We start from the raw sequence: 126,405 nt of genomic DNA, 5'->3' as shown, positions 1-126,405 counted from the left end.
AGCAAGTCTGGCTGAAGGCAACAGGAATATCTCCACCTGCTTCTGCCATCAGTACTGATGCATAGGCTTAAATATTTTGGTTGTGCTTGGGGCTTGACCAGAGGGATTCACTGAGGGGTGCACACTCAGAGCAGGTGAAAATTGCCCCCAGGTTGGGGCTGCACATGGACACTAGGCTGGCTGATGGCCAGCACCAAGCTAGACCACCCCACCCCACTCCAGTGGAGGGCAGCTGGGAGGATGCTGGTGCTGCAGCTGATGAGGAACCAAACCCCCTGGATGAGCCCTAAAAATCAACACCCCTCAGGGTCACAGGTGTGGACAAAAGCAGCAGGATAAATTTCTCTTAAATACATCTTGCTCTCCCAGCAATTTCCCCATGACCACATAAATGTAATTTGCTTACCTGATTTAGCATCATACTCTGAATTAATCTCAGCATCAGGGATAAAAAGTGCTCTGAGTAACCAGGTCACTTATTTTTGCCAGTGAAATCTAATGTGCTGCAGCACTTGTGCTTCTCCCTGACCTGTGCCTGTGGCTTCTGTGCTCAGTCTGGTGCATTTTACAGAACATTTGGTAATATACTGTCCCTGAGGTCATGTCAAGTTCTGAATACAGCGTCTGAATTGTGGATTCTTTCCAGAAAATATAACCCAAATGGTGATTGCCTCCTGCTATTAAATGGGAAAGATTTGCCATGGAAACTACGTCTTGCCTGAGTGCTTCTTACTGATTTCATGGTAAAAAAAGGTTTGAGGCAGAGATCAAGAGCTGGGTGAAGCACAAAGCTGGGATTTCCTCATCTTTCCTTGAACCCAGGGGATGCTCTGCACAGAGCTTGGCAAGGGAAAGCTGTATGAAGGTACACAGGCACGATTTGAAGTAGATGGAAAAGCTCGTGGTAGCCCTCAGCACCCAAAGTTCGTGTAAAGCCATGGGCACAGCCCCAGCCCATCTTACAGCAGTGTCCTGGAAGGCCAAAGGGCTGGCTTAGGCAGCAGGAACACAGCTATGTCCCCCAGACTTGCTGTGTCCAGGATAATTGTGGCTTGGGTCAGCTGTACTTGACATTGCCCAAATACACAGTGTGTGTGTGTCCCGCGTCTCCTGCAGAGTCATGTCTGAACTGAGAACATATAAACAAATGCTGGAATATGAGCCAGTAAAGAAAGTAATGGAAAACTGGCAATTCAATGACTTACCTTTACAGAATTACCCTGAGAACTGGCAAACTCCATCTTAATTTCAAGTTTGTGCAACATGACAACAGAGTGCAAGGGGAGCCCGCACAAAACTGGCTCCCAACACAGACCTTACTGGGACATGGTCTGGAGTGGGGCATCCTGTGATAATTTCAAAAACCATGGAACTGGGTTCAAATGATCCATGAAACTATTTTGAGTTCATTTATCTTACATAAAAATGCATTTGTGTTGCCTGCATGTGCACACATCGTGCAGCAACCTGAAGGTCAGGCATTGCCAGAAGTCACAGAGAAGCCACAGGTTGTGACCTTCGGCTATTTGACTTGAACTACGATGGACAGAATTAAAATCAGCCCTCCTCAATTGTGTTGGGGGAAACTTACAAAGAAAATTTAGCATTTATCTGAAGAACTTTTAAGACCACACTGGAGGTCACAGAGAAAAACAAGAAGCAGAATTGATTTTGCACTCGACAAGTCTAAAATACTGAAATTAGAAAGTGCCAGCAGATGGTGGTGCTGCCTTTGCTAAGGATCTGCTGGGGCACAGGATTTCTCCCTGGCTCACCTGCACACTCATCAAGCCTGATATACGGTCAAAAATAATGTAAAATGCTCAGAGCTTTCAGATCAGAGCACTTCTGGTTCAAATGGACAACTCTTTTTTTCACATGCATCTATTGGAGGACCATGAGCAATGTTAGGGAGAAAGCTCACAGAAGAGGTGTCTGGCAGGATTTGCTGCAGGAGACAGGATGGAGATGGGGCTCATCACCTCCTTCCTGCATCCATTGCCTTTGTGTCAGCTTGGCCTTCTCCTGTCCCACCTAGAAGCAAAGCTTGTTCACGCATAGCACAGGCTGGTACAGAAACCTTTTATGGGGTTTGAGAATCACGGAATTCTTTAGAATCACAGAATCATTTAGTTTGGAAAAGTATCTCAGATCATCAAGTCCAACTGCTGGCACAGCACTGCCAAGCCCACCAATAAACTACGTCCCCAAGTGCCACATTCACACATCTTTTAAATACCTCCAGGGCTGATGACTACACCACTGCCCTGGGCAGTCTGTGCCAGGGCTTGGCCACTCTTACCATGAAAAAATTGTTCCTATTATCTAATCTAAACCTTCCCTGGTGTAACTTGGGACCATTTCCTCTTCTCCAATCCCTTGTTACCTGGGCCAATCTCCACCTGGCTAGACTCTCTTTTCAGGGAGTTGCAGAGTGAAAGGGGTCGTCCCCTGAGGCTCCTTTCCCTCCGACTGAGCCCTGCCAACTCCCTCAGCTTCTTATCATCAGACTTGTGCTCCAGACCCTTCTCAAACAACATTGCTTTTCCCTGGACACACTCCATGCTACACTGGTCTCTGCATTGAGGGATAACCCTGTTCCTGGGGTGCTCCAGTAGTACCAGCCCAGCACAAGGACTGCAGATCCGGTGATAGGACTGTGCAAGATCATGACAATGGCAAAGTGCAGTTTTACCCCAGGACATCTGCTTGAGCTGTGACACAGGCACTGGCCGTGGGGACAGAGCCAGATCCAGCCACAGCACAACTGGGAGCAGAACTGGATACATCCCTGATTTGCCTACCCTCTCCTGAGGGTCTCCAGCAGGGATATCAAAGTCTGACAGATACATTTGACCCATTGTCCCCTTCCTTGGGAGGAAATAAATACTTTTAGATGTGAAGTCCACCAAGCTCCTGCTGTCCCAGCATCCTGCCAGTGGCACAAAGCAGGATTGGGAGCCATGCCTGTCCTACTTGCTGAGCTGAGCTTTGCATGTAATGGTCTGCCTGCATCAGGCCATTGCCTCAACCTCTTGACTCATCTTTTCCAAGCTGGGGCATGATGCCAAGGATAACAGGTTGAGTGCAGGAGATGACACCTGACACTTCTCATTCAGGTGGGACTCCCAGTCACTCCAGACTTTGGCAACAGGGAAAGCCACCGGGCTGGAGTGGAGCACAGCCAAGGCTGGCTCAGCAGGTTTGGTGCCACCAACTCGGGTGGCCCCATGGGGCAATTCCTCCAGGAGTGCCATGCCCGGCAGCTCCCCTGGCACCGGCGGGTCTGAGCAGGTTTGGCTCATCCAGCACACAAAGGTGTTCTGGCTCATGGCTGCAACTGGAGGGAACAGCCAGGATTTGGGACACACAGCCTTTTTTCACATGAAAACCCAGACAGCCAGGACATCAGTGGACATGGGCTCACATAGCACACCCATGCCAGCCCACCACATCACCCACCCTGGTCCTCTTTCCTCTGGGATAACACACGTATCTGAAATTCATTTTCTTAAGCCACAGATGTTGCTAATCCAGCTCTGTGGAAGGGTTTGAAGGCTATGAAGTTTGCAAGTTACTATGATGGGGTTTTTCCCCCTCAAATATCTTGGGTGAACAAAAAGCTATGCCCTGACATTGCTCCTATCTCCCATGGCCACCCCATTCCCACCCCAGGGACTGTCCTGTGTCAGACACACTGGTGTGGCCCAGGAAACCTGCAATCTGCCATTTACCAGAATTTCAGATCATCATCAGGTTGTGGGGTTTGGCCAGCTTGTTCACATCCATTTATGGATGAACCCACATCAGCCCTATGCTAGGGATTTATGATAGGAAGAGCAGCTGAAGCCATTCCTGTTTTCCTTGGGTCTTTTCACCACAGCTCAGGGCTGCTTTCCCGTGGCATCACCAGCTTCACCATCTCCTTGGGCTCCCCACCTGCTGAAATCTGACCAACACTGGGGCATAAATACACTCCTTGATGGGAAACAGCAGCAATGGGATATAAATAGCAGAAAGCTGCAGTGCCTGCCAGTCCCAGTGCTGAGTGGGATTGCACCATAGGGAATCCCCAAGAAGCCCAGGGATGTGTTAGAGGCCCCATCTGTGCTGGCTCAGTGCCAGCTTACTGGTTATTCTGGAAAAAACTTGACCAAAGGGGAAAGCATATGGGTCAGAGCACGATGCAAATGCTCTCACTGCTACAGACAGCGGGGTCTGGGGGTATTGGGTGCTGCAAGGATCACCCATGCAAAGAGCATTGGAAAAAGAAGAAAACATGGATGGGAAAGTGTATGGGAAAGGCAACACTGAGCAGAAATAGGCCAGGAGGGGTTTGGGCTACTGCCAAGAAAACATCTCTGCTGTGTCTAGATAGTCTTGCTAGAGGTACACTGGCCAGCCCAGCCAGCACTGTCCCCCGGAGAAAGGGAGGTGATCCAATCCCATGATGCAAAACTGGCCGCTGCCTCAGTGCAGGATCCCTGAAAAGCCCAGGTGGGCTTTCGGAAAAGTTCCCACCAAGGTGGGAATAGTGCGGAGAAACGAATGGGGCTGTTAACTGGGAGGTGTTTCAGAGACCACAGCTGGGTGACAACATGGATGCTGCAAGCCTGGAGGGTAGAAAAAACCCTGACTGCCTAAAACTCAGCAGGGGGAAACACCCCCAACAACCCAAAACTCAGCATGCAGGGAAGGGATGAAGTGGGGTTATAAGCCAACCCCACAAACGCCCACAAACACACCTGAAAAAGAACAGCCTTCATAAAGCCTTTTCTTCAACATCTGTCTCAATCCCCAATTATCCCATTATTTTCCCTTAGGAAATAAACCATTCCTCTGCCATGTACACTCACTGAAATCGTTTTTTCTTTATTGCATATTGCCATCTTAGAAAATGTACAGTCTCAATACATTAAACAGCATTTCCCACTAGCTAAGACTACTAACATCCTTGCACCTAACAGACTACCTTGGTCACTACAAAGCTAATAAGGTCCAAGACATATACTTTAGTTTACAAATTATTATGGATTTTTTTTGTTGTTTTTGGCATTATTAAAAAAAAATCATCTTTAAAATACACACCCAAGAGAAAAGAGTGGCTACTTACACCAGCACCGATCTAAAAGTAGTTTTCAACAATGGCACATGGAATTACCTGCACACAGCCTTTGTATTTATTTATAGAGATATAATATTTTTTACTTTTTTCCTTTATTTTTTTTTTTGAAAGAAAACAAAGAAATGGCAAAGTCAGCCTGATAACCAGGCTGTTGTAAAACAATTGAAAAAAGAAACCCAACAGGTTTGGAAGGGCAAGAGGAAATCTGTCAGGAAAGGTCCTGATGTGGCACTGGGGTTGTGGAAGCAGGAGCTGAGGTGGGTGCTCGCACCCAGGGACCCCAGGAGGGGATCACCCTTTCCAACTCCCACTGCCTTTCGAATTAAACACGTGTGACCAACCATTCCTTAAACCATCAGAGGCCAGACTGTTTTTTTAACCTTTTTTTTTCTTCCTTCTTATTTTTATATATTTTCAATTCCCCCCATAGTCCGTTCCCTCAATTTTATCAGCCCCATTTTATTCAGCCATAAATAAAAAATATAAATAGAGGCACTTTAGTTAAGGAATAGTATTATCATTACCTTTTGTCTTTATTTCCCCCTCCTTCTTAAAGCAAAGTGCTTAACTCCACCTTTGAACACAATCTGCAGGTTTTGCAGCTGCTTGGATACGAGGTGCTGGACTTTATTTTTGCGCTTACCTGCTTTATTTATTACTGCTTTAAATGCTACTCAGAAAGTCTTTTTTTTCTTTTTTTTTCTTTCTTTTTTTAATCTACAGTGCGTTAAAAGTTGCAATGAAGAAAAGAACAAAATGGTAAAACCACAGCTCTTGACAACTCTGCTTCGAGAGAGATTTCACAGCTTTCACTCAGCACGCAGACCCCACGGCCTTCAGGTGCTTAGAACCATATTTTTTATACAAATTAGTTTAAACAGCACTTTTGCTATACAGTACATATAGTTCACTGACATCCCATACCCCACCAGTAATACCGATTATCTGACAAAAAAAAAGAACAACCAACCTTATTTCAAATAGTGTTAATATCTAGTGCAACAGGGACAAACTCATCTCTCCACAGGAAAAAGAACAAACAAACAAAAAAAAAAATCACAAAAGTATTGGTGGTATAAAAAGGTTTTGTTTTGCTTTCTTAAAAAACATACCACAAATAAATAGAAGTAAAAAGTAACAGTCCTCTATATACTCAGCATAATTTAAGAATAGAAATGTTAATATGTTAATGGTGGTTACTTTTTATTCTCCAATTCTTAATTTTCTAAGCCTTTAAATTATTACTCCCTGAGAGCTCTGAATTATTTTTATTATTGTTTTTTTTGTCTTTTTTTTGGACTGACAATTGACAGGTAGTTTTGCTTACAAATTTGCAATGACAATGAACAGCAAACCAGTCGAAAAAGGACCTGGCTAAGAGACGAGTGTTTCTTGGCATCGCTGCTTCTGTGTGTTTGAGAAAGAAAAAGAAAAGAAGGTGGGTGAAAGCTGGCAGGTTTTACCCCAACCCCTTTATATTTCAGACCTTCAGTCCTGACCCACCTTGATAGAGGATACGTTTGTCCCATTGAACAAAAAGCAAGAATAAAAATTACAATGCAAAGGTTTATGCTCTTTGTCTCCTCCGAGAACTGACCTTTCCCACTGTCTTGGGCCAGAAAATGTTGCAACAATATAAATACATCTGTGTGGCGTTACAGCGAAAAGCACTTTGGGATAAAGTTTGTCCTTTAGCAAGGTGGTGGTAAGAGGAAAAAGAGCATTCCCGAAGGATGACGGGAAGAGCATCACTGGGAACGCCTGCGGCGCTGAGCTCGGGAGCCAGTGCCAACACGTGGATCTGCGAGTTCTTCGGAATAATCACAACAATGAGGAAAAAAACCAAGCAAACAATGGATTAAAGTTCAGTCAACTTTGCTCTTTTTTTTCTTTTCTTCTTTAAACCGCTCGGCTTGTGTGCAAGGCGGCCCCTGCAAATGGCCTGGGGTGGTCCGAGCAGGAGAGTAGCAGGAAGCGGCTCCTGTTGGCTTTGGGGGCCATGGGGACTGCCGGCGGCTCTGGGTTGGGTCCTCTCTTGCTCCGCGGATGCGGCATTGTGCTTGTGCATGGGGAGAACTACTTTTTGGAGTGGGGAAGAGGCGGTGCTGGACTTCACCAATGTGAGCTGCCCACCTACCTCCACCCGCACCCCCCCACCCGACTATATACACAGTATATACAACACACACTCGCCCACGGGAAGAAAGAGCGTGCCACTGTTTCGCTTTGTATCGCAAGGCAGTGTAATGGAAATAAAAAAAAAACCTTAGCCACTTCAGAAAGACTAACCCGCGGGGTTTTTTTGTTTGTTTGTTTTGTTGAGTTTTTTGCTGCTGTTTTGTTTTTTCAGAAGTTGAGCTTGGTGACGGGCCTCTCCCGGCCGCTGTCAGCCAGCTGGTTGGTGATGCGCTTGCGGTTGCGCTTCAGTTTGGTGAGGTCCTTGTCGAAGACTTCGCCCGAGCGCAGGGCCGACACAAGGTCGTCGAACTCGCCGCTCTCCTCCCCGGTCTCCTTCGCTTTCCTTGCCTTGCGCTCCCGCTCCCTCTGCTCCTTCAGCTACAGGACACGGAGAGGCAGGGAAAGAAGACATCTTACTCTCTCATGCAGGTGATTATGGGGTGCCCAACACACGCATGGTGATCCCCAAACTCACAGAACAAGAGCGGTTTCCCAACCCGGTGCTTAGCACTCAAGAGCTGGTCAGAGTTATTGATACACTCCTTGAAGTGTTCAAGGCCACACTGGGTAGGGCTTGGAGCAATCTGGTCTAATGGAAGGTGTCCCTGCTCATGGCACAGGGGTTGGAATTAGAACTAGGTCCCTTCCAACCCAAACCCTTCTGTGATTCTGAGATTCTATGACACAACCCATGGGCTGAGGGTCACAGCCCCATGGGTGCTTATTACGGGTCCCAGGAGCCCTCAGTCAGCAGCAGCTCTGCTGCACATTTCAGCTCTAAGACCTAATCAACACAGTTGGTCATTAGTTAATTAAGCAATCAACAGTGAGAATTCAGTGGGTCTAAGAGCACAGAAGCTCCTTGCCCAGTCTTCAGTGCTGCCCCTGCCATGGCCAGCATGGGGACAGCATGACATGGTTGCCATCCCCAGGTGCCCCAAGGATGCTGCCAGACTTAGTGGTGTCCACTCACCTGCGCCTCCATGCGTGCCCGGCGCTCTTCCTCCTCCTTCTTCCTCCTCATGTTCTCATTCTCCTGCTTGGCCTCGGTCACGGCTTGAAGGAACTGGTCAAAGATGCCAAAGAATTCATCAGGCTGAATTTTGTCCGTATCTTCTCCAAAGTGCTTCACAGCCTTGGAAAACTGGAAGAGAGAAGACAGGGTGCACTCGTTTTAGATATACCTACTGATGAAACTGATGTACTGATGAAACCTCCATGGGAAACCTTTGACCTGATGGAGCAGAGGGAAACACTTCCAGCAGCCATGGTGGAGAACAGGGCTTTGCTTCATCAAGCCTTGACTTAAACATGAAATTAATCATCTGACATTTTACCTGCTGCCCTGAGAGAGCTAAGCTGGATCACTCTCAAGCCCCCTCTCCCCATCATGCCTCTGGCTCTGCTGAGCCTTCCCTGCCCCAACTCCACTTTATTAACTAAGCAGCAGTAAAAACAAGGAAGCAAAATATTGTAGGACCAAAGACATAAAACTAATAGTAAACACGGCAGGGGAAGGGAAATTTGCACTTTTAAGTTTTTCTTTGAAGTATTTTTGGGGTATTATTTATCACTGCCACATGCTCTGCTATTGAAACCAAATGTGTTGGTGAAACTTCTAAAAGAGATTTCTGCCCAGGCTCAGGCACAGCCCTGGGCAGGGAAAAAGGGAGTTTTCCGGCCTTTTGTGTTTGCACACCATTAATGTAGGGGAGTCGAATGAGGCATTAGCAAAGGTCAGGACAGGACATCCATGATCTGCTGATGCGTCCCAGTCCCCAAGCAGCCTGTGACTTGTCCTTGGGACTGACACTCTTTATTCTCACTTCCAGTTTGAAGGAGACTCTTTGTGCACAGAAAGTTTGTTCAAATTGTGATGGCACATTCAGGAGATAAGCAAGCTTTAAAGAAAAGAAAAACTAAATCAAAGCATAAACAGATTTATTAGTTGCTTTGAATTTGCAGGGTGGACCAAGAGGAAGACTTTTAAAGTCTGCCTGTATGATTGAGTTTTATTTGCAGGGGTGCCCCAGGCTCTTAAAAAAACATTTAGGGCATTTTTATTTCTTTGTTTACTAAAGAGACTTAACACTTCAAGATGCAGGGAGGAATCTGAGAGGTGACACTATATAAGTCAATATAATTGAGGTTATTCTTGTTGATTTAAATCAAGATATTAAATTCTCTGCCATGTTACAAGAGATTCTGGTGGGGGTGGAAAGGCTGAAAATGTTTATCCTCCTGGGGTATAAAGCTTACAAAACAGGGAAGTTTGTTTTCCTAAGAGAAAACAGTAACACAATTTGAATCTGGACATGTGCTTAAAAAGCAAAGAGCTAGTGCTCTCTGCACAGCCCAGCCCATCCAATACCATGGGAAGAGCTGCAAATTGCTTTAGAGTGCACTTCCATGGACACTGGGGACCATGACCAGAGCTCCTCCTCCAGACCCAGCCAAGTGACCAAAGATGACATAGTTTGCAAAGCATTCGTCACCATCTCCACAGTCCTAACTCACTAAAGGGAGGATCTGCCAGGTTACCTTCAAGTCCCAAAGGGTGGGTGGGTTAGTGAAGGCCCCAGAAAGGCAATGGTCCATCATAACGCCCAAGCATGGGTGGATGGTCAGAAGGACAGTGCCAATTAGACACTGGTACAGCCAGGGAGAAGGCGGTGACACACAGTAACTTCTGTCTTTGGAATGTAGCTGATGCACTGGGCACAGATGAAACCTCTAAAATGGCCTGTGCTGGACTATCTCCCTGTCACTTCCATCAAGATGAAGGCCAGGCCAGGGAGGAGATACTGGAGGACTTGGAGCAAATGGGAACAAGCTGTGTGTGTCCCTTTACTGAAAGAGGGGAAGTGAAAAGTGCTTGGGAATCACAGATGCCATCTCGTGGCCACCCCTTTGCCATAAGTTAAACCAGGCTGGTGGGGAGAAAACCAAGATGTGGCAGGAGGTCACTGCATGTGACTGCAGCCTCTCTAACCAGGTCTGAGTTTGGCCTAAATTATGTCACTGAGCTCCTCACTCTTCTCTGGAGAGAAGAGGTGGGCAGGTTCCAGATCAGTTACCCCTGTAGAAGTGGAGTCTCTCAGGCAGCTTGGGTTGTCTCCAATATCACACTCTGGGAGACCTCACGTCCAGCTGAAGACATGGTTGCATTTTAACTCCTCTTCCATCAACTCCAGATGGAACAGCCTGCTTTCTTGCCACCTTCAGCCTTCACTGGCCAAGATGCCCCAGCAGCCACACTCCTAACTCTAAAGCCCCCAAAACCGGGATATTCCCATTTTGACAGAGAAAGCAAAACAAGCCCTTTAGGTTTGAATGAAAGTTCTTCACCAAAAGTCAGACGCTCATAAATGACCTATTATCTCCTCCACTGATGGACACAAATCTCCCATGCCTAACCCTTGCCTTGCACTTCCAAAAGGTAGACAGGTATCTTATGGCTTTATATACATCCTGCATCCTAGGAGCCATCTGCTATAGCCTGACCTGGGATTCCCTGCCATGATGGGTTGTGAAGCAGGAAAAAGGCCCTGCCCTGGAGTCAGAGTGTTCACCCACTCACTCCAAACACAACATGAAGAGCAGCCCCACAGCTTTCTCATCTGAGAGTCTGAGCAGGACACTCACATGACCTATGGGGGAGGTATTGGAGATATTCACACACACGTGCTCTGGGAAGGCTGAAACACTACCAAGATCTCAAGGACATTGTTGGCCTTACCAGCTCTTTTGCTTCCATCAGAAGATCTTCGACATCAGAGAAGCTGAAGCTGGCTAATGTGATGAACTGGCTGACGACAGACACAAACTTGTCACCCGTTTGCTGAACCTGAGACTTCTGGAAGTCCAACTCCTTTTGGGGGAAAAAAGGATGTAAATCTGGTCAGGCCCTGGCTGATGAGGGACATGAATAGCATCAGTCTGTGGCAGTGGGCAGTATGCCTGCATCAGTGCCCGAGTACTGCCTGCACCACCATTATTGCTCCCCCGTGCCACACATGATACCCTGCATTAACCTTCTTTACAGTGCCTGCAGTAAGCTTTTAAGCCAAATCCTGCAGGAAAACTTGTGGGAAGCAGGATAATTTAGCGAGACGGCGAGTCCTTTGGGATACCTCCACCATTTCATCACCATTCCAGCTGGGCTGCAGAAGTGCTCCCCAGCCCTTTGTGGTTTTACAGCCAAGAGGAGACCCCTCTGCACATCACAGGTCCTCCATGGGCATCATCACTAGGCTTACTCACCCTCCCTTGATGTATTCAAGATATAAACCATGCACGTGCCTAAACACACATGGTAACTCCAGTGCCAAAACAGCCCTGAGAGGACAGGAGCACGTGCAGGGCAGGAAGGAAAGGCGAACACATCTCCAGGATGTGAGATAAAAGCAGCTTTGCTGGGAGCTCCCTTGCCTGCCTCCCCAAGGAGGGATGCTGTGCTGCTTGGAGCCAGGCTGGACTATATTTTATTTAAGTAATACTTACAGTCTCCACCGCTCTCAGGCCACTCCTCAGAGTGTTTATTTCTTTCTCCAGCTCAGTCATGCTGTTGGAAATAGCAAGATGTTAATTTTCAGCCTTCCCCAGAAAATTTTACAGCTCTCTGACCAACTTGACCAGGTTTTCCCACTGAAAAGACCCCAACACTGCACACATTGCCTCCTTTTTGCAGATCAGCATGTCTCAAGCAGCAAGTCAGGCTGACAGCCTCTAAGCTGGGACTATCTCAAAGTAGCTGCAGTTGCTGTTTCTAAAGCAAAGCACTTTTTTGTATTTTTAATCAAGGGGACTGTGCAGGTTTTGCAAGCTCAGCAGCCTCCAGCCCTCTCCAAGCAAAAGGACAGCTCAGGAGAGGGCTTTGCTGGGCACAGATTTCTCTCCAGTGCCAGCAATATTTGGGCTCACTGTCCCAGTGCACAGAGGACAGTTTTTCAGGATACCACAGTTGGGTGAACACCAGGCAAAGCATCCTTCCTAGCAGCGAGGCTTGCATAAAGGGAGACAGCCCAAATATAGAGAAATAAAAATAAATCATCACGTCTGGCGCTGACTTTGTTTACACAAGGCTCAAGCCCCTGATGAGCTTCGAATTCAAGTGCTTACGGGTTTCTACCACTACATCTGAGGGAAAGCTTTCTCACAAAGACTCGATGACCACAAGCTTGATGCCTTTCCAGGGGTGTCTGTGCGAGGGCTGGGGTCCCTGGAAATGCTGATGCTGGGTCATGGGGCAAGCATTCCTGGCAGGTTTAGTCTGGGAAAATGCAGTTTTGGGAGCCCTGTGCTCCAGCAGTTCATTACTAGCGGTGCGGATTGACAGAGGCGGCAATTTTTCCTCCACAGCTGCAGGGCTGGAGGGAATTCAGGGTTTTCCAGAACTTTTTGGTTTCACTCTAGATTGGAGCAAACCCAAATGTTACATATGGTGTCCAGTTTAGAGCAAAATGATAAAAGTTTAGGGGGGTAAAAAAACCCTCTCTGAAGACATTTTCTTTCCCATCCGTGTGTCTGTACAACAGCTGCAGATACACAAGCATGAGAACGCTGGAGTCTCCATGGGTGAGGAGCAATGTCCTGCTCAGCCATGTTCTTAGATGATGCCACCACACACTCACAGAATATCCTGAGTTGGAAGGGACTCACAAAGATCATTGACTCCAATTCCTGACCCTGCACAGAACAACCCCAAGAATCCCACCATGTGCCTGAGAGCATTGTCCATATGCTCCTGAAGCTCTGACAGGGTTGGTGTGGTGACCACTTTTCTGGAGAGCCTGTTCCAGTGCTTGTGCACCTTCTGGGTGAAGAACACTTCCTCACATGCCAAGATTTGTCCTGTCACTGTGTTTAATCTCAATGGCTGATGATTATTTTACATTTTAAACATGAGGATGCTTATTTTGTACATTACCCATCTTCCTTGGGAACCCACCATCACTACAAGAGATCTTTGAAACCAGAAATACGCTCTAGAAATACACTGTAAACATTATGTATATTTCATAGAATTACAGAATGTTTTGGGTTGGAAGGGACCTCAAAGCCCATCCAGTTCCAAACCCCTGCCAAGGGCAGAGACACCTTTCACTAGACCAGGTTGCTCCGAGCCCCATTCAACCTGGCCTGGAACACTTCCTGGGATGGGGCATCCATGGCTTCTTAGGGTAACCTGTTCTAACTGCATCCTCTCTAAAAAGGTGCAGTTTCAGGCTCTTTTCATGTCCATGGCTAACAAAAACACACGCTGGCTGCAGAAACGTCTGATCTATGCTGCTCACGTCCCTGGAGCAGCAAAGCCCATAAGCTCCTGCTGAACTTTAAAACCGAAACAGAGCCTCATTGATTTCAGAGGTACTTCAGCACATACTTGAGGGCTTTGCAGGGCAACAGCAGATTCCTCCTGCACTTAAAGGTTCAGCATGTGTTTAAGGGTTTTGCTGAACGGGGGCAGCCTGCTCCCAACAGGTCACCAGACAGGGTTTAAAATGTGATTGCACACACCAGAAGCTCCATGTTGGTGGTAAAATGAGGAGCAGGCAGGACCTGGAGGCAGGAGAACCCCTTGCAGGGCTGCCTGGTCCTGCCAGTGCTGCAGGCAGAGCCTCCCTGCCACATGAAGATAAACAGCTGCCCTTTATCTGCAGCCACACTGCAACCGCTTCCTCCCAGATTACTTAACGTACCATTAGAAATTAATTAAATGCTTCTGCGGTGAGATAACAACAGGAAACGGCTGCTCCAAGCAGCTCTCCTCCCTCAAGCTCAGAGGTTTAGAGCCTTTGCTGTGAGGTTTGTGATTTAAAGACACCAGGTGATGTTTGCTTCTGTGTCCTGGGCTGCTCCTGCCAGCATGGCCAGGGCAGGCAGGGGGTACAGCCCAGCAGCCGGATCTGGCCAGGAGCATGAGCTGGGGTGGGATGACATGGAATGGCAGGCTGAAATGAGAGAAGAGGTGCTCCCAGAGCTCCTAAGTGCCAACTTAATTCCTGCTTACTTGACTTTGGCTGCCTGTGGGATGTCTCGCAGCTCCTCATGCAGGCCGAGGACTTTCGGATATTTCTTTTCAACAACAGTGATGAGATAGTGCAGAAGGGTGATGTTCCTAGGAGAAAGAAGCAGTGAGGTTAGCGTGGTGGCATTTTGGGGAGCTCACAGTTCAGTCAAAATCCCTGGTTAAATCCCAACCTCGGTAACTAATTATTTGAGCATTTCCGCAAGGATGCTCACTGTCTGTCTGGGCACATGGGATGGATTTGTCCTATGCACACACACAGTGTGGTCTCTGCACACACGCAGGCTGGTCCCTGCAAGCAAAGGATACTCCACAGGAGAAACCCAGGGCAGGTGACCTCAGCATCACTGCTCCTGTTCTCCACTGTCTTTAGTGATGGATGAGACCAGACAGTTTTGAGACCTGACCTAGCTCCACTCTTGCATGGAGCTTGGAAGGAGACAGTAAACCAGGCAAAGGCTGCAGCAGCTTGTGGGGGTGGCAGAAGCAGCTACCATGGAGAGAAGCCTCTGAGAAAACTTTCTCTGGCTCCTGGCTTCTCAATGGGGTTTAAAAAGCATTTGGAAGATGATCTTTCTAATCAGCCTTGGCTGAAGTTTTAGCCAGCCCAGGAAGGAAAGTCCTCATCAATCCCTGTGCTGATCTGCAGTTCAGTTTCCCTCAAAAGCTGTCGTGCTTAAAAAGATGGACACACATCACTGGATGTGTCAAACTGGGCAACAGGAGGAGGGGACTGCTCCCACCTACCCACTTCCTAGAAGTAATGCTTATGGCCCCTCCATTCCCTCAACATCCCTGGGGCCCACAGATGCTACCATGGCTAAGGCTGCTCACTTGTCAATGCTGGATTTGGTGTCTGCGATCTTGTTGAGGCTGGAGATCTTGAAGCCGAAGGCGTTGCCCCTCTGGCCCTTGTTCATGTAGTTCCCAAAGGCCAGGACCACCTCCAGCAGCTGCTGGAGGCTGCTGCTCTGCAGCACTGCCTTGGAGCCAGCACGGATGGCTGAAAGCAGAGAGGGGTGGGACATTACCTTCTGCCACAACAGCACAATGCTTTTCCTGCAGCAACCTCTTCAGTACCCACAAAGAGAGACCACAAATTCCCTCCCTTCCCCGATGTCACTGCAACCTCCATGCAGACCAGGCACAAAGGGATGCTTTTCCTGCAAGTGCTCCCAGTGCTGGCACAGAGTCCCTTAGCAGGCCTGGTCACTTGCCTTCCACCTTGGGTTTGACTTCTGCAACTCTCTCTGCAAACTTCTTCTTGAAGTAGAGGGACTGCAGCCTTTGCTGATAATGGTTTATCCTGGAAAGAAAAAGGAGGTGCAGGTTGAGCTTTCCTTGCTCCAGGCAGAGCTCTGCTGCTCTGCTGCTCACAGATGTGCTTACAAAGCACACTTGAGCCACAGTGATTAAAAAATAATGACCCCTTTTCTCCCTGAAACTGTGCTGGGATGGGAAAAAATGACAATGAAGCTACAGATGTCCTGGGGTCGACCCAGGTGGGTTCTTAAGCACAAGCCTATCCTTAACTCAGCAGGTTCGACAAGTGGATTTTTACACCTTATTGGCATGAACAAATAGTTCTTTTACAACCACTCCTTAGGAAAGGTGCTGCTGAGGTCTGTGCTCCCCACGGCTTTGTGATGAGCTGCAGCTGGACAGAGGCTCACCAATGACCAGCACTAAGAAAACTGGACCTTTAGATCCTCAAAACAATGGCCTGTGCTGGAAAGCCCCTTTCCTGGGCAAGTCAAGGATGACTCTGCTCATGTCAAGTGTGTTTAGGCTAAACAAGATCTCACTTGTACACACATGGCAGTCTGATTTGAGTCATTTGGACCAGGGACCCATGGGAGACATGCTCACACAAAGGCCAAGGGCTACACTGTCATTGCACTAATCAGAGGTGACAAAGACATCACACTCAGTTACAGACCACAAGGCAAATTAAAAAGCTGTGCTGAAAATCAAGGAAAATATTTGCATCAGCACATTGTGCCTTCCAAAGGATGAAGGAATGGGAGCAACACTTGGTTGAGAGACTGTGAAGAAAGGTGACCTGCGACAGGAAAGCTAATTCTGAGCATCATCCAGCCCCGAGGGCTGAGGTCTGAACTTCACAGCTCCATCCTGCCTGCCTTTGACACTCAACAACTACATGGTGCATCGCCCCGGTGTTCATCGGCGCGTTTCTCAGGGAGGGTGGGAGCATTTCTATTTTTGATCTCCCAGTGCGATCTCAAATTGTAAAACTCACTGACCTTGCCAACAAGTGACTTGCTTGAAGTTCAGCTAAGAAATTCAAAGGGCTTAATGCTCACTTTGATTTAAATAAGGAGCTTCAAGATTTTAAACCAGCACCTCTAGAGGATGTGCATGCAATAGATAAGGTTATTCATCCCTGAAGACTTCTAAGTCTTAAATGATTGCTACCAGGAGCAGAAGAAATGACATTTCTTTTCCATCTCATATATTCTCAGGAACCCCAGGGATGAGTCAATCCTGAGGTGAGGAGTGGGACTCATCTACACAGTAGGGCAAAATGTACATACATCAGGCTTGAGAATTCATTAGGATATGACTGTGTGAAGGGGAAAAGGACCATCACGTTACCATTCAAACAGTACTTCTCACCCAGGCCATGATGCAGATCATAGAATCATTGAATGGTTTGGGTTGGAAGGGATAAATACTCATCTAATTCCAACCCCTCTGCCCTGTAAGAACACCTTCCACTAAACCAGGTGGAAGAGAATCACAGAATCATCGAGGTTGGAAGAGACCTTCAGGATGATTTAGTGCAACCATCAACCCAGCACCATCACAGTCACCCTTACATCATTTTCCCCAAATGAGAGGGGAAATGTGTCAGGACATAACCTGGGAGGGAAACACCTCACTCAGGAGGCTCCCTGAAACAGCTACCTCCCAGTCAGCCCATGCAGCCACTGGCCAAAACATGTGTCCCCTGAGCCACCAACCTGCTCATTTCAAAGAGGAACCGGTCAGCCTTGGCCATGCGGTCCAGCTCGTGCTTATGCTCTTCCAGCAGGTCAATGTCACCCTTTTCAGGAACAAACTTCAGGAGCTAAACAAGAGAAAGCACAGCGGTGGACATGAGGTCCATGCACGATTTTTCAGGAGCCAAATGGTGATTTACTTCCTTGAATCTAACGCCTTCACAGCATGTACAGACAGTGACCTCAAGGCAGCTGTGAAATCACATTATCACTGTCCCTGTGACCTTCCTCCCTTTACTCCATCACATTAGTGTCTCTTGCCTCTGCTCTGCCATCACTCTTGTTTTCCAGCAGATGCACTTTGTCTGCTCCAAGTTGGTTTTGACACCAGCTCTGCCAGAAAAGATGTCAGTCAGGGACATCCATTTGCTTCAACTCAACTTATTTGCAGGTGGAAATTTTGTGCAATGAATCCTCCCATGTGTCTGCTCAAAGTGCAATTACCAGCTCAGCTTTAAGGACAGGTGAATAATATGCCTCCAAAGGGATTCAGAGTGGTTGAAAAATGGTAAATTCCCCCTTTGAGAATTGCACAAACACTGAACAAGATTTCAAAAACAGACCTTCACGGAGCACAAACGTCAAGCTGCAGCCACAAAACATGCAACTGGTGCAGCCTAGAGGTCCCCAGGGCAGACCTGGGTACAGGTATAGCACATGGAGGCCATGCTTCTCCCAGCACTGATGCAGCCACTGAGCTGCTTTCCTGCTGCCCTGACTCACCTAGGTGGTTTTTCAACATGTGGCTGGTAAATAATATGGGGCTCGACACACTCAAAGCCATGCTTTGGTCTGGAGTGCCTTGCACAGCATCATCTCAGCATGAGGTGACCACAAAGGAGCACAAGACACGTTGCCCACCTGTTCCAGCATGTCTTTCGGGAGATCCTCCTGCTCATCCATCGTCAAAATTGCTCGTTTGATCTCCTCATTCGAGAGTTTCAGCCTGGAAGGTGGAGGGGTAGGACAATTATTCCCAGCCCAGCAATCTGGGAAGGTTTGGGAGTGTTTCCTTACACACTCGTGCACCATGAACAGCTTAATTCCCAGCCAGCAGCCGCATCACAAATAACTCTACATAGCATATTATAAACAAGGATGTGTGATAAATGTGGTGGGACTGTGCTCTGCCAAGCACACACAGCACAGCACAGAGCAGCCCTGGCCCTGCTGCAAATGAGGGGCCAAACCCCATCAGCCAATTCCCTCTCCCCACGCTGCGGCTGCCATTTCTTACTTCCTTATTTTATAGTATTTTGTGTAAGTATTCTAAGTAGTACCTTGTACACATAGTGAAAATATCCATCTTTCATATGTAACTCTTGCCTGTAGCAGTGCTGCTCCTGCAGTGTCAGCGCCCCTAAAGGACACGTGGTTAGTGGGGTCACAGTCCCACTGGCAGCACAGCACAGCCTGCAGATCTTGAACCCATTGCTCTTGAACCCATTGCCACAATCCCTAAGAAAAACCTGGCCAATTTCCAGTGCTGTCCTTGGATTTAAGCATTGCCTCTACCACTTTCCCACCACCTTTGGTTGGAGTCATCCTCTAGGAAACAAATGAGAAAGAAATCCAAAATTTGAAGCTTATCATCCCAGGAAACCCCTCAGTTTGGGTTTTTTTGGAGGGGTGTGGATTCAGTGTGCTTCCAAGTGCAAGGAGCTGGAAACCAGCCTCCCCTGCACCTTTTTCTTCCTCTACTTCACACAACAGGAATTGAACATGTAGCCTCAAATCGGAGATTTCTAAAACCACAGACCACTGCATCACAGCGAGCCCCACCAGGCTGGGCTTCTCTGGTAGTTTACCTGGCAGCAGCCTGCACTGAGCTGAGGTAACAGAGATTGAAAGACACCCTCAGCTTCTCCTGGGCTACAGAGCCATTAATTACAGTTTAATTTGTCTGCAGCACTCCCTGCAACCGCTCCCTGCGAGGACTTTGATTGCAAAACCACACATACTCTTCTTCTTTGCATTGTGGTTGATAAAATAATTTAAATTCAAAGGAGGGAAAGCCCAGAAACTCCTGCAACTCCATTTGCCAGCATCTTCTCCCTCACCGAGCTTGCTGTGATGGTTAAAGCTATTGCAATATTGGTTTTAAAAGAAATTAACCTGCTTCCACAAAAGGAAAAGTCAGAGTTAAAAAGACCTCTCCATGGGCTTTAGGGAAATCCATCAGCCCAGTCTTGGTGAACTGTGCTGCCAAGGGATGCTGAAACACTGGATGTGGCTCAAAGGAATGAGCTGAAACCAGAAATGCACCCTATGGTGGGATGTGAGACCTTGGAAGTCAACCTGATCAGCAAATCAAAAAGATCAGGAGCTGACTTGATCACTCTCAGCAATTAAACAAGGAGGGTGTTTTTCATCCCACTGTCTCTTCAGAGAGCATACTGAGACTGTGGAGCTGGCTTTTGGAAGCTGAAGCTAAAGCAGGAAGGGTGCTGGTCTCCAAACCAGGATAGCAAAGGCTTGGTTTAGCTTGAAATATTTTGCTCAAGACTAGAAGTGACAGATTAGTTTTATTGAGGCAGGTGGATCTTACAGACCTGGTAAATAAATACTCATCCCTTATAAGCCCATGATTCTCATCCTGTAATCAGTCCTCTTTCACCTCCTGCTCAAATGAGCACCCTAGAGATGGTTTGTTAATTAAGGGGAGAGTTAAAATCTTCCCAAGCCAGGGGAGGAAGCTCAAAGATTGTGCTGAGCAGCAATCAGGACAATTGTTGTCATACAAGGAGCAAACCCAGGATTCGTGGAAAATGTCTCCTCTGCTTGCAGGGATGAGCAGCCAGATCCTGGTTTCACCCAGCCTGTCCCATATGAGGGCAGTGGCTGGCATGGGACACGACCCAAGACAAAGCTGTAAGAGGACTTCTTTTACACCCAAGAAGCAACAGAAATGCACAAACCACCATCAGTATCTACTCCAGTGAAAAACAGACACTGTCTAAGTCTGGACATTTAGAGGGATCCCTGGGAGGCAAAAATGCTCCTGGTAGAAGAGGGTGGGCAGGCAGCTGCCTCTGACCCATAGTTAACACCTAGAGCACACACTTTTACCGTGACTGTCTCCAGGAGGGTGGTGAAATTGTGGGTGACTTTTTTAAGCCCAGCTCATTGAAAGCAAGGCCAACAATAAAATACATTAAAAAAAAAGAGGTCAAACCCAAACTTTTCTCAGGAATCATCACAACCCAGTGCCAAGAACAAGAGCCTGCCCCAGCATCGGCAGAAGCAGGCGCGGGGCGCCAGAAGAAAACAGCTTCTCAGACAATATGATGGGAAAGGGGCCAGTGAAAGCTAGAAGCTTATCTATAACCACAATAATTATCATTGTTGGCAGCAGCTGTCGAACGCGAGCCGTCTGAGAGGAACGGGGTCACAGGACTTGCTGTCACAGGGATTTAGAGCCAGCAGCCCGGCAATGCGAAGTGACAGCTCGCCAGCCCGACGGGAGCGGGGCTATTTTGCGTGGCTTTTGTCAAATCCCGCAGAGGACGTAATAAGTGTGAAGGGGAAAAACGAATTCCGCCGGGAAAGGGACGCGCCCTCCTGAAAAGCCACATTCATTTGAGGAAAATGCTTCACATCGCCTCGCAGGGAGAGAGGAATCAAACGAGCCATTCACCGCCAGCACAGGCGGAACGATGGAGCAAGGGGTGTATTTGCATCTGGCACAACACAGGGCTAAAAATACACACCCATACACAGGGAGCAAAAGCAAGGACGTGGTGGGTTCACAGAGGAAGACACGATAAGGCACTGACATCGGCAAAGCATTCTCCAAAAAACAAGAAAAAAGCAAGTGTTAAAAATATTCTTGTGCTGCATTACAAGCCGGAGGAAAATCCAGTGATCTCACTGCACAGTAATTTCTCCCAAAGCAAGGGGAACAGGCAAAAAAATAAATCTACAGAGAGAGATAAAGTATCTCACTGGCCATAATCTTTCCACACTGTGAGCCAGACAATGCCTGGTGAGCTCACAAATGTCTGGGCTAAATCAGGGGCCAAGCTTGCAGGTCCTTTCACATGTGAAATTCTGCTCAGCCCCATGGTGGCTGCATGAGTGAGGAGGGAGAGCAGCAACCCAGTGGCCAGACCAGTCTCTTTGGAACACTGGGACCAGGGACCCACTGGTCTGCCCAGATTTGGGATGGACAGAGATGTAAGGATTTGCCCAAGGATACAAGGAATCTGATGGAGGGGCTAAACCTGGTACAGTAGAAGGATACTTGGTCTTTATCCCTATGTCAACCTTCCTTTTAGCCACTTAGCATCACGAGTAAATCACACTGAAGGATTTTTGGGAGAGAAGCTCAATTATGGTCCTGGGAACACCGTGGGAAGAACCCCAAAGCACTTCCAAAGCACTGTCTGGTAAAACTCACTGCAACCTCAGAGCCACCTGTCCTTGCAGGGCCCTCATGCTGTGGGACAAGCCTGGGAAAAGCTGTGTTAGAGGCCTGGGGACCACCCTGCAGAGCAAGTCTGATCCTGCTTCTGCCCTAGGAAACGACCCACAGGGGAGGGCAGGCAGGCAGCAGCCTCTGCCATGCCCTTTTTGTGGGATTAATTACTGGCGATTCGTTTCCAGCCATTGCTTTCTTGGAAGAGAAAGGTTTGCTGGTGAGATGAAATTGAGACCTTTACTCAGTGGGATGTGCAAGATGCCCTTTGAAGTTAAGTGCTTGGGTCTTTCCCCTTCCCACTGAAGGAGCTATTTGTGTGCTTAACTTTCAATTACACACTGAAACCTCTGGCTGAATCACACCTAAACCCACTGTGACTACGTTCAGCCTGTGTATGCCCGGAGCACCCCAGCCAGTGCCTCGAGTCCCATCGTTTTACTTGCTAATAGCTGGCTGCCACAGACATACTCATTTGCCTGCTGTTTTAAACTCTGCTTTCATCGTCATCCTTTTTATTTGGACTGCTAGGAAGCACAAAAATCCCCAGAAGCAGCCCGGAGCAGAGCCAGCCATAAACACGGCAATTTTATCCCCAAATGCTGCGGCACATGGCTCACTGCACGCATCACTCCCGCTGCCCACAGGGCTGCCAACCACCTCTGGGAGAGCTGGAAGAAGCACCAGGGACTGTGAGTTATCCACCCAGAGGTTTGGTTTTTTTCTTCTTTTTTGCAGATGTCAGCCTCTCTGTGCTTTCTAGGGAAGGAAACCAGCTGGGCTGCCCAGACAAGGCACCATCTCCACCAACCCATGGTCTGAGAGAACACAGAATTTGGGTGCTGTGGCTGAAAACACAACCTGCCAATGACACTGCTCCATCCTGGCCAGAACTGGGTAGTAGAAAAGCTTTTGTACTTCCAGGCAGCACTGTGAATATATCTGAATGAAGCTAAGTTTTTCTGCCATTGGGATATTTTCCTGGTAAGTCAGAAGCAAGTGGCATTTTCTGCTGCTATTTGGGTGGGTTTTTTAAAGTAGCTGCAGTGATGGTTCATCCTTTCAGACCACTGCAGCCTGGCTTCCCTTTTCTCACGAGTCAGTCTTATTGGTGTAGTTTATCTTGCCAGAAAAAGGTCGCTTTTATCCTCTTGGCAGCAATCTGGGAATTGGATGAAATTGCTGGTAGCAGTGCTGAGCCTGCCTGGCAAGGAGTATGTGAGATGCTGTCATCCCAGTGGGGCAGGGCAGATATAAGAGCTGAACATCCCCTTCCCAAAATCCAGATGTGGCACAGGACATTGTCTGGGCAGCACAGTGGCTAGCTGAATTACTGCTGCTCCCTGCACCCTGCTGATACCCAGTGCCTTCCCCACACCAATAGAGACCCTCTTCAACCACCAGCAAAGAGCAAGCAAAACCCAGGCTGAGACAAGAGGTGAAATCAACTCTCTTCCACTCCCTATGATGGCTCATGGGGTACCCCAGCCCCTCTGGGGCTTTCCAGGGACAACCAATTGCCATGTACCCTGCTAATGGCATTGTCCCTTACATGTCACCGCACCACAATGTAAGGCAATAGCTGGGTTCAGGTGTCACTGGCTCTCCTCCTGTCCTTAACCCCCCTCCAGGTATAAGGGGCACCCCCTCAACCCAGGGTAGGGTATCTATCATCTCCCCACTCCCTGGCAGCCAAGGAGGCATTAACCATACCTGGAGAGGAGGATGTTGCAATTCTGAGCTCTCCGGCCGTCTATGACTGAAAGCTCCTTGACTTTATGCCGGGAACTCAAAGTGTCATCGATAGCATCTTCCTTCTACAAAAAAAAAAAAAAAAGAGAGAAAAAACAAAAAGCCTGGAGAAGAGCCACGGAGCAGTAACGACATTTAGTACTCTCAGCACATAGCAGTGTGATACACAATGGGCCTCCATTAATCAGGAGTGTCACCATGGGTTGTGGGTAAGACCCATTGCCTGTAAGTGAAACACAGTAAGCCATCTCATAAACCAGAGCTGGCTTTGAAGCCACTGGTTAGAAATGTAAATATTTTCTCAGACAGGGAAGATTTAAAAATCTGCAAACACACAGGCACTGCTGAATAAATAAAGCTGGGCTTTCTTAGCATACATACTTGTGATACTTCATTAAACCCTCGCATGAAATATTTCATTATGGGCTGCTGCACACACTCAGAATCACTCTTATTCCTCACCCCTGCTCCAAACATCTGTAATCACCCTTCATGCATCAGTCCTCCTGAGCCAGCTAACCAATACAGGCTACCAGACTTGCAAAAGCAATCTGCTGCTTTTGCAGTGAAATCCTCCCAAAATAAGGGATTTGGAAGCTGGACTCAGCGTGGCATAAGCACCTACATCTCCTAAGCAGCTTAAGTACATTACCTTCAAATGAATAACAGTATTGTGGTTGTGGGCAAATGGGCACATCTACACAACAGCAGTTTTGCAGTGTTGCCCAAGGGGTTCATGTTGCCCCAGGTTTTAATTTACCATATTGCATATTTTAGTAAGGTTAATCAATTAAAAACTGGCTATTCAATCCTTCTGGAAGGAACACAACCTGAGCTGGAAGGTCCGGTGCGTTACAGATCCACACTAAACATCCATGAGTGTAGGAGACCTGGCACATGGCCACTGCATGGGTTCAGAGTGGGCACAGAAATTCCCACTTTTTTATTCTTTTTCTTGTTTGAATGAAAAATAACCCACACCTATAAGAAGCAGGAAGTTGCGGGGACAGGCAGCAGAGGCAGGTGATAGTAGGTGAGCCCCAAGTCATCTAGCACCAGCTGACCCTCTCCTGTGCCTTGCCTGCCCAGACCACAACCAAGCAGAGAGCTTCAACCCATGAGTTTACTAATTTCCCTCTTTCAAAAAGCAAAAATGCTTACGGGTAGGAGCTTCTCTGTGTTCACCTGCATCTAAAAATTCAACCCCTGGAATCAGACATTGGCTTTGACCTCAGGTCAGGCAGCAGGGAGAGTGGCTTCTGACTTAGCAGCCTTCCCAGCATCAACTTTCAAGCTGCTCCTCCTGCTGATCTTTGTACCTCTCCAATTCCCCGTTTACCACACATTAACCCCCTGCAGAAACACCACATGCCCTGGTGTCCCCAGCCCCGCTCTCGCCCTGCCCTCACCACTCACACGCAATGGGATCCTGCAGGTGCTCTCTTACCTGTCTGGAGTTACCATTCACAAAGAAGTCCTACAGCCATAGCAGAAGCATGGAAAAAGGCAGTAAAAACACATGCAGTTCAGTGATCTCGGTGAAACCAAAAGGAATTCAAGCACAGAGAAGTGCAGCATGCAACATGGGGACGCTGGCAGCACAGGGAGACACTTGAGGGTGCCAGTGCCAAAACAGGGAGGATGCAGGTGAAAATGTGGATTAGAGGATGTGCAGAAGGGGACTGCTGATGGGAGAGGTGGCTCCATGAATGGCTCAGGCCAAGGTGCTGGTGTGCACAGAGGTGAGGAGGGGACATGGCTTGAAGTGGGAGGATGCTGGCCAAGCCCTGCCACTGGCCCAAAGGCACAGCACTGCTCAGCTCACTGTGCAGGAGAGGAAAATTGCTAGTTCTTGCACATGTGAGGGACTAAAATGTCAATGCGACTGCCAGGGAAAACAGGGCTTTCAAGTGGAAATAACGAGAGGCTCATTTCACAGCAAATCTGGCCACAGCAAAACTTTACTATCTGTCATGGCAACATGTTTTGCTTTGACTTCTCCTCCAACAGAGACACTCCTGCTTCTCCAGCCTGGCCAATGCCACTCTGATGCCCTACTGGCACCGGGTTGCTCCAAAGAGCTTGTTGTCCTGCTGGGCTCCCCCCACCAGACTGGAATCGTGTGCAGTAAAGCTGGCACCACACATGTGTGCGTGCACACACACACAGACACACACACAGACACACACGGAGGTTTTCCCTCCTCATTCCCTCAGCTGAGCTGTGCCTATTATGAGCCTTGTGGCTAAAAGCCTCTACTTCCCAGCAGTCTCCTTTGTGGGACAGGCACAAAGCAGAGCCACAAGCTGCAAAGGCTATCTTCTTCTTCATTTAACTGGTCACTAATTAGCAAGTCTTCCTACCATTTTAATGCTCAGACTTGCTTCAGGCTCCTGGAAAGAAGAAGGACATGGTGGCTCTCCTGTCTCCTGATCCAGGAGGGCTCCTCATGTATTAAGGTATAGGAAATGCTCATTACAAACCCCTCTGTCTCAAACCAGCCTCATCCCTTCCCCCTTCCCTCTCAGGAACCATGATCCAGCCTCTACTGCAGGGCAGTGTAAGAAGGAGCAGCTTTAAATCTGTTGTGACCATCCTCACAAATGTTTCTCAGCCCTGCTGTCCCTGGCCCCTGCACAGGTCACTCTCCCTTGCACAGCAGAGCTGGAGGCTTTCCTTCCTTCATCCTTTTTTGGGAGACGAATTCTTTCCCAGCTCACTGCTAAGCCCCTGGTTCAACAACACGTATTTTTTCCACTTGGCCTTGACTCTTTCACATCACTCACCGCTGCAGGACTTGCCAGAACTGCCCTGGCTGTGTCACTGCTACTTATCAGCATCACTCCCGGCCTCTACCCCCTTGCAAGGCTCTCAAGACATCTCTGACAGAGGCACAAATCCCTGTGTAGCACATGTAAGCCCTAATGGCCCTGGACTTGCTTTTCTCCATCTACAACATATGTACATCCTTACACAGCTCCCTCCAGTCCTCATGCCACAGCCTAAAACTCACAGCTCCTGTTGGTTTTTCTGCTACATCTGAAAAGACTAGGAAATGCTGGTATTATACACAGCTACAGGGCTGAGCCCTTCTCTGGGGACAGGGACATCTATAGAGCCTTGGCAGGAAGGATGGGGCGGACATGGGCTCTCCTGACAGTTTCACCCAGCATGAGGCAGAGATGCTCCCAGGCTGAGCCCAGGAAGTCCAGAGGGTTCCTGTCCTCCCCACATGGAAAGGGCCTTTCCTGAAAGCTGCAGAACTCACTTTATAGCCTGCATTTACATCCCAGCCTGTGATGTGGGAAAAGCACTTAAAGAGATGCTTAAAATTAAGCACATCATTAAGTCTCAGGTCTGTGCAGTACTTAGGGATTCTCAGGCACTATGGCAATAAAATCAGTCAAATTCCAGCAACAGCTGTCCTATAAAAGCCACCTGGGGGTGGTCAGAGAGCTCTCTGCACCATGCACACCTCTGCACTTGTCTCAGGACAAGTGAGAGGCATGATCACTGAGCATGTGCCTCAAAACAGGGAATGCAGGCAGGAGAAATCCTTGCTCCTCCACTGCTTGTTCAGGACAGAAACCAACTTCTGCTAGAGCTTGATAACTCTGTGACTTATTAAACAATTAGTTCATTGACCCTCAGGGACAGCCTGTCACTCCCTGAAGTCCCCCACCATGTACAAAGTGTCTGTGGTTTGCATGTGTCATAGAATCACAGAATGATTTGGGCTGAAGGAACCTTAAAGACCATCTAGTTCCAACCCCCCTGCCATGGGCAGGGAATGTTCCACTAGACCAGGTTGCTCAGAACCCCACCCAACCTAGGGTGGAACACTTCCCTTTATCTCATGGAGCACATCTAACCCTGCATGCTGGTGCATGCACTGCAGCCACCTGCAGAGCTGTGCTGCCAGCAATGCTGAGGCACGCAGCCACCCTGCCCACCCTGAAAATACCAGTGGGAGCACTCTGGGGACTTGCAGTTAAGCAACCATGTCCTTTAGGTCCAGGGAGATGTGTCCCATGGCTCCACTCACACAAAACAGTGCTACCACAAAGCCTGGGTGAGCCACAAGGAACTTGTGCATCACATTCCCAAGGGTGGCTCCAGCCTCAGTAGCATCTCACAGGTGGGACTTCACCTTGTCTTTCCCGTATGTCTTCCAGATGCTCTTGCAGCATCTTCTGCCAGTCCCAACTCAGACTCTGTCTCCTACGTTCAGCTCCCATCCCATGTCACAGCTCTCCTTGCAGCATCTCTCTGCTCCTGCTGCTCCCAAATCAAACCAGCTACTTCGCCCATCAGGACTTCAGCCAAGCCAAATTATTTTTAAATTCCTGCCTGGCAATAATCCACATCACACCAGGTGACTCAAGGACTCGGGCAGGCAAGCTGGAGGGCAAACCGTCCCGCTGACACACAGGTTTCTATTCTTGCTCCTCTTCCATTTCTTGTCCTCAGACGTGCCCTCCAGTCAGCATGAGTCAAACTCCAAAAATGCTGGGGGAACAACAGTGCTGTGGTCACCTACTACCAAAACACTGGGGCAGCACGTACTTCTGGTGGGTTACTCTTGATATTTGCCCTGCTCTAATCTGCCCTGATCTTTCCCTAAATTAGCCTATGGAAGAGATTAAACTCTCACATTGCCTAATGAGCTTATGGGTCAGGCCCACTCCTTCCCAGCACTGTCCTTCTGTCTGAGACTGGCATGAATGAGACAAGCTGTTCTGTCCTCCCAGTAATACAGCCAGGTGTTCAGCAGGTGAACATCCTTTTTCAGCCTCTCTCCTTGTTCTTTCTCCTGCCTTCTTGAAAAACTCGTTGCTTATGCCCATTTTCACCCTGCCTGAGGTAAAATAAGCATCTAATTTTCTTTGTGTACTTTGATGCCTTCCAAACTGGGACTATATTGCTTGACCAGGAGATTAAAAAGCAGAGACTCTTGCCTAAAATGACATTATTTTGGTTTGGGATTTTTGTTCAAAGCTCACATTTTGCTCTTGGCTCACTACAAAAATAAAAGAAGAGATCCACCCATGGTACATGTGGGCAAAACTTAGTCCTTCTTGGCCAGAGAGGGATAGAAATTTTCCACCCAATACAGAGACATGGAGCAATTGCTGTTAAGAGCAATCCAAAAATATTACCCAACTGTGGCCACATCTGGGGCCTATTTTCATACATTCTCTGTCTCCTTTTTGTGTGTTTTTCTGGTGATCCATCTTCATGACACACATGGTCAGGTGTGTGGGCACGGAGCTGTTAAAAGACACCTCACCACAAAGGCTCTGGCATGTGATGAGAGGATAAAGTAGATCAAGTCGATCTTGCAAACACAGCACTGGTATGAAATAATGATGGGAGATGTGTTTTTAGACATGAAACCACATGATCCTGTAATGGTGGTACCTCACCCAGGTCCCCATGTGTGCCCACTCCAGGCCAAACATTACCTGCTGTCTTTGGTAGGCAGAGAATGTCCTTTCCAGGTCTTCAAGGTCCAGGATTTTGAATACTTTTGTGTCATCTATGTTGGTCCACACGGTGCCTGCCAGCTTGTTCTGCAAGACAGTGGGAGCACTGCAGGCTGAGGGTCCCCTGCCCACCTGGCCTTAGATCACCAGGTGGCCATCCAGCACCTCCAGTTTCACTGCCGGAATTATTGCCCAGCTTACCTCTGGCAGCTTGGACCAGTTGAAGGACTTGAGGGCGTTTGTAGGCTGAGGGATGCTCTTCTTCTTGAAGGCCACACCTGGAGGTGCTCCAAGGGAAGGCATCCCACCCAGGGGTGGGGGGCCAGGGGGAGGCGGAGGACCACCTGGAGGGGGTGGTGGAGGAGGTGGTGGTGGACATCCCACTGGGAGTGGTGGTGGTGGTGGAGGGGGAAGAAGAGATCCAGGAGTTGGAGAAGGTGAAGGGCCACCAGGAGCTCCTGGTGGCATGGGAGGTCCTCCAGGGCTGGCAGCACAGATCGCCCTCTATGAGAGAAAGAGGAGGGGGAACGAGTCATATGGGGCTGGCGGATACCACCTAAGAAACATGCTGATATTTAATAGCTTTGGCTAAAATTTAACCAACAGAGGAAGCCATCAAAGGCTTCAGCACTCCTGACTGAGGTTTAGTGCATCTGGAGAGACAAAATCACCGCATCACCAAGGAAAGACATCTTAGTGGCTCTCCCAGCAAGCATCTTTCTAAGTCCCCCCGTGCAGTTAGCCTCCTGAAATCAACCCATAGTGTTTGCAGGGAATTTGGGACTGAGTCCAAAACAGGGAGTAGGTTTGAGTTCTCACCCTGCTCATCTCGTGGAGCTGTGCCGTGAGATCTGCCACTTGCTGCTTGACCTGCTTGTGCTCACTGGATTCCTTCTCCAGCTTCTCCTTCATCTTGTTCAGCGTCTGCATCATCTCTTCCTTCTCCTGGGCCTTGGCATCACATTCCCGCTCCTTCTTCTCCAGCTTCTGCTGAAGCTCAGTGTGCTCTGAAACAGCCCCATGAGACCACTTTAGGGTGAGAAACACTCCTTTTGTCAATAGAAGCCCATAGGGGACTAAACTCCACACTGCCCTGAAGAGAAGCTACACGGTTGAGAAAAGGGAGACTGTGCTGTGCCTTAATATCCCATTTAGGGCCTCTCCATGAAAAAATTCTTATTTGCTTTGCCCATTTCCCTTCTCATCCCCATGGTGTGGCATTTTCTCAGCCCCTCAACAAAGTCTGCAGACATGTATAAATAGATATATAAATGCATGTATATGTTAACTGTTTAACTAAGGTTTAAGCTGGCATCATATATCTCTCCATCACTCACCTTTCCGCATTTTTTCTGCTTGCTCTTTCCACTGTTTCACTTCGTTTTCATTGACTAACCTGAAAGGAAAACAGATGTAGTAGCACATGCGACAATCCTACTGCAGCAAACAAATGACCATCACCACCAAGAAACACGACTGACCAAGTGGGATTTAATGCTCCCAAAATGGTACGTCTAACCTCTGATCTGCCTCCCCCCCAGCAGGGTTTTGCAGTCTGGGATTCAAAATTTAGCAGTGAATATGTAAAAACTCCTAAATCTCAAGTATTGCTTGCAAGTGCTACCTAATGAAATGGATATGCTTCATTCACTAAGGTGGGGTTGTAGTGAAGTCAATTGGGAAGTCACCAGCTCCACAGATGCTGTCTTGTGACAGGCAGTGATGAATAAGGAACAGCGACACTTGAGCACTTACATTCGGACAACATTTTTAATGTTGAAGTTTTCCAGGGGAGTGGCGTCAGGGTCCTGCCCTTTGTCACTCTGGATGACGATCTGCTGCACGATCCTGTCGAGCAGCAGCCAGTACTGGACAGTGTTGCCGCTTCTTTTATCTGCAGGGGAAGATGGGAAGAGACTGAGGTGAGCAGCAGGGAGGCCATGGCACCCCTGGGTAGGACGTGTGGGCTTGCCAGGTGGGTTCCTTTGCCTCTCCCAGCACTCACAAGGCATCTGGAGACAGTGGTGCAGGATGGACATAAAGTGCGGGTACGCCTCGCTGTGCGTCAGCCTCTTCCTCGTCAGCTCGAACATCTGAGTCGCACTTTTGGTGTCAATGTGGACCTGTGGACATGAGGAAAGTGAGGTCAGGCCACTGGACCAATAATGGCATCACCTGTTTCCCAAGACTCAGCTCCAAACCCTACAAGCCATCCTCACCCCACACTCAATGAACAGACCAAGGGCCCCTGCCCTGCGAGGGGCAAATAGTGCTGGTCAGCAGCCAGAGGAGAAGAGGGATGAAGAAGGCTTTAGGACAGAGGTTGCAACACAGCAGGGCAACACGAAAGATTTCCAGCTTCCAGATTTTATCCAGAAGACCACACTTTCTCCCAGGGCCCAGGGGTGTTTTTAAAAGGAACTGTAACATTGACCTCTGCTGTTTTCATTAGTACTATTCATACTCACTCACCAGCTCAAATCTTTTGGCAAACTCCAGTTCGTCTTCATTTCTAAGCATTTCAAAAAAATCTAAGTGCCTGAGGAAAGAAAATGGAAAGAAAAAAACCACTGTTAAAAGCAGATACAAGTGTGACAATAAATTTCAGGCAGCCGGTCTGTCAGTGGCCCACAGACAAGTGGGGATTGAACCATCCACTGGCTCTTCAGTCTCGAGTTCCAAGTCACCACAGATTGTCCAAGAAGCCTTTTGGGATGAGGAGGAGAAGGGCTGGCAGCATCCTTTGGATTCCTGATAGCACATCCTTCCCAGCTCAACCCTATGTTAGAGTATAACAAAACCACACTGGGGTTTTCCCTTCCTTCTTGGGTTCTGTAAGAGTGGTGAGTCTAGAGACACGTGCTGTCCCCAAAGACAAAGTTCAGAAACCAAAAGCAAGGGCACAAGGCAAAAATCATGAGTGGGCTGGGGGTCACTACTCACCGGTCAAGGGTTGAGTTTTCATGTTGTCTTAGTTTATCAATGACTGGCTGGATCCCAAGCATGAGGAATTCGTATCTTAGATGGAGTCTGAAATCCAGGCTTTCCTGCAAGGGACAGTTGTCATGTCAACACAGCAAGGAGCACATCCTCAGAAAGCTTACTGAAATAAGCATCCCAAACCCCTCCCTCTTCAAGAGCCCCAGTGCTCACCACGCCTGCTCCCTGACTCAGGACTGCGTTGATGAAGGACATGATGGCTGTCTTGAGGCTCACTTCATCTCGATACCGCCCCGTGCTCTTGTCCAAGTCATTGATCAGCGTCTGCCAAACACACAGTATCAATTAAATGCCCTGTGACAGCCCCAGCACTGCACAAACAGCCCAGGGACACATGCAGGAACAACTTCTTATAATGCTCCTACAGTCACTGTACCTGGTGATGGACTATCAGCTGCACTCCACCCCAGCACCCATTTGGGCTAACATCAGCCCATCCAGACGTGCTGCAGCCTTGCAGAGCTGTAATCCCAGTGACCCCGCACAAGCAAGCTTTTTTTTTTTGGTGGGGGGGATGTTTCCTTAAATAACTGGTTCCTCCCTCTTTTCCCAGCTGCAGTTCTCATCAGACACAGTTCCGTGGTAATTCCCAGATTTTTTGAAGTTGCAAACATCCATGACAAAACATTTGCAACAAGTATTTAGCTATCCAGGAGAAGGAAGGAACAAGAATGCCGAGTTTCAGGAGCTTTGGAGGGGTAAGTCGAGACCCACCTACCTGAAAACGAGTCCGTTCACTGGCGTATTTCTGGTAGTGCAGCATTGCCTCCAGTACCTTCTTGTGGCCCCCGGGAACCAGGCACACAGCGCCCATGATTTCCAGCACTGCCACCTTTGTCTTAATATTCTCCGTGCTCAGACTCTGAGCGATTACGTTAATACTCTCCAAATGGGCCAGGACGTGAGCCCGGCCCAGGGAGTTGTTCATTAGTGCTTTTATACATCCAATGAGCGAGGTATGTATTCGAGACTCTGCTGTCTCATAGTCCATGCTTTTGAGAAAGTTCAGAATACATGACAAGCCATCCAGGTCGATGAAACGGGTTACAAACCTGTCAAAAAGAGGAGTTTTAATGTTATAACAGAATGGTAAAGGACCATTTTACCCTCAAACAGGGCTAACTTGTCTGTTGATGTAAACCCAGAACCTTCTTATATACTTTTTCTTGGATAACAGAAAGCCTGAAGAACATCTGTGGCCCAGACACAGGGATGGGGTTGCAAAAATCAATTTAATTGGTGTTCAGTTGTGTAGGCAACCAAGTCGTGAACAGTGAGAATATCTGGTAGAGGACCAGCTAAGCCAGCCATCAGCACAAGTCCCAGGGTGCAGGTTGGGAGTTTGCAGCTACATTGCTGCAAAATCTTACTGGTTTCCAACTTGTGTCTTAAATCTCATTCACTCAGGACCAGTTTTGCACAGGACTGGAAAAAGCTCCCAACCCCTGAAGTCTCCTCCTCATGAGCTGCAGCCTTTCTGCCTTCCATAACAACATCATCATCCATATCCCTTTACTCTCTTAGGCACATTTCACCAATTTTAAGAGATTTGTGATTTTTATGATGACTTAAAACACCCATGAATAGAAAACAGACAGCAAAATGTATGGAAGTGCCCCAGGCGGTTGCACTAGAGCAGACACAACACTTCATGCTGCTCAGGCATTTTAGGACCTCCCTGCCCAGTGCCATCCAGGCTGGGTGTCCTCTGGTTTGGCAAAAGACATGGGCTTGGAAAGCAAATGAGCCAAGAACAGACCAGTACTGGGATGATTTTAATTCGAAACAAGCCATGCTGATGCGCAGCAACAAAAGGGGTAATTGTAGGCTTGGGAAAAACTGATTTCTCTGCTTCAAAGCCTGCTCTTCTTCTAGCCAAAGTCAATAGGAAAGTTGATGTTCACTTCCCTGAGTGAAAAAGCAGGTCCAACAAGTAAGATTTCCTATAGAGCTTGCTGCATCCCTTAAAAAAACTCAAACCCCACTTTTAAGGACTTGAAAAGTTTCATGCCTGGGTACCAGCCCTGCTCACTGCAGGGCTGGCACCCATGAGGTCCAGGTGTCACAGAAATCAGGTGCTCACCCTCAACCCTGGGAATTTCTTACCAAGAACCATCACCAGAACCATCGAAAGAGAAATGGAAGATGGGAATCTATTTGCAAGCAGTAGAAAATGTGTTTCTTTCGTAATCAGAGCAGGTCAGGCATTTCCTAATGAAACACATTCCCACCAGAATGTGTCAACCTGAGGCATCTTAAAGATTTTGCAGATATGCAAGTAGACTCCAGAGAAAACAAAATTAGGAAAAACTACAGACATTCAGAAAGAGTCCCACCCTTCCTTTATCCTCTCCATCAAAATACTGGAGCAACATTTTTATTTTTGCATTTCACAGAAGCCTGAAGACTGATGCAATTTTTTTTCCTTTAAAAAGTACAAGAGAAACTGAAGTTGAAACAAAAGGCCTGGCTGACCAACAGAAATTGCAGCATTTTTTGTTGTTTTTTGTGTTTTTTAAATTCAACCTGGAAGGAATTTTTACATTCTCTTATAGTAAGAAAAAAGGAAAATTTGGGGAGGGCGAAAAAAAAATGGGAGGAGTTGCCTGATTTGTCTGAACAGACAAGAAGGTGCTGGTAGCTCTTGGTCACAAAAAGGACCAAGAAAAAGAAACAAAATGACAAGAGGTAAATCAAAAAGAGCAATTAGAGCCTCGACTCCCTCATCCTATGCAGCTCCCATTTATATTTCTATTTAAACCCCTTCTCTGACAGAGAACTCAAACCCAAAGCCACAACTGTAGTGATAAAGCCAGGAAAGGGAAGGGAATTGCCTCATTGGTTTTGTCCGCAGTGCAGTCTTCAGACTTTCGATTGTTTTATTTCTCTCCTCCTCATCTTCTTTTTCCAAGGCGATCAGTGATTTTCTCTGTGGAAGGAGGAACACAGATATTAGAGGTGGAGTCTCCCTTCAAAACACATTCCCAGGGAGTGGCAGAGCCCAATTCCCACCATGCCAAGTCCTGGGGATGGAGCTGGGATCCTAAACCAACTCTGGAAATCTAAAAGTCCAGATTCTAAAGGCAACCACAGGACTTGGGAAAAGAAGTAGTGAGGAAAACCCCTGTGCTGTGCAAGGAGACAGCTTGGACCAGGGACAGCAGGATGAAGACACTGTCGGCAAGTGCCCACACAACTCCTGCTCTGCTCTGCACTGGTGTGGTCTCACCTCAAGTCCTGGGAGCAGCTTTGGGCCCCACAATGTAAGAGAGACATTAAGCTATCAGAAAGTGTCCAAAGGAGACCATGAGAATCTGAAGCAATAGCTGAGGGCACTTGGTCTGTTCAGCCTGGAGGAGACTGAGAGGAGACTTATCACAGTTACAACTTTCCTTGGGAAGGGAAGCAGAGGCAAGTACAGATCTCACAACTCTAATGACCAGTGACAGGACTTGAGGAAATGGCAAGAAGCTGAGTCAGGGAAGGTTTAGATTGGCTATCAGGAAAAAGTTTTTCACTCAGAGGGTGGCTGAGCACTGGAACAGGCTCCCCAGGGAAGTGGTCACAGCACCAAGCATGTCTGAGATCAAGGAGTGTTTGGACAATGCTCACAGGCACATGGTGGGATTCTTGGGATATCCTGTCAAGACAGAGCCAGGAGGCGATAGAATGTTGAATCCACACTTGGGGTCAGCCAGGTGGGTCCTGCCAACCCTGTCACTCCCAAGTCTCCCAGTGAAACCCACCAGTCTGCATCTGGGTTGGGGACAGTGGTTGTATGCATGGGATTTTGCTCTCCAAATCATGCTGGAGGCCAGGATTTTGTCTCCTGCACCTGGCTAGAATGGCTGTTTGCAGCCCTGGGCACACATGGGTATGGCTCACTCAAATTTATGCAACCAAGGCCACAGCTAAAGCAACACCCTGGGTGCTTCCTGCGCCACCCGACAGAGCTGGGCCCTCAGAGGTGTCAGGGTGAGCCCTGCCAGCACCAGCTGAGGCTAATCCAAAGCAGAGGGAAAGGGTCCTAGCAGATATAAGGAGATGTGCTGACCTCTGCATTTAACCCAGCTCCTCTTCAGCAGCACATCAGGGAGATCAAAGCCACCCTACAGGCATCTGGCAGGCTTTGATCACAAGCTCAGCTCAGGCCCAGGGCTTTGACTGGCTGGCAGCCCATGGCCAGCACTGCATGTTCCTGCCTTCCCGGAGGGGAGCAGCACATTCCCTCCCAGCTCACAGCTCCCTGATCACCCCTCTGCCCAATCCCTGGAAGTGTTCAAGGCCAGCCTGGGCAGGGCTTGGAGCAACCTGCTCCAGTGGAAGGTGCCCCTACCTGTGGCAGGGGCCTTAGAACCAGATGGTGTCCTAAGTCCCTTCCAACCCAAACCACTCTTGATTCTGTGGTTATATGAAATGCCCTGTGTGCTATAGGAGTCTCTCCATTTTGCAGCTGTACCTGTTGATCTAACAGATCACATGATAGTGCCTCAATAAACACTCATCACCCTCTCAGGCACAGCACTGACAGTTACCCCTGTGCTGCTGCCCCATATGGGGTTCACAAGCATCAGAGCATTGGGGAAATACTTACTGCAGCCATTGAATTCAGCTGATCGATATAGAACTCTGGCCAGCTGGTGGCTCCTTTATTTTCTTCCTGGTCCTGGTGGGGGATAAGAAAGTGAAACAAACCCATAAGATTAGAAATAGTATTTAATGTCCCTGGCCCTTCATGAGCAGCCACCTCTAAAGCGCCCTTCAGCTCTTGCATTACTTTATAGCAATATGTGTGACTTTCTAACATTCTGAGCTCACCCCTGACAGCTCCAGCTATGGGAACATTATCTGATTTATTGAACTAGCAAACTTTATACATGATTACACCATCTGCCTGTGACCAAACATTGCTCCAATGATTCTGCATCAGTCTTGTAATTATCAGCTTCAGAGAGATGACACTGAAATTTTACATCCAAATTTCTTGTTTCAACTCCACAGTGCCCCTGAAGCTTTGGCTGTACAGCCTTGATGAATATGCTCTGGGGTAAAAAAAGATCTTTTACAAACAATGAAGAGTGTTTAAATGCAACATGAACTAGGCTCCACTCCTGGAGCAGGATCAAGGCTTATCAACACCCTAAGAGAGACTCCAGGCACAACAGATAATTCCTCTGTGGGCTTCTTAAGTCACTAGGAGGGAACACATACCTGGGAATGTCTCCTGTTAAAGGATGTCACCCCTAGGCCCATGATCTATTACACAGAATGATGCAGAGCCTCATTTGATCATCCTGGTCTGTGATGCCCTGCATCTGTCATGACTCATGAGGGGTTTTCAGGTTCTCCCTTGTTCCTGTAGGACATCACTGAAGGATCTCTGAGCCCATCTCAGGGAACTGATGCTGTGTGTCCCCAGGGATTGCATAAAGTAGGCAGAATTTGAAGGAATACTTCAAAATCAACCCTTTTCCCCACCTTCTTTTCCTAAAAATGTGTATCGAAAGAAGAAGAGGGTTTCACAAGAGAAACGTCACACAGGTCTAGGCTGAAGTCAACAAATACTGCACGAATCCCAGATATTTCCCACTGGTAACCCTCTTCAATTCAGAGTCTGACTCTTTCCTAACTTTAAGAGATGTTTGCACTGCTTATCCTACACCACCATCACCTACGATGCTGGACGACCTTCTCCTCTGCCCCCACGTCTGTGCACGCAGACAGCTACTGATCCCCTGGCTGATTTCAGCGAGCTTCAGGAGCACAGTCCCAAATATTTACTGCAGCTCAAGAGGTGTATGTCGAAAATGTTTGTGCATACAAACTTCCCAAGCTGCAGCTTGCCAAGATGAGGACACATGGAGGCAAGGATAGGTAATTTGGATGAGATTTGACTCACCCCCCCTGGGGCAGCACAGCCTGACCCTTGGCTTTTGCTGTGCCTGGCTCCAGGATAGGGACGGAAGGAGCTTGAGAGCAACAAGGGGCCTGGAAACCTCTGCCCTTTGCTTTCATCCTTCTCCTGACCCCACAGTCCCTCAGAGGTGCCAAGCAGCTGGGGTGAGGCTCAGGCCACCTGTCTGCTCCGTGTCGATCCTGTCTGACATGGGCAGCTGGGTCTTTCCAGCTCTTCAGCTGAGCCCTGTGCACACCTCTCTGAGCTGTCTCATGCTCTGCCATGGGAAGGCTCTGCACAAAGCTTGTGGGCATTTTGGTTTTCCCTGCTTTTCTGACCCGCTTTAGAGACTGGCATGCATATGGTATTCCAGTGAACAGCAGAGCTGGGGCACCCACACATGCCTTGAACATGGTCCTGGAGGTGTCAGTGGAGGTCCTCCCAATCACTCCAGGATACCATCAGCATCTAAGGAGCATCTTTGTGCCACAAGTGGTCACAACAAAGGTACCAAATGGGAAGGGTGGGAAGGTCCCCACCACAGCACAGCACTGCACCAAGAGGTGTCCAGGTGCACCCAGCCAGGAGATTTGGGCAGGGAGCAAGATCCCTGCTGAGCAATGGGGAGGGAAGGCAAGTCATCCCGTATCCCAGGACCTTCCAACATGCTGTGAACACCTGCAAGGCAGGCAGGGATCTGGACCTGCTGCTCGTTTAGGGTTGAAAAGAAGCGGTGGAGCAAATAAAGGTCTCCGGGGGGCAGAGGGGGAGGCTGAACAACAAAATTGGCTAAACTGCTCATTTATAATTAACGTGCTGCATTATAAATATTTCCCTTTGCTCGGCTCCCTCGGGCTCTTGCATTTCCTCCCTGAAACCCCCAATTTAGAAAGTGCTCTCAATTAAGTGCAGCAGAACCTCATTAATTCCGATGAGCAGCTGGGCAGGCTCGTCGGAAAACAGCTTCCCAGCAAAGGGGGACTGAACAATAAAGCAGGCAAAGATCAGGGCATGGGCTTCCCTCCCCTCGGCTCGCTGCAGGATGTTGCTCAGTGGTAATTACTGGGGCTAATGGTCTACAGCACACTGATAAGTGTCCTTTAGTGTATTCCTGGTGGTAAAGAAATCTCCTGACAAAGCGACAGCCTGGAGGGAGGTGAGTCACAAGGCTCTGCTCAGCCCAGGAGGAGGGAGGAACTTCTCCAGGCATCAGGGTTTGAAAGGATGAGTTTGTAAGACGGTTTCGCAGTACCCAGGGTGGGTTTTGGGGATGTGAGTTTTGCAGCCTGCTTTTGGTGAAGGATGCCCAGACATAGAGCTGAGCACCTCCAATGTCAGGATGCTCCATCACATCCTGCCCAGCTGACACTAAGGAAATGAACATCTCCCAATTCCTTACTCGCTGGGCTGTGTTTAGGTCTTTGCTGTGGTTGCTCTCAAGCAGCACAGACATGAGGGCTGACCCAAGACCCTCTGGCAGCCCACTGTGAGCTGCTTTTTTAGAGGCAGGCTGATGGCTGTAACTGGACAGTGCAGGGACAGGTATCCCTTTTCTTCAGTAACATTTACATGAACATCCCTCGCTGTCTACTGGGAAGCAGCCCTGATGTGCCACCACACACGTGCTCTGCTGCAAAAAATTAGGAAATGCCAAAGTTGTGCAGCCAAGAACAAACCTTGCCCTGTTCCTTGCTTTGTTCCCACCTGCTTACCCCCTACCTACTTCTTTCCAGGGACCTGGCAAAAATACAGATCCCATCAACTGCAATCCTGGTGTCACCATGCCCTCTCCCCATCTCTTGTTGTCCCTTTCTATGTGTGTGGGGCTGAGGGATGCTGTCACTTGACTGTTTTGTTCCATGGTGGCAGAGAGGCAGGGGGCCGTTGTGATGTGAACCCAATAAACAAACAAGCTCCATCCCCTCTGTCAGGGCCGGGTGCCAGGCAGAAAGCAGTGGCCAGTCAAGATGCCTCATTAGCAGGAGCTTTTCCAAGCAAAGGTCACAGATCTGCCAGATCCATACACCCCTTTGCTCTTCCTGGGGAGATTTTACGCTCCCTAGCCCTGTCATGTCTTGGTTACAAGTCTGACACTTCCACAACCTCTGTGCCTTCCCCTCAGAGTGCCAGCAGCTTCCACAGCCAGACTGTGCTTCACCTCCCAATGACCAGCCATGGGACTGAGGAGGTGGTGGCTCAGCCAGTGGTGGCTCAAAGGAATTTTCAGGCTGGTCACAGGCCTGTTTGGGCACAGTTATTGACATCTGGAAGGTGCATCTTCATGAGGTCTTGGTGCTCTGACCTGCAGGAATGCAGCTGATGAGAGCAATGCAACCTTCTGCTTGTAGTATGTGCCCATGCTGCTGGGAAGAAAGACACTTGTGATGCTCCTCAGGGCTTTGTCACACTTGTTTTGCTTCCAAACCAAGCTTCTGGTGACATCTTTTAGGTGCCTAGTCTGCAGGTGATGTCTCCATCTGATCCATAAGCCCTTCCCACACTCAGAGCCTATGGTAGTGCTGATGGATCTGGAGTTGCTTTGGGATAACAGCCTTAGACAGTGGTAGGCTGAGTACCCCACCCACCTGATGTCCAACACACCAAGTTAGACCCCAGAAAGTGAAACCAGTCAGAAGGAAAGGGCTGGCTCACAGCAGTCAGCTCCAAGCAAACCCTGGACAGCCCTTCACTGACTTTTCTCCCAGGTGGCTTTTCTGTCAGGTACCAAGTGATAGGACAAGAGAAAATGGCCTCCAGTTGTACCAGAAGAGGCTTAGATTGGATATTATGCAAATTTTCTTCACTGAAAATGTGGTCAGGCTGTTCAGGGAAGTGGTAGAATCACCATCCCTGAAGGGTTTAAAAAGCATGTGGATGTGGCACCTATGGCCAAGGTTTAGTGGTGGACCTGGCAGTGCTGGGTTAATGGTTGAACTTGATGATCTTAAGTCTTTCCAACCTTAATGAGATTATGATTCTAAGACATTGAGGGTTCACCTCCCTCTTGGCATCACCTGCAAGGCTGGTCTGCCCCAGGAGAATGTCACTCCAGGAAAGTCACAGCAATGGGTTAAAAAACCCCTCCTCTGTTAGTACCTGCTGTGAACACAGAAACAACCCCCTTCATTTTCACACATTGTCCTGACATAATTTTTATTTTGCATATTCCCCATCCCTCCTTCTGCTCCATAAGGGCAGAGCAAGGGAAAGCTGGCAGCAGGTGGAAACCCATCACATTTTGGCAATCCCTCTCTCTCTGTCTGCTGCAAAAGATCCACTTGGATTCTGTTTGCAAGGTCAAAAAAGAAGCAGACAGTGGCATGGATGGGTTTTAAAGCCAATGGGTCTGCAGCATGCATGAGACATTTAAATCCAGCCCAGCTCCACCAACACAGCCAAGCCTTTGTCAGGCATGTGCTGGTGGAGGTTTGGGCCCACAACATCCCTTTGGGGGTCCCTCATCCCTCCAGCTGCTCAGCTCACCCACCTAAATGATTTCAACTAAAGCTGCTTCCCTGTGGAGCCATGCTGCAAACAGCTGGAATTTCATCACTCTCCCCAAGTGGGGATCTCAGGGTCTGAACCAGCCCAGCCCACTCCACTTTTCCATATGCTAACATTTTCTATACCCTCTCCTCTACAAATACACACATGCCCTCATACACTTTTCTCAGGGTTTAGAAATTATGCTCCCCATAAGCAAATACAGCATGACCAGATGCCTTTTGTAGTCAGCTGGTTCATTGTTTGAAAAGCTTTGCTTTAAAATCCAAAAAGATTGCTAACAGATGCATTTTTTGGCTGGAGAGGGAGAAAAACCTCGTTTAAACAAAAGTGTGTTGTGATTGGAACTAAAAAGGGAATTACCTTGAAAGATAAAAACTATAAACATTTCCTAGTGAATACCCCCAGCCATGCAAACAGCCAGTTTCTCTAGGTCAGCCCCAGAAAGTGACACCAGAGATGGTATTTCAACCTGCTGCTGCAATAACAGCAGGTATATCTGGATGCTCAGAGGCCATGAAATCCTTCTCATCCATCCCAGGTGACCCAGGAGCAAGGCAAAATGCCAAGCTATTTTATCCTACTCCCCCTGCATGCCATCTTAGCTTTTGCTCCTAGTTCTGCTACTGCAGCAAGAATACATAGAATTTATCTTTTTTAAATGATGGAAATAGAAACACAAGCCCCATGAATAAGATGCAGGGCTGAGCAGGACAAGTGGAAGAGAGAGCTGGAAAGAGAAACTCTCTGGAGGGAGTGGGTGGAAGGCACAGTTGGAGGGGAGAGAGACTGTCTGGCTGGAAAATAGAGGATTATTGGAGAGCTATCATTCATTTCCCTATTTATCACATTTTCCCCCATCCTCCCCTGCAAAAGCACCACTGCTGCCTTTTCCTAATGCAAAAGGATCCTGTTTTATGCCTGACGACTGAGGAAATTTTAGAAGCAAGTTCTGCTTGCAGGGGACAGCTTAACATGTCTGAGAGCTACACACCCAGCGTTAGTGATGCCAATGGGTTTTCAACACAAGCTTAAAGAGCACAGCATCACCTGGCATCCCTGTGGGTCATTTTTCCCCTATGGTGGCTTTAGAGATGCTCAGCTGGATCCAAAGGGAGAGGGGCAGAGCCAGACACTGTATTCACATGAGCTGGTTTTCACTACCGATACCTCCACCTGGTTATTTATGCTGAGCTTCTGCCTGAACACCCTGTATCCACCCATATTTCCAGGCTCATAAAAACCATCCATGAAGCTGCTTTAACAGCTTGACATGACGTACATGGGCTGGCAGGAGCCAAATCTCCTGCAGTTAAGAGATCCTGCAGACTAAGCACAAAGGGTTAATCATTAACTCCCTTTGGAGGGTGGCCTCTGGAAAAAAGGCCATCCTGAGTAACCTCCTTTCACTGAGGCAAAACCACAGCCAAAGAAACAGTAAATTTGGAAACCTCCTGCTTCCTCCCTGCACTTCCGAGCAATATCCTCTCCTGGAGAGTGGGGCCAGCAGGGAGCAAAGTATTTTGGGATGAGGTATGAAACGAGTCATCATCCAGAAATACCACTTCTAAAAGCAGATTTCATCCCACTGTTAATGCATCTCCGCCTTTGCATTTCCCTGCTGTATTCCAGCCATAGAGGGGGCTGATGACATCAAAGAAGGTCTCTCCAATAATCTTTAAATCTGTCTCCTGACCCCGAGCCCTGCACAGCTGCTGGATTTAGTGGACCTCAGTTCCTGCTTGGGTTGTCATTGACAGACTCACTGGCCCTCATCACAAGTTGCTTTTCATCTCTAAGCCCCCTCAAGCATCACAGGGTGATGCTTGAGGGGGCTTGGCACCATGAGGAGTTCATCTAGTGCAACCCCCTGCTCTGAGCAGGCTCAGGGCTGGGATCAGACCCAGTGTCTCCATGGATGGAGAGAGGACAAAGACCCCACCCTGCCAAGCCAGTACTGTGGGCTGGGTTGAAAACAGCTGCTAGCAGGGCAGAGAAACCAGGAAACTGCAGGCCAGGGGGAAATATTCCAGGGAAAAAAATATGCCTGGGGAATAGCTGGTTTTCCCTTATTTCCTCTCAACAGGCACTGCCAAGGCCAGGTGCTGTCAGGTCCCTCTCCAGGACAACCCAGCAGAACAAAGTATTTCATTTTTGGTCACCTTTTATGAAATATTGCCCATCCTGGGAATATATAAAGCATGCAACATCTGGGATGCACTCTGGAGAGCTGAGTGTGGTGGATGACACTGATAGCAAAGCTGAAACATCAGCCAAAACTGGCAGCAGAGGAAAGAGCAAAAACTGCTCAGATGACAATTTTGGAGCGTTGGTAAGTCAGGCAACTGCCTGTGATTGATGCCCACCTTTGCCAGCTCACCATGTTGACCCACCTGCTGGGACCCACCACATGAAACTGGGTGTTACCAACATCTCAAGCAACAGGTCGGCCAAATGGTTTGGGAGCACCCTGGACATCCTGAATCACCACCACTCAGACTGCAGCCAAGCCAGGGATACAGGACCACTGTTCTGTCCCCAGGTCCACTGCTCTGGCCAAAATGCAGACACTGCTCTCTGCTAGAGAAGTCCAGCCTCTCTCCTTCATGCCAGGCTACCACGTAGGTGATTTGTCCTCATAAAAACACAGGAACATGAGTAAGGTTTACCACAACAACATGCCAAGATAGCCACTGGTGTTTCTGCTGCTCACCAGTTCTCATTACACAGGGGCAGGACAGCCTAGAGCCCACCATGCACACAGATAAATTCTTCAGCCCATGTAATTCCTGGTTTCCTCCACTGCTGGAGCCTTCATTGATATGGTCTTGCTTATTTAAAAGGAGAAAAGAATTTGTCTCCACAGCACATCTCCATCAGAGGAAGCAGTGGCACGTATGTTCCAAAGCTCATGGAGACAGCATCACAAGTAGAGAAAGAGTGGCTGAGACCAGCCAGAGGCGTAAGGATCAGAGCAAAACTGGAGCCAGAGTTCAGCCTGAGATGGGTGCCCGCTCTGAGGACCTCTGAGGATGCCACAGGGCACTTGCATGGCTCCTTCCTTCACACCATCCCATCAGCAGGGAGTTTCACAGCTCAGTTTTTAAAAAAACATGAGTGCGAGGAGGTTCTGAAACAGGAAAGAGTCACCATCAGCTCCATCTAAACCCTTCCATGGAAGATTAGATAGAAGGTAATCCCCACTCACAATAATAATTACAGGGCTTTGCTTGATTTAAGTCTCTGTTGTCTCCCATTATCCAGACACAGTGGAGCACAGCTCCGCTTATCCGCCAGACAGTGACGAGCGAGCATCCCCTGCCCATTTTCCTGTTGATCCAGACCAGTGCCTGTAATTTGTTAACATCCCTTCTCCCCTCCGATTTAAATCTCGGACATGGCAGGCCTCTGTCTAACAATAATACAGGGATTTCAGGGGTATTTATGAGAGGCTTAAAACTTAATCCTACATGAGCAAGGTAAGCCTGCTCTTGGCCTAAAACATGGCTGGAAAATCTGGTGCCATTGCTACAGCCGGAGAAAACAGACATTAATGCCAGACAGTGAGTGCCCTTCGAGTGAGCTGGCACTGCTCAGCCACCTCCTGCAGCCAGGTGAGGGGCACAGCAGCAAATCTGGGAATGGAATCACAGAATACTAGAATGGTTTGGTTGGAAGGGACCTTAGATATCAGTTGGTTCCAACCCCCCTGCCATGGGCAGAGACAGCTTTCACTAGATCAGGTTGTTTCAAGCCCCATCCAATCTGACCTGAACACTCCCAGGTAGGGAGCAGCCACAGGTTCTCTGGGCAACCTGTGCCAGTGCCTCACCACCCTCACAGTCAAGAATGTCTTCCTTTTATCTACTCTAAATAAATGTTCAGCTTAAAATGATTACCCATTGTCCTGTCCTACTGCCCTACTATAAAGTCAGTCCTCATCTTTTTTATAATCTCCCTTTAGGCACTGGAAGGAGCTCTAAGGTCTCCCCAGAGCCTTCTCTTCTCCACACTGAACAACCCCAACTCTCTCACCCTGTCCTCATAAGGAAGGTGCTCTAGCCCTTGGATTGTCTTCGTGGCCTCCTCTGGACCTGCTCCAACTGTTCCACACTTACAACTGGGGCACACAGATCCATGACACATCAACCCCTATCCATCCCAGTTACACCAGGCACTCTGCATTACCCCAGGGGTGACACAGCTGCACCCTAAAAGAAATCCTTGTGCCACCAGACCAAATCTTTCAAAGGCTGTGCTGCACAGCTTCCCCAGCAGCATTTTCCACGTGTGCTGGAAAGAGCCAGTGAGAGGACAAAAATGACACGCAAACCTGTTTCATGGCAGCAAACAGGAAGCCTGGGGAGGTCTTTGAGGAGGCTGTAATCAGGCCCCCAGACATCAACAGAGAAGAGCAGGGCCATGACAGATGGTGAGTGGAGCAGCCTCTTGCCCTGCAATGCCAACCCGAGTGTCCATGAAGTTCCACATGGCCCTGCTTGTGCTGGCAGGGATCAGAATGAGGAGGGAGACACCTCTGTGGAGTGTGGTGGCACCTGCTCCAGCCTGAATAGGGCTGGGCAGGAAGCGCTCTGCATTCTGGAGACCAAAGACTTTACTTTCCCAGAGTTACCCTGGGGAACCAACACAGTTCTGTGACATCCAAATACCACTTGGCATCCCAAGAGAGCTGTGTCCTTCTCCACATCTCCTCCCCACCCTGCATGAGAGGGAAGAGGCTTAGCACCAAACAAGTCTCTTACTTTTTTCTTGCTGCAGTAGATCTGCCACTTCTTCTCTGCTGGCAGCGCAAACATCGCCTCTCTGTGCTTGTCTGTGAGGTCCAGCTCATCCTGAAAAAGAAAAAAAACCACAAAACATGTAACATGAGCACACAAAGGAGTCACAGCACAGATACAAACCCCCAGATAAGCAATGTAAACCAGTGTGGGTCCACACCACGGTGCAGCAGTGATCCCACAGCATCGCGCTGTGACTCTTGGTTTGTCAGGGCAATGATGCCAATTCTCATCCTCAACTGTTGCTGACCTTCCCCTGACTATGGGCTACTGGGAGGATGGGGCTGCAAACTTCCATGCCTTCTTCCTCCCAGGAATCACCGTAACTGCTTTTAAAGGCTACAAATGTTTTGGAAAGGGCATCCACAAAGCATCACAGCTGCCCACAAGGCCGTTTTACACAGAGGACTGAGACTCCAGGTGACTGACCCCATCTAAGACACTTAGAGCAAAGAAAAATTCAAACAAGACCTTTCTATTTTACCCTCACTGCTTCACTGAGCACCTCACCCTGAGTGGTCCAGTCCATTTCCATCGCTGACACACTCATATCATCAAAAACTGCAGGTGTTTTGCCTTTTGCTTTGTTTTCCTATAACTAAAAATAGAAAGCTCTTTTCCTAATACCTACAGTTCATAAAGGGGTACATTCTCTCCATCAAAACTGGATCACGTACTGCCTGGCAGAGATAAAGCTGTTTACTGACTGAAGCCATTATTGGTTTATCTGATGTTGTTTTAAAGGGCACATCCATTTTCAGCTGGGAGGCTTGGTTAGCAGCGTGCCCTCCGCCGGGATGCCCGAGTATTATCAAAGCCTCATTGCTTCCTGGTGCTAGATGTAGGTCAAAGCTTTTATCAGGGAACTAAATAAAACATTCAGGCAGGGCTGAGAGGCTTGTTGCTAAAGCCAACATTGATCTTTAAACCATGGATGTCTCTTAAAATCACCACTATTGATGACAAACCTCATGCTGGAGGGGTTTTGGGGCAGCAGTGAGATGCTGGAGATGCTGCAGAAGGGCAGAGGAGAGCCCTGCCATGGCCTCCAGCCAAGTCATCCCACACACACAGTGGACTCAAGTAAGAGGATTCCCATTAAAAATTACACTCTTAATTCCAGCAACTAAAAAGAACCACATGGAGACCTTTAAAGCGTCCCTGACTGAACAATAACACTTATCAACTAAAGCTGGTAGCTCCTGTACTCCCATCAAAGCGCCATTTGGGAAGGCTGAGCAGGACACCTCTGGGGAAAGATGGGGCCCTGAATCAGCAAGCCCACAGGCCATCAAGAAATTCAGCTGATCTAATCCAAGCTCATATTGCACACAGTAGCCAGGGAAGGGAACCTTCAGCTACCTTGTAATCCAAACCCAGAGGCAGCATAACACACGGTGAGAGAGGGCTGCAACATCTCAGGAAGGCTTATATATCCTCTGCAGGTATTGATTTCATTTCTTGATGAAATCACTCCTCAAAAGAAAAGGTGTTGTGGAGCTTTTTCCATCGTGCATTCATGGAGAAGCTCTGCCTCTTCCTTAACTTTTTTCCCCCCATATTGACTGACTCTTCAAAACCACTGTGCTGCACAGAGCTGATGGAAGCAGACTTGAAAGTCACCCTTCTAACAGAAATAAACATGCTGCTACAATAGAGACTGGGAAAAAGGCAAGGACTGGGAAAACCTGTGCCCAGTATGAGATACACCTCATCCTCCTAGACAAAGGAGGTGAACCTGGGTTGGGGACTCCTCCAGTGAGTGCCACTTTCAACCCTCATGTTGTTACACAGAGATTTGTATCAAACAACCAACCTTCGCCCCAGGCTCGGGCAAGTCTCAGCCTTCAATGCCTCAAAATCAAAACTGCATCTGATATCCTACACTGCTGTCTCCTCAGGCTACAAGCTGGTCAGCCATCCAAACTCTGCTTCATCCTCAGTTCACAGAAATCACAGAATGGTTTGGGTTGGAAGAGACCTTAGAGATCATCCTGTTCCAACATCCCCCACCGTGGGCAGGGATACCACCTGCTAGACCACGTTGCTCAGAGTCCCACACAACCTGGCTCTTTTCTACATGTTTAAAGGTGGCCAACAGGCTGACACTTACACAAGGACCCAGCCAAAATTCAACTCACTGGAAAAGTAAATCTGGGAGTGTGGGAGAGGACAAGGGTCTCCTGATGAATAGTCATGTCTGTGGTGAAGGTTTGAGTGAGTGCAGGAAAGTGCTTCCATTTTGACCCCACTCTCTGGCCACCTTAATCCGTCATGAAAGCACAATCACACACACCTGTACATGGGTCCTTAGGAAAATGTCAAAACTTTCAAAATACACATACTCTTAAAACACAACTTGAGCAAATGCAAAGATTTATTAACCAAGGGAAAAAACAATCCAAATTGAGCTGAAGCCTAAGCGGGAGCAAGAAGGGACAAAGCAGAAGAACATATTAGGTATGGGTACATGACAACGTGCAAACACAATCCAAAAAAGGTGCAGAAACACTTCTGAGTCTCACGCAGTACATTTCATTGTGCTCCAGCTCTAACATGTTCAGTCATCGCAGCCCTGCATCACTCAACAACACCTACCTAATGATATCTTGCAGGATGCTTGGGAGAGGTGTTTAAATAAATACTACATGGCACACAGTGAATATGAAAATCCTCATAACCAAAGTGACTAATGACTGTTATTCTGAGCCCTAACACTGACTCAGCCATCAAGAGTCAGGTTGTTGCTGGTTTTATGTGCATGGGGATTCCTGCAGCCACCTCCAGCCCTTTGCTTATGCTCACTGATGTGTATCTCAGTGCTCCTTGGCCTCAAGCAGGCTGCTCAGAAACTGCCTTTCAAACTCCAAAATACCAAGAGAGGACAGGAACATCAGCTGTCTTCTGGGGGCTCACAGCTCACCGTCCAAGTGCAGCTCCAATGAAGCCTTTAACAATTGCACAGTGGAGCTGTAGCATGACACAAGCTATGCAGAACCTAAAACCCATATGTGCCTTCAATTAATACTCACAAGCTCGATAATTAGGTGATTCTAAATGGCAATTCATTTTATGGGCCATTTGCAATCCATGCACTCCCTCTACAGCATGAAACATTGGCAGCTGTTGAAGAGTGAGACTATAACCAGTGGGTTGGTGTCCATGACCCTCACAGCCCTCACTTCAGCCTCACCTTTACAGCTCTGCCCCTTCCACCTGGCTGCCTCCCATGTCAGGATCTGCCAACTTCACTATTTTAAGTATTTTTTTGGAATCCAGTCAAAGGCAAATAAGAGCCTCATTTTGCTACCAAAAGGAAGTCTCTGCCCAGAGTGTTTTTACTGGAAAGAAATACACTACTGTTAAATATTCATCCCATACAGTTAAACTATTCACCTTTACATCAGGAAACATGTTTCCACATTAAATCTTCATTTGAGTAAGTTTTTTAAAAAATCTAATAGGGAAGCTTTGAGTCTCTGCATGTATTTGCTGTTTCTAGAAGGTACAACAGTTCCATGCAGTTTGTTTTGCTGACAGCTTTCTATTCCAGCCAGGAAAACCTCCCCCTCTTTCTGAGCACAGCCTCAACTAAACTTAAGGTGATCCCACACCGTTCTCCTAAAGCTACCTTAGAAACGTGTGGCTTAGCTCAGCATGCTGTGAGCACAATTCCATGGGCCAAACAAGTTCTCATCACCTGGTCTAGGCCTTTCTCCTGGAGGACACACAGTGGCACTCAGAGGAGGATATGCCAATGGTCTGTACCTCCATGAGCTGGCAACTGGGGGCTTAGGGTCATCGGAGTCCTCTGGTCTGAGTGCCTGATCAAGCAAGGCCAACAGAGCCATTGCCCAGGACCACGAGACACCACCACCCCTCTGGTTTGCTGCCACCATAGTCACCCACCACCTCCTGGTAACGTGAGATCAAGCCAAAAAGTGAAGCACTGCCACTGGAAGAAATGTTTGACCCTTCCAGTAGAAAGAGCATCAAGTCCAGCCCCAGACTCACAGCACAGTCCTCAGTGCACACTCCTGTCCCTGCCAGTTCATTCATGGCATGGTGGATGTTTTAATCAACATCTCCCATGGGCCGACTTTAATCAAGGCAACAACAGGAAGCCAGCAGGATGCTGCAGATCTCTTCACTTCAGAAACAACCTCCAGGAGGGGCTCTTGGAGCTGAGTGAGCCCAAGTGCTGCCCACTCATGTCCACAACACCCCAGAGTGACTATCAAGGGTTGTTTTTCCCCTACATCCCACAGGTCCTTTGGGCCACCAAACATTCTGCAAGAAGCAGCTGGGGAGCAGAGATTAAATATGGGACAACTTCCTAGACAGGGGTCTGCAACCCCAAAATATCTTTAGAGGTTGTAGGAAAAAAGATGAAAAACTTTTAAATCTAATGAACCTTTATGGCTGATAAATTCTGTAACCAAAGTACATAGAGGAGAGGGAGGGTCATCCATTGCCGTAATTGAAATAATGATTAATTAAAATTTGCTGGCTTGTTCTGGGTTTATAAATACATATATATACATATATGCATATAGAATAATAGAATCATAGAAAAGCTTGTGTTGAAAGGTACCTTAAAGATCAGTTAGTTTCAAGCCACCCACTACACCAGGTTGCTCCAAGCTCCATCCAACCTGGCTTTGAACACTCCTTGGAATGGGGCATCCACAACTTCTCTCTCTCTCTGGGTTTACATACACATACTGTGTACATATATATACACACATGTACAGAAAGACATCACTGGGTCAGTAAATAACCAACATAATAAAGAGCAAGTGAATTTACTCCTGATAGATAGATGCACTAAGTTTAGAAACTTCTGAAAAAGAAGGATCTCCTGCATCATCAATTAATGCCTGAGAGATCCAAGATTGTTCTACAAAGAGAAAAATGGAAAGAAAAAGAAAAACAAGTGAGAACTTTTTGGCAACATTTGGCATTAACTGGTCCAGCATGGGAATTAAAAAGTCAATAAATAATGGCCTGTTGAAGCCTGCACTGGCTTCCTTTCTCAGGGGTCATATCACTTTTTCACTCTCTTCCAGGCATTCTTCTCCAAGTTCATCAATTTGATTTATCCCAGGACACTGTGGTGTCAAGGGAAATGGCCATCAGCATTTCCCCCCCATTCCACATCTAATCTTTATCTCCTGTGGGACAGCACTGCCCGCACGGTCGGTGGAGCAACTGCCTTCCTGCCCCTGCCAGCCCTGCAACTGGCACAAAGCAAACCTCAGAACCCACATTACTTAGCTCGTTATTTTATTTTTAAGCTGTTCTCTTGAAAAAGTAAGACATACTAATCAGTGGCTGTCACAGTGCGTACAAGCATCCGCCTTCACACGCATCCTGTGCCACAGGAGGAGCTCCTCTGGCTGCAGCTTTATTTAGGCAATTAGAATCCTCAGTGTATGCAGATTTATCTCAGTTTTTTAAAAAAAACTTTTATTTTTAGTATTAGTAATAAAAACGCCTCTTCCCTAGCACTAGAACTTAGAAACAACCCCTCAGACAAACGAACCCCTGCTAATATTATCACTGTGTATTTTTAATTTACCCACGAGAACCTGCAGCTGCAATTACAGAACATGAACAAAAATCAACTATTCATATTTCTTAATGAATAAGCATAACAGATAGAAGATTATTATTCATTTTGCCTTTACCATGTAATGAATTTCCTGAATAAAGGAAATTGCTTACAGCAAGGGAATGAGCAGCAGCACAAGGAATAAATAACACAGAAGCACTTGAAAGTGCTTATGCCTAGTCAACCTCTTTCCACATTCAATTTTTAGTCCCAGATTGGAGAAAACCCTAATCCACCCTGCTCAGTTATTGACCTAAAAGCACTGGACAGACATAAATAAAAAATGTATTCCTTTCTTCTTCTGCAGAAAGATTATGGCCATCAATAGCTGATTTAACTCTTCAGTAAACTCCAACTGCAGCTGGTTCACACTTCCATCAGTTCAAACATCTGAGGCAGACAGCATGTAATGTTTTAATATTATTTAATTCAATTATTTTAATAGGCTAGAGGTTTTAAAGGTGTTTATATTTTAATATTTTAAGAGAAGTTCCTACTTAGGTTTCTCATTCTTTTTTGATGTGATATATATCTATAACCTCATATATACTCTTTTTTTTTCGCTTTATTTATTGAGCTTGGCCTCCTCTGACCTTTCCACTGACCTCATCTGGTAAACCTTTCTCTCATTTTAATTAACCCAGGGTACTTTTCCAGCCTGAGTTATTGATCTATGTAGTTTTACCCCACAGAGAACTCTCAGATCTAGAAGCCCTGCAGGTGCATCACCAGTGCACTTTTTCCACACGATTGTACATAAATCCTGAAAACAACAAAAAAAAAAAGATGTGTATCAGCCCATTATGCACTACTGTGATACCTAAAGTGTATTAAATCAAATCAACCAGAGGTGGGGATGATTGTCCTTTGGTGGATGCACTTGTTACTGTAATAAAGCACGGAGCTGGCAAATAAACCAGATTTCAGATGCAAATTTCTCACCTACTTACAGAACCAAGGCAGCAGCTCCCTTTTCAGTCAGATTTAGATCCTGTCTCTGCTGCAGGCATTCCTGATAGCTACTGAAACTGGCAGTCAAGCCAGCAGATCAAGTGTGGCTTCGGATGTCCCCTGACTGGCAGGGATGCTCATGTAGGAAAGTTGTGCATGGTTGGTTTGGGGCTACACTGTGCTAAGGTTTCCCCAGATAATGTCCTGTAAAGGGCTTCAAAAAGGAGTTGGATGGGCATTAAGAGGCTGCAAAGCCCCAAGCCAACTTGAACCTGAAAGTTTCCCATGATGTACCACTCTGTGCATAGGACCCAAAGGATGCAGCCATGGGGAGCAGAAACCAGCTACAACCTGATGCTGATGAGCAATGGAAGATGGAAATGGACTCCTTGCATACATATGGCCTAGGTGGGACAAGTGGTCCTTATTTCCCCACAGCCCTGGCTTTAGTCTCACCTGGCATCCTAAAGCCATTTTAAAGAATTTGCTCAGGTGCAAAGCAGAGTCATCATGCAAAGAGCTGATTTTTGACCAAGGATGGATGAGACTTGGAGCAACCTGGTCTAGCAGAAGGTGTCCCTGTCCATGGCATGGGGGGGTGGAATGACATGATCTTTAACGTACCTTCCAACTCAAACAATTTTGTGATTTCTATAATTTCAAGGTCTGACATCCAGCAGGATGCCTAGCACAAAGCAGGCATCAGATTGGCTTGTAGATGTTTGGTGTTGTTGGGGAAGGGAAGCTGATCCCTGTAAATACGAGTATGGACATCAACACTGGAGTTGATGGGAATTAGGATCACTGTGGGCTCAGGCAGGATCCTGCCTCCAGGGCTACGGAAGACCTCAGCTGCCAAAAGCTGACCTTGGTGATCTTCCCACGCTGAGGAACATCCAGACTCTGCCAGCACCATATATTACAGCAGTAGGAACAGATTCCATTTGTATCTACAAAGGGATACAAGGCAGGCACAGACTATTCACAGCAGGAACACTTCCAGCTAAGGTTGGTGATAAAGCACAACTCATGTGCTGCTCAATCCTGCTCGCAACTCCAGCAACACCACCAACCATTGAGCAGTCAGGAAGAAGAATGGTGCTGGAGAAAATTCCCCATCCAAAGAGGCTGGGACCCTCCATGGTGACCTGTGCCAGAAGAACTTGGAGTGAGTGCAAGCCAAAAACCTAAAATGCCCCAATTAAGGTCACCCATGCGATACAGAACAAGCTGCCCAGGCATCTCCCAGGGATGTGGCCTCCTCTTTTACGAAGTGCAAAGTGGAAAGCATTTAGCAGGTAGACCATATAATTTTTCCACTTCAGTTGTACTTCTCCTGGAAACAAAAGTGTTCCTTATGTGCTCTCTGCCTTCAGCTGGGGTTCACATTGTGCTATAACATGGTTCCTTTGTGAAGTTATGAGTTGGGAACAACATGGGTTTTGGGCAAACCCCCACATTAGTTTGTAGCTGTAACAGATACTGCAATTACAGGAATGTTTCAGCCGAAATACAGAGTTCCTTGGTGGATTGCTTCACTCGGGTTCGGGGAACGTGTGTAGGCAGAAAACCCTTATTTTCTCACTGAGTAGGTGTGTGACTTCTCTATCAGATGCCTACCTATCAAAACATACGTTTAAGAGATTATCGTTGAGGGTGTTAACACCATGAGGTGATGAAAACAAGTGCCGCAAGCAGCAGGCTGGGACGGGAGCATGGCAGGTCCAGGCTGTTCACATCTAAAGAGCAGAACCTGGGTAGGCCAGTAAAGTGTCTGTATGGCATATGGTCCCTGCAGAGTGAATTTAAAAGCAGGCATTACCCAATCATTTGGTTTTCCTCCTTAAAAGTGATTCACAAGGCAAGGGAGCTTGGTCCTGGGAGACAGCAGTGGGATGGGGTCAAGAGCCCCATACTGAGTGTCTGGCTCTGGACAGACTCTGCAGAAAGGGGTGGTTTCCCCAGGACTCAATGGCTACTGCAATTGTAATTTTTCCTGGGTACCAAGCACACTGTTTTCTTTGCAGATATAGGAGAAATGGCTTTGGTCACCATTAAACAATTCTCAAAATCCCAAAGTCCTTAATGCTGCAAGGACCAGGCAGCAAAACACAACAGCTGACCTGCAAGCATGAAATGCAAAGCTTGGCTTTGCAGCTGATTCCTCAGCTGCTACTTAAAAGCCGTTTTGTTTTGCAAGGCCCAAAAGCTCATACTTTCTCCTTACTGGATTAGAAACCGGGGAAAAAGCACATTACTGAAGTTCCTAAGTACAACTGGATATCTGTAGCAACGAGTTCCCAACCTGGTGCTGCTACTGACATGTAACAACACTCACACTGACTGCACCACCACTTTCTCCTCACATTGGGGCTGTTCCCTGTTCCCTGTTTAAGCAGCATATAAAATGGCAATCATCCTGGCACGCCAAGAGGAAGGGATGGCATGGCTCTGTGGGACAGTTATTTGTGTAGCATTCTACCCAAGCACTGCACATGGTGAGCCACAGACCCATTGCCCACCACGAAGCATTTCAAAGGCAACAGAATTTTGTCCCTGACAGGGGATGCTATTTCATAACTATCTCCCTACTGATAGCATCCAGAGAGCAGCGAGGATGAAATCCATTAGTTGCCCCAAGTACAGCAAAAACAAATGCTGTGATAAATCTTATAAGCTGCCAGAGACCTTTTTATTGTTCCTCAGGCTCCCAAGTTTCCACTACTTCATAAAGCAGCAGGGAGGGGTAAAGCAGCTTTCCATACTGCAGGAGGGGAAGGCATGAAGCCCAGCAATTTGGAGACCGCGTGTGAGTATCTCCCCTCCAGCAGATACCAGAAAACATCAGTGAGCAAGGGTCTGCTCCCATCCTGAGCCTCGGGGGCCAAGGACACTGCACAGCCCCTTAGCTCCTGGACTCACCTCCCCAGGTCTCTGAAAACTTGTCAGCTGCTGGAGTCTGGGTGGAGGGACACAGGGAAGGTTACCTGCTACTGCTTTCACAGGCTAAAAATGGGCTGCTGCACATCATGGGTGGGAAGCAGGGCTAGGTGAAGGTTGCTCTAATTTCTTCCATATCACTAAGTCTGAGGTGAAAAGTCTGAGATGCCCCATCGGGAGCAGTAAATAGAATTTCCTCAAAGCCTGGAGAGGACAAGCCACAAGGACCGTCTGGGGCAGCATCTCCTCTGAGCCCATCCCTCTGCCAGCAGTGATTCAGGCTGGGAGCAAGGTGTGGGACCAGGGAGAGGCAGACCCTTGTGCTCCAGGGGCACACCAGACTCAGCAGTTCCTCCAAGCATCCAAGCTACCTGAGGAGTCATCAGAGCATCAGTCTCATACTGCTGGGATGGAGATGCCACTGTGACACACCCCACCGTGAAGAGAGTCAGTGAGGGGTCCTCAGTCATGCTGGGGCTCCTGTACCCTCTCCAAACCAAGCCATCCCACCCCCCTGCCTGGTGCAAGTCCCATGGGGTCAATGCACACCACCACACACAGAGCGTTTCATTACAAACCTCGGAGTGACAAGGAGTGTTAAGCAGATATAAAGGACATCAGTCATTTACCCATCTGGTGGAAAGTCTAGTTGGTGTTGGAAAATAGGGAGGGATTGTTACAGCAAGATCTACCATATGGCTCCATTATGCGGAGCTTTGCAAGTGCTTTCTCTGAGCGTGCAAGCAAGATTTCAGCCTTTGAAGAAATGCTGTATTGTTAGCCTGGATACGCAGGAGCCTCTTGAAAGAAGCTGTGGCAGATGGCACAGCTTTGTTTCCTTGGTTCGCAGGCAGTTCGTGCAACCCCAGATTTCCTCATCACCAGGGCTGAGCAGCCCCATGGCACAGCGACCCTCCTGGTGTGCCCTACAGGAGGACTGATGGCTCCTGAAACTCCTCAAATCCAATGGCTGCTGACTGGCAGGTGTAACATCTCCGCACAAGGAAGCAAACACCACCAACCTGAGCTGGCAGGACACACCGGTGTCAAAGCAAGAAAAGCTGCACAAAATCATAAAGCCTTGCCCCAGCCAAAGGAGTTGCAAATCAGAAATCTTGCTGAAATATCCTGCTTTTGTTTGTGCCAGCACCTGCTCCTCCTTGGGTGGCTGAGCCTGGCCGAAGCCCCGGCAGGACAGCGGACAAAGGAAAGCCTTTCAGACGGGGTCGGTGTCTGCTTGAGCGACATCCCAACAATACTCCAACAAAACCCATTCAGCCCAGGCAGGGGAGAAAGGGAGGGAAAGGAAAAAGGGTCCTCTGGGAGGAAGCGGTGATCAGTCACTGACCACAGCAACAACATCTGCATCTGACCCAGGCCAGGGAAAAGCCCCAGACTGCTGCATACGTATGGCTGGGACAGAGAGCATCAATCCTGCAGCCTGGGATGAAGACCAGGCACTTCTTACAGGTTAATTGCTACATATTGCCCAGGCAAAAAAAAGAAAAAACTAAAACCAACTAACAAACAAACAAAACAAACTAAAAAACCCAGAAAGACAAACGAAAAAAACTCCCATTTCCCTCTTGTTCCTCCTGAAAAACACTTTCACAGCCACAGAACAACCCCTCAACTTAACTATTCTATTTATCTATTCTAATTAAAATCCTAAGTGTCCATCTAACATAAAGCAGGTCGAAAAACAGACACCAGGAGAGCCGCCTGAGCCTTTAGCTGACCTTGGAGTCACAGCTGCTCCATGTCTCTCTGCAGCTCAGGCCCTCATCCCCTGCCGCTGGCACAGGACAGTCACCGATTTCTCACACTACAGATGTTTTCTGCCTCAGATGAACAGGCACACTTAAAAACACACGAAGCCTAGAGAATATTTTACAGTATGGTTCAAAAAAGAAAGCAATTTTTCCCTTTGAGTAAGCAGCAGGCTGGAATTTGAAGAACAAGGATCCCACTTCTGTTGTTGGTGTCTGTGGGAGCATTGTCCATCCAGGTGATCAAACCCTCTGCTGCCATGTCCCCAGTGACACCCTGCATCTCAGGCCTGATATTCTCCATTCCTGCCACTCCAAGTCCCTAAAGGGAACAAATGGGGCAGAAATGTCACTATTAAGCTTCAAGAGAAGAGTTGGCCAAGCACCAACTCCAGCTGGCAAAGCCTCAGAATCCCCTCCAACCGCTTTGACTTCCCTCAACCCAATTGACTGAGACAACCAAGGACTTTGGAGGGAGCCTTAGTCCCACAGAGCAGGCACAAGCCATCCCACCCCGGATGGCCAAGCATGGCAGGCCGAGTGGCACGGGGTTCCCGCAGGCATAAAGATCAGCCCAGCACCTCTGAGTGCTTTCTCTGTCTCTCATCCAAATGTTACACAGTGGGTTTATACAGGAACAGTGGGATGTCTTCCAAACCATTTAACTAATGCTGAAATTTAATACCAGACACCAACAGGTTACTGAGAGCAAGAAGGAGCTGTTGTAAGGAAGGGGAATTTGTAACTTCACTCCCCTAAATGGGAATCTGCCCTCTTGTGACCATGGGGCAGAGCTTGGGTTCACCCTCCCTCACACCTGGTGCTGGCTTGGGTCAAAATCTGCCTGATGGGTTTTTTGGGGAGACAGGGGCTTGCAGCTGTTTGCAGGGGAGCACAGTGGGGACTCGCTGTCCCCCTCCCCATATGACTTCAGTCCCCAGGGAGCCAGCGTGGCTCCTGCTGCCAGCATGTCCTGGAGAACCAGGTGCCTCCAAATCTTTTTCTCACCCTTGGCTGGGGGGAAAAAGTAAAAATCCAGGCAGTACAGAGCAAGGGCTGGAGAGCAGAAGGGCCACACCAGTGCATGCCCCAGGGTGGACTGGTTCCTGCTGGGACTGCAGGACTTCTGCCTCACTCCACTCACACTGATTTCTGTGCAACACTGCCACCACACAAAGCATCTGGATGAATTTAGGGGAGATGCTTTGACAATCCTGTGCTGAGATGAAGTGCCACAGGCTTGGTGGAGCTCCAGCACATGAGCCTCCACAGATGCCTGCTTCAGCGTGGCTGGTGACACCAAGCCACAGCCCAACAAGCTTTTGGCTGGGGCATGGGAAGACTGATCCATGGCAAAGAATTTCCCCAGGAAAACCTGATTTGGCCAAGTTACCAGTGGAGAATAACATGGGACAGAGGCAGTCACTCAACTTGAACAAACCCAACCTGACCAGTGGCAGTTTGCAGGGCAGCTTCAAGAAGAATCCTCCTTCATCCCCATCATGCTGTGTTGGTGTTCTGGTCCGCCAGGCATCTCATCCTGCCCATGGAGAACGATGCCTGGGCAAAACCAGCTTTTATAATACAACCTGGAGCTGTCCTCATGGCTCACTAGAACCATGCTGCCTGGCATCTGATGGGATGTGCTACACCATCAGGTGTGACCAACCAGCATCATGACTCCCAGGTCTCTCTGTGCATCCCACCACTGTAAGAAAACCCCATTTCACTACTGAATCAACTCAAAGTAGAGTATCATCCAGCATGTCACACTAAAATGTTTTAACTTAGAGGAACTTAAAGGTATTTTGGCTGCCAATTTTTTTCTTAATCCATGTTTTTCCAAGTTTTTGAACTGCAGCATAAAGAAATGATATCTTGACTCTCCACATCTCAATTTAGCCTACACCTGAAGATTTCTGTGAAGCTGAGTGCCCAGCAAGTAAAGCCACTTTGCACCTATAGGGGACAATCTGCTTTACCAGCTTGGACTCCCCTCATTAGAGCCCAAAGCCCTGCTCTAAGAAATTAAGGCTTTCTAATGAGAAACCACCTCAAACAGGCAGGACTTCAAGGAGGAGCAGAGCTCAAGGTTCAGCAAAAAACTGCTTGCAGCAGCATCCCCTGACACTCCCTTCATGCCAAAGTTTGCCTGAGAACTCCAAACCAAGGCTGGGGCACTGCAAAGATGGGAGTCCGGGGGAAAGAGGGAGAAAAACTAAATCTAGAAGTAAAAAGTATCCTACTTACCACCAGCTCGGTGAACATGGCATCCAGCTCCTCCACTGGTGGCATGGGCAGCGAGGGCTCCATGGTCTGCAGGGCGAAGTTGCTGTCATTGCGCAGCCGGTACGTGATCTCAGGGTGGTCGCTGCTGCGGAAGCAGCAGAAGATGAAGGAGATCCCCCGACTGCTCCTCTTCCTCGGAGCCATGGCCAAAATCCTCTGCGTCCCTCCCTCCTGGGCACTAGATCCTGCAGGGAAGAGAAGAGAGGAGGCTCAAGCAGCCGCCCCGGAGTGCTGCGCTCCTGTCCCGCGGAGGGGAGGAGGAATCGAGCCACCCACGCGCTCCGCACGGAGGGGAAGAGCGGAGACAGTTTCGTGCCAAATATTTCTGCTCAGATTTGACGTTTACAGTCCTGGCAACCTTGACGACCATGCGAATTAAAAAGATGCATTTGCTTCGCCTTGTGCCAGAGCTGGCAGCAGCAGGAGGGTCACGCTACCATCCCCGTGGGATTAGGAGTCCTGGACTTAAAACTGCTGCTCCCACTCCCAGCAGATCTGCACCAACCTTCCATGCCATAACAGCCAGGCCAGTTCCTGCCTCATATGCCCACCTCATACCCTCTCATTCCAGCAGGATGGCAAATTTAGGAGGCTGCTGCCAGGAACAGCTGGATGTATTTGGGGCCACCAGCTTCCTGCCACAGGTGACTGGGTCCTTGGAGACCTCATGTAGCTCAGGATGCCTTGAGCCACAGACAGCAGCAGAGCTGAGAAAATATCCTGCATGCAACCCTCAGCTCTTAAACGTGTCCCTAAACCAGCAACCACCGGTAAAGCGGCTCTTCTTCATGGAAAGTTTTACTTGGCTTTAATTAGATAAGCCCTACTTGAAATTCTAGTAAATATTTACAAGACGCAACTTCAGCTGATAAAAATCACACAGTGCCAGTAGCTCAGATTTTCCTATGCAGTGCTGACGTTGGGCATCGCTCGCGCCAGTGGACACTTGAGTTTTGCTGATTTCTGAAACCCAGGTCGGGAGCAAAGCTCAGGGCAGGAGTCACATGTCTTGACTGACTGATAACAGCAAGGACCAGGCAAATATTGCCCCAAAACTGGGACTCTCAAGTCAACAACACAAAAGGAGGGCCACCTACAAGGAATGAGGATGGTGGAGAAACACTCTAATATGACAAATCAACCAGCAAAGTAGGGAATTTTTGAAAAGCCTAAACATTTGTCTTACAAAGTTACACACCCACATATTATCTCTGCAAAACAAGACGCTGAGATGTTAAGAGACAGGACAAACAGCCAAGGTTAATGCAGAAGGTTGAAATATGGATGACTCAGGTTTATAAATACAGAAATGAAGAGACTGGGGGAAAAAAGGTCAGCATTTGGAGAGGAGTGTCTGATCTCCCTTGAGCTAACCATTCCCTCCAGCTGTGGATTTATACACCCAAATAAACAGCTGCTGTGCCCTGTGAAGAGCCAGGGCTGGGGGTAGACCTGAGGGCAGACCCTGCACCACCACAGCATGGCAAACACTGCCCTCTCAAAATAGGGACCTTGCAGAAAATTCAGGCTCTACCCACAGTACTTTAACAGAGGATCCAACCCTTGAAATCATCTCAATCGTACATTTTTAGCACATGGTGTAATCATCTGCTGAGCCACGAACGATGGGAAACAGCTACTGGGCCTTCATGCAGGATAATCCCAGGCTGTGCAACTGCTCTGTGCCCAGTCCAGAGGGTCCCCCTTCCTGAAGGGCCCCAAATCTCATTTCACATTTTTGCATCTTGGATGTAGAAATACACAGCCTGGAGGAATTTCAGCTGCCATGAAAGCTCTCTCATCACGGCTCCCCGGCAGGCAGCACCGCAGCAAATCCATTAGCAGCCTGCTGGCATCCCTTCAGTGTCAGGAAGGTTTGGGGACCTGCTGGGGAGTTTCTTTCCTAAAGAAGAGAAATGAATAACCAAAGGCACACACATCTCTTTCCCTCCAATGTGGAGGAAGACATTGCAGGTTTGGGTTTTAAAGAGCCACAAGGGGCAGGGCACAAAGGGAGATGCTGGTGGCTGCACAGCATTTTGTGCCTGGCACAGGAGCTCTGTACCAACCCACGTGTCCTCAGCTGTGCAAAGTTCAGTTACTTGGTGATTCCAAGTCCATGGGTACAGCCACACTATTCCCAAAGCAGGGCCTGCTCCTCCTCCTGCAGCTGGTCTGGAGCAGAGACCTATTTCTCCTTTTTCACGGGGCATTTTCCATCCCCTTTTCAATACCACGTCAACCTTGTCCTTGAAACCTGCTGTTTGATACAGGCTCTGATTTGGGATTACAAAAACATATGGAAAGCTTTTATCAGAACAACACCTGCTCTTCAGAGATACGCACTCCTGACAATGTTCTATGAGGAGTTTGAACGACAGACCAAAAGACAAGGTTTTATTTCAGGTTTTAAAGCAGACAGTCATATAGCAACCAAGACAAGGTATTTTTGAGCTGCTTCCAGCTCTGGAGCTATTGAGGTTCCTCATTTTCATCTATAAACAATTTAAAAAACCAAACCACCCAATAATGTAGACTGAGTGGGCTGTAGGTTATTAGCAACCAAGGCTAAAAAAAGGTTAGAGAGAGAATGTTAGCTACCAGGCAAATAGCATTAAACCTTCAGAAGGCTGATGAATATTCATTGACATGATGGATCAAAATCAAAACACAGCTCCCTGGCAGGTCGTTGGGAGCTGCAGACAGCACAGATTGCATCGTCAGAACAAAGTCCAGCTACAGAGCTTTCTCCCTCTTTGCAAATCCTACAGAAATTGGTTATTCAAGGAGAAAAAACAGCAGCCTCTGGCAATCTGGAGGCCTGTGTTAAGGAGAACAGAAGGGACAAGTTCTACACAGCATCATATGTTAAGTGTCCTGCCCCCACCTCCTGCTTGTACCTTTGACCGCTAATTAGATCAATAAATTTAAGTCAGATTGTGATCTAATGGTGCCTTCTGGCCTCTTCTATTGAACGGGCCAGAATAAATTAAGTTTAATTGCCCCTGTATGTACAGACCCAGGGAAGATAGGATGGAAAGGGTCATCGAGGGAACTTGTAGCCAAGTCCCAAATCCCAAGGCAGGACTGTTAGGGCTGAATCATTCCCAAACAACTTCACTTTCACTGAACCAAGGGTGGAAACGTGTGTGTAATGGGCTCAGCCTGGAAAGCCAGGGAGAAGAGGATGAGGAGGAGCTTAGCCCATGTGTGTGACCAGGACAGACTGAGGTCCCCATGCAAGACAGGTCACAGGCTCACTGATGCACAGAGATACAAGTTTTGTTTTCCCTAGCCCTAAAAAAAAAATAAAGCATCAAGCCTACATTGCCCTGAGCAGTGTTTAAATGAAATCAGTCATTAGGAGAAAATTGGACCCCAGTGTCGCTTCCGCCTTTGCTTTAAGGGAAGAAGAGCAGCAATTACCACTTGCATATTCAACAGCCACCTCAGCAAGCTAAATTAAACTGTGTGGAGCAATGTGTTGCCAAAGCCTGTCTGTGACCGATGCCCCAACAAGCTGGTTTGAAGCCAGCACTGGTATTGCAGCATTGCGGTCTGCAGCCTAAAAATACCCAACAAGGGTACAAACACATGCAAAGGAGCGTGTGCGCTCCCCTTCACACCCGCCTCCTCTAAACCCACCCAAGAGCCAGGAGCTAAATCCTCAAACAGGAATATTAGCATGTTGTTTTGCTGGCTGCCCTCCCATCCCCTCCCAAAATGAGGATGCAAGCTCCTGAGTGAACTCTCTCTCTCAACAGGGAGCTTTATTCCAGTGCACTGCACAAGGAGGGAGTGTTCTTGTGCAAGTATAATAGCACTCACTGACAGTCTCTGCACAACCCTGGACTGATTTTGGCATTTTAGGCCATCCCAAGCTTTGCCTCCCACCACTCCACAGAGGTTTGGCACAGCCTGGGATGCTCCTGACTGATGGAAATATTCCAACTCTCTTCCATCCTTGCAAAGTGATCTCCTTGCTAGTGATGGTTGGGAGGCAATTTGCCTCAGCAAGCACTTTTGGAAGACACTCACCCCAAGTGCTAGAGCCAGGTGTCCTGGACCCCTTTTTACAGCATGCAGAAGGCAGAAACTTGGCATTCCACGCTTTGCACCCTGTACTTGTCACATCCCACCGCTGAGCAATGCTGCATCCTCCCACAGTGGTTGCCCCCACGAATATAAACACCCAGCACAGGGCATAGTCCTGGGTACACATCAAACCCACAAACTAAGTTTTTGAAAAAAACAATTCTAGATTATTTCCCTCCCACTGTAAGTCACGTCCAGACCTCCACAGTAGTAACAACTGGATGATCCCACAGCATTTTTCAGGTCAGCTGTGCATTTGTGGCATCCCCTGAGAAGTATCAAAGCTTTTCCCAGGCACATTCTGATTTTTCACCTTACAGATACAACACAGCCAGCATCCTCCCTGGCTCTGCTCAGTAACCTGACTTCTTCTTGAATTTGGTCCTGTGACTGTGAGCCCTCCAAAGTGTGTCAATGGTGCTCTGCCCAACTGATGAGGTGGCAGCATTTGGGCTCTCAAGAATAAGACGTGCTGCTCTGTTTCACATTTGCACTAAAGCTGGCACAAAGAAACACTTTTTAGTGGGGGGGGTGTCTAAGTATTACTCAGTTTTAAAAATAAAAGTTTGACATTGAACCCTTCCATGGATGAAATGGTCAGAAACAGGATTGCCTTCCCCTAAGCAGAAGCCACCTTCCCTCCAGAAGCAGAAGTTCAAAGAACCTGAGCCTATCACCAGCACCTCCAGCACAGACCCCGTGCTGAGCATGATGCTGCACCCCAACGCAGCTGTTCCTGTTTAAAGTAACCAGGCTAAATTTTTGGCCACAAATTCCCATGTTGATTTCCAAAACTCCTTTTCTCCAGTGTAAAGCTGTTTTCAGGCACAGGCTGTACAGGAGGGGAGTGCTTGTATTTGGTGGAAATCTTTGCATATCAACAGGAGGGGGCAAAAATCTCAAAACACTTGGCTAAAAGGCTTTAAACTCTTTGATGGTTGCCTTTTCTCCATCCATCTGGCCTCAAAACAGCAGCTACAAAAGGGGATGGGGACCCTTCCCATGATGCAGCTGCCAGGAGGATCCTGAGTCATCATGACTACATCACAAAAGCCATAATTCTCAGCGTAAGCAAATCTTGAAGACTTGGGTTTCACGGATTTATAAATACATCCACCAAATCCCGAATTACCTCAGGTCCTCCTTCCTCTTCCCCAAAAGCCTGTTATACTCTGTGAACCCAACAAAGAGTGGTTTGCATCTCCAAACTTTGCTTAGGCTACATGATACCCCAAAAAATGCCCCTGATGGTGACTGGAGCTGGCTGTAGTCACAGCTTCTCGGCGTGCTCCCAGAAAGCCCCATCTATCAGCATCACCAAAAACCCAATGCTTGCCTAAAACCTGTCACCTCCTCTTTCCATTCTTTCCCTTTATCATGGCATTTGTCACATCCTGAAGCAGACATCTGTGCCTGCTGTCTCACAAGAAAAAATTTTGCTATGCTCAAGGGCAGGTGAGCTTTGGGGGCTTGATGGTGACATCCGGGGTGCAGGAACAAAATTCAGACCAGCTTATTCATAGAGTCAGTAAACATTTATACATTCACCAGTGAGGGGAAAAAATAGTTTCACAAATTTGTAACGTGCCAGAAAAGCCCTCCTTTTTCCACTTAAAACTCACACCTACCAAAAGCAGCAAAAGTGTTGGTAGAGACTTTTTGGTGTGTCTGCATGGGGCTCCCACCTGGAGGTGTTGATGCTATTCAGGGAAAAGCACAACAACCTCCACTGTGCTGTGAGAGTGTCACAGCCCGGCTTGCCAGTCGCCTCTCCAGCACACGAGTGAGGTCCCCGCCAAGGGAAGCACACACACTGTTGACTCTGTAATCCAGTTTTCAGGGGAAGAGTGTGGCGCACAGCAGGGTGAGGCAGGATCTGTCTTAACCCTCTCCAACTGAAATCAATCCTCAGAGCAGCACCACTTGCTTTGGCAAGCCAGCAAAAATCTGGAGCAGGGGGATGGTTGATGGTGTGTTGCAGAATCACGTCTGTCCCAAGGCATGGAGATAAGCTTGGACGCAAGGAGAAGATGCTGAGGGCTTGCAGGATCCACCCTCCCACGTCAGGAGCTGGCCCAGGGATACCCACACAGCCCATTACACCCCATGGTGCACAGCTCAGTGCACACATCGAGGGAGGATGCTGCTGGAGAAAAACTTTGTTCAGCTTCTGAGGATTAAAAAACAAACCTTGCTGGAAGTTTCCCAGTCAGACAGACTGTGAGTGACGCAGTAACACCAAAGGTAGTCACAAGTTCTCCACTAAAAGGGTAAATTTGATTGGAGAAGAACTGAGTGCCAGCACCAGATCCTCCAAACCAATACAGATTGTTTCTCACAGGAGCTCCAGCAGATCAGCTCAGGCAAATGCCATTTATTTCAGGAACAAGGACAACAAGCATGGAACCACAGACAAGACCCAGTTTGAGAACCTATATAAAAAAATATATTTCTTAATACTCACTAGGGTGCTGAATGACCCAATTCTTCAGACACACACATGTCTGTTTTTCCAGCAGCCAGGAGGATTTGTGGTATGCTTTTTTCAGAAGCAAACCAAAAAAGCTGGGTGGGTTGGCAGTGGGAGGAAGAGTTTTCAAGTCACGTATTGCTCCCTTACACGTACTGAATGATTTGCATCCTGTAACCCAGGCACAACATTGCTGAAGTCCAAGAGACTTCTCAGGAAGGCGGGGGGCTCTCCAGGAAGGATGCTAGGGCAGCCCCTGCCCTCCCTGTGCCCCAGCCCAGCTTCAAAAGGCAGCAGAGAAAAACAGCAGAAAGGAAAGGCGGTGGGAGGGGCCTTTGCTCCCAGTGCTTCCCTCACCCCCTCTTGTTTTGGGGCGGCAGCTGTCAGTGCTGCATTGTGGAGGGGCTCAAAGGGGCAGAGAAGGCCTTTTCAGAGCTGAGGTTACACGAGGGGATGGATTAGCACCGACCCGGGGCTCTCCTGAAAGCCTGACGCCTTTCAGAGAAGAGCCTCACAACACTTCTGCTTTGCCATTTGAGCCTGTTCTCTCAGGGATCCTTTGAGGGTGTCAGGGCTGACTGATGCCAAGCCTTGTCAAGGCAGCCCTCAAGGACAGCACCCATCAAGAGGGAAGGATGCAAGACCCCCTTGGCAGCTCAGGGGGCTCCTGCAGCCCTGCTGAGCACTCAGGGATGAGCATCCTCTTCCATCCTGGCTCCTATAACCCGGCACAAGCATGAACACCATCCAGTCCAAATCAGTTTCCATCACTGGTTTTGGCCCCAACTGAGGGAAAAGGCTCATGCAAAGCACAACACACCTCCAGAGGATGATAATACCAGCTGTGAAGCCCAGCCCAGATATCACGAGCTCTGACTACTCCTTTTGACAATGCAAATGTTGTTAACACAAACTCACCAGCGTGGCAAGGGAGGAGAGAGGAGTTTTATTTCCCACTGGAGGAGTATATTTGTTTGCCAATTAGCCTTTTCCTGGAGAACAATAGTTCAATCAACCTTCCTTTATTTTAATTCCTCCTTTTATTCATTCCCCCAGCCTCGAGCCCTGCTCCTCCAATGAATATTTGGGCTGTGACTGATTTATCGTATGCAAAGCCTCACTGCTGAGTTTTCCATTTCAGAGCTCCCCATTTCAGCAGTAATTCCCAGGGTGAGATGGGGATATAACACGGAGGGGGGAAGGCAAGCAGGATTTTCCTCACTTAAAGCCTCTTAATTTGGCTTCACAAACTGGAGTTTCCAAGTTGCTCAGCAGCAAACACTTCCAGTCCAACAGCACAGCAACATCTGCCATGGGGCCAACCATCACAACAAGGCTACCACGAGCTACTGGCTGAGTCCTGAAGGGCTCATTTTGGGTTGTGTTTGGAGATCTTTAGCATTATCAATGCTTAGGGTGAGGCCAGTGGAACCCCAGGTGTTCATGTATTTTGTGGTGAGTACCAAGCTGGTTTCTTTCTCTTTGAAAATGGAAACTGGGTGGAGACTTGTGTAAATAGAAGTCCTATCCAGCAGGGACCCTGATGGGTAAATATCATTAAACTTCAAGATATTGTTGAACTTGTGGTCCAGAAGGTGCCCAAAGCAAACAAAACACACTTGTCAGATCTCTCAGACTGCCTACTCATCTGCAATGCTGATTTCCTTTTAAAGGTTTTAAATTCTGATGTTAATCCAGAGTGATTTTTCCCCCTGAAGTACAAACCTGGGGTTGAGAATTCCTTGATAAATATGTCTAATGGCAGAAAAGGCCCACTGGCTGCTTTCCTTTCAGTATGACATTGATACCTTCCTGTGCTTCAGCAGATGAACACCAAAAACCAATGTATGTGAGCACACATCAAGCACACCACCACCCCAAAAGCTCCAACACGACGCTCCCACCCAGCCTGGGAAAAACCAGCAACTTCTAGCACATTTCACTGAAGGACTGTTTGTATTTAAACATAATAAAGTAAAACTGGCATGCACAGCAAGTCAGATTAATTGGAAGGCTTGACTGTATTGTTTTTATGTGGATACAACACAATGGAGTTTATGGCACAAGCCCTGCTCTGACCAGGACAGAGCTGCACCACCCTGTGCCACAGGGCAGCAGGACTCCAGTTTCCAGGACAGCTGCTCAAATCCATCACCTTCAGTTCAGAGTACCTGTCTTAATAGAGGCTCATGATTTTAACTGCCTAATTATCCAGCCTCCCACAGAAGGCAGGGAACAAGGAAGGACTCACACCTAAGTCATCCAACACATTGCTGTCAGGGATGGACCAAAGGAAGGTCCCTCTTCTCCAGCTGGAGCATTCAGAGGAGAATGTCAGTCCAGTGGAGATCCCAAGGGGATGCATTTAAAAATCAATAGAGGCTATTTTAATGTTTAATCCGGGAAAATATCAGCATCAGCAGCATCAATACAAACCAAATTTAAACACACTGAGTACACGCACAGGATTGTTACTTTTTCCTTTGTGCATTGATTTAACCAAATCTGGTTTTCCCCAGAGAGTTTGAACTCCAAACAGGGCATCCAAAACATCCCTAGTCCTCCAGGCATCTTGCCTGCCTCCATCTCCATATACTGTTTAAAAAATGAGCCTCTCCACCTCACTGGAGCAAATGTTTCAGTGAGGAAACCCCTTGAAGGGGCAATATCACCACATAGTGGCCACCTCCCTGGCAGGGCTATATACAGAGTGGATTTCTTATCTTTGCAGGTTTTCACACGGCACCCATTTTGCGATATAAGTTTCCCATCCCTGCAGATATTTACACAATTATCTCCCTTTTCATTAAAAAAAGCCTTGGAATTGCGAATAACTGCTTTGAAAAAATTACCCAAGGGGATCCTGAAAGGCTCAGACACCCTGAGAGAAGATAACTGTGTTTGATTTTTAAAAAATTAATCTCATCTGCAGCAGGAGGGCAGACTGGGTGTTTACATATCTGGGACTAACCACACTTCACATGCACCCACAAGCACAGATGCACTTTCCCAGAGGCCACCACAGGCATGACCTGGGCTCAGAGAGCCACAATGTCACCCCCTCCTGCTGGGGTGCACACCATGCCTTCAAACCCACCAGCATCTTCTGTGCACCCACTGCTCTCAGCAGAGGTGCTCCATGGCTCAACACCATCCCTTTTCTCTCTTTCCAGAGCCTTCAAACCACTTCTGGCCCTTTCCAAGCTACATTGGTTTTGGCTGCAGTACAGGTAATTTTCACTGTATCTGGAATGGGGCTGCATTCTTAATTTGTGCTGGAAACTTGTTAATTCAGAGATGTTTTAGTTCTTGCTGAGCAGCACTTGCTCTATCAAGGCCTTTTCTGCTCCTCACCCCACCAAGGAAGGTGGGGATGCACATGGAGCTGGGAGGGGACACAGCGGGGACACCTGACCCCACCCGACCAAAGGGATATTCCAGACCATCTGGTGTCATTCTCAGCAGATAAAGCTGGGGGGCATGTTTGGGGAGATGGCATTTGTCTTCCCAATTCCTCACTACACATGATGAAGTCCTGCTTTCCTGCGGGTGCCTGAACACCTGCTTGCCCATGGCAAGTGGTTGATGAATTCCTTGTTTTGCTTTGCTTGTGCATGCAGTTTTTGCTTTCATCGTTAAAGTGGCTTTATCTCAAGTTTTCACACTTTAACTCTTCTGATTCTCACCAGATTCTCCACAAGCCACCAGGGGAGAGTGAGCAAGAGCCTGTGTGGGGCTGAGCTGCCAGCTGATCTAAAATCACAACACAAGCTCGTAACTCTTTGCAACTGGCCTCTTGCTTGGGGTTGGAGGTCACCACTCTAGCCAGCAAAGTACTTCTCCCCATCGACACCAGTCCAGTTTACTCACAATACAAAGAGATGGAGAACTTCACCTCTTTCAGTTTGCTAAGTTTTGGGGGTGGATGTGTCTTGCAGAGCTCTTCGCATCTCTCACCTGGGCAAGACTTCAGGTACCGCTGGCGATGAGCACCTTGTGACATTCCTACAAAGATCACTCCCTTTCCTGGCTTCAGGTGATGTATTCGACTGACAAAGCTCCACCAGCTCTCCAGTAAGAAAGTGCATTGTATTAGTGTCATAAAATATTATTTTAGTCCATGTCTGGCCTTGCCGCCTGCAAAGTTATAGAAAAACCATGAAAGTAAAGAGAGTACTTTTAATTTAGATGATCAATAGAGCATAGAAGGGTGAGAAAGTAGCTATAACATGCTGAGAAACCAGGCAGATTATTGTACAAAGTAACTGTATAACACTAGATGTTCTCTATTATCAAGGCTGTGTTCCTCACTGACTTGGCTGCACTCGTCAGGATAGATACAAATACCCTGGACACACAATGGTGAAGGTCATGCAGGAGGGTGAGGAAGCTAATGATGGAAGGAAGATAATGTGGGCAGGGGTGGCACAACCACTACCCAACAGGAAAGCACGCACAGACTGTTGCCACTTATGTGATGAACAGGCGGTGTTTGGCTGCCTCTCAGGCATCACCTTATACTGCGTCCTGGCCCTACATAGTATAATGGATAGCTGATAAATAGGGACACTCAGGGGGAGCTGAGCAACACTCATCCTTCCACTGAGACCATGTTGGCTCCGTGGGGATGCCTGCTAAGCATGGATGCCGTCCAGCTTCTGCCCACCCTGGTAGCCCTGGCCTGTCTGCTTGAGTGAGCATCAGTGACAGGAAGCAACTGCTGCAGCATCAACTATTTTGTATCCTTTTATTAAGTTTTAAGTATTTTACCTTTTTATTCTCTTTTGTGTTAGGTGTTTCATCCTTTTATTCTTTTTTGCTAGCTGGTATTGCAATAAATGCTGTTTGTAGTATTTTATGACGGTGATTATCTTTATTCTGGACATGTATCCAAATTAACTGATACATGCAGGCCCAACACCCAGAAAAAAACCCCTATTCTTTTAGCAGCTTTGAAGCTGAAACATCTCTATCAGCAAAGGTGGCGACTGAGTTGGCTGAGAGAGGCCACTTGGGGCTGTAGCTTTCCATTCACCAGATTGTCAGATCTTACAGCCCTGACAACATCACTGATAATGAAGTGGGGCCCAGCAGGTATAGCAAAGCTTGAAACCCAGTGCCATGACCCTATTGCTCAATTCATGCTTCCCCATGCCCATGCTAAGAAGGGACACAAGCAAAGGCTTCAAGTGGGGCGAGCCATGGTCACTGGGCTCCCAAAGTAAATAAAGCAGAGCCCTGACAGCAAAAAGCCAAAGCCAAGCTGGCTCAGGGACCACAATGACACCAGAGCAGCTCTGCTGAGACACCCAAAGGTACATAGCTCAACATTTTGTCACAAGCCAGAGGTCGCCTCAGGAATGGGCTGGGTAAGGCTGTTTTCTGTTTAGCTCTTGGCACAAGCACATCCACTTCATACACTCCCTGCAATGATACAAGAACATCCAGAACCTTCAGAATTCAGAACCTCCATCTCAAACCCCTCCCTACAACAGAGAGCCTGCAGGTTTGTTGCCTAGCCCACCGCTCTGAACATTAAAAAACATTTTCCCTTGTGTCTAACCTCCAAATCCCATTGCCCCAGACTGCAATTTGTGTGCCCTAAACACATGGTAATGAAATAACTGAAAACAAAACTGACCCCGAGATCATCCACAGTCTTGTGACTGTCCACAAGGCAGGAAATTAAATGGCTTTTGGATAACAAGTATTTGCAGCATTTTCCAGCATAAGACCTTGTCACATTGCAGTGAAAGCTTGAAGAAGCTGCAAATTGGATTTAGGTACCTGAAAAGTCCAGATTCACTCCACCATTGCCAGAGTTGTCACAGGAAGAGAAAACACCCTGAAATAATTGCCTCTTGAGGCAAAAACTTTCAAAACACCATTAATGCAGATTTTTAGAGCTGGCAAGAGCTACCTATTCTCATTGACTGCAACATGAGCCATGAGAGCAGGCGGAGAGGAGAAAAAGCATCTTCCAGGCAGTCACAGGCATTTTTTTCCCAGCTGAGTGCATAGTGAGGAAAGCAACCCATGCATCAACAGGAGCACTTGACGCATGCCAGCGCTTTCTAAATTCACTTTCAGTAGATTTACCAACACGTCCTATGGAAAAGGAATGTGTGCTATGCAAATCCAGCCTCAGACTGCTCCCTGCCTAATCTAGCTTTAGATTCAAATGCTTATTACCATGGCGTCTAATCAGGTCATGTGTAATAGACAGGTTTAGTTTGGGCTTCCAGTACTTCAGCTGTGTTCTTACTAAGGCACCAAAAAAAAAAAAAGAAACAAAGAGGGGAATAACTCCAACACTGCAAAGGATTTGAGTTCTGGTGGAAACCAGGCATGGAAAGAAGTATTTTACACCTACCAGTAAAAGCCAGGCTGATATGCCAACATTTGGCAGCTCCCCAAGCACATACTGAATGTCAAGTCCTGTTTGCACCCCATCCTATCCCTGCAGGGAACTTGGCAGGTGGTCTTTCAGTGTCTCTCCCCTCTCCCCAAGACATAAGGTACGCTGCTGATCTCACACCCAGGTAGGGCCCATCTACCAGCAGCACCAAGCCCAGCTGGTCACACCATAACCTCCAGATTATCTTATGGATGCTTCGAGCAGCCATGTCAGGACTTCCAGAGCCTGGGTAACATGTGCCAACCAGAAGCTGTTGCTGGTTTGGGGAGGAAAGGAGTCCCTTACTGCATCAGGGTCTGCAGCAGGACACAGGGACCATGGGAATGTCATTCCCAGAGGCCACCACCTCCTTGTTTGCTGGCACCAGCCACACAGCAGGTTTCATGACATAGCCAAGGTAATCTCTGTTCTAACCTGCACCAGGCAAGATGATTCATTTCACTTCTGAATTTGTCAAGTACAGTTGGTCTGTCCAAGCCATACGTCACCCCTGGTACCTCCAACGTATGACCCAGATGCCAGACTCTTATCTCCACCATGCAGGTACAGGTCAGCCACTGTGCACCAGAAATAACCTTGGGGCTGGGACCCACCATTTAGACTTAACAGGTTCTCCCCTCCCTCTGCTGCTCATCTGCCACACTGTGCTTCCCTGCAATGGAGGACAGGCAGGTTTCCAACAGCATTATCCAGCTCCCACCCTCTGGATGCTGAGGGAGTCCCAGAAGCTTGGTCTCCCCTGCCTCCACAATGCCAAATGACACACAGACTGGCAACCAACTCCAGCAAAGGGTCAAGATGTACAAATGTTGCCACCAGCCTCTGAAGACACTACAAGACTGCGCTGACTCTGCTACACTACAGAAACTCCTCTTGCTGGGTAAAAAGCAGTAGGAATACCAAGAGGAAAAAAAAGATTTCCCTCTGTGAATCTAAGCAACATAAGCCACTTTCATATTAAAGCTGCAGGATGAACTGGCTTTTATTAGACAACAGGGAATTCACATAGGTGAACGTTCCCCCAGCAACACCTATGTGTCTGTTCAGAGACCCACAGCCTGGGCTCTCTGGTGTCTCATAACATGGTAAATCCAACTAAAGCACCCTTTATGGTTTGGATGTTCATAACATTTATGTGTATTCCCTGGTCCCTAGTATGGACTGAGGTTTCATTGCATCCTATAATAAAAAACCTCCACAACACCCTTCTAACTTGGTGACTGTTTTGACAAAACTTGAAGCAGCTCCAGATATCTGAAATGAAAACCAACCTGAAAAAAAGGACAAAACCAGCCAATGGACCTGATGAATTGTCAGTAGGAGAGGAGGAGGAGCAGACAGACAGACCAACTTTAAAGATTCCTGTCATTAGGAAACTAAACTCAAATCATGGTTTGACTTTCAATTATGGATGTTATTACTGAGGTTGATATTCTGCCACAGACGTGTTCTTTGCTTCATCATTTACTGAATGAATATTCAAATGCTTTGAAAGGAGAGGGGGGAAAAATCCCAAGCAAACCAGAGGTAGCAGTGTTCTCATAAACCCGTTCAAAGTCCAAGCCAGATTTACCAGTGACTCTATCAGTGCCCAGCTGTGTAGGCAGCTGGCTGGGCTCTCCCTCCATCACCTTCCCAGCTCACAGCTGCACCTGGACCTGATCTGGCAGACTTTCTTCCTCACTCCTGTAGCCAAAGAGACAGCAGGGATGGTTAAATTAGGTGTAAGGATCCCTGTTCCCATGCAGCCCAGCCTGTGGCACAGAAGGAAGAAACTCTGCCAGACTTCCTGTCTGAGGACATGGATGGAGATGCTTACGGAGGAGTCCCTCCCAGCACTGAAGGAGCCATACAAACAGTATTTACCAGGTTACCCAGCAAAGTCATACTCACTTGTGAGCCAAAAGCTAAAACTCACATTCCTGTATTTACAGCCACTACCACTTCTACAACAGTCTCCAGGACCAGGTCGTTCCCAGTGATGACTGTGACGAGGTCCCAGGGGAAGAGGTCCTTCATCCTACCATAGCACAGGGACTCATGGACAGCTCATGCACATGTACTTCCAAGTGAAAAAGATATTTCAGAGCCTCAGAAGCAGCATCTCTGGAGCTGTGAATAGCACACAGGCAATGAGCATGGTTTGCTTATGATAAGCCAGGATGACAAGTCACTGGAAATGTAAAAATAATTTAATGAATAAGTATTTTTAGATTTGTAACTCCACAGCAGCTTTATTTATAGGAATGCCAATCACTTTTACACAGATATAAAATTGGCTGGCAGAATGCCTTAAACTAAATCCAGAAACCCATCTGTAACAAATCTAAGCCGTGATATCTCCACATACACTTGGCCAAACAATAACGCTAATGCCAGTCATCATCACTTTAAACGTACAGATGGGCTGGGGGGGGGTGTTGCCAAGCCTTCCACATGGCCAAAGATGGATGAATTCCACTATTGCCTACTATGAAATGGTTGGGAAAACGACCAGATGAAGGAAAACCAGTCACCATCTGGGCTGTGTGGATTCTAATACCAACGTAATACTGGCTGGAGAGCAAGCACCCACCAGGCTGGCTACAGGTGAACTTCTTTCAAAACCTTTCATCACTGAAATAAGGAGCTACAAGCAAGGAGAAAACCCCATGGAGCTCTGCAGCACCTTTAAAAGTTGGAGAGATTACACTAGGGCTCTTGCATAGCTTTTTTATACATTGCTCAAGACACAAAGCTGGGATGGAGGCAGAAGTTAATTCATAGTCATCACTTGGCACTCGATCTCAAAGCACATGAGGATTTCTAGTGATCCTTGCCCAGGATCTCACAACTTTATCCAAACCTGCAGATGTCAAGGGGAAAGGTTGCTATGGATTTCCACAGGGCTGGCGACCACCTGGAAAACGAAAAAGTCACAACCTATTCACATGAAACAAGGAAAAAAACTGCTCTTTGTACTATTGAGGCTTCTGGGGTCTGGCTGTATCAGAAATGGGGCAAAACAGGGATGACTCCACATCAAATACAGACAAAACTGCATCGTATCCATGAAATCTGCAGCATTTTGGCAAATGCCAAGATGGAAAAGCTTATTCTGAAATATTGCTTTGAATGGCTCTGGGAACAAACGCAGCATTAATTTTCAACACTTATTCTACAAATTATCTGAATAAACTGAGAGAGGCTCACACACACATACTGACAGCATTATTTGGTAGATGTTTGCCTCTGCTCCTGAGATAATTTATGACAAAACAACTCCCAGCACAGATGATCACCTTCCAGGCCAATGCATGGATTCAACTGACCCTGTTGACAAAGTAACCTCTCCAGATCCCTTCCAGCACAATTTTAGTACTATTTTACACCACAAACTATTTTCACAATGGCATTTGCTCTGATTTATCCTCAGAAATAAGTATGTCTAAAAGAATAATTGATGGAAAGATAAAACAGAAACCTAACAGCAGCTTTCTCACTCAAGGACAAAGCAAAGGAAAACAACCAAGCTCAGAGCTATGACATCCTCGATCCAAATGTTTTCCAAAACATTTCCAAATGTTTCCCAAAGCCTCCAGATAAAGCTTTCATAACTAGGCTGCAACCCCACCAAAGCCTCAGACATTGAGTATAGCACCATGGTGCACTGCAGTGCCCACCAAGGAGATGGTTAGTGATGACTTTGCCAATGACACACCTGCCAAAACACAACCAAGACCCTTGTGCTGAAAACACAGTATTTCCAAGAAAAACTGCCTCTGCTTTCTCAATGGGGCATCTTCTACAGCTCAACAGCTGCGTGGGCTTTCAGGAAGAGTCAGTCCCTCTGTACTTGTCACTGTGAAGCCACACCTTGACTACAGTGTCCAGTTCTTGGCCTCTCACAATAAGAAAGACATCGAAGTTCTGGAGTGTGTCCAGAGAAGCGCAGTGGAGCAGGGGAAGGGTCTAGAGACCATGTCCTACAACGACTGGCTCAGGGAGTTTGGGGGGCTCAGCCTGGAGAAGAGTAGGCTACCTGACAGGAGGTTGTAGCCAGGTGGGAGTCAAGCTCTTCTCCCAGGTAACAAGTGACAGAACAAGAGCAATTGGCCTCAAGCTACACCAAGGAAGGTTCAGGTTGGACACCAGGAAGAATTTTCTTCAGTGGAAAGGTTGTCAAGCATTGGAATGGATTGCCCAGGGAAGTTGTGGGGTCACCATCCCTGGAAGCGTTCAAGAAATGATTAGACATGGCACTCATGGCTATGGTTTAGCTGACAAGGAGGTGACTGATCAAAGGTTGGGGACTCGATGATCTTGGAGGTATTTTCCAACCTTCATGATTCTATGAATACATGTAGCCAGATGCCCTCACCTTCATGGCAAGCTTTTGAGTTTATTCCAAGCACCTAAGGAATTTCCTCCTTTGCTTCTAATACTTTGGAATTATGAAAAATAATAAAATTAATAATAAAATAATACAAGAATTTTTGAGAAATTTTAAACCCACATAATTATCAAAAGGTAAAGAGAGAAAACCATACATTTTCTACACTTCAGCAAAAAATGCTGAAGTTCTGTCCAGACACCAACAAATGTGGATATTTATGGTTATCACACAGCCAAAACTGAGACAGTTGTGGGAGATGCTGGTCTGAGTCAACCACAACCACAGCAGCCAAAGGATAAGCAGTGAGGTACCAGCAGTGCCCAACTGCAAGAACTGATTTGGGGACTGGGTGGATGGCACACAGCAGGTCTCCATCCTCGGCCTCCTCACCCCACTGCTGGCACAAATTCCATCCACGCAAACAGCCTCATCAGAAACAGCAGTGTCTGCAGGGCAAAGTCTCTGAGTCCTTCAAAGCCCAAAGCTGATCTCCACCTCTTTCAACATGCTTCTGGACACAATCAAAGCCCAGAGCAGGCTCCTTTCCAAAGAAGCCCTCCTATCAGCTGTACATGGGCTTTGGATTAGACCTTTTGTAGAATAGAAAAAAAAAGCCTTGCTCAAGGATGATAAAGTCTAGACACTACAATATATTTTCCAGCTGATGCAGCAAACCTAAGAAGTCCTCCCTTGATCTTTGGACTGCCATGATCAAAGCCATTATCCCATTCAGAGCCCTTCTGAAACTCTAGCTTCCAAATGTGCAAGTTATTTTTAAAATCTAAACCAGGCCAAGCCTCTTGTTTGGAGTTTTATGAGGAAAATGGGATGTGCTCCTCCCAAACCCTCCCCCACCATGTCTGGAAGAGATGGTGGGCACATGGTGGAGGATAAGAGCAAGGAAGAAGTCCCGTGTGTGGGGGTACCTCAGCGGCATCTGGTTGCCATGATCTGCTTGCATGGGGGGACACAGCTGGTTTCCCCAGGATGGCTACAGTGTGGGGGATATTCTCCACCCTTGACTGAGATGGAGTTTTTTCTTAAGCAAGCATCCTTTGCATCCCCATCTTTGGGACCTATGTCTGCCTTTAGCATCCTCCATCATGAAGGAGGATTATTCTGGAGCCCAAGAAAAGGAAACAGCTTGAAAACTTTTCATTTTCTACAGAAAATAAATAAAACTAAGCATTATGAATTTCCTTTACCAAGTAGCAGGACGACCAAACGTGCAAATAACATCCAGTTCTGCACCAAGGGACAACCAGGGAAATAAGGTATCTCAGGAAAAAAAATCAGTCTCTTGGAGCAGTGTTTCAGGTGGCTGAAAGAAAAGAAGAAATACCCTGCAAAACAACAGGAAGGCCAAAGGGGCATCAGCCCTGCCTGAAGTGAGATGCTCATAGAGAAGTGGATGGAATACCAACCAGCTCATCCCAAACCAGCTGGTGCTGTGTGATGAGCAACAAAGCTCCTGGCATGCCACGGCCTCTGTGGAAGAGGGTACCCATGGTCAGTCCCAATCACCAAAGCCTCCAGCAGCCAGATGAGAAAAAGTCAAAGGATGGATGGTCTGAACTCATGACAAGCTTGGGGAGAACTGGAAGGGCTTTCTGAAAGCATGTGGCCACCAAGCTGCACCTCCCATGACCCAAGATGGACTTTTAACAGGGGGACACTTATTAAAAGAGCGATGGGGACAGGAGGTGGCTCCCGCCACAGAAAGCAACACAGAGCATTCACACACTTTAAAGTTATTTAAAAGCCAAATGAGGCTCCCCAGTAAATGCTTAATTTAACTGAGCAATTTCTAAGGCACCAGGCAAATAAATGAGCTACGTCATCTCCTTTTCCTCCCAGCATTCATGTCCACAACTCTGCCCACCTCCCCTCCCCTCTGTGCTTTCACTCTCCTCAACTCCCAGCAGCTCTGCTCCTCCTCTCCACCTCTCGCTCTGCCCAAACCAAACAGATCCACAAGAGGCTGAGTGAAGGAGGCAGACACACACCAGCAGGATGGGGATTAGAGACCTGCCACCCCCTCCAGCATCCATCAGTGGAGGTACCATGCCAGGCAGGACCTATGGCTGTGCTGCACATCACACATTCCCACCGCTTCAGGAGGTGTCGTCTGAACCTTCACCAGCTTTCCAGATGGGTAAACATCAAGGAAAAAAACAGGCTGACAGACTTTCTTAAGAACATTTCCATCAAATCGGGCTTTTCCCACCTCCATGCACACCAGAGCAGAAAGAGTGAGGGCCATGGGCAACCCAGCACTGGCTGTGACAGCCACATCAGTCCCAGAGGGGAAAGAGGATGTGCCAGCATCTCTTCAAAATGTTTCTCTGGAGCTGGGTGAAGTGGACAGGATGTGGGAAATACACCCAGCTTCAGCTCTGCCTCAGCAGAGTCCAACACAGGTCCCATCACTGTGGCTTGTCTTTACTCTCCGAAAACACAGAGAGAAGATGAACTCCAGGCTCAGCCTGCATGCAAGCACATTTCCCTGGGTCTACTGAAGTCACCCATTGCAGATTTCATTGGTCCCACCTTGTCCTTGTACTGCCCCCCTCCATCTCACAAGCTTCTCCCAGGGAAGGACACAAAGCCCAGAGAGGCTTCCCAGCCATCCCATCCTCCTCTGCAGTGATTTTTTGTGTCTTTATCATCTCCCATGTTAGAGGTGGGAAATGTGTGCATTGCCAGCTCCCGTTCCCAAATCAAACATCCAAGTACAAGCTGAAAACACACAATTTCCAATCCTGGTCAACCCACAGTGCTAACTTATTTCCAGACAGAACTGTGATTTTTATAAGGGATACCACTGGGTTAAGGAGTCAAAGCCATAACTGCACAAGTGAAAGCAAAATCCCTTAATTTCTGTGAGGCCATTTTTTCCCCCTCCTCCTGGAATGCCACGGAGTAACACAGCTCTTGCCGGTTTACTGGGGTATACACCAAAGCTTGGCTGAAAGCAGCCTCATTAAACTGGCTGGGTCATCCAGCACCAATCCAAACTCACAGTCCTCTGATCTCCACATGACGGGCTGGGAACCAAAGACAACTCACAATTAAACCCGTGACAATCAGGAAAAATCCTTACAACCCTCCCAAGCAGAATCCACGAACACCAGCCCCACCCTCCCTGCTTTTTTTTTTATTTATTTACTTACATAAGCAGCATGACAGATAACTTGGAGGAAATCAGATGTTTAATGATTAAGCGACACTTAGGCAGCACACTGGAAGATAAATACGCCCTTTGGAAATCCTGCAACAAAAACAGAAGGTAAAAACAGACAGTAACTAATTATTCTGATGAAATCTTGGAAGACCTGAAATACCCGACTGCAGCAGAACAAAGCCAAGTGTGCTCCAGAGCTGCTCACAAAAATAAGTCACACCCTGTTTTAAAAGAATTCACCCAAATAAACCTAAGTGCTTCTGTGGTGTTTTTGTTTGTGTGCATGTTTCTTAAGGTCTAGGCAGCTGATAGGAAACCTCTGCCGTACCCTGGAGGGATCCCGTCGCCTTCAGCTAAAATTAGACTTCAAGGGAAGCGGGTGAAGGTGAGTTTCTCCAACCTGCTCCGGCACGGTGAGGCTCCCACCGCGCACTCAAGGAGCGGCGCGTTGGGGTTTTTCCTCCCTTCCCATCGAAACCAAAAAGAAAGGTATTTTGGCATTAGAAGAAATTAAGGAAAATAAATAAATAAGGTGTGCTCCTAATGAGAAGGGAAAGGGGCAGCAGATCTACCCCACTGCCAGACTTAGAGGGATGAAAGCCAGGAATGGGATGTGGGCAGATGAAGATGCAGCTGAGCCACAGGAATGGGATAGGATGTAATGGGATGCTCAATACAGCAATGAGAGGAACTGGCAAAGCCCACCAGCAGCTCACCCACCATCACGGATGCAGAGTAAGGCACCTGCTTTGTTGTGGCCCGTGATACCAGCACCAGAAGCCTCTGTTACAGCAGACCGTTTGCAGCACAAGACAAGGGGATGTGCTCTGAGTAGACACTCCCATACTCTTTGCCTCGGAGGAAAACCATCACTTCCCTCTGCCCCTTCTCTCTGCCCTCCCCCCATCATGCTAAATGCCAGCAGAGCTCAGGGGAATATTTAATCTCAAACCTCAGTAATCAATCAGTTCACCCTCACGCATGAGAAAGAGTCACAGCGGTAAGCACCAAATCCCATTTCCATCCAGCAATACGACGATTTAATTACGTACATAACATTTCCCTTTTAACATAAATCCTGAGTGGATTCAGGCAGCCCCAGGTTGTGGGTGGGGAAGGACACGGTGACAGGGAAAAACATGGGCATGGGGAGGAAGAAAGGGAGGAGAAATCATTATGGCTATTATTTAAAGTGACAACTTTATATGGCTGCTTCACTTTGCCGTTAGCACAGTGATGCCTTGACCTTGTGTTGGCTGTCCCAGAGGATGGGCAGCAAGCCCACATCCAGCCCTGCCACCAGCAGCTGCATCTGTTTCATCTCAACACACCACCAAAGCATGCAGGAAAAAGAGGATGAAAAATGCAAGATGGGCACACATGGAAAGGCCTGCCCAGGCTGTGATACAAATAACAGCAACAGAGTCTCTCCACTGGTGCAGCAAGACTTACTCCAAAGCCTCTTCACATCAAAGCCTGTTCACCCTTTCTAGCTGGGTTTGAGCAGGTTTGGGATCATTACCTTCCAACACCTGTTATTTCCAAGTGCAAGAACGGCTGGACCAGCAGGACCATCACACAGCTGCAACAGGTAGGCAGCTGTGAGCAACACCCCTCCTTCACCCAACCAGACCAGTCCCAAGGGGCATAGCTCACAAATTGCCATGTTGAAATACATACTGTTTTTAAATATAAACACATGCACAGACTTTTCTAATATAAAGGAACAAAAGAGGGGACACCCTGCTGAAACCCCATGTGCAGCTCCACTGCTCTCACAGCAATGAAGGAAATGAGAACCAGAGACCAGGCACGCACCCACTTCCCGTGGCGTGTTTTGGCTCTGGGAATGTTTTGGATTCTCCAGCATAAGCTCTGACCTCCAAGAGATACAAAATCCACTCACAGCCACCGTGGAGGAGTAGTGGAGGAGTCCCTGGGAGCAAAGCCAGGCAGGTGCAATGGGGTGGAGAGCTGGGCTCTAGGTGATCGTGGTGACAGCTGACCCCAGTCCACACCCCACCAATTCAGAGATTCCCAAAATGACCGTTGTGCCACAAGAACACATCAGGAACTACCCCAAATCCATACTGCATAGCTGAAAGCAAAGTCCCCTCCCAGGTCTTGGCAGCAGGATGAGCCCATTCATGACCACAGTTCCAGCCTCACCAGATCACGGTGATCAGACAAAGCAAGGGAAACAAGGTTGGGTGTGGGCATTATCTTTAACTCCTCTGTATGCAGCAGAGCTGTGTTTCTGAATCCCCTTTTTTCAGGCAGATCCAGTGACAGGCTTTGTAAACACATACGTGCATTTTTGTCAAGGGGGTCACAAAAGCAGCTTTTGGAAGAGGAGGTGGCAGGGAGCAACAGGAGTTCTTTAATACCTCTTCAGAGGAAGCACCCCGTGGAGATGTGAAAGGGAAACCTACCTGTAACCCAGTTTTCTGCATTGTGGTCTCCTTCAAAGGCCAAGCCTCACTCCTCTCCTTTCTTTTTGGCTTCTATTTCCCCAAGACCTGTAACATCAGGAACTGCTTGGCATAATAGACTAAGTCCTCAAACTTCACACATAGGGCAACTATTGCCCTTGCACCCTCTCTGATCTCTTTAGCCCACACCAGGAGGTGCACAATTAAGAGGGATCAGGCACAACCAGATGCTGGCAGCAGGTTCCCAGAGGATCCAGCCGTATCCCTATCCTCTCCCAAAGAGCAGAACTTCACAGTGCAATTCAGGACAGAGACAGCCCGTGCAGTATCTAGAGCAAATTAAACCTCCCAGGCACAGCAGCAAGCATGGATTTATCGATTCATGGAAAATGTCCTTATAAATTACTTCATTCAGATCAACGGGACAAGACAAAATGAGGGCTATCCTCAGCAGCGAGAGGTTGCAGTGCCATCACTTCAGTTCCACACTCCAGAAGAAAACAATTTTTCAGAGCAGACAGTTCTTACAGGACTTCAGGGGGCTGGCACAGGACGATACAGAGGCAGAACTGTCACATCTCACCCGGTCACCACCTCTCTGCCCCACAGCAGGCAGAGCCTATGGATGATTTTTGTAAGCAAGCAGGCAAAAATGCTGCTTGACATCAGTTTCACATCCGCAGATGCTCCATCCACACCTGCTTGTTGGCTTACACAGGGCTGGCTGCAGCCACTGCATGGGACGGGAGATGGAGGTGGGGCTGCCGGACTGGTAAAATGTGACACAGATCCCTGCAGATTTCTCCTGCATGTCCTCCCCCAGCCCTGTGAAGCTACACTAGAAGTGTCTGCTCTGAAAGTGATCTCTCCTAGAGTATGGGGCTCCCAAATGTTGCAGCTCATTAATCTTAACTGCTTCTCTCGCTAATGATGGTTTAACATGCTTTCATCACACTCAATCCCCCTTCAGGGCTACCTGTGGACTGGATCCAGGATGCTGAGCCAACGCAAAGGCCATTTTCTGTAAGTGTTTTTTCCAGTGGTTAAATGCAGCTCATAAATAGATAAATATCCGGAGGTTCCCATGCCTTGTTCAGAATGGCATCCATCTGGCTTTGGCTTCCAGGTATGAGTTTGCTGGACTGAAGAGCTACAGGATGCCCAATATCACCTTCCTAACAAAGCAATACACACTTTCATCTGATAGTTTCTTGATTAAAAGGTGAGAAGAATGTTCCCATTCACCAGCACAAAGCATCTCCCCAGTTTTTATGCACTTGGCAGCACTCCCCCACACCCTCATCAGCCAAACCAGGGTCAGGCATTGCCCTTCCACCATGGGTTCAGCAGCAGCCTTTTGCAGGAGCAGGCACAGCTAATCACAGCTCAAAATGCTTTCTATAGCTCCAAATCACCTCCTGGGATCAGTTCCTCGGTTCCCCATCTTCAGATCATCTCCTAGTTTTTAAAAACCAGTGCAAATTTGAGACCCACTTTAAAACACCACCAGCAAAGATGCTGAGTCACGTTGTTAGATGCCTCTAGGACGGTACCCACAGAGGTCTTCTAGGAAAGCCTACGCCTCCCGTGAACTCCCCGCTGGAAACATTAAAACTACAATTATCTCAGCAGATTAATAAAGAGTAAGGCATCTCTGGCAGCAATCTGAGGCAGGGACTCCCAGCAGCGATAAGCAAGGTATAAGGGCACACACAGCTGTGTTTGTGGTCCCCACTGATCACACTCACCCACTCCCTGACACACTTCCTCACCCATTCCCCAAAACACACCCCATTTCCCCAAGCACTGATTAGTATTCTGATAAATAAACATGTCTTCTCACGCCTTTTCATTTAACTCCCATCAAGGGGTTACCGTTCCCACGTGCGTTGGCTTTGAAAAATAAAATGCTAATGGGTTTCACATCTCCGGTGTGATGTGGTCTGTCACCTCCTCCCAGCCCCAGGGCACAGCTCCTGGTTCCCCAACATCTTCCTGGTGCTCCAGCATCCTCCTGGCTCATGGACCAGGAACTGCTGCCACGGATGGACCACCTGCTCCCACCCTCCTATTTTGGAATGGCCGCTTTACATGGTGAGAATTTAAAAAATAAACAGGCTTGCACCACTGCAGCGTTTGCAAATGTCCCCTTGCAGCAGATGAGCTGTGCATGGCACTGGGGGGCACAGGTGAGGGAAACAGAGGGTGCCAGATGCCACTCACAGCACATGGGGTCACAATAAATAACACTGTAGTGGCCCAGAACTCAGAGTTGGGAAGGCTGCAAGCTCTGTCAGTCCTTCTCAGCACAGATGAGAGGGAGAGTGAGCCTAAATGCCTGGCTGACAGATCCAAGCACTTTCTGTTTGTGCCATCTCAGAGATCACCCTCATTGTGAACATCTTTGAGGTCAGGCACAGCAGCATTGGTGACTGTCACCCTCCACTGCAGTCCTAAAATGCTGCAGTCTTGCTGTGGCACAGCCTGTGGGCATTCCTGAGCATTGCATGCTTCCTTCAGCTGCTGGAATTGAAAAGTGAGGGAAAAGGAGGAAGCAGGAGAAGGAAGGCAAAAAACTCAGTCCTTTTGACAGGCTTGAGGTCAGACCATCACTGGCAAGCTGTGAATATCCGGTTGTGTTGGGCACTGCATGACCTGGAGCTGGCACTGGGAAAGCATCAAACATTCCACAAGCTCAGGTAAGAGACCACCCTGCTCCTCTGCCCAGAAGTGTGTCATGGGCTCACCAACACCACAGCCCCACCAGGAGCATCACATGCCTCTCTTCCCTGCCTGTACCCACCTAAAGTAATACAGAACAGTCAGTGTCACTCAGGAATATACCGTCCTTCCCTCACTGGAAATCATTTAAAATGGCAAAGAGGAAAGGCAGAATGTGGGGCTGGAGCTGAGCCCAGCAAACACTGCAGGGATGAAGAGGCAGAGGACATGCCACCACCCAACTCTGGCTTTCACCCTCACCCAGGGACCTTCTTCCAACGGTACCTGTGGAAACACCTCTGCTTTCAAAGCAGCCCAAGTGAGGGCAGGGAGGTGAGATCTCACCTTTCTGAGCAGAAAGCTCACCCCATGGTGGAGTGCTGCTCTGCTCCTGAGACACCAGGAAAGCACAAACTGTCCTGCCCCTGGAGAGTAATTCTGCTTCTCTGAACTAACAAACTTGGGCATCGCCACAGAAGCCAAGTTGACCTTTCAAGGGTAAAGGTGATTTCCCCCACTTTTGTCTAAAATTCAGGGCAGGCACTGATCTCTTCTCTCTGGTGACTACTGACAGGACCTGAGGGAACAGCATTAAGCAGCGTCAGGGGAAGTTTAGGCTGGGTATTAGTAAAACTTTTTCATCCAGAGTGTGCACTGGAAGAGGCTCCCCAGGGCAGTGATCACAGCACCAAGTCTGACAGAGTTCAAGGAGCGTTTGGACAACACTCTCAGGGACATGGTGAGATTGTTGGGCTGTCCTGAGCAGGGCCAGGAGTTGGACTCGATCATCATTGTGGGTCCACTCCAACTCAGGACATTCTATGCTTCTGTGATAATTTTCCTCCCCTCTCCATCTGTAAGCCAAATTAGGGGTAAAGCAGGTCAGTGGCTCATTAGTTTGGGGACCATGACAAGATATATACTTTTTAATTAAAAAGAAACTCATTCAAACACTTCAATCAGCTTAATTATCCCAATCCAGGAGTTTGTTGGTTTTGGGTTTTTTTTGAAATAACAGAAGCAATCATTCCAAGGAGTTCCCACCTCCAGCTGTGGCTACAGCCACCTGGACTCTTTCCAGCACTCTGGGAGTGGGAGAGTCCAGTGGGTCAGCACACCACACCGCCAGAGGAGAGGTGGATAAGAGGGTTAAATCCAGCTGCTCAGAGATAAGCTGGTCACATAGTGCAGGTCAGCAAATAGAATAGAGGTTTGCCAGCCTCCAGCAAATACCTGCACAAGGCACTTGCATGGCTGACACAGGGTATTTAACTCAGGAGTTGCCAATATTGGAGACTCTGATGCCACATTCTGCCAAAGCTTTCCTGATGAACTGCTTTCCTGAGTCCTCTGAAGGCTGCAATAGAGAAGGCTGAAAAGATAAAGCAACTCTTGGCTTTGAGGCTGGCACCCCAGGGAAGATGCAGAAGCCCTTTTTACCTGTTGTTGGGACTTTGTGGTCTTTTGAGGATTCTCATAGGGCCAAATGCAGCAGAATCTGAGATGCTGTCACACAAGACAAACCTCAGGAGATATCTAAGCAGTAGCTCTGGCAGAGCACCCACATAGAAAGACCAGGGTGCAAAGAGGCACCAATGGCCACAACTTCCTGATCTTAATCCCAGGCACATAAATTCCCTGGTGACACCTTTGGACTAATACATTACATTACACCACTAGCATTTAATTGTCCTTTTGCCTTCCAAGACTAAAACTTCTTTCAATTTCTGCTCAAGCTGACCAACAGCTTTTTATTCCTTTGCATCTAGAAATACTGAACAGCTCCTGGGAATTATGCAAAGATGGAGAGGGCCCTGTTCTCTGTCCTAAAGCCACCACCCATGCCCAAGCAGCTGCAGCAGCACCACTAAACTTTAAAACCTGTCAGACAATGGAAAGGTTACAGCTGTGCTGGAAGACCTAGTGCTTCCAAAATCTGCGTCACACAAGAGCCAGAGATTCTGCATTCCCAGAGCCAGAGACCTCCACGTAGATGCCTATTAAGCATCCCACACCTTGGCCATCATCCAAATACAGGTAAGCAGGAGGGAGCAACATGAGTCTTGGCCATGGGATCCACCATCCTGCTCTCCTCCTGGCTCCGTTTGGAAGCAGCCAGCTGCATCCCATGTTCCTGTGTTTTCAATAATCAAAAAGGGAGTTGGCCTCACACAACTCAAAGGGTATATTTAGCTCAACTGGAAAACAAAGGAGATTGGGTCCACCACAGATTAAATCAACTGAGCCCGCTTATGCCAGGAGGGCCTGTCCACCATCCACCACACCTCCCACGGATTTATTCCTAGCTCCACAATTTAGTGGTCCCCCACGGAGGAATGGACCTGCTCCATGAAAGCACTGAAAAGGAAAATACATAGCAAAGAGGCAGAAGAGTGGGTCCAACAGGTTCCCAAAGCCTTGGGCAGGACACAGTCTAGCAAGGGTTTGCATCACCTGTCTAGACCCCAGAGCCACAGCACAGGATGAGGTGCAGAAACCCATGTGGTGATGCCTCTCCTTCAGCCCACAGGGAGGAAGAGGATGACAGGGGACAATGGGAGGCCCCCTCAAGCTGCCCCAGAGTCCAGCTCCCGTGTGTCCCCTGCACCCCAGCCCAGTATGGGAGGAGGGTGAAAACATTTCCCTCATGGTCTTCAGGATCTTCGCTTTGCTTAGGATCTGCCTCCCAGGGAAAGGCTCATTTTTCCTGCCTAATTTCCATTTCTATAATTTCACCCCCCATCTCCCTTGCTGCAGTCTCACGCAACTCAAAAGACGCAGCCAAAGACGTGGTTATTTTTACATTTTCCTCCCAGGAGAAGGCATCTCCACGGGGCACGGCTGCCATGCCATATCAGATCATTGCACCCAACCGGCTCAGTCCCACGACAGCAGGATGAAGTCTGGGGGAGAACCTGCCACCAGGTATTTTTCTGTCTCACTGGCATTAAAACTCCCCATCTTTACAATCAAGGGCATCCAAAAAAAAAAAAGAAAACAGCCCCAGGCAAGGTGCTTTCTCAGCCCCTCTCTCCACAGCCCCCAACCAAGCACCAAAACCATCTTCCAGTCATCCCAGTTCTAGACTTTTCTGAGGCTTTTTGCATTTGTCATGGGACCCTGCAAGGGACTTGTCTCACTCAGATCCAGGTCTTTGTGGATTCAGGATTTTCAAGTTGACCTAAATTTCTCCAGCATAGGAAGGGACCAGGTTTGGCAACGCCAAGACGTCAGGGGCCATTAAGATGATCATCCTCCTTGACCTGGCACATGGGCTTCAGCACAACATGGATTGTCTTTAGACCCACATCTCTTATTGGGTACTATTATACTGGGAGAAGGAAAAAAGCAACACTTCCACAAACAACCTAAGAGCTTTTGGAATTTAAAGAGTGGGGAGATGGAAAGCAAAGTGTGGGGCATGCAGGGAGATGTTGGTTTGTACATTCCGGGGAGAGGACCAAGCAGGGCAGGAGGAGGGTCTCGCACATGCTACAGCAGCTACACCCTGCAAGTTCACCCAATGTTTTCCTTTCATCCTTCCCTTGAGATCGCTCTTGCCATCATTTGTCCCTAGAGCAAAGCCAGGCATGCAGGGAAGAAGGCATCAGGTTGTGCACAGCTTGTCAGTAGTTACTTTACAAATAAAACTGATCATAATAAATTTGTGCACCCTGAAGAAATCCTAGTGCCCTTCCCCCTCCTACACCTCCAAAAGCAGAGCACAAATCCAGCTGCTCTGCAACCTTATCTTGATGCAGAAACAGTCTGGGACAGAGATAGAAGGGTTCCCCGAAGGCACGGCTTATTAAAGGCATCTTTACTTAGTAGGTTCTCTTCAAAAGCACCGCACTGAAGTGCTGTTCCCGGACTGGTTTTCATCAAAGCAGCAGCAAACACCACTCAGGCAGAGTCCCCCCAGACTGGCCATGTAATATGTCCCCTTGCAAAGCCACAGGGGTTTTCCAGGCTAAAAAGCAACGTAAGACCAGACAGATACACCCAGGCCAAGGCACTTTGGGGGACCCACAACTAAGAGTCACGAGGAGCTCCCAAACACGCCCTGCTCTCGCCCCAAGGATATTACAGGAACAGGGACCAGCACAGTAATGAAGTCCATGGGATGTTCCCTACTTATCCAGCAGCTTTTCCTCCGACCCCACGCCCGCTACCGCAGGAGATTGCACACTTGCAGTCAAATGCTCCTAATCCCAGGTTTCAAGAACCGGAGCTACAAAACAACCACACAAAGAGGCAGCAGTTCACACGCATCCCGGGAACCTCCCCGCAGCCAACGCCTCTTATTTATCCAACACGCGATCTTTCCACGTTCAGCTATTTTCATCCCACCCTGCTATTAATGGATGCAGAAGGCGGTTGGGTAAGGCGTTCGACAAAAATCTCATTTAGAGATCAAGACAAGCTTAATTGGTTTCCAGCCAGACCTGCACAAAGATGGGTTACTCCACAAATACAGTTGCTAATCTGCCCATTATATCCCTAAGCTCCCACCCACAAAGAAAAAGAAAATGAAGCAAAGATGCACAAAGGAACGCAGGATTTTGAGCATGTTACTTCCAGTGAGGAAAGCATCACAAGTGATGAATTCTGCAAGAACAAGGGCTTTGCTTTTCTTTGAAGGAAAAGGATAACCAAGTGGTAAACAAAATAACAAAAAGACCTAATACAGATTAAATCTGCATTTTCCACAGGCAATCCCCAGCCGTTTCGGGTTCCTGAAGAGCATTTCCAACAACTATTGTTTCTGTGGGCAAGCAGAAGCAGAGGAAAAGCTTAGGCAGTCAAGGAGACATCATGTCACAAGTGACAGAGGAGAAAGGATGGGGAACCTCGTGATTAAATAGCACAAAACCCTGGAGAGCTGAATTCACTTCTGAATTTGGCTGTGAAAAAAAATTGCGAGTTTCCTGCATGATCACATCCTAGATGATTTATTCAAAACCTGGTGTTGAAAAGCAAGGGAGGGGGAGGAAGCAGGAGGAGGAAGGGGAAGACTTGGTCCTGTGGGCTTTTAATAGGCTTTGGGTTAGACCAGCACTGGCAAACTGTGAACATCCAGCTGCACTGGGCACTGCATAACCTGGAGCTGGCACTGGGAAAGCACCAAGCATCCCTGTAGCTCAAGTAAGAGACCACCCTGCTCCTCTGCCCAGATGTGTGTCATGGGCTCAACCAACTCCACAGCCCCAGCAGCAGCATCCCGCAAGCTTCAGTGACATGGAATCCCAGACAGAAACACAGCCATGTGCAAAATGGAAAGGTTGATTTGCCCTCTTGGAGCTACACAAGAACACGAGAACACAAAGCTGTTCTCCCAGCGCATAAATTAAGCAACAGCCCAGTTCCAGCAGGGCAGAGCAGCTGCAGCAGTGGCACCTGCAGAGAGAGGCAGGTGATGAAAGGGTCGTTTGGTTACAACCTTCTCCCCTTGTGCAGCAGCCTGGGACTCCCAGCTCCAGCACACAAGGCCTGTTTATTTTCCCAAAAGCAAGCCAATTCTGCTAGGCAGGAAGCACTGCACCCAAGGGAGAGCTGAGCTGCGGATCCTCCAGCAGGACAGAGCCAAAAACAAGGCTTGCACTGGAAAGTATGGAGGCTGTGTGTTTTGGACCTTTACAGCAACACCCCTTGAGCTCCAGAGCATCTTTGCAAGGGCCTTTTGCAGCAGGTGGGTTCACTACAGTGCAGAGAGCCAGAGAGGAGTTTTTCCAAGACCTTCCTCAGCCACATCGAGTGCTCACAGACCCAGCGTTTGCTGCAAGCAAAGGACAGTCCGGTCCCTGGCCTTGGACAAGGACTTCCAGGCATGGAGATATGGAGCTGGTCCTGTCCCAAAAAGCTGCTGTGGGAACTCCAGGGTGAACAGATTCAAACTTTTCCTTTCACAGCGAGACAAGCTGTAATTAGCAGCACTGAGTCCAGCCCAGGGGCTGGGTAAGGACATCCCCATGACATTATCTGACAAGGCGACTGTTGGATGTGTTTGCTTTGGCTTTTTTGCCCCCTGGAAAAATGAGCAGCCATTTTTCACGGGTCTTTTTGCCCCCACTCCTGGAGTCGATTTCCCAGAGTAAGGACGTGCATTTCAGAACACACTGGAGCTCAGCCACAGCTGGACCTCAGCTCTTGGCATCCCCAGGGAAGGGCCCCTCCTTAATTGTCCAACACCCTGTGGCATGTCGGGGATGCCAGACCCCAAAGACACAGTTTCACATGCTGCCTTCCACCAAAGTGAAAAACATAGTCCAAAACACAAGGCAAAGGGAAAAAACCATGAACATGAGGCAACAGAGTTACAGCTGCGAGACACATCATCACCACTGTCTCACACGTCTCTCACCTAGTTCAGCCTTATCCTCAGAGCAAAACCAACAGAGCTTCCTTCCTCTGATGCAACTACAAACGATCCTTTGGAAATAAATTCAGAGTATTTTGAGGTTAAAGTCCCTCTTTAATCTCTTTTTCTCATGCTGAAAGCTGTCACATGATAGGATGGCTTAAAAGCTCGGATATAAGGTAAGACCTGGTGTGCCAACTAAGGGAACAGCACAATTTTAGCACTAAGTAACCCAAATCACAGCCCATCGCTGCAGTTTGAACACAACTATATGATCACCACTGCATCAATTAAGAAATGATTAATTTTGTCGAACCCAGTGAATGGAAGAGCAGCATTTAATATAAAAGTAAATGGGAGAAAACATTGAGCATAAAGGCTCATTTCCAGCCCCAGACCCAAGAGCAGACTCACTGTAGCGATTACAGTATTTGGCATGCTCCAGAAATTTTCCTCAACATCTCTTTGCTCTATGTGACAGGTAGAGATTTCTCATGGCTCCAGAGATACCTGCTATTTCACATGCAATTTGCCAGGCAGCACTCTCCATGGAAAAGGAGATGGAGTTCATAAATGGATCCAAGATGTCCCCAAAAAGCTTCCACTCTCTTTGCAGGATGTCTCCAAAACGCAGGGATGAGGAGATGGCACATGGGCTGAGGTCTGAAAAACAATCTCTCAGACCCACAGAGCTTTGGTAAGCAAATGGCTTGCGTAAAATATCTGTCAGAACACCCATTTGAAGCTCTGGCTGCTGTAAACAAGGTTGCTCCAGAAGCACCAGGGATTAGCACAGTTCAAACACTCCTTGGCATGACTTACCGGAGCGCCCAGGAACAGATTTGCAAGTTCAGCTTTTCTCCTGCCTGATGCTTACCCAGCCCCACTGAACAACACCCAAGCTCCAAGAGCCTTAACCCTGCTGTCTCCTGCAGGGAGGCTGAGACATAGGCATGGCAGAAGCCCTGGGACTTGACGGAAAGAGAAAACCCAAGGAAATATCACCATGGGGCTGCTTTTTCCCCATGGAGCTGGAGGAGATCCAACACCAGGCTGTTCATGAGCAAGCTGGGCAAGTATCCCTTAGCAGAGGCATGGTAGCTGAAAGTTATGCATGGGATATGCAAGGAGAACAATGCCAAGCAAAACAGGGCAGCTGAAAAACACCAGGCACCCGAAAGGCTTACCCTGACATTAAGGCAGCGAGCAGCCTCTCTTCCCTGCACTGGGCACACAGCCACAGCCAAGACACTCCTAGTGCCTTGGGGGCAGAGGGAAGGAAACCTCAGTAAATCGAGCATCCTTTGCATTAGATTCCTGTGAAAGCCAGGCATGGCAAGGGTATCCACATTCCCAGCTGCATCTCTGCCATCTCATCCTTAACTCTAGCAAGAAGGGGCTGTGGTTTCCACGAGCAGCAGCATGAAACAATGGGAACATGAAGGGTGACTGAAGTCACAGGAGAGAAAGCTTTACACAAACAGATTTACAGTCACTCACATCCACACAAGCATCCTTGAAGGAAACAGCTGCACCGGACCACTGCTGACGCAGACTCTCCAGGATGGCACACGTGTTCACAGCTCCTCTAAGCACTGTTTATTTAGAAGATACTGAGGCCAAGTAAGAAACAGGCACCCCAAAAAGCCCCATCGTGTGACTAGGTGAAAGTCAGATGGATGTGCAGCTCCAGAGACCTGCCTTGGAAAGGTCTGGACAAAAGAAATATGCACGAGCAGCAGCAAGGCAGACCCACCACAGCCTAGGCTCTCTATGTCATGCAACACATCTGAGCCAGAAAACGTCCCTCTGCGCTGCCTCCGCTTGCCACAGCAAGCAATTCATCGTGCCTGTTTGGGGTGGGGAAAATTGTCTCTGGACTGTTCCTCCATCCTCCTCTTCCCTGCTGGAACTGGGAGGAAGACCTGCTAACAGTGGTTGCCTTAACAGGCATAAAACTGCTAGAAACTCACCTGAACAGCATAAAACTGTGGGTCTTTCTGCTCCCTTGACACACTGCACTCTCCCTCTTACACCCCAGACCCGACTGACTGCAGGTGCCACCCTCCAGGACAATGCCCTGCTGCATCCCCTATTTTCACACTCCGGTTTTCTTTGATTTTTAGTACAAGTACTGTCCCCTTCTCCCAGCTCAAGCAGTGCAAGGCTGACTTCCAGGTGCAGAGCACAGTTCCAGCTCTCACGCCCTGCAGCCTCAGCATACAGGTAACTGTGTTCCTGTCCAAAAACCGTGTGCACTTTCCTGCTTGGTGACAGTACACCCTCAGACGCTGGGCTCTGAAATCTCTGAGGATTCCCCACTTGCTAGAAGGGAAGGCAAGCTGATCCTCCTCCTGCAAAGCATGTAAGGAACCAACACCCTGCAGAGCCTTCCCCAAAAGCTGCCAAGCTCCATAGCTCAGTTTTGCATATTGGTACAGAGCCCAGCTGCGGGTGTTTCACACACCACCCCCCAAGTCAGCCTCTGAATGGCACAGTTTTGAATTGCTTCCTCCTGCCACAGTGCCCCAGGGCAGGATCTGCCAACAGCCCAGCCCCTCGACACAGGAGACAGGATGAAAGCCCCATGAGAAAGAGGAGCAGCAGAGAGTAAGGAACACCAGGAGGTCCCACTGCATTCTACTCTGCTCTTCTGAGGAGGGGCATAAATCAGGTGGATTAATTGGGTCCTTCCCCTCTCTTTATCTCACCAATCTCTGGCTGCTGCTAAGTTGTTTTGAGCTTTGGCGTGGCTGCTTTCCACCCAGTGCCCTGTGCAAAAAGGGATGAGGAGCCTCAGTGCAAAACTCTTGGCAACAGTCCAGATCCAGAGGTTGGTAATTGGGTCACTGGGTTCAGCTTCTGAAAACTGTCCCTTCAGGAGGTGTGGTAAAAGCAGGAACTGCCGCCTTCACCACTGCAGCCAGAGCCGGACACTCCTGTGGCTCCTCCACACCTTATTTCATTTACCCTCTCATAAAAGCTCTGGCAGCTGACGGAGCAGCTGGGAGAGGGAGAGCCCTGAGTTCCACGCAGGGAAGCTGCGTGCACAGGGCAGACATGATTCAGGTAAGCAGCACGTAGGTTAACAGGTATCGCTATGCAATGCTCACCCCGAGGAATGCAGGAGGGAAACATGAAGGCACTTGTCTGGCACAGCAAATAACTCTTCAGTCATCCACCAGGCCCTGCAAATGCCGGGAAGCTCGGCACTCCGGGTTGAGAAAGATGAGGATGTCTCCAGCAAGCAAGGCACCAGCTCTTACCAACTGCACTGCTGTATTTCCTCCATGCCCAGTCCATGAGAGCTCCAAAACAACATAAAAGGAAAATCCAAACAGCAGCGAAGCAACCGGAATGTCCTCCATGAAGACAAGGCTGAAGGAGCAGCCCTGCTCCAGTGGTTTGACATTTCACCACCACTGTGATGACCAGCTGGTGCGTGTCATGGTGGGTGACAACGTGCCTGTTCACCAACATGGTCCTTCCAGAGGGTCAAGGCAGTATTTTGAACACAGACTCTCAGGGTAACTCTGCCCATGAGGAGTAATACGTTTACTGAGTCATGGTAACACTGACTCATCAGTGACTGTCTCTGCGCTGGGCAAACCCAACCGTTTGGCTGATTTTAGGAAGAGGCCATGAACAACCTCCTCGCCCAGGTGCTCCAAGCAGCACAAACCTCTTCCATTTAGCATATTTACAACAAACTCCTGCAAAGGGCTGGGAGTGAACGCTGCAAAGAGCACCAACAGGATGGGGTTGTCAGAGATTCAATTGGAGTGCAGAGAGGTTGCTCCAGACCTGGGCACAGCATGGAATGAATGCCCTTGGTAATGACCCCACCCAACCTCACCACGAGGAAAACACAGGCAGATGTTCAGACAATTTCAGGCGTTAATTTGGTTAATTTGCTGTAATTCAGGTGGCTGGTGTTCAGGCCACACCAATCATGAAACAAAGCGCTGTCAGCTCAGATCATGAAACTCTCCAGTACACTAACCATGTCTTCATGGTGTGCCAGGCCACTTCTCTCATTTCCATTCCCTCTGGTTTTCTTCTCTGTGGCCACAAAGATCTACAAGCTTTATGATTCACTGAGATGAGATTTTCTATGATACCCCAGAAGTCCTGGCTCCTCAGTGTATTCCAAAACCTCCTGACATGCCACGAGGGCAGGAGATACCAAGTGCAAATGATCTCCTGAGGGGGCAGGAGGGTAAGTAGGCACCAACGTATCTTTTCTTCCAAATTCCGATTGAGGAAGTGGCAGGAGAAAAGAACAGTCAAAGGCAAACAGCAAATCACAACCAGCATCTAGCAAGGAGTGAGGAGCCTCTGATTTTTGCATTAAACAGAAAGTTAGAAATCATAGAATCACAGAACAGGATGGGTTAGAAGGGATCTTAAAGATCATCTAGTTTTAATCCCTATGTCATGGGCAGGGACACCTTCCACTAGACCAGGTATATCATTAAGGATGACGGAGCTAATGCAATAAGCAGAAGAGCTTCTGCTGGAATATTTAACTACTTTCCAACCCTTTACTAGTTGTTTCTCTCATCCCCTAGTATGGTAAGCACCAGAGCGAGTAAATGTATATGCCTGAGCATCTAGATTAACCAACACACAAGTGAGAATCAGACACGCAATATTTCTTCCCCAATTTACAGCCCTTTGTTCAGATCAGCTCTTTTTTTTTTTCAGCATGGTGCTGATGTCTGTTGTGGTGCAGAAGTGAAAAGTACACATATGATTATCTTGAAAGGGAGGGGGAAAAAAATCAATATGGACATGACTTGAATTTTATGGTATTCAGCTGCCACGACATGCAAATAAACAGCTGTCCCAGCAGGTCCATGCAAGCTTAAGAGCACAACAGTAAAACACAAGGTTTATCTTCCCCCTTTAAAAGGGTTTTACTCATATAAAAATGTGTATTTTTATAAGAAAATAAATTGCAGGTTGAAGAATTGTAGTTAGGTCACACTCAATTCCAGCAGAACAAGCGCATCCTGCTCCACACAAGCCTCACCAGTCACTCCACAGCAGTGGCAGCTTTCTGAAGCCAAGTTAAGATATTTAATTACCAGCATCAAGTCAGAAACCAAGGCGTCCAACAAAATCCTCATTTGTGAGCGAAGCCTGCAGAAATGTCGTTGAGCAGGCTTTGGCAATCTGCAAAGCTGACAGCTGGATGCCCTGGCTTATCGACTGCTGGAGCACACACACAAAAAAAGCTCTGAAGAGTTGCAGTGCCGATCAAGCCTTCAAGGCAGCCCCGCCAGCCTCTTAAAAAGGCTCACAGAAAAAGGCAAGCTCCATTTATTAATACTTCAGAGATAAAAGTGGCCATGTAGGAGCAGCTCAGTCCATGTCTGTGCCAGAGGAGGATGGGCAGAAAACCACCCGCTCTGGTGGTGCCAGATCTACCAGTATCCCCATTCAACCGGCTCAGGTAATAGATCCAGCAGGTACGTTTGCTCCCTGTGCACACGGTGCACTGCTGTCAACTGCATCAGCCAAAAACCTTCAGGCATTGACCAAGCATGGATGGTCAAGGCACGGAAAAGTCAAAGCAGGAAGATGGAATGCAAGGAGCCACTCTTGGCTCGCTGACAAGTAGTATTTGTGGGAAGCCCAACCACTCAACAGCTCCATGTCTCCCCTGTGCTGGGTTCCTCAGCTGTGACATGACAGCGCGGGAAAAAGAGTAAGAAACCAAAACAAAGCTCAGAAGCAAAGGAAGATAAACATGACCCAGTTAGACCGGCTGTCCCCAGCTCCTGCCCATCCTCACCGGAGGAGCCTGCCCGCCATGGCTGTCCCTTTCCTGCTCCCTCCCGCACCTCTGCCACAAACAAAGGTTCAGATAAGGAGCCAGCTCAGGTCAAGACCGGTTGGACTCCGTTTCAAGCCCAGGGGAGCGGATTCAGCGCTGATTTTACACCTCACCCATCCTGTTTGCCTCCCTGGGGCGGAGGCCAGGACACAGAGCAGGGTGCACGCCTGGCTGGCTGGACCCAAAAACCCCGGGGCCGTGGCAGGGCACCACCGGCAGAGCCACACGCCAGCTGAGCGCCGGCCAGAGCCAGGAAGCGTCAGTGCTTCCTCCTGTCCCCGTGTCACACAATGTTGGGCGGTCGGAGATCACGGACTTTGGCTTTTGCTTCCTGCTCCCAGCAGAGCAGGGGCAGGTCCTGGCTATGGCCATGGGGAGAGCAAGCTGAGTCACTCATTAATCGAGGAACAGCAAGGTGGTTGTCTGACCCACAGGTCTGGAGGCCAGTGCATGCCACACCAAACCCCAGCGCCCATGGAAAAAGGTCCAGATGCTGCAGGAACCATTTACTCCTAATGGGACCCAAAGATGGGCAGGACAGGAATGCCAATAGCTTTGGTATACCTTGTTTTCAAGCACGGGAGGATAACGAGGTTGCATCGTGGTTCACCACGGGAGGCATTAATACACACAAGCACTCGATTTTGCAGGCAGCATCAGAATTAACCTCTAGAGAGGGGAAAAAAAATGAAAAAGCCAGCTTCTCCCTCTAGGTGCTGCTGGGAGAAGCTGGCTGGCTGTACAATGCCGGCTGTCTGCAGTGCTCAGGCCTGATGGAAACCACTGGAGCTGCCTGTGCCATGGGCTCCCCTCTCGCCAGCACCTGGCGGGGGGGGGGGGGGGTTGGCCACACCCCATGATCTTCCACCCACCTATGATTTCCTCAGGGAACCCCTCGCCCCTGGTTTGGCAGCACAACCCCACCAGTTTTGTCAGGGGGCAAATCATTATCTGTATTTGCCTTAAACTAACCTTGATCCCTTAAAGATGCAAAAAACCTGTTTCACACCAGCACCAATGTATGAGACAGCTCAGCCGCCCACTAGCAATGCAGACCCCAAGGATGAAACGCCACTGTTCACACCGATGACTTTGTGACTCAAGATCAGGATCTGACCACAGCCATTGCACAGCCATGGCAGTGGGTGGGTGCCAACCTCTGAGGCTCCATGCAGCAAGGGCATTGTCCCTCCTACAGGAGCCCCCTGTCCTGAATCTCCCAGAATTTTCGGACGGGTGCAGCCAATCCCAGACCCGATCTCCCGGCCTGGGGCTTGAGCCACAAATCTGCTTGTACCCAAGCCACAGCCCAATACTGGGACATGCCAAAATCCTACTCCCATCCCGGCTCCCACATCAGAGCAACGGCGGGACCAGAGCGCGCCCACAGCCAAATGTGTGACTCCAGCACCATCTGCTCGGCTCATACAGACGATGAGGGGAGCCCCAGACTGCTGTGCCTGTGGGGAAACACTGGGGGGGCTGAGACCCCCAAAACATGGGGAAACCCCATGAAGGGCGTTGCGGGTAGCAGGGCGTCACATCGCCGGAGTGAGAGCCGCCGCAGGGGTGGGAGCCGCCGTGCCAGCCGGCGCCGGGGCCGCAGCAGCCCCCGGAGGCGTTGCCATGGAGAAGGCAGCGCAGCAGCATCCACATAACACATCCCACATCCCGCATCCCACGCCCGCGCGTGGGCGCCCCCTGCCCGGCGCCCACAGGGCCGGGCACCGCCCGGGCACGGCGGGGCCCCCCGCCCGGGACACCCCGGGACAGCGGGGGACATGGTATGCCCCGGGGGCCCGGGAGCGGAGCGGGCGCCGCGGGGGCCCCGGCGCTGCCCCCGGGGAACAGCCCCACGCAGCGCCCCGGGACGGAGTGGGACGCGGGCGCCGCTCCCGCCCTCCCCACGGCGGGGAAGGGCAGAGAAGCCCCGGCCCCACCGCGCTGCCGGCGCTCCCCACCCACCCCCGGCACGACCGCGGGGTACGGGAGAAGGGCAACACCCCCCGCCAAAAGCGCAGCAAGCCGAGAGGGGAGGAGCGCGGAGGGGCTCTCGGGACTCACCGCAGCGCGGCCGCCGTTCCTGCCGGGGCGGGGGGCTCGGTGCCCGCGGTCCGGCCGCCGTTCCTGCCGGGGCGGAGGGCTCGCTGCCCGCGGTCCGCCCGCCGTACCTGCCGGCGCGGCGCTGCGCTGCGCGGCGCGGAGCCCGCCCGGCCCCTGCCCACAATGGGCCGCGCCCGCCCCGCCCGGCGCGGTGGCGTCACCGCCCGCCCGCCGCCGGGAGTTTTAGTGACGCGCGGGGCGGGAGCACCGCACTGGGGCTGTGGGACTGGGGGTGCCGCACCGGGGATGTCGCACCGGGGTTGTCATACCGCGGATGTCGTACCGGGCGTACTGCACCAGGGCTATCATACTCGGGGTGCCGCGCCGGAGCGGTCGGACTGGGGGTGTCCTACCGGGCGTGTCGGACCGGGGTTACCGCACCGGGGTTGCCATACTGGCGGTGTCATACCGCGGGTATCATACCGGGGGTACCGCACCGGGGGTGTTGTACTGGGGATACTGTACTGCGGGTGTCATACCGGGGGGTACCGCGCTGGGGGTACCATACTGGGGGTACCTCACCGGGGGTATCGCACTGGGGGTGTCGCAGTGGGGGTACTGCACTAGGGGTACTGCACCAGGGGTGTCACACCGGAGGTACAGCACCGGAGGTGTCATACCGGGGGTACCGTACAGAAAGTATCGCACCAGGGATGATACCACATTGGGGTACCACAACGGGGGTGTCATGGGGAGGATACTGCACTAGGAGTACTGCACCAGGGATATCGCACCAGGCAGTGAGGGTACTGCACCATGGTCACGGCACCAGGTGTATCGCACCTGGGGTATCTTACTGGGGGTACTGCACTGGGGATATCACACCAGGGGTGTCACACCGCAGGTATGGCACTGGGGGTCATACTGGGGATACCACAGTGGCATCACCGCACGGGGGGTACAGCACCAGGGGTACTGCAGCAGGGTCACTACACCGGGGGTATCACACAGCGGACACGGCACTAGGGGCAGCGCCCTGGGGTTCTCACACTGGGGGTATCACACTAGGGGTATGGCACCAGGGGTACCGCAGTAGGGGCAGCGCACTGGGGTTGTCACGCTGGGGGTATCAGACTAGGGGTATGGCACCAGGGGTACTGCAGTAGGGACATCGCACCGGGGGTACCACAGTAGGGGTACCATGCTGAGGGTATTGCACAGGAGATACTGCACTGAGGGTACCGCACTAGGGACACTTTACTAAGGGTACTACACCAGAACAGCCCCGTGAAGAGCACTCTGGATCCCAGCAGTGCCCATTCTGCAGAGGAGCCACATGGATGGGAGGCAGGAAGGAGAGTCCCCCTCCCACCAAATAGCAAAGATAAAGTTTCACCCGACTGGCGACATGGGTGACACAAACATGTGGGACCTGTATCCCAGCTGCCTTGGCAGAGGCCTCCCAGGCTGCAGCATTCTCCGCTCGGGTTTAGGAAATCAATTTTCCAGGGGTTCCCATTTCATGTGAATCAGGGCAGCAACTGGATACATGGTTGGATTCCCACATGCATGGGAATAACCTCACTGCATGAGATGGCAGAAGGAGCAGTTAGTGCTCTTGGTGCAAATCAAAACTCTGATCAAATTAATAGTGTGTAACATTTTACCTCAAGTAAACATTTTTTTTTCTCTGGATAAGAGGTCAAGCTATTTAAATCCTCTGTGATTATTTTTTTTCTCAGCAACAACCATATGGAAAGGCCTGAAAGGCTGGAAGGGCTTTATAGGGATTGTGTTTCCTTATGGAGTTGGCACAAATTGATGCAGAGACAAAGGAAAACCAATTATGGGAAAGCAAAGAAAGAATATCCTTAGAGGAGTTAGTACCAAAGAATGGAGTAAAATCATAGAATCACAAAAGGGTTTGGATTGGAAGATTATCTAGTTCCAAACCCCTGCCATGGGCAGGGGTATTTTCCACTAGACCAGGTTGTTCAAAGCCCCATCCAACCTGGCTTGGAACATTTCCAAGGATGGGGCAGCCGCACCTTCTGTTAAACAAACTGTTCTGGGGCCTCACCATCCTCACAGTCAAGAATTTCTTTCTAAGATCCAATCTAACCCTGCCCTCTGTCACTTTGAGCCCCCCTGTGCTCTTGTCGAAAGTCTCCTATGGTTCTCTTGGAGCCCAAATAGGTACTGGAAGGGGCTCTGAGGTCTTCCTGGAGCCTTCTCATCTCCAGGCTGCACAACCCCAGCTTTCTCAGCCTGTCTCCAGAGCAGAGGTGCTCCAGCCCTCACAGCATTTTCATGGCCTCCTATGGACTCACTCCAGCAGGCTGATGCCTTTCCTGTACTGAGGACCCCTGAGTTGGACACAGATGGGGTCTTACCAGAGCACAGTATAGATGCAGAATCCCCTTCCTCATCTGCTGCCCACTCTGCTGGTAATGCAGTCCAGGATGTGATTTGCTTTCTGAGCTGCCAGCGCTCACTGCTGGCTCATGTCCAGCTTTTCATCCACAAGAAACCCCAAGACTTTCTCCACAGGGTTGCTCTCAATGACTTCTTCTGCTAGTCTGTTCTCAGGTCTGGGGTTGCCCCAACTCAGGTGCAGAACCTTGCACTGGAACTTGTTGAAATTGATAAGATTCTTGTGGGCCTGTTCCATGTGTCCCTTAGCTTTCCTGATTGCATCCCACTGCCTTTGAATTGTATTCCTGTATTCTTCTCAGGCCACCTGTCACTGCTTCCACTGGCTGCACATTTCCTTCTTACTCCTCTGTTTGAGGAGCAGATCCTTGCTGCTTTCCAAACTGTGTTGCTTGATTTCTTATACATCAGATGTTGAAGCAATGGGCAGCAGCAATAACAGAGGTTGTTTTGGGATAAAAGGTGTCAAGGGCAGGTTATTTGGAGCAACAAACCCAATGATGCTGTGAAGCTGGTGGGACATGAGAATAAGCTTATCTGTACTGGGGCAGCGCCAGCACAGCTTTTTGGCAAGAGAAATTGTAACTCACAAAGTCTGCCACAGTCCTTGATGGAGCCAAAGATGTGGCGGGCAACAGAGATCTGATGAATGTAACAGTGATTTCCTAAAGGCTCTGACTAAATCCTTCATCAAGTATTTTGATAGTGGTAAGGAGCCGTGAAAAATATTTCTGTGGTTTATAGACAGAAACCACAAAGGCCAGACTCAGATGGTCAGTCTGCCCACTGGAGGAATGACTAGGGGAGTTTGATGGAGATTTGAGCAGGAGTCTGTGCTGCTCAGCATCTTCATCAGTGATGTGGAAGTGGGGGTGGGTGGAGAGGTGGAGATGGTTATTGATGACACTGAGCTGCTTGGAAAGGCTCATGGCACCAAAACACAACAGGACCTCAGGACACTCTGTGACAAAATGACAGATGAAATTCAGTGGAGACAAATTTAAGTGATGAGCCTCACAAGGAGCCCTCCTAACATTATGCACATGGTGATGGGCTGTGAACAGATTACCACCACACAGGAAAAGGATCCCGGGTTATAACAAGGAATGTGATGGAAGCACCAACTCATTGCTGAGAAGCAGTAAAGAAAGCAAACAGAAGGGTAGGAGTTTGTGAGAAAAGAGGAAAAAGTATTGTCAAAATTCCTGGTCTGCTCTCCCCTTGAATACTGTGAGCAGGTCTGGTCTCTGTTCTCACTAAAGAGCTAGTGATCAAAGACACAGAGCATTTTTCACTGGGGTAACTGGCTAGGTCAGGACTACTCAATACAGCATTTCTATACAAGCCTAGGACTCAGGAAGTCCTGGAGCTGCAGCCTGCTGCAGGCTTAGGGAGTTTATGAGAAAATATTCCTGAATACTTCTCACATCCTTGGCTTGTTATACACCATTGGCTGAGAGGGAGAGGATACCAGGCAAGATGGTCCCTGCATCTGACCCAGCACAGCTTTTCTCTTGCATCCATCTTTTTCCTCCACAAAATGCCTTCCCAGGACTCCCGTTATCACTCCCCTCCTCAAGGACTGTTGTTAACCATGTAATGGTAGTTTGATCTGGAAGCTCTCAGCCTGGGCAAGCAGCTGCATAATGGTTGGCATCTGGAATTGCATCTTCCTCATCAAAGTGGTTCAGCCATTTTCTTGTAATTGCCTCCTCGGAGCTTGTTTGGAGGCTGCTTATCAAGTCCCATTGTGTTGCTTTCCTGCTTGTTTTTCCAACAGCCGTCTATTAAATTAAGCTCCTGTATTCAGGCAGGAAAACCCAATAACCAGCTGCCCAGAGCCTCTCTGGATAAGTAGGACACATGCAATAGTCATCGTGTAAGACTGATGAGTATCCAGCCCTGTGAAGAGGAAAGCATGGGTACCAAGCCTGCCTGGAGAATAATCCCTGTAATGCCTTGTACCAGGAGGGGTTTGATAGGGTTTTTTTCATTGGATGAAAACCTAAACCAGGACTTTCTCTGAGCTGAGGGAAAGAAAATGGGTTTCTTGTTCAAAACTGTAAGAATATACTCAGTGTTGTTCATTGTTAGTTGCTCACTAGACCCTATAAATGTTCTCTGAGATCAATCTGTGTCAGATCAATATTGTCTTATCCCAGGGGGACAGTTTTTATGTGTCTGCTCCAGTGAAACTTAAAAGGACACTCTTCATTCAGCTGGGAGTAATGGAATATGGAACCCATACCCTTATAAAAATTAAATAAAATCGATTTTGGAGGAAAAAAGCCCTCTCTTCTGGAGGTTTTAGTCTTTGATGTTGCACAGATGATCTGCTCAGCAGAAAAATGGGCTGTAGCTTTTATTTCATTGTTTCAGTCTAAGCTGAAGACTTGCACCAAATGACCAAAACCACCACGTGAGCTGTTACCATCCTCCCAGTCCATTGGAGCTTATGTGAAGATTCCCATTGACTGCAGCCAGGGCTGCTTTTGGCTCAAAGGTAGGAGTGTAACAGTGTTATGCTTTTTGCTCTTTGATATGAAGTTTTTAGAGTATGCAGAGAACCTTTTGGGGCTCTGTATGAGCTGGGAGGTCCTGCAGGAAAACAAACCACACCCTAAGCCAGCATTATCTCCAACAGCACTGAGCCCAATCTCACCCCAGGATTCACATCAGCTCCCTGCTGCTTGCAGAGGGAGGCGAAGCTTCAGCGTGATGTTTCATAGCCTCAAAAGGGAAAATAAATGCATTCCCAAGGCAGGACTCAGCCGTGCCTGTGGTGGCTGGGAGTGTTAGCAAAGACTCAGTGGATTTAGGCCCTGATTCTGCAAAGTCCTTAAGCTTGTAAGGAATTTGTAATTTGCTTGTAAGCAAATTCCCATCCGCTTGAATGGCATTTAATCACATGCACATAAGTGCTTTATGGCGATCGAGGGAGTTGTACCTTGGTGGAGGTGGGGATACTGAGCCCAGGCGACTGAATTCTTTTACAAATTGTTCAGAGAAAGGTAAAATTGTAAAATCATATCACAAAATCTGAGAATAATTTGGGTTGGAAGGGATCTTAAAGATATTCTGTTTCAACTGCCCCTGTCATGGGCAGGGACACCTTCCACCAGAACAGGTTGCTCAGGGCTGCACCCAGCCTGGCCTTCTGAGAAATTAAAAATGTAAGAAATAATTAGAGAGTATATTGTGAGACTTCTTGCAAACAGCTACTGCTTCTAGTGAGGTTTTGCTCCAGACCTGCCCTGTCCAAGCCCACTCTCTGCTGGGAGACGTTGGGAGAGCACAGACTGCCAGCTGCTTCCTCTGAAAAAACACCATGTCCTCTGGGGAAGGGATGATTCCGATGAGTGGCAGAGAGATATAAAGCATTAGGAAGCCTGCTGGGCATGTGGGAAGCCATTAATAATCTCAGTGCCTTGGACAGGACCTGCCACCCTACACCTCTCTGCACTCCTGTGGTTGCCTTCCTCTTCTCTCCGCTGCTTCCTGCAGCTGCCAGAAGCACCTTGTGCTTCCCTTGCCATCCATCCTCCCAGCTGTGTCCTGTGAGATGATGGGCATGTGGCCATGCCCTGGTTTGGATCATCTTGCTTGTACTTGGTCTGTCTTTGGCAGGCCCTTGACATGCAGCTCCTGATTGCTAAAGAAGCCAAGGATGAATTCTCCTCCCTGGATCCTCCTGCCACTGCTGAGCTTCATCCGTAGTCTTGTGCCAGCCTCAGATGCTGGATCTGGGGGAAAATGTATTGTTCAGGGTGGGTTGAGGGCTCTGTCTCTTCCCACTCAGACTCCACAACCCTGCTAGAAAGGAAGCCATTCCTGATTAGGGATCTGTAACTTTGCCCAGGTCCTTTTTCTCCTCCCTATTCCTAGAGACGACTTTTCTTGCACTGAGTTGCTATAGAAGGTATCAAACCAACAACAAAAAAAACCCACAACACCTCTCAAAAAAACCCTGAAACAAAACACACAAACAAACCCAACAACAACAACAAAAAGTCTAAACCAAACCAAAAAAACCCAAACTCGACAGAGCAAATTCTCAATGGATGAGAGTTCAGTACCCCAATATCTTACTCACATCCATGGTTATTTATCTCCTGAGAGCCAGGAAAGAGGTAAGATGAAGGGTAGAAGTCAGTGAAGAGATGAAGCAGGAGGAAGAGGAAGAGGAGCAAAGGGGTGGGAGGGGGGTGTAAATCAGTGCCTGTCTCAAGGCCAGAAGCTGCTGTAGATTTATACCAGCTGTTGCTGGGGCTGTCAGAGAAGGGTTTAACAGGGATGCGTGCACAAACAGCCTACAGGGAGAGCTGCTTTTATTTGTTCACATCTAGCAGGGGTTGAATTTATTGCCTTTGCAGAGAGGCCAGCAAAAAGCCAGAGCATCACTTAAATCCCACTTAAAACCTCAGATTAAGGCTTTGCAGAAAGGGAAAACGGGGAGGTGGAAATGGCCTGGCCAGGTTCTGGCTCCATGGCTTGGGAGAGCAGGCTATAAACCCACCTGGCCACAGTGGCCAGGGAGCCAAGTGAGGCCACTGCCTTAACAGTAGAGCATCCTTTGCTCCAGAGCTGTAGCAGAGACAGAATAAGGAAGTTCCAAGTGACCTTATGCTCATGATGAGTCTCCATCCTCTCACTGGAGCATAAAACAGTTGAGCCCCAGGTGGGTCCCACCACAAATCTGCCATCCATTAGAGAGAGAAGCTTATCCAACAGTAATTAGGAGCCCTAAACAAGGGCCCAGCTGCATTTGGAGTATCTTAGTCCTCCTGGTCTTTGATATTATTCAGTCTTCCAAGCACCTCACTTACTTTTACAAGACACCTAAGCCAATTTTTGGCAGAATGTATCCAAAGTGACTCAGCCAAGGTCACACACTGAGTCTGTGGCTGACTTGGGAATGGCTCCTGGATACCCCAAGTCCTGGCCAAGCACATTAAATCATAAGATTGTCTCTCTCTTGCTTGCTATTTTGGTCACCCTGATTTGTCCTGCATCATTAAAGTTTTACAGTCACTAACTCCATAGGACTTAAAGTTTGTGCCTCCTGTCTTCAGTAACTGCAGAGCTAAGAAATTTTGTTCCTCCCAGCACAAGGGCTGAAATGTGAAGACTCAGCGACCAGCACAAACAGGAAAATTTCTCCCATCCCTGACAGCTGTGTAATTGAACATATATGCCCCCAGTATCTTTCAGAGCATCAGTGTGGCTTTTCCAGGTCCTGGTGCAGCATTTCTAATAAGAAGAATTCAGGATAGATCTGTTACAAGACCTGAGCAATGATGCTACACTCAGCAGAGCAGCAGAGTCCTGTTGCATCCCTGTCAAGAGATCACATCCTGCATGGATGGAGCAAACACAGAACTGCTCCAGCCTCTCTGCTCCATCACTGGGCACTCCTGGGGTAACATCAGTGCCCTGAGATTATCTCTCTTGACTATATTTGCTTACAGGTTTTCCCTGGAGGGCTTCTGGTTGCTCTCTGGTTGCAGTTTCTCTGCTGTGAGGACTTTCCACAGGCTCGTGTTCCCTTTTCCGTGGTACCCAGATGTTGCTCCACCCCAGGGTCTCCATGCAGCTGTAGCTCCATCAGCTGCCAGAGCAACTGTGCTAGAGGTGTTTGTGATGGGGAAGATACTGAAGCCACCTCTGGCCGATTCAGGCTGTACCCCAAAAATACCCTACTAGAAATTTTTCCTGGCTGGGCAAGGGACGGGACAATTCAGGAAAGCTGGCTGGGTGATATCTTTATATACTGATGTCCTCAGTATCTAAAAGTTGTCCATGGTTGGTCCTTCTCAGATGTCTCAGTCTCAGGTTGTAGGCTTGGGAGAGTACCACCTCCCCAGCACAAGAGAAGCCACTGGGAGTGCAGGGATGAGCAGAGACAGGGAAGTATCAGCAGCCTCACTGCATCACTGCCCTGGAGACGGATGGACCCCGGCCATGCTCTCATGGCCCTGGATTGCTGGTGACAAAAGGGAGTTGCCAGAGAGGGAAATCATGGTCACAATGACAGCAAGAGGGATCTCTCCAGTTGCAACCTCCTTAGTCACAGCTGGATTACTAACCCCGTGCTTATATTTTCCATGGGGGTGGCTTGAGTAAGAGCTGACTCCTAGCGATGGTTGTTGCCTTCAGAAACCCTGAAGGAGAGAAATGCTGACAGGACTGTCAGGCTTGTTTAGGTTTCGGGACACATCAGGGGAGCTGTACTGGGGGCAGAATGGTGACTCAGGTACAGGACAGAGCCAGCCCAGAGAGGCCAGGATGGAGAGGGCTGTCCCAGGCATCCCCCAAGGCAGCATTGCTAGGAGTGGATGGGCATGCATTGCTCAGCCTTTTCCACAAAATCTGCAACCCCTCAGTCCCTCCAGAGGTTATATTTGGGACACGGACTTGCCTTGGAGAAGAGCCCCCAGCGTCTGCAGCAAACCTGGTTTGTTCATGGCTCTCCCAATTTTGACTGATGGTGAGCTGAGGGTGACTGATAGTGAGTTGGGGGCATTTCAACATCTTCCAGATGCTGGCTGATGTATAAGGGACAGCACAAATGATGAGCATAGGTTTCAGGGCTCAAACACAGGCCAAGTCTCACACATCTCCTGCAGCTTCCAGCTGTGGGTATCTCAGAAGCCCCAAGATCCTGGTTCCAGCCTCCCTGCAGCCAGCTGGTTGGAAAGCAGGAGAGGGAGATGCCAGCCCCTCCAGCAGCCCCCGGGGTTGAAGTCAGGGTTTGGACCCAGATCCTGAGGTGATTCCCCTCCCTATGGAAACCTGGGAAGGGGAGGGCTCAGAAAAAGTACTTTCCTACTTGGGCTGAGCCGATGGGAACGAAACCTTGTTCCCTCGGCCCTGACTGCCGAGGTGGTGGGAATCTGAGCTCAGCCCCTAGGCAACTTAATGGGCTTTTTAAAAACCCCTTTGTATTGGATCCATTCTTCTTCCCAAAGCTTGCTGGCCCCGCTCCAAGGGGAAACCTTTGATTCCGCAAATACACCACAATTATCATCCCGAGGAGTCTCAGCTATCAGGCTCCCTGCCTCCAAAAGACCAGCAGGATGCCGTAGAGGTGCTTAAATCATTTCATCCCAAGAAAGCCTTGGGCTGTAACAGCTTCCCTGTTGCTCGGAAAAAGCCAGCCCTCTCCCAACAGCTTGGCTCCATTTTTCTTCCAGTGATACCATCCCTAGTGGAGGCAGGGCGGGCAGCGCTGCAGAAACCAGGCCACCAGGCTTCCCGGTGATTTCAGCAGTCCTGGGACCCAGCTTGCAGAGATTTACGGGCTCGCAAGAATCTCGCCTTGGAGTTATCTCCCCCTCCCTGCTTTTTATGGCTGTGCAGATAGGGATTCGGCGATAGAGCCCTGCTGGGTACCATAACAAGCTCCTCTGTTTGACAATTGCAAATATTTTTCTCCAACACTGCACAGGTCCATGTGCACAGGCTGCTCTCCCAGCGTTGCCGCCACCCAGCACTGGAAAACTCAACTTGGAGTGGGGGAGCCCAAAACCAAAACTTTGCCAAGCACAGCATCCACTCCCTGACTCCTATCCCTTGCTCATGACTCCCCTAAAAGCTTTCTGATCTCCTCAAGGTAGGTTTTCATAACTTTTAAGTTGCTCCCTTTTTTTTTTTTTAAGTATTTTTATTTTCTTCAGTTTATACAAATCCTGCCCCCTTCTGCAGTTCTGTCCGGTCTAATGCTGAGATTTTTGAAGGGGATTGAGGGGAGTTAGGTGCTCTACTTCCAGTGGGAGCCCAGCTCTTCTTTCCTTGTAGAAAACTCCCTTTAAAACAGGTCGTCAGTATTTTTCTGCAGCTGTTTTTCTTAGTAGTCTAAATAAAGCTTTCAAGTTACGACTCCTTGATGTGAGGCCAGATTCAGAAGCTGTCAGTTCCTTTGTATATCCTCAACTTGTTCGGGAGTGTTTTGTTTTATTTTGGGATGGCTGCTTGTTTTTGGGGCTTGCTGCAAAGCTGTGCATTTAGCAGCTCCCTCCTGCCACATTCTCCTGCTTGCCAGAGACAGCAAAAGCTCCAAGCACCACTGAGTTCAGTCCCTGCAAATCCCTTGCACTGTGTCAGCCTTTCTGCAAGGGCAAAGGATTTTGCAAGCAGGAATTTGCTCTGGCCATGGGTTCTCCCTGAACCATTGCAGGAGCCCCAGGGACAGGTGTTTCACTCTGGCTGAGCAGCCAGAGCCAGTGTCCTTACCAAGCTGCAGTCACCAGAGCCCTCACGGTCCTGGGACACACATGGAGCTTCTTCCTTGTGGAAAATAATTCTATAGCAAAGACTGATCCCCTTTGATAACATATAGGTGTTGTCATGTTGGTCCAGCATTTCCATTGGGGGTGGCATCCCAATCCTGCTCCATATGCTCTGTGGGCATGTGCCACTTCCTTGGTCACACTAGTGTGGCCAAGCCAGCCAGTTCCCTAGGCCAGCCCAAGATGAAGGTGATGGGAACACAGGAGACTGAGCCAGCTCTGCCACCTGGAGAAATGTGGACCCACAGCTTAGGAACCAACACAGATCACCTCAGAAATCTACAGGCAAGCAACAGGCTGAAACCAAAAATCCACTCCTATCCTTTATCAAAACCACTGCTGCTTACTTAGGATGCTCCAGGCATGATTCTACACTCATTATCTTCATTAGGCTGGAGATTAGGCTGCAATCTTTCCAGATAACAGCTTTATTAGCTCTGTATTATTCTTTTTACATTATTTATTTGCACTGACTTCAGAACACTGAAAGCTTTCACTGGAACAGTAACACCAGTTACAACAGCAGACAACATTTTATACTGTGCTTTTGGCAGTAGCAAAGACCCTGTGTAAAAGGAGCGATCCCAGGCCAAATGTGCTCTTGCCAGTGAGGGTTTTTTTTGGCTCAAGCAAGCTGTAGGTGTTATGGATGCCCCACCAGATGCTAATAGTGTGGAAAAGTCATTTCCTAGGGCTTCATCACAGGCAGTGGACTTTCGTGTCCCGTTACCTGCTGTGCTGGGCAGATGCCTCTGCCAGGGCTGCTCCTGGCCAAGGGACAACTGACATCCATGGCATGGGTCACCAGAGGCTTTTTCTTGAGCTCCCATGACCCATCTACCTCCAGCTATCCATCCTGCCCCAGCAGAAGCTGGCACCAACCCTCTTTTGGCTGGGACAAGATTTCATTCTCCCTCCCTCTCTCCTGAAGCAAGCCTGGAAAAGAAATTAGACTGCACTAATTACTGATTTAATGATAATTGCATGGGCTACTGTTTTGGCCTTGGTCATCAGCCAAGACAGCACATGGGCCACTGAAAACCTGTGGCAGTCCAGAGTACTAACCCTGGGTATGAGGGCGGGCTGGAGTTTGCCCTGGGAAGGGCTGTCTGGGAGGTCCTGCAGTATGTGCTGGCAGTGTTACCCAGCCCACATTTTCCTCTGACTTGGTGTCACTGCAGAGGATTACTGTGGGAGATGACAGCAGATGAGTTGTCCTTAATGACTTTGCCATGAAAACCAGGAACTGACAACCTGACCCTCTGAACAACCAACTCCTCTCTGGGATGCAAGGGACTTTTTTGGCAGAGTACTCAGCATTCTCCATTCCTTCCTAAGTGACTGTCTTTGCAACCATAGCTGCCCACCATCCTATTAGCACACCTCTCAGTCTGGATTAAAGGGCTTCACATGGTTGGTTTTTTGGCTTACACTCTCCCTATCAGCTCTTGGTACCCGTTGCTTCTGGAGCTGAGCACTGCCCTCCATGACACCTGACATGCTCCCTAGGGAGCAGCCACCTGAGTTCAGTGAGTGCGAAAGCAGAGCTGGGGACAGGCTCAAGAACATGCATGTTTTTTATAGACTTGGATGACCCCAATCTTCCCAGTTCACTCCTGGAAGAGGGATTCCCACTCAGGGAGTGACCACTTGCAACATACCCACCACACAGGTGCTGCCGCTCCCCAGCAAGCCTGGCAGATGCTGTGGGACAGCTTTGATGTGTATTTCTTTTCTGTTTCAGTCTCTCCTGGAAGGGCTGTATATAAAAGCTGCTGTTGTTTTTATTGGGATACCATCCATCTGTTTATAACAGAGATGCGCTGAGTAATTCTGCTGGTGGGAAGCAGAGGTGAAGGGGCTCCTTTGGATGTGCTCAGAAATCATCTCCACATCCAGGCCTGCTTTTAGAGATGTTTAATATCATCCATCTTCCAAGCCTTTCAAATCACTGCCATATCTCTGGGGTTTGGTATAAACACTCAGCTTCAGAGGAGGTGAGAGAGAGTGGGGCAGGCAGCACAGTTACAAGGTGTCCTGCGTCGGAAGTGGTGCAATTTGCAACTGCTTGGAAACGCCCTGGCAGAGAAACAGGGAATCTGGGAGACGTGCCTCTCCATGCCTGGCCCAGCCCAGAGGCAGCCTGCCAGCCCCAGAGCACAGGGACGAAGCACTAACGGAGCTACAACAGAGACTGTGCTCGTTTGCCTGCTGTTTGTCCAGAAGAAGCTCTGGATAATATTTACCTGGTCTGTTCCTCTTCAAAATCCCAGCTCCAGCTTTCTGGAGGTACCAGCAATGACCTGCCCTTGCACTGCCTCTAACTGAAGCTCTAGTCAGCCAAAATGGGATGCGTTTGTCCCTTCTTTTGAACCACAGAATGGGAGCCTCCATCCCTCTCCCCACCTGTGGTACACCCACATATATCCTACCTTGGACTCTGCTACCCAACAGCCACTGCCACCACCCAGGACCAGCTGTGTCACCTCTCTTCCTTACCCATTCCTTTGCCATCGGGACACACCTTCCCTGGGAGTAGATGTCCAGGGAGGCTGCACAGCAGCACAGAGTCCTGGTTTCATTTATGAGTCCTGGTCCCCTTTATGCTTCCTGCAGCCACAGCTCTTGGGACTCAGACTGCTACTAGATGACTTGCCCAAGACCAGAGTGGATCACTGTCAGAGGAGGGATGTGGACATCTCTCCCTGTGCTGTGCCTCCAACCTGGCCTCATTCTATGAGAAAAGCACACAAACCGGACATTCAACTTACCACGTCTTTGCCCAAGGCTGGCCACGGCTGGGGCTGCCAGGGAATTATCAGATGCTCTTGTGGCTCTGCAGGGAAGTCAGGATTCTAAGGGAAGGGTTACTGATTGCGGTTTGGCCCTGGGGAGGTGTGTTGGACAAACTGCTGTATAATCACTGCACAATCCAGACTGCAGAACAGCAATGTAATATTTTTCTCTTATCATCCGTGCAGCTTTGGAGGCTCTTATTTGATCTCCTTTATCCATGTGAATGTGTTCAAGAATGCAGCAGCCTCTGCCTGCAGAATAGCTCCTATTGTTCCCTTTGTTCATGTGTCTGGGCTGTTCTTCGGCCTCCTCTCTCCCTTCCTGCAAAGGGACACACTCTGCATGGTCAAAAAGTATCTTTACAACTTGATCTTAGATATGAACTCAGCCATGGGAAACACAGAGCACTTATTTTCCTGCATATTACAGCTTTTTGTTATCCAGAGGGGAGCATGGGGAAAGGTACCTTGAGCTCACACCGTGAATTAGCTGCTTTTAACTTCAGCCAGGATCTACTCACCCATGCCCTCCGCAAGCTGCTCAGAACTAATGCTGAAAATAGATGGCATTGGACTGGGCATTTTTGGCTGATCTATCTGTTCCTCCTGAAGTGCTGACCCTTTTAGTTCAAATAAATCCACAGTAACACAGCAAATCAGCTTGGAAGAGAAACAAAGAATCTGAAGGCCATGGGAAACACAGATCTGCATTTCAATTTTTTTCTCCTGGTTTTTTCTGATAAAAAAAACTTTTACATGCCTTCATGCTGAAAACAGACTGGAATTGACTTAGATATTAAAAGCATTTAACACTTAGAGACTTTCTTCTGTGAGTGTGGAACTGAATTCAGTGCCTTTTCAAAACCAGACCTCCAGCTTTGCAATAATGTCTCTGCAATTTCTAGATCAGCCCTTTTCACTTCTCCTTTCAGACAGGTCTGCAGCAAGTTATCCCAACATGATCTGCACAGTCTTGACACCCTGTCAAGTGCACAGTTTCAAAACAAACCTCCAACAAACTGAAGCTCCCTCTGAAAACCCATCTCCTCTTCCTCCTCCTTATGGAGAACCTGTAGGAAGACATCAAATTATACAAAAGATAACTTTGGCACAGCTGGGTTAGATCAGGCCAAATTAGTCACCAAAGCTAGAGCTGGCGGTTCTTAATCTATTGGTGACTTCTAAGCAAATTAATTTTATTTTCTGCTTACAAAATGAGAGAATTGAGATTATTGGTTAAGCCTTGAGGTGTGATGCATCACTAGCCATGAAAAACAAAGATGATGGGGAGTTTGCTTGTACACTGAGGAAGGTGTGCTCCATTATTAAGCCTGAGTCATCACTTCCATTAGGAGCAGGATGGAAGGATGGCACCAGAGCCACTGGCTGCTGCCACAGGGCTGATGGCAGTGGCCAGAACCTGCTGAGAGCCTGATCCTGCAGTGCCTGTGGCACACACACACGACTGGTGAGACAGGTTGGAAATCACTGGCTCAAGGCTGGATGCATGCTTTGGATTTCCCACCTGCCTCACTGGGAACTCCTTTCGAAATCCTTGCTGGGAATTGCTCTTCCAACTGAACTTATGTTGGCTGGAAGCCAATTTTTTTTTTTTTTAATTTAGGTCTTGTTACTTTTTTGTACTGAATTAAGCAGGGGACATTACTGTTGTTCAAGTCTCATGGATGTACAGTGCTGTTGATTGCAGACTCCATAAATTGTAACTTAAGCTTCCTAAAATCATGAGACTTGTATTTTTTTTTTACATAAGAGAAGTTGGCTCTTTTCATTGGGGTTTTGTGCTTTCAGGACATGACATGGCTTCTTTTCCCCTCCGCACGTAGCAGCAGAAACAATCCTTTCTGTAAAAATTACAACCTGGAAGACAATTGCTCGACCTCAGAAACAGGAATTTAGAAAAACACCCCCTTCCTAAAGACCCAAATGAAACCTTTGAATATGGGCAATGCAGGTAGGGACAGCCATTTTGGTGCAGGGACCAAGTTCTTGCTACCCTGATCTCATTGCTTTTAGCAGAGGACTCTGACACTGCCATTGCTGAGCACACATTTTTTAATCTGCAGACTGAGGAGGAAAAAACCCTAAAGAGCAGCTTGTTTTCACTGTGGTGTCTCCTCTGCCTTGTGGAGTGCAGAAAGCAGTAAAACCCTCCCACCCAGCACTTCTATTCTCAGGCAATGTCAGTGTTGAATGGTACTGCAAGAGAGCCCCGAGTGTCTCTTTCCTCTGCTCAGCTCACAAAGCAAGAGCAAAGAACAAACCTCCTTTCCTGTCCCTCCCACCTCCTTGAATCCCTCCTCATAAAGGAAAGAAAAGGTCAATATTGGCAGTATTGAAATAAAGCACAAGGACCCAAGTGCCTCCTGTGCCTGGTGCAGGGTGCTGAAAGAGCCAAGTGTGAACCAAAATTTTCCAGAGCCTCCATCAGCTCAAGGGGCTGGTTTGGGTTGCTAGTGTGCAAGGAAGCAGCCTGATTTGAGGACACAGTGTGCAACCAGGCACTTAGGAGACTATGGGTAAAAAAAGCATTTGTGAGTGGGTCATAAGTTGGCTCCAGACACAGGTTGGAAAAGTGTCTAGCAATTTGGGTAATTCAAGAGGTGATGGGCAACTCCCACCAGGAGGATGCTGAGGAAATCTGTGACTTGCCACACCAGAGAGCCCTTGGTGAGACTTCCCATCTTGGCCCAAGACACCTACTCTCCTTCTTGTAGCATCTATTCGCCAGCCTGCCATGTAGCAAAGCCACCACCTGGGCCTTTGTTGTCCTCAGCATGATCTCATCTTCTCAAATATGATATGTGTTTCCCATCCCACCACTTTGCCATCCACCTTTTCTCTCTGCATCTGTCTGCTGCCTCTCCACAGCTGGCTCTCCACGGCCTGCTAGATGCTCTCCTCACCAAGCATGGATTTGGTCAACAGGAAATCCACTTTCATACCATCATCTTCATGTTTCCTCCTGTGCCGCCCTTTACTCATCCCATTAACACACCATCACCCTCTCTGAGTCCTTCCTGCAGACATGGTTGCAGAGATCAAAGATGGTACTGGCACCCAAGGCATTGAGGCTGTACCCTCCTGGTGAGTAGACTCTGCTGTATCCTTTTGTTTTTCTCTCTGTCCACCTCCATCCACTATCCACCTCTGCTCTTAAATCCCCAGGCACTCTGGGTGCAGAGAGAGAGACCCCCTTGGCCTGTATGTATCCATCATCACTTATGATGCTGTCCTGGGTACATGATGAGAGATATTGCCTAAGTCTGGGTGAAAAACAGGGGCCAAACCCCCCTGGGACAAGCATCTCAATGAACACCCTGCATTCTGCAAACTGAGCAGGGCTGAAAGGTTTAAATGTGCCCAGAACTTTGCAAAAATGCAGTTCTGTGAAAAGTAAGAATATATTCCCTTTTCTTGTCCTTATTTGGTATCAAACCAAGGGTTTAGAGACCCTGACTTTTCCCTAGAAATGGAAAATTTAATTTTCAACCAACCTCCCACTTGCAACTCTAAATCTGTTTCAGAAAGACCTTTTTTTAACATTTTATTTCTTAGTCAATGAAAACAGACATAACTGGAATACCCCCAAAATACTTCTTTCTTGTGTACCAACGCAAGACATTTACCTTGGCCAGCCAGGTACAACGGTGCCAAAGGGACACTGAATTAACCCTGGTCATGAGTTACAATGCCTAACACTTCCCAAGTACAATCACAGTGTTTTATGACTTTTGACATGACAAAGATTTTGTCTGGTAGTGAGGAGTGATGGCTGATGTCCCTCTAAATGTTTATAATTTCTGGCAGCTTGATTGAACCCCATTAATAGATGGAACAAAACTGAGAAACCTTTCTCCTTCTAGGAGTCCTCATTGGATGGGCAAAGCTGGTGTTTGCCTTATTTCTCTGTTTTCAGGTATTTTCCTTTGAAATCAGAGGATGCAGAAATGAATTTCCTGAAAGAAATATACTACCAAAGGAGTATATTATTCCTATATTTGATTTTAGGACACGCTGGCAGAAAAGCAACCTCTCATGATGGATTGTAAGAAGGAGAGTTGCTGCAGTTTTTTACTGTGGATTGATGTATCCCTCGTTCACCATGCAATGGACTTGGGCTTGAGTCCAGCTTGGAACCTTGCCATCCTCTTGGGGATTTTGGAGCTCTTCAGACCAGTTGAGCAAAACCCCAGATAACTGTGACAGCAAAGGCATCCAGCCCTGGCCTGTGAGGCATTTTGGGAGCAGCTCTGCACCACAAGAGCTGAGGCGGGTGAAAAGGAGGAATCCAGGCATTTCTGGCAGGCTTGCAGGCAGCTGGGAGCTGTGCAGGAGATCCCACTTTCCCTGGGTGGTTGGAGTGCTACAGGAGGGCAGTGTTTGCTCAGCCCTCAAGAGAGCAGCAAACGCAAGGCCACCTGAGGCAATTGGAGGGAGAAAGCTCAATACTTCAAAGCTGCTGCATGCAGGAGGAGGCTAAAACATGGGAGATCGTTTTTATAAGGGTTCATCCATAGCAGCAACAGCCACCTGTGCTCTGGAGCAACTTTTAGGGAAGATAAAGCTGTGCATACAGCGTGTACTCTTGCAGCAGCTGAGCTGTGCTAGTCACTCATCTGACTTCACGCACCAGGGTGTTATCTTTTTCTTGGGAAAGCCATGGAGCTGGGTAGAATTTAAATTATACCCCAGAGAAGCTGGCTTGCTTCTCTGACAGAGGTCATAATGAGGGAGTTGGAATTCCAGTTATAGCTCAGCACAGCAGATGTAGCTAGCTTTGCAGATGATAAAAATACAGCCTTGTCTCAGGAATGCTGCAGAAGTGAGGCACGCATGTGGTTGGCTTTTTTTTTTTTCCAGAGCTGTTGTTTAACTCTGGCTGTACTGTACAACAGTTGTTCCCATTGGGAAATCAATATTTACAGAGTAAACAGCAATGAGACATGGGCTGGGTGCCATCTAAGCATGCAGCAGAACCTGCTCTGTTCAATTCCCGCACCTCAAACTGTGGAAAATGTTACTCCTCTCTCTTTTGGGGTAGGAGTAGTTTTTCATTACCAGTGATGAATAGTATTTTATTTTTACTCTGCTCTGTATGCTTTCCAAGGCCTGCATGCAAGGAAGGAGGGAGCCACTGAAATAGGGGAAGCTACACTATATACTCTCCTATATCAAGCACAACTCACCTCTTCTGATCAGAATTCAGGGCTTGGTGCACAGAATTAGCCACTCACCCCAAACGAAAGCAATTTATCTCAGAAAGCAATCAGAAATACCACTTCAAATGCTGAACTTACAGCTCGAGCTCCTGCTTGATCTTATCCGTATATCATAGAATCATAGAATGGTCTATGTTGGAAGGGACCTTCAAGCCCATCTGGTTCCAACCTGCTCCCATGGCCAGGGACAACTTCCATGAGACCAAGCTGCTCAGGGCCTCATCCAACCTGGCCTTGAACACTTCCAGGGATGAAAGTGCTCCAGGGACCTCCTTAGGGCTCCTGCAACTCCATGGCCTACAAAGATCTTCACCTGGAGGACAAACAATGCCCCTCTGCAAGGAGCAGGTCACTGCTGGGATGAGGCTTGACTGGGACCAACACAAACCTGGTGATGTGAACTTGGTGCTTTGCTGTTCCACAAGACACTGCCAGTGGAGGAATGCACTACAGGCAGAGTGGCACTGGCATCCTCACTTTACCTGGATGCTATGAGGAGTCCACGTCCTCTGGATTTTTCAGCAACACACTTGAAGCTGGCTCTGCAATACTGCCTGGCCCTGTATTCCCTCCCATTTGCAGAAGCACAGCTGTAAGGAAAATGTTCTGTCTCTAATCTCTATTTACACAGGATGGTGATAAAGAAATTCCTCCACAATCACTTAATCTCTCTTTGGGCTGCCACCACCATCTTTGCTCAGCCCAGCTCTAGGGCAGCAACACATGTAAATGCACCACAGTGCTTTGTGGGCTAGGGGAGGACCATCATGAGAAAACAAGCTCTGCACCAAAGTACACTTTGAATTTAATGTTCAGTTTTGAGCCCCTTACAACAAGAAAGACATTGAGTTGCTGGAGCCTGTTCAGAGAAGGGCAACAGAGCTGGGGAAGGGTCTGGAGCTCAAGTCTGAAGAGAAGTAGCTGAGGGAGCTGGGTGTGTTTAGCTTGGAGAAAAAGAGACTCAGGAAGCACCTCATTGCTCTCTACAACTCCCTGAAAGGCAGTTGTAGCCAGGAGAGGGTTGGTCTCTTCTTCCAGTAACAAGTGACAGGACCAGACTAAATGGCCTCAAGTTGTGCCAGAGGTTTAGATTGGATATTAGGGAAAATTTATTCGCTGAAAGGATGGTCAGGCATTGAAACAGGCTAACTGGGGCAGTGGTCCCTGGAAGTGTTCAAAAAGTGTGTGGATGTAGTACTCTGGGACATGGTTTAGTTGTGGGCTTGATGATGCTGGGGTAACAATCAGACTCGATGATCTTAGGGGTCTTTTACAACTGAAATGATTCTGTGATTCTAAGGTTTTTTTCTGACCATGATGAGTGAGCAGCCCTGAGACCTGCAAGTGTCTCCCAAAACAGGCAGAGTGATGGTGAGTGGAAAGACAGCCCCACCTTCTGGAAGCTGATGTGTATGAAGCTCTTGCTCAATTTTGGCACAAGCTTTGAGGCAAGACGCCTGCTTTTGGGTGGGTTTCTGCTGTAATTTCAGCTGGTTGTGTGCAGCAGCGAGGTGCCTCCAGCACACGTGCCATCCCCACCACCAGCTGCCCTACTCGTATAAGGAAGCTCTGAGCAAGCTCTGCATGAACTCACCGCCCGGCCCTAAAGGATTGGAAAAACAGGAAACCCTTTCAAAGGTGTCTAAGGATTTGATGTTGACATTTGAATTTCCCTTTCATATCACTGCAGCATTTTTGTCAAGGTGCTTTATCCCTGCAGTGAGAAGCAGTCATTTATTTCTAGTTAGAGATCTTTTGCTTTAGAAATTAAAGCCAAGGCAGGCAGAAAATAAAAGAATTCCAAGACAATTCAGTGCATTAGACAAGTGTTAATTATGGGAAGCTGAACCTTTCCAGCCCTTGGGGAAAAGCATATCTTGGGTGCAAATAATTCAGAAAAAGACAAAGCTGTTCTGCCTACTGAGATTTATGGAACTATACAGTTCGCGGAAAACACAGGACAGTAAAAGCAGAGTTATAGCATAGTGACAATAACGTAGAAGGAGCTGAAAGGGACTGAGGCCAATGCAGACTGCATGGCCACACAACTAGGAAAGTGGCATCCTTGCTCAACCAGGCCCTGAAGCAAACAGAGGGGTGGGGAAAACATGTCAGGCTTACTGTGGGAGGTCCTCTGGTGACAGTCCTACCTGGGAAATGGGCTCTGGTTGCTGGCAGTTTGGGATCAAGGAGGCTGCGGGCACAGGAGAAGGCAGAGTGTATCTCATTGCTTCCCAGGAAGTGCTGGGAATCAGCTCCCAGAACAGGAACTGGCAGCGATGGTTGTTTAGGAATACACCTCTGACATTGCACGTGGAGCTGGCCACATTTTCCTGCTGACAAACTGTGTATTGGAAGGAACTGTGGGAAAAAGAAATCCACTAAGAATCTGAGAATGTGACCTCTTAGGTGAAACTCCATCCCACTTGTTACCCAACTCGACAAATGTTAATGCCCTGCATTTAAATTCCCATTAGAGCCATTTCCCCCAGACAATGCGGTGAACACAGAAAGTAGGCATTTCCTCTGAGGAAGTTAATTTGGCCTTTCAGACACACACACACACAAAAAGTAGGAAGACTGGGAAACAAAACCTTTTCAATAATCTGGGAAAGTATTATCGGATAAGACCTTTTCTGCTAAGGGGAAACATTTTCCCCAGACCATTGAGATGCTAAGGACCAGCATGTTAATTTAATGTTATCTTTAAATTAAGAAAATTAGATGGCCCTGCATTTAATTTTATCAGTACACATACCGTCCATTGAAGTTCTCACTTTTTTTAAAAAGAGTGATTCATGCATAGAGCTTTTGGTTCATTTCTGTCTTAAGTTTTAGTCATAATAAATCCCACTTTGGAGGAGCAGAATGATTAATTTCTCAACCACATTTTTGCTTTGAAGTGTCTGTTGGCTGTTAATAAAATAAGTCCTTTTACATTCTCTTCAAAGTCACAAAACACAAACAAACACAGATGCTCCAGGCAAAAGCAGGGAGCTTAAAATCTGTCTGGCAGTGGGAATGAAGCTGAAATGAAGACGGGGGCTCCTGTCTCACCACTCTGGAGAAGAGTGCTGCATTCATTCAACCAAAACTGCTGTGTGTGGAGGCAAAGGGGAAGTCAGGACTGGCTCTCCAAAGATCCTGATTTAGAGGGTAGAGTCTGGTGCAGTGAACATTACATTTTGTTAGTGTTTTCACAGCCCACATTTAATAAACCTAATTTATATCTGACTGAAAGTTAAACACCTTACAGCCCTGCACTTAGCGTTTGTTTAGAGGGAAATACTGTAGGGTCTGTGTCTGACTCACAGCTGGTTTTACAGTGTGTTGAGAAAGACTCCTGCCTCTGAGACAAGGAGTAACATATAGCCAGCAAAGGAGCATTCCCAGCTGGCATAGGTGGGCAGCCACCCTTGGAAGCCACTGGCTCGGGCTGGCTGAGAATGAGCCTCAGTGCTCAGGAGTTAGATCTTTCACAAAGGGCAGACTCGGAGCAGAATGCTGCACTAGAAGTGCTGATGCTCTGGAGCACTGCAGTTATGCAAAAGTCCTTCCATCCTTGAGGAAGGATTTCATCAGGAACGCTGCTCATACAAAGCTGTTTCCATCCCAAGGCAGCAGCTGCACTGTCAGCACAGACGGGGGGAAAAGAGGAAGGGGGGTGGGGGGGTGGTGTTAGGGCTTAAGCAAGGGTTATCTCATGGAAAGGGTTCTCTCTGCAAGATTAAGTTGTCAAAAAAAAATCTTCCTTCTGCTAACATATTTCCTTATTTACACGAGGAAGATTCACATTTAGCTGTTCCATTTTGTTCACTTAGTTCTAACCCAGAACATGTCAGTGAACATCACACATTTCAATTTTAAAACACCTTAAGATCATCTGACAGCTATTTCCTCACCTAACTTTCCAGAGCCACCTCGCAGAGTTTAACCCCCTTCTTAGGGGCAGGACTACATATCCTAAAAGCATCCCACCACTAAAATTGTGTGGGAACACGATTTGGCCATATGGGAACTGCCTGACTTTTGGAGTATTGTGGGAAAGGAGGTTTAGGCTGAGAATCCAGCTCGTCACAGAGGAGGGGAAGGTAATGCTTTTGGACTACAGTTCCCATGATCCAGTGCAAAATGAGTTGTCGGTGAGGGGAAGATACTCAGCCCGCCAGGAAGTGTTTCCTTGTGAGGAGAACGTTTCTGCCAAATACGTGCACCAGGGGGTGCGCCACCTTAAAAGCAGAAAGAAAAATGTACAGAATAGTATAAAACATATACAGTTTGGAGTGAAAGTAACTGCTAGAATGTCAATATGAATTTTTCTAACCTGCAAGGCCAGACTTTTAAGACAGGGTCTCTGCACCCAAGAAATCCCCACTTGCTCTATCACCTTCCATGGGACTGCCCGGACAAGTGAGAGCCCGTCTTTGGTCTTTGTCTTCAGCAAAGCACCAGTGCGGGCATACCCTGAATTCCCTATGAAAGCAGGTCAGATTTACACTGACATGAAGGATGACAGAGGACAGAGAAGCTTGAAAGGTGCTTTTGCAATACAGCTTAGGCTACAGCTTTCTGCCTTTGAGTCTCTGGAGCCTTGGAGGGGAAGGCTGGCTCCTGGCTGGGGTAGTGTGACTTTCACCAGCTCTCCTGCTGAGAGCACAGGGCACCCTAAGGGTGCTTTGTCTCACCTGGTGTCAGCATGGACAAGAGCAGAAATAAACCCTCACTGGCCTTCATACACCCCTGAGACAAGCAAGGAAGAGGAGTGTGCAGAGAAGAGGCCATCAGCAGTCTGCAGCAGCTTCTCCCAGCCACAAATTCCAGAAATTTCAAACATTTATTAATGTTTTGGGGTTCTGCTGGGTTTTTTTTTGGTTGGCTGGTTGGGTTTTTTGTTGGCATTTTTTTTCCCCCACAACAAGACCCGTGGCATTTTCCATGTTGGAGACGTGGATTTGACTTGTCAGATCTTGGTCCTGTCTAGATGAATTTCAAAAATGTACCTCTGCCCCTCTCTTTCCTTTGTTCCCATGTGTTGTTTAAGGGCTTTATGGGTAACACCCATTCTCTTTTCTCAGCTTCTGCTCAGGAGGTGGGAGAACAGCCTGGTGCAACTTGAGGCCACATCCTCTGATCTTATTACTTGTTCCCTGAGAATAGAAAGTAGCCCCTTCCTGGCTACAACCTCCTTTCAGCTGGTTGTGGAGAACAATTAGGTGCCTCCTGAGCCTCTTTTTCTCCGTGCTAAACAGCAAGCTCCCTCAGATGCTTCTCATCAGACTTCTTCTCCTGTTGCCAAAAATCCTCCAAAACTGTTGGGGTAATAAAACCCTCTAACACTGCAAATTTAGTTTTAGAATGGAAGGCTTTAGTTTATTCACACCCACAGAGGTGTGGGTGTGGCTGACAGAATCCCAGCCTGTGCATAGACAGGACCACAGTGGTTCCAGAAATAAGCTTTGCCACCCTGACAGAGTCTGGAGACCTGAGTGAGCTTCAGCTTCGTCCCTGGGAGGGACTGGCTCCCTCCAGAGGGACTGGCTCAGTGGTGACCCAAACATGTCCCTGGCAGCACATATGCTTGCTTTGCTTGGTCCTTGTGCTGGAGTGGTCAGGCCTTTGCTGCCACTGCTGTCACAGCCTGTTCCTGCATTCCACACTCCACACAGGCTTGTTTTGCTCTAATCTGGGCCTTGCACTGTCTGCATGGAGGAGCCCCTGATCTTTACAGTGACCTAACTTCTCATCTGACTGATGGCTCTACTTGTTTTCTCATGTTTTTGCATCACTCACACAAGAGAAAGCATCACCATACAAAAGGAACAGCTGCTAGATGGGAGAAAAGAATCTCAGCAAATACTTGGAGGGCAATTTCCATCTTTTTTTCCTCAGTAGGTGTTATTGGGGCTAGCTAAACTTTTGGAAATGATTCTTTCTCCCCCAGCTCAAGTTTCTTTAACAATACCAGGAACCACCTAGAGACAAGGGAAGATTGGCAATGAGGATTGAGCAAGCAGGTCTTCAGGCATTTCCTTCTTCTTCCTCTGCAGGACGAGAGTGGAATACATGTATCTCTGGCTCCAGCCAGAGGCCATTGATGGCTATGTTTCTAACCTGAACAGAGCTCTCCTCGGAAAGCATCACTCTGCTCTCTCAAGGTATCTGAAGCAAAATGTCCCATACGTCAGAGGGAATGCTGAAGAGCAAAGAACTGGTCTGGGAATGTTAAAGGCCTGGTTGGATGGGGTTTGGAGAAAACCGGTCTAGTGAAAGGTGTCCCTCCCCATGGCAGAGGGTTGGCATGGGGTGATTTTTAAGGTCCCTTCCAGACCAAGCCACTGTGTGATTCGATGATCAGAGGAGCCGGGTGCAGGCGGGCTTCATTTCTGATCAGAACCAATTCAGCGCTCTGAGTCTGGTCGAGTTCAATGCAAATGTTCATAAACACAGATTCACAACTGGTGTGATTTACCAACGTACAGGGCTGGTTGAGTTCAATAACAACTTGCACAATTCAGATTCTGAAATATTAAACTTTATTGAATGCACAGGAAAGCAGTTTTTGGATTGTCAGTCATAAATACAGTCATCAGAGAGCAATAATATGAGCTACAACAGGCAGCGAGAGATCTATTGGTGCCATATTTATATATAGAAAGAATTATTCTATAAATTCTATATGTTCTATATTTTTTACACACACACACACACACACACACACACACACACACACACACACACAAATGTATGTAATCTTAAGTGTCTGTAGATTTAAAAATTTATGTCAGTTCCAAGCCAGTCTGGGGTTTTACAGTATTGGTGCAGTGCTGATCTAAAGGTGTAATTTGAGGGGACAAGGGGAGACACTGAGAGAGATTTATCCATGCTTTATTTATAAAATAGTATTATATTAAATACACTATATTTGTGCTATCAGAAATATATAGATATATGTAGCATTAATTCTAAAGAAATATATGAAATAAAAATTATACATTTCTATGCAAAGAATTTCTGGTCAGGTCCAGCACAGAGTGCTCAATACTGGCCTAAAGATCTCCCATCAAGGGATAATGGGAGACACTGTAAGACATTTATCTGTGCTTTATTTATATAGAAAATACTACTATACTAAAGAAATTATCTGTCTGCTATCATAAATATCTAGATATATGTCATATGAACTGTAAATGTATGTATTGAATAAAATTACATATTTCTATCTAAAAAATGTCAGGTAAGGTTCAGCACAATGCTGGCCTAAAGATCTCCCATTAAAGGGTAATAGGAGACACTGTAAGACATTTATCTATGCCTTATTTATATAGACAATACTACTATACTATATAAATAATACTAAAATACTACTCTACATATATAAAGTAATTATATGTCTGCTATCATAAATATCTAGATATATGCCATATGAACTGTAAATATATATATTGAATAAAAATTACATATTTCTATATAAAAAATGCTAGGTAAGGTTCAGCACATTGTGTTCAATGCTGCCATAAAGGTGTCTCCTCAAGGGACAAGGAGAGACACTGTGAGAGATTTATTTGTGCTATATGTATATATAAAACTACTATTGTATTAAATAAATTGTCTGTATTTTACTAGCATGACTATATGGCATATCTATTCTGAAGATATGTCTTAAAAATGTATATGTATTAAATAATTCAGGTCAGGTCCAACATGGTTGATGCAAGCCTGACATCTACAGTGGCCACAATGCCCGTCACAGTGTGAGGGGAAAGGAAGATGAATGTTGTCTTTTTAGTGACCCTGGTCATCACTGGATGCTGTGCTTGGGAGAGTGCTGAGAGGCTGCTGATGGCAGAGTGCTGCTGGCACAGGGTTTTGCCTTCCCTCTCTGTGGCCCACATTCTCCTTTCTTTTTCCCTGCAGTATGAGGTGCTTTTCTGCCATCAG

At 48.2% G+C, this 126,405-nt stretch overlaps 1 protein-coding gene across 3 annotated transcripts; it reads right to left on the bottom strand.

The window, feature by feature from the left end:
* Positions 1 to 4,847: 4,847 nt before the first annotated feature.
* On the bottom strand, positions 4,848 to 99,892 carry DAAM1 (dishevelled associated activator of morphogenesis 1). 3 transcript variants are annotated; one of them, XM_071557304.1, is made up of 27 exons: positions 99,733 to 99,822; positions 80,305 to 80,402; positions 59,735 to 59,958; positions 46,175 to 46,264; positions 36,606 to 36,677; positions 34,846 to 34,940; positions 32,730 to 33,063; positions 32,165 to 32,275; positions 31,955 to 32,058; positions 31,484 to 31,550; positions 31,017 to 31,134; positions 30,767 to 30,905; positions 30,349 to 30,407; positions 29,831 to 30,018; positions 29,213 to 29,515; positions 28,991 to 29,098; positions 24,973 to 25,002; positions 23,487 to 23,590; positions 18,218 to 18,302; positions 17,318 to 17,424; positions 15,551 to 15,639; positions 15,168 to 15,336; positions 14,316 to 14,423; positions 11,807 to 11,867; positions 11,043 to 11,174; positions 8,277 to 8,447; positions 4,848 to 7,681 (listed from the first exon to the last, which is right to left on the bottom strand). In XM_071557304.1, the coding sequence occupies exons 3-27, from the start codon at positions 59,915 to 59,917 to the stop codon at positions 7,472 to 7,474; spliced, it is 3,237 nt and encodes a 1,078-aa protein (XP_071413405.1). In that variant the 5' UTR covers positions 59,918 to 59,958; positions 80,305 to 80,402; positions 99,733 to 99,822; the 3' UTR covers positions 4,848 to 7,471. The 3 variants fall into 3 exon arrangements, with proteins under 3 accessions (XP_071413405.1, XP_071413406.1, XP_071413404.1); XM_071557305.1 differs by lacking the exon at positions 80,305 to 80,402 and having other exon boundaries at positions 99,733 to 99,892; XM_071557303.1 differs by lacking the exons at positions 24,973 to 25,002; positions 80,305 to 80,402; positions 99,733 to 99,822 and adding an exon at positions 70,296 to 70,388.
* Between the last annotated feature and the right edge of the window lie 26,513 nt (positions 99,893 to 126,405).

Source organism: Pithys albifrons, chromosome 6 (assembly GCF_047495875.1).
Source record: "Pithys albifrons albifrons isolate INPA30051 chromosome 6, PitAlb_v1, whole genome shotgun sequence".
In the NCBI taxonomy this organism is placed as follows: Eukaryota; Metazoa; Chordata; class Aves; order Passeriformes; family Thamnophilidae; genus Pithys; species Pithys albifrons.
This window is presented reverse-complemented; position numbering and strand designations above follow the sequence as displayed.

Excerpts from the sequence above, each read along its gene's own strand:
- DAAM1 (XM_071557303.1), bottom strand. The coding sequence starts at position 70,341 with ATGTCACAAGGTGCTCATCGCCAGCGGTACCTGAAGTCTTGCCCAG. Across the intron at positions 36,678-46,174 it reads TCTACTGCAGCAAGAAAAAA|GACCAGGAAGAAAATAAAGG; the intron begins GTAAGAGACTTG and ends ATCCCCCACCAG. Across the intron at positions 7,682-8,276 it reads GGGCACGCATGGAGGCGCAG|CTGAAGGAGCAGAGGGAGCG; the intron begins GTGAGTGGACAC and ends CGTGTCCTGTAG.